The following is a 144179-nucleotide window of genomic DNA, read 5'->3' on the forward strand; positions in this document are numbered from 1 at the left end:
GCGGATAAGTACCTCGGAACTATTTTCCATCACATGGTTTGACGCGTGAAAATAGTTCCGGGATCTGCAGCGACCTCTTCCTTATGTTTATGTGGGCCGGTAGTGGCCCCTGGTGGCCGCTGGTGTCTTTACTGTGATGTTGTTGTTGTGGCCGTTCATCAATATGGCCTGTCGGTTGTGTAGTGCTTCGGTGTGCCTGCGAGGCGGGCAACCCGCGGCTGCGGGCTGTCAGTTTGGTTGCTGATACTCTAGGCGCTGTGATGTCTGGTGGAGAAGGCCACAGCACATATCTATGCGTAATAGTCGCGGGTCACTAGGAAATAAGGGAGTGGTAATGTTCTAGCAAAATAAACCGACTTGCTAAGGCTATGTCAGCCCACGCTAACTGGATTTTAATTGAAAAGTTAAATTGATTTTCATGACTGGACTGGAATGTTCATAAAAGAGAATTTTTCTAACAACTTTATTCCAGAATGTTGGATGCCCGTTTCTGGCAGTATGCAAACGCTGAACTACAGTAAACTACACTTCGAAAGTTGTTAGCGCTGACCAGCCAAAAGCCATCCTGCCAAAACCTGTTGTAAATTTGCTTTAACAATGCTGACGTTCGTAGCGCCGGCATCTCACGGGCGCGACACAAAGGCTTGTCTATGGTGGCGTCCTGTGTCTCCCATGTTACAGCGCGATGTTGACTTTACAAGTCGCGCAGCACTGCCCAGGTGGTCAAGAGCCTGCAGAGAAACTCCATATTCATATCTGCCACTGCGGTGAGATCTGAGGGTGGTCACTGAACTCACAGCCTGCACGCTCCGTCGACCAAGAGTTTCGCTAATCTGGCCAAAAGCTCCCGCCGCCCTGAGCCGCAGAGAATGGGCAACGGGGCCTCCTCCACATCACAGGGCCACAACTCCTCTCCCCAGTAGTTACCAAGGAAATGAACTTAACATGCATTTTAGAATTACCAGAAAAAGAAAAGATGATATCCTCAAGAATCATCATGTACTCCTATGGATAATTCTGCTCTGTATTGCATATACATTAGATATTAGTAATAAATTGTCGTTGCATATCAAGGAATTGAGCTTACTGAGAGAAAAAATGAAACACGAGGTTAGCTACAGCCTGACGCGTTTCGATACCGTCTATAGTCCAAAATATAGAAATACATTATTATTTGATAGCAACGGCCTTGCCGCAATGGATACACCGGTTCCCGTGAGATCACCGAAGTTAAGCGCTCTCGGGCGTGGTCGGGACTTGGATGAGTGACTATCCGGGCCGCCATGCGCTGTTGCCATTTTTCGGGGTGCACTCAGCCTCGTGATGCCAATTCAGGAGCTACTCGACTGATTAGTAGCGGCTCCGGTCAAAGAAAACCAACATAGCGATCGGGAGAGTGGTGTGCTCATCACACGCCCCTCCTATCCGCATGCTCAGCTGAGGATGACACGGCTGTCGGATGGTCCCGATGGGCCACTGTGGCCTGAAGACGGAGTGATTTATTTATTATTTGATATGAAACTGTGTATAAAATATAGTGGAAGTATTTGGTACAGAAAATACATCATAGAGAAAAACTGTCGCAAATGTCCCTAAAAAAAAAATGTGTGTGAAATATTATGGGACTGTTAAGTTCATCAGTCCCTAAGCTTACACACTACTTAACCTAAATTATCCTACGGACAAAGACACACACCCATGCCCGAGGGAGAACTCGAACCTCCGACGGGACCAGCTGCACATCTCCCTCATACTGGACGCATTACTTGATAGCAAAATATGAAGAAATACTTTTTACTGCAAACGAACAAACGGAAAGTATTTATAATTTAATTTTGCAACAAACATAAATAATCGAGGTTGCCCAGAAAGTAATACACCACATCTTTTTCTCAGCTGAAAACAATGCTACGATTGCGATTCGTTACGTATATATTATTTGAAGTCTCCTGAGTGAGCGCGCCAAGTTTCCGTCCCTTCGGGCAGGTGCCGTAGCTGCAGGACAGTTTCAAAGTAGCGTCTGTGGGTGATGTGTGGTGCAAATGGTTCAAATGGCTCTGAGCACTATCGGACTTAACACCTGTGGTCATCAGTCCCGTAGAACTTAGAACTACTTGAACCTAACTAACCTAAGGACATCACACACAGCCATACCCGAGGCAGGATTCGAACCTGCAACCGTAGCGGTCACGCGGTTCCAGACTGAAGCGCCTAGAACCGCACAGCCACACCGGCCGACCCGGTGATGTATGTTACAAGCAACGTGCCATCATCGGATATCTTACTGAAGAGAAAGAAACTGTGGGGAATATTCACAAACGATTGTGCAAACTCTATGGAATATCTGTTGTCTACAGAATTACAGTCAGTAGCTGGGAACGGACGGTGAGGTCATGAGAAGGCGGTTAGGCAGAGCTCCACGATTTGCAGCGGCCGGGGAGATCATCCACGACTGTCACACCTGACATGTTGCAGCGAGCTATGGTTGTCATTGGCGAGGAATGACAAATAACGACTCGGCAGTTGGCTCTGCATCTATCAATCAGCAGACGAAGTATGGATGCAGTAATTTGCTCTTTTGGATATTCAAAGGTGTGAGCAAGATGGATCCCGCGGTTTCTAATGGTGCATCACAAATCGCTCGGAAAAATCATTTGTCTTTATTTTTTGCAACGTTTTGAAGCTGAGGGGGAGGCCTTTTTGTCCCGGAATGCGGTAGGTGATGAAACCTGAGTTGGCCACTTTGAGCCGGAAACAGAACGACAGTCAATGGAATGGCGCCATTCCCACTCCCCACAGAAGAAAAATTTGAAGTCAACTGCTTCCGCCGGTAAGGTCATGATCACCATGTTCTGGGACTGAGAAGGTGAGGTTCTCCTGATGTGCCAAGAGGCGCTACTGTTAATTCAGAACTATATGTCAACACATTAATAAAACTCGAGACGCACATTCGGCGACTTCAGCGCCACAGCAACCCAGGAGATGTCTTGCTGTAACACGATAACAGAGCGTCTGCTGAACACGTCGCAAAACGGGGTTGGACATTGTACCCCATCCACCCTACAGCCATGACTTGGCCCTCTCGGACTTACACTTGGTTGGCCATTAAAGGATACCAATCGTGGAAGACATTTTGAGGACGATGAGGAGGTGATTCACATAATGAAGCACTGGCTCCGCCACCAGGGCAAAGATTGGTACCGACAGGACATACTCAACCTTGTTTCACGCCGGAGGAAGGTCACAGAATGGGATGGAGATTACGTGGAAAAGTAGGGTGTGTAGATGAAACACCATTCTTTCGTGTGTGTAATTCAATAAAGAACTGTTGAAAAAATGCGGTGATCTACTTTCTGGGCAACCCTCGTATGTTCTGGTAGTCTCTTATCATAATATTAATTACATTCGTCTTTACACATTGACTGGAATATTGTGATGAGTTGTGTCACCCGTTTTTCAGAGGATCGGCTATGAATAAAACAGTTTTTCAGTTGTTCCTGAAGACAGTCTGTTTCATAAGGGAGTGTGAATTCGTTCGCGAGCTGACCGATTACGATCACTTGCTGCTGAGGGAGATAGTACATTAAAAAAGCAAGTGAGTGTAGGGATTGTTTACTACATAAACCTTTCCACCATAAGGAAGGAGATATACGTTTTGAAACTTCCTGGCAGATTAAAACTGGCAGAAGTAAAGCTGTGAGTACCGGCCGTGAGTCGTGCTTCGGTAGCTCAGTTCGTAGAGCTCTTGCCCGCGAAAGGCAAAGGTCCCGAGTTCGAGTCTCGATCGGGCACACAGTTTTAACCTGCCAGGAAGTTTCATATCAGCGCACACTCCGCTGCAGAGTGAAAATCTCATTCTGGAGATATACGTTTTGCTGCGCTCCATCAAGCATTCTGTTGGAAAAAGCCTTTGGCTGACCAAAATTACTCCAAACTGTGCATTCTAGAGGCACTGTCATTCCCAAGATTTGTTGTTGCGCTGAGGTCTAGAGCTTGTGTTTCCTCCTCCTGACAGAGAGTTTCCTCCTTAAAACGGGAATCCAACATGTTTCACTCAGCACTAATAGCTTTACATACATACTTGCCCCTCAGGGTCACAGCATCTTTAATGGGAGTTTTATCTACTCGAGAAAGTGTGTTACATTGTAGGAGTACAGCATCCAATTCCCTAGAAATGCGATCAAGGACGTCAAGTAACCTGAAACTACAGCGTTATCGGCTTTCATCCTAGCTTATGGTATGTAACGTTGGTACCAAGAGAAGCGACGCCCAGTGAGATTGCTGCCATACTTCATTTGCTAACAGAGATGGTCTAAGTATTCTCTCGCACTGCACAGCTGGGCATACTCATACAATAGTTACTTACACGAATTCCTTATTCTTAAATAAACTGTACAAACAAATCACATTACCTACCCAGCGGGTTGTTGCTGTAAGCTTTAGTGTCACAGAGGCCGTGTGTTTCTTTCCTCTCTGTTTTCAATAGAATTTGGAGGACATGGCACTCCTCAAGCAATTTTACTATCTTCTTAGCTAGATGGAAGCTCTGTTCCAGCGTTCTCAGTGACGTGGCGTCCTTTACCAGCAGATGAAATAAAAAAGCTTCACAGCCTATGCAGAATATTCACATGTGTGTGTATTGCTCATCTACTATTTTCCACGCAACATATGTAGGGCTACACGTACTAGATGTGTTTTAAGTTGGGGGGAATGGGGTAGCACAGAATATTTGCGAGTATACTCTCGTTCCAAGACTCCTCCAGATGTGCGGTTCGATTCTGTAGCACTTTGTCATGCGCAATAATGAAGTCGGGGCAGAATCTGACCCTGGAAAGACTCACATTGGGAAGTGACACTCGATCAGCCAAAACATTATGACCACCGACCTACTATCGATATAAACCCGTCTAGGCGATAGCAGCGTCACCTGGCGAGGAATGACTGCTAGTCAGACACAAGCATTGTACATCTAGTATCAGTGACTACGCTGTCCGTGTGTAGACTGGGGAGGGCGCCTGATCTGTCTGACTTTGACTGAGGGCAGATTGTGATGGCCCGGAGTCTCAGAACGAGCATTTCGGAAATTGCACAAGTTATCGGGTGTTTGAGGATTGCTGTGGTGAGTGTCTTCAATACGTGCAGAAACCACGTAGGCTGGACAGACTTGTAAAACAGGACAGGCAGCGAACTGTGGCGGAACTAACATCAGACTTAAATGCTGCGTGGATAGTGTAAAAATATGTCTGAATACACAGTGCACCGAACGCTCCTAACAGTGGGTCTCTGCAGCCGACGACCCACGTATGTGCCAATGTTAAAACCACGACATCAGTAGCTACGGCTGAAATGGGCAAGTGACCATTGGCACTGGACGTTGAGACAGTGGCAGAGCGTTGCATAGTCTGAAGAATCCTTATATCTTCTTCATCATGCCGATGGGAAGACGCGAATCTCTCGTCTTCTAGGGCTACAGCTCCTTGGTATCTGTACTGCGGTAAGGAGACAAGCTGGCGGCGGCTACATTATGCTCCGGGGAACATTCAAGTGTGCATAGTGGAGTTCGTGGAAGGCACCATGATGCCCATGGTTGCAGGCCACGTACACCCCTTTATGGCATTTTCCAAGAAGATAATGCGCCGTGTCACAAGGCCAGGAATGTGATGGCTCCCAAACTTTCAAGACCTGAACATGATCTAACACATCTGGGATGTGATTGAACGTGGCGTCATAGCTCATCGCTCCAACACACTCCCCGGAATTTACGCGTATTAGGAAATTTGTATGTGCAATGTGCAGATGTGGTGCCAGCGACCTACGAAGACGTCATTACTTCCACGCCATGACGCATCACTCTGGTTATCCGTGCGAAAAATGGAGGTACAGGCTATTAGGTAGGTAGTCTTAACGTTCTCCCTGATCACTGTATTTCATGTGTTGTCTGTGACGACCAATAACTTCAGTTAGTTGCGGAGCAATATACTGTGCAGTTTCTCTTTCCTCATCATGTTCCATACTTTAATAAGATACTGGCTGAGGTGCTGTTACGATAAAGTTCAACACATTATTCTGTGATAAATCAGTCCATCAATCCCACATTAATGCAAGAGCAGTTGAGCAACCGACTCCTTTTTGACAAATGTCTTCACACGATGATATTCGCCAGAAGGTAAAAATGTGTGACAAGGAGCCCTTTGTCAAGCTGTATGTTCTAAAATGCTTCCAGCCAACATTTCGAATTCACCTTACATATATAGTCCTAGCAACAGCTTCGTCAATGTCCCTATCAGTTGCTTGATGGGTATCCTTCTGCACAGATGACGAGGCTTATTGTGAATCTCTCATAGGTCGTTCACCAACAACTGGTCTTACATCGAAGAGATTCCAGACCTTTAATCAAGGATGCAATCCCCTAATTAAATTATCCGGTTTGATTGCATAACATAGTGCAGCGTAATGTCAACTGAAGTGTGTCAGCACTGTCTGGCTTTATATAGGTCTCTGGTCTGTGATTTTATTTTTTATAGGTTTTTCCGGATTCATTCTGTTCATTCCCTGGAGGATAGGCCCTGATTCGTATGAAGTACATTCTGCTGTATCGTATAGCGGGGGGCGTAGCAACTGGGATGAAAAGAGTAATTCCACAGCGTTTTAAAGCATTTAAAACGGAACTTTTATGAATTCAACAGCATTAAACCACATTTTAAGTCTCTGAAGGTAATGTCTGTGTTCCGGTGTAATGTTAAGCGCCGGCATACCGGTCGGGAACGGCTGTGAGGAAGACGTCAACCAATTGCACGCGGACCGACCCCTCCCTAGGACGACAATCCGACGGCAGCGTCCTCGATACGAAGAGGACAGAAGCACCGCGCAAACTGGCCGCGGCCCAGTTGAAGACTAGCAGTTCTAAGACTTCTGCAGCGGCATCAATAATAGGCACTTGTGTAGCAACGGCTTAGGAACTGTATTACTTCTCTCGTATAATGAATTGTATATACTGAAGGGATTGTTTATTTTGTCTGTCGGCCTTTGCCTGCGACACAACTGTTTAACACTATGTTGAGTATTGTAATCACTTCCTTTTATAATAAACTTCACCAATACGATTTGCTTGAATTGTTGTCTAGCGATCCGAGAAAGCAGGTTTCCTAGGCATCCCATGTTTGACGAGCAGGCAGGATGCAACAGTTGCTGTTGCGTGGTCTCATTCATTTCAATCATACCACGTCCTGGTCTTGAGTTGTGCTTAGCCTTAGCGGAACTGGAAGGTTTAACTGTGTGCCACAGGCACGCAACGGAAACAATATTTTATATGGCGCTGGACCGGGCACGAGGCCCGCGAGAAAGACACGAAGTGGCGTGTGTGTCAGCGCATGTGACACTGCAGATCTTATGAGTGGCAGCAGCTGACTTCAGTGGCAAACGATTAACCATTTCAGACGACTTTAGTAAGTCTGAACTGCGTCTTTAAATGGATGCAAGATGTCAATAGCTCACAGCAAAGTTAAGATCTTCAGTGGGTGCCTTTTCATTGACATATTGCTTACCCATGGGCTTCGCACAGAGCCGAGAGTTCGCGAAATGTGGCAGCCAAGGCGACTATCGTGACGTCACAAGTATGTTGCGGGGGCCAGTATTTCTCGTGGTCCCCGACTGGGCATTAGTGACGTCACAAGTGGTAGCACTGTCATTAAGTGCTGCAGCAGCAGCCACACAACAGTAAGACTCGTCTGCAACCACTTGGGTATTTAACTACTTGACGCAGCCGGAAGCTAGAGAAAATTTTATTAATTCATATCGCCATGAGACCATGCGTTCATATGAAGGGCTTATATCTATGATGGTAAAAGTCAATTTTTGTTCATTTTGAGATACAGAGTCCTAGAGTTTGAAAAATTTGCAGTTGAGATACCAGAAATATTCAAGCGTATGGCTTCTTGCTAGAAATGAACCTTTCTTTCTGTTTGTTTGGGTCATTAATTTCAGAAGCATTACAGACAGAAAAGTGGAGGTAATAGATTTGTTCCACTATTGAAATAAGCCCTTCATACACGAGATGCAGCTGTGAAAAGGAGAGCATTACCCAGAAGCAACGACTACGGTGGACGTGGAGCGCCACGTGGCGGTAGCCTTGAGTCGCCTCGCCTTGCCGGAGCGCCAGCCGCCCTGCTTCCCCGGAGCTGCGGGTATTAGCCCGTGTGGGGCTGGCTGTGCGGCTGGCAGGGCGGCGAGGGACGGGGCGCTATCGCGGCTTCACGGGCCACCAGGCAGCAGGCGGCGGTCCGCAGGCGCCGCCCGTTACTTTCCTCTCATTAGGGCCGCCGCTGATATTTCCGCTACAAGTGCCAGCGTAGCGCCGCGCCGCGGCTGCAGGTAATGTAATGACTGCCTGCCACCCACATGCCGCTGTTCTTCTGGTCACTCCCGCGCCTGTGTCAGTGTGACGTCACCACAACTTCCCACCAGTTTTCCTACCACTAACGAGCTCTGTTAAAATGATAAGACTGGCAACACCGTGCACGAACCGACAACGTTGTTGCCTCCCGCTTCGTACGACCGTGTAGCATGAAGGATGGCCTCGATTTGCAGACTAGTGGTCTACGAGGTACGGTAATAAAGCTTCAATTATCAACCCCCTCCCCAAATAAAAAAATATGCAATTAAGTTTTGCTCCTTAGAAACTATAAAATAGTCGGCGTTTCAGTATCACTGCTGGGATTTTCTTCAGGATTGTACTTGTATCCTAAAGTGTTCAGCGAAACGGGGACACCAGAACAATCCTGAAGGAGGCCCCAGAGATGGGATCGAAACTTCGAGCTTTTAGAATTTTGAAACGGAATTAGTTTCTGTTTGTTTGGAAATACCTATCTGCAGTCAGATTGCACATTAGAATTCCCGAGCAACAGTAGTGTACCATGTCACTACCCTGCAGTAATCCTGCTTCATTGCGCCACGAGTGTCGGAACACACTATAACGAGTTGATGGTAGGAAAGCGGAATAGTGAACCATAAAATGATGCAGTGATTAGGTGCTGCAGTCTCTTACATAGCTGTCAAAATAGTCTGAATCACAAAGAACGATGTGGTACACCATCTATCTGAGTACAACAACCCACTGCACACCCCATCTACTTTGGTCCTCTTGTTTCAGATGAGATCACTTGCATGAACGCTAGTCAAGAAATGCGCTGGTGTGCAAAACTTAAGGACGAAAGTAATTTTCACGAGACGCAATGAGACGAGGAGAACTGATGTTTTTATTCAGAGTTATTAATTACGAGCCGGCCGCGGTGGCCATGCGGTTCTAGGCGCTTCAGTCTGGAACCGCGCGACTGCTACAGTCGCAGGTTCGAATCTTGCTTCGGGCATGGATGGGTGTGATGTCCTTAGGTTAGTTAGGTTTAAGTAGTTCTAAGTTCTAGGGGACTGATGACCTGAGATATTAAGTCCCATAGTGCTCAGAGCCATTTGAGCCATATTAATTACGCTGAAGTAACTGCTATTCGTGATGGTGTCCTGTACATTACAAAAGTCTGGACATGGTTCTTAACAGAATGTGTAATCACTATGGGTGGCAGTGCACGTCCTGCAACCTGCTTCCGTGCTGGTCACAAGGTTCTTAAGACGATCTTCCGGCAGGGCGTTCCATAGGGCGTTCCATTCCTCCACCAGGGTGTTTGACAACTGCTGCGTGGTCATTGATGTATGTGGACGTATTACAAAACGCCTCGCCAACGCATCACACACGTGTTCGACAGTATTTAAGTTGGAGGAAGGGACAGGGCAGTCCATCCGTCTATCATCCTCTCGTTCCAAGAGCTCCTGCACTCGTGCTCTTCGATGCTGTCATTCGTAAAAATAAGGTAAGTGTCGAATGCGCCCCAGAAAAGAGTCACATTGGGGGCGAGTACATTACAGCAATACCTTTGACTGGTGAGCATACCGTGCTCAAGGATTTGGGGGTCAGTTGTCCCGCGCAACATTATGCATCCCCACAAGACAACATATGACCACTAAAACGATTATATTCGACAGTTTTGGACTTATCCTCATATAGCGACAACTTTACTGCGACATTAATCACTGATCATCCAGAACATTATGACATCTCCCTAGTAGCCTGTATGTACACCTTTGGCAATGAGGCCTTAATAGATCGCTGGAGGGAGTTGGCACCACATCTGCACAAACAAGTCACCTAATTCCTGAAAATTCCGGGGCGCGGTGTGAAGAGCGCTGACGCCATGTTGTCACATAACAGACGCGTTCGGTCAGGCTCAGATCTGGCGAATTTTGGACTAGCACCTCAATTGGAACTCGCCACTGTGTACCTCGAGCCACTCCATCGCACTCTTTGCATTGTGACATGGCGCGTTATCTTGTTGAAATGTGCCACTGCCGTCGGGAAACATCATCGTCATGAAGTGGTGTATGTAGTCTGCAACCAGTACACGATACATCTCGGCCGTCATGGTGCCTTGCACGAGATGCACTGGACCCTTGGATGCTCACATGAATGTTCCCCAGAGCACAATGAAGCCGACGCCAGCTTTTCCTGTCCTGCAGTACATGTGACAAGGAGCTGTTCCCGTGGAAGGCGACGGATTCGAGCACTCCCATTGGCAAGATGAAGAAGGTATCCGGATTCATCACACCATACAACGCTCTGCCACTGCAGCAACGTCCAGTGCCAATGGTCACGTGCTCATTTTAGTCGTTGTTGCCGATGTCGTGGTGTTAACATTGGCTCATGCATGAGTCGTCGGCTGCGGAGGTCCATTGTTAGGAGTGTTCGGTGCACTACGTTTTCACACATACTTATTCTCTGACGAGCATTAAAGTCTGATGTTAGTTTCGCCACAGTTCGCCGTCTGTCCTGTTTTACCAGTCTGTCCAGCCTACAACGCCAGACATCTGTAAAGATGGGTAGCGGTCCAACCCAACGACATCTCAACGGTGGTTTTACCTTAGTTTCGCCATGTGTTGAAGACACTCACAACAGCACTCCTCGAATACCTAACTAGTCGTGCAGTTTCCGAAATGCTCGTAGTGAACCTATGGGCCATCACAATCTGTCCTCCATCAAATTCAGACAGATCGCACACCTTCCCCATTGTACAAACGGACAGCACGCTCACTGATACTGCATGCACCACACGCACGTCTGGCTAGCAGCCATACCTCGTCAGGTGACGCAGCTATCGCTTGGAAAGGTTTATATCGATAGTAGGTCGTTCGTCACGGTATTATGGCTGATCAGTGAACCACTTCCCAATGTGAGTCCTTTCAGGGGTAGATTTTGCCATGACTTCATTTTTATGCGTCACAGTGCGCGACAGAATCGAACTGTGCAACTGGAGAAGTTTTGCAACGAGAGCATACTGGCGAACAGTGTGGGCTGTCGGTTCTCCCGACACAAAATACATTTATCACGTGTGCGATGCTTTGGGGAGGAGTAATGCAACAGGTCCGCATGAACCAACCTCCATCCAGCTGTTGTCATCCGCGCTGGTGGTGGAATGCAGCCACTTAGCAGCCTTGTGGCTATCATGGGAGCTCGTTACAGAGGATGCACTGCCTTTCGTGGCGGCGACACTCCCTATTAAGCAACGAACCATGTTGCAATGTCCAGGGGACTATCATTAATCGATGTGAATTTACTGTAATTGTTGTCTTTGAGTATCACTTCTGTTTATATCATTGCATTTTTCTGTACTATAGCAGTTTTTTCTATGTATGATTCCAAGTTTCATCAAGCTACGTTACGTAACACTGACACATCATACGGAAGTTATGTTCTTCCTTAAGTTTTGCACAGCAGTGTGTATTACCTCATTATCACGTATCAGTCAGAACGTTTCCTTAGAGACAATAATAACTCTCTCTAATATAACAACAGTTCATAACGTACTACTAATAGCTACAAATGGTTTTTCACTGGGTAATGTACGCAGTATGTATAACTGTTGGCGTTGTTGTGAAGGGAAACAGTAGTTGGTTGATAATCTTGTGTGAGCAGCCCTTAAGTGCCTGTACCAGGTACAAGCAAGCAGAACAATACTTGGTGCTGTGGTAACAGTGAACTCCCTATGCACTGCAGAACACATGAAGAACATCAGCAGATTGTACGTTTGTGATATATTTTGGTAGTATGATTGGAAATGATCTTTAATTAGTCCTGCTTACCAAATCTGAAACTAATCCATCCAGTAGTTTTCGGGAGTAAAACTGTAACTGTAGCATAAAATATTTGTCCAGTTATCATATATAAAGTTGCAGATTGGCTCAAATATGTAATTCTAAAGACTATATAACGCTATAATATTAAATTTACTTTTATACATAATTATGTCAGGTTAATCTAATTTTTGTCGAGAATACATTGAAACTTTCAGATTATGTATTAGTTTTAAGAAAAACTCAATAATTTGGAATGGCAATGTGGATATATATGCTTCAATCAGGGATATGTTTCATATTTGAACTCTGTAGCTAAAAAAACTCTAGATGATGGCATTTTTCATGTGAAAAATAAATTATTTATTACCTATTTAAAATGAGACCTCCCTCGTTTTTAAATCTGAAGATGTGGAATTTGGACTGTAGATGGATACCTTCCATATCTACCAAAATAAAAATATTATAGGTTTGTAGATTCCCAAATGCGGAAATCGAGAACATTTACATATTATGCAGAGTACAGATCGTTTAAGGCAGGAAGCCTGAAGGATCTGAGATTAACAAGCACAACCATCCAATCCGATCGCTAATTAGGCGTGACAGGCACTTTCTTAGGGTACATTTGTAAACACTGATGGTGGAGTTTAAGGTGAGTAGATTGACTGTATAGTCTGGAGTAACATTTTTGTTTCAGTATGATGAAGGATGGACTATTTGCAGTAAGTAAGGAGTAGCACCTTAGATGAGTGACTTTTCACTCGTCAATTATTTAACTTTCCGAACGTGTAAGCAGCCTGTTTTAGGGTAGCAAAATAGACCTGAGTATTCATTTTGGTTCTATACTTTTGAAGTATGTGGAGTTTCATGTTAGAAACTTTACTTAAAGATTCTTTTAGAGAATTCTGCTGTTTGCCGAGAGAAAATTCGGCGTGGGAGAAACATAGCGGAATTCGTGTATGATAGGAAAAGTAACTAACTCTTATCTGCTCTTTGATAAACAATGAGAAGTGTACAGGGATTGACCTCTCGGCAGTACTCTTGTAACCTTCTCGTATAAAATAAAAAAAAATATATAAAATAAAAATGTGTAACCTTCCCGAACAGAAAATAAAAATAAAAATAATTAAATTTGCATAATTAATTCCTGACATATGAAAACTGATAAATCTTAACTCATGAAAAACAGATAAGTTTTGACGTAAGCAGCACTAGGACATGGCCCCATAAAATCATTCTGAATCTGTCCGTGGGAAATAGACTAAAAAAATGTTACCTCGTGATGGTGTCGCCGAATAACGCTGTCTATATATCTGCTCGTAAATGGCACAGCTTGTAACCTCCCCCTCACTTATCGACCTTAATGACAGTGAAAAATTAAACCGCGTGTACCTAATGGAAATTTGGGAAAAGCAATCGTCACCGAAGTTAATCTGTCGGTTAAGAGGGAGGAAAGGGTTACATCTAAATGAAAGGAAAAATGCAAATGAAACTGGTGGAAATTAATTTCGAAAAGGGGTACAGTTAATAAAGAAAGCAAATGTGCGGCCGTTACGTTAACAGCGGTAATTAGATATTTGAGATTTGGGGAAAATTACGGTCGCCATTCCTATGGACAATTACTATAGTAACTGAAAAAGAAAGGTTATTGCACATATAATTAGCACTAGAAGCGTGGCAACTGAAGCTTGACACGTGTAGCGTGGAAAAAGAAAGTTTGTCAGAAGTAATAAATTTCGCTACACTCTGACTTAATTTAGCAAAAGAATAAATAAAACCGGAAAATTGAAAGTTAATTTAGTGACTGAAATTAATAGTGAGCTTTGTTTCTGAAGCACATCGAAATTCAGTAAAATACGGTTAGTCTTGGGCTACCTCAACAATAATTTCAAAAGCTACTTGAATCTACGCAATTTATAAATAAGAGATTTAACTTGGAACTTGGATTAAATGATTCTGAGCAATTAACAATAGTAAAGTTTAGTACGTACCAAGCTGAGCTGCAGTCACAGGTAAGCTAAAATACGGTAACAAAACTCGCACTCTTAATTTGTGCTTGTGTAATCTAAATATTGTAGCCAGCTATGAATACCTTAAGTGAACTTTGAAATTGAAGCAGTGAAATCGAATGATATTACTTTAATGCTGGCGTTTGAATTTCAACGACACTCGGGTTCATTCGAGAAAAGGAAGGGACCCTGCTTGGTAATGCAATTGGGACAATGAGCAACAAAGGTTCATGCTACGTTGCTGTAATTTAGTGAGAAAAATTTAACAGTTTGAAAAGCTGAGGTCTGCCATACAGTTCTAAAATTTTACGTGGTACCAGTCTTCCTTGTTGGTTGATTGAAGGTTTGAAGTCGTCGATCGAGGAGGTGGCGACAGTCACTCATTGTTGGCTGTCGCTGTTGCAGAAGCTGGATGTTGGCGCGCCTTCTTCTCGACACGGTCTCCAGCCGAAACGGGCTCTTGATGTGTGCCAGCTAACGCTTCCCGTCCGCGACACCATGTCAAAAACTAACATAGCAAGTCGAGCGCAATTACACTCTGCCAAACCCCGAATTAACACTACCAAAGATCCTTTGGTTCTCCACACGACCTATCGATGTATTCGTTCGATAGCATAGTTTTCCCTAGGCCAGACCCTGCGTATAAATACAAATAATATTCACAAAACAAACCAATTATACATCGACATAAACGCATATATATACAAATAGTAAAACAATTACAATATGCAAAGACACAGAAACGTCATATCTTCAAATGACAAAATAAGGAAAAAATTTATAGTACTATAGATGTAAATAGGAGGATATGCATTTCCGGCGTTACAAGCTTAGTGCAATGCTGGCCTATCTGCTAATACAGGGTAACATTTGTCTGTGATCTGAATTACTAGAAAAACTTTACTTAGTGACACAGCTGGTCGCCTCATTACTAAAGAACACATGAATATGATTTGACAAAAATTCTGGAATATTTTAATTTATATAAATGACTGGAATGGGACTGGCAATGACTTAAGTTGACTGGTAAAAACAATTATATTCTGAAAATTTTTTACATTATTGATAAAGATCTACAATCCATTACACAGTAAAATTGAATGTATTACAAATCTGGGTCAATTGGTGCTGACGAATAACAAAAGAAAATATTGAAACAAATTCATATTAACATCTCTAACAAGTGACTTAACTACGCGCAAACCAATAAAAATTATAAAATTTACCTCACAATAGATGGTTGTCTTAATTACACTGTTGATTTTTCATTATATTAACAATTATTCGTTTATTCATCATCATCTCATTCCATGGTATCATTTAGCTCTTCGGCTGATCACAATTATAATTCAGTTCCAAATAATAAAATTTTGCAGTTTGTTCTGCACTGTGACTTTAACAACTACTGTAAATGATAATTGATTGGAACCCTCAGCCGCCGACAGGTGTTGTTGACATACCTTGATGGGGACAGCTGAAAAGGTGTGCCCCGAGCGGGACTCGAACCTGGGATCTCCTGCTTACATGGCAGATGCTCTATCCATCTGAGCCACTGAGGACCCAGATGAATAGCGCGACTGCAGGAACTTATCCCTTGCACGCTTCCCGTCAGACCCACATTCCCAACTGTCCACAATCTACATACGTAATGTTCCTTAAAAAATACTATGTCCATCCAATTGTTACTGCCGGCCGCAGTGGCCGTGCGGTTCTGGCGCTGCAGTCCGGAACCGCGGGACTGCTACGGTCGCAGGTTCGAATCTGGCCTCGGGCATGGGTGTGTGTGATGTCCTTAGGTTAGTTAGGTTTAAGTAGTTCTAAGTTCTAGGGGACTTATGACCTAAGATGTTGAGTCCCATAGTGCTCAGAGCCATTTGAACCAACCAATTGTTACTCGCGCCCACTTAAGTTGACGATTTCGGTAAGAGTCGCGCAACCTTGTAAGTAGGCTGTTTATGTTTTCTTATTGGCAACGTTACGTAGCGCTCTGTATGAAAAACACTGGCTGTGCTGTGTGCAGTCTGTGGCTAGTTTGCATTGTTGTCTGCCATTGTAGTGTTGGGCAGCTGGACGTTAGCAGCGCGTAGCGTTACGCAGTTGGAGGTGAGCCACCAGCAGTGGTGGGCGTGGGGAAAGAAATGGCGGAGTTTTGAAATTTGTAAGACTGGATGTCATGAACTGCTATATATATTATGACTTTTGATGATATTAAGGTAAATACATTGTTTGTTCTCTATTAAAATCTTTCATTTGCTAACTATGCCTATCAGTAGTTAGTGCCTTCAGTAGTTTGAATCTTTTAGTTAGCTGGCAGTAGTGGCGCTCGCTGTATTGCAGTAATTCGAGTAACGAAGATGTATGTGAGGTAAGTGATTTGTGAAACGTATAGGTTAATGTTAGTCAGGGCCATTCTTTTGTAGGGATTTTTGAAAGTCAGATTGCGTTGCGCTAAAAATATTGTGTGTCAGTTTAAACAAAGTCATGTATAATTGTTCTAAGGGGACGTTTCAACCTGTGCGCACTCGCACAGACGAAGGTCCATGGCCGGGTAGCCATTTAACTATATATGAAGATAGTAACTGTTCTCGAAAGAACAGATTCCATTGATGACCGTGCAGATTCTCTAGAATAAATGATAATTAACTGGTACCCTCAGCTGGCGACAGGTGTTGTTAACATACCTTGATATGGACAGCTGAAAATGTGTGCCCCGACCGGGACTCGAAGCCGGGATCTCCTGCTTACATGGCAGACTCTCTATCCGGCTGCGCCACCGAGGACACAGATGAATAGCGTGACTGCAGGGACTTATTCCTGGTATCTGTTCTTTCCAGAACAGTTACCATTTTCATGTATATTTAACAACTACTAACTGTAAACTGCACTGTAGCAATGACAGACTACAACTACATTGTAGCAGCGAGCGACTGGAACTGTGGCAGAGACTGTTCTGAGTTGCGACTCTAATGCAGCTCTCTTTTGACAGGAGCAAAGATATTATATGTCGCAGGCAGCGCCTGTGAATTGTCGTTCTAGCAAGTGAGCAACACATAGATATTACATTTGCTCCAGCAGGGTGATGAACCCCTTACACTCTGTTGTAAATAATGATCAACAATTGAACTATATTAGTGCACGTTCGTATTTCCATCCAGAATACCGACTGATCTAAAACCTCTTCCGTGACATCTCTGCAGCAAGTGCGGTATTCATGTGTACTACGAATGTAGCTGGGGCGGGTCTAACAGTTAAATGAGGTAACGCAAGCTGGTTTCACGTCTTTTTCAGCTGGCACTGCTAACAGTACCTATAATTCGGTATCATGTGAGGTATCCTACACTATTCACCTCTAGGTGAGGAAGCTTGATTACCTGAAGTGTACATGCAACAACTACTCACTCATCCGCCCTGACGCCGGTGCGTCAAGAGAACTACGCAGTCGTTGTCCTTTCACGAGGCTTCCTCAGACGTACCATCACCACGCGGCCTACACAAAATGATGTGGTGAGAGACTGAACGCAAGAGACAAATAATAAAGTGAAGTTTGATTTAGTCAAGAGAGCAAGTTTTGTATTATATTAGTAACCTGATTGCACCTCCAATATCTAAAAACTAGTTTCCCAGCTTTCAGCCTTTAATGCCGAATGGACACACTTAATTTCAACACAACGTCAATACATCTCAAGAGCAAAGCAGAAGACTAACAAGAAATGTTACCTCCATAACAGAGAAAGACAGGCAAGAGTGTAATAAAAATTAAAAATTAATTGTAAATAGAAAAATAAAAAAATAAATGCAACATGAATACACTACTGGCCATTAAAAATGCTACACCACGAAGATGACGTGCTACAGACGCGAAATTTAACCGACAGGAAGAAGATGCTGTGATATGCAAGTGATTAGCTTTTCAGAGCATTCACATAAGGTTGGCGCGGGTGGCGACACCTACAACGTGCTGACATGAGGAAAGTTTCCCACAGATTTCTCATACACAAACAGCAGTTGACGGGCGTTGCCTGGTGAAACGTAGTTGTGATGCCTCATGTAAGGAGGTGAAATGCGTACAATCAGGTTTCCGACTTTGATAACGGTCGGATTGTAGCCTATCGCGATTGTCGTTTATCGTGTCACGACATTGCTGTTCGCGTTGGCCGAGATCCAATGACTGTTAGTAGAATATGGAATCGGTGGGTTCAGGAGGGTAATACGAAACGGCGTGCTGGATCCCAACGGCCTCGTATCACTAGCAGTCGAGATGACAGGCATCTTATCCACATGGATGTAACGGATCGTGCAGCCACGTCTCGATCCCTGAGTCAATAGATGGGGACGTTTGCAAGACAACAACCATCTGCACGAACAGTTCGACGACGTTTGCAGCAACATGGACTATCAGCTCGGATACCATGGCTGCGGTTACCCTTGACGCTGCATCACAGACAGAAGCGCCTACGATGGTGTACTCAACGACGAACGTGGGTGCACGAATGGCAAAACGTCATTTTTTCGGATGAATCCAGGTTCGCTGACAGCATCATGATGGTCGCATCCATGTTTGTCGACAACGCGCTGAACGCACACTGGAAGCGTGTATTCGTCATCGCCATACTGGCGTATCACCCGGCGTGATGGTATAGACTGCCATTGGTTACACGTCTTGGTCACCTCTTGTTCGCATTGATGGCACTTTGAACAGTGGGCGTTACATTTCAGATGTGTCACGACCCATGGCTTTGCCCTTCATTCGATCCCTGCGAAACCCTACATTTCAGGAGGATAATGCACGACCGCATGTTGCAGGTCCCGTAAGGGCCTTTCTGGATACAGAAAATGTTCGACTGCTGCCCTGGCCAGCACATTCTCCAGATCTCTATCCAATTGAAAACGTCTAGTCAATGGTGGCCGAGCAACTGGCCCGTCACAATACGCCAGTCACTACTCTTGATGAATTGTGGTATCGTGTTGAAGGTGCATGGGCAGCTGTACATATACTCGCCATCAAAGCTCTGTTTGACTCAATGCCCAGGCGTATCAAGGCTGTTATTACGGCCAGAGGTTGTTGTTCTGGGTACTGATTTCTCAGGATCTATGCACCCAAATTGCGTGGAACTGTAATCACATGTCAGGTCTAGTATAATATATTTGTTCAATGAATACCCGTTTATCATCTGCACTTATTTTTGGTGTAGCAATTTTAATGGCCCTTAGTGTATGTATTGACAAGAGGACAGCCGAGGCATACGCATATCAGTGAGGGCAATGTTGAATAGTTAGTAACAATAGTTTCCGATGCGGCCAGAGCTGTAGTTATTTGACAAACCTTGAGCTTTTTATAGGCAACCAGTAGTAACTGTAGTAATACAGGGTTAACCAGAACTCAACTCACAAAATTTCGGAGGTCCTTCAGGGATATCTTTTGAGTATTTTGGTACAATGGCCCCTGGGTTTCCGGAGGCTCGTTACAGATTAATTATATTTTATTAGGATTTCTTGCCTTCATTAATCTTCATATCTCTATTGCAATAATGAAATGAAATGTCGTGTGGCTAGGGCCGCCAGTCGGGTAGACCGTTCGCCTGGTGCAGATCTTTCGAGTTGACGCCCCTTCGGCGACCTGCGCGTCGATGGGGATGAAATGATGATGATTGGGACAACACAACACCCAGTCCCTGAGCGGAGAAAATCTCCTACCCAGATGGGAATCGAACCCGGGACCTTAGGATTGACATTCGGTCACGCCGACCACTCAGCTACCGAGGCCGGACTCTATTGCAATGAAAATATCACAATAGCACTTCAAATTTTTATGGTACGCATTACGTGTCGTGTTCAAAACACTTGTTTCTTTCATTCATGCTATTTGTCATTGACAACAGTAAAGCCCACTTTCAATAGTATAGCCCACTTTACGCTTCAACGTCAAGACTGGATTCAGTACTATTCAGTTCTGTCTCGTTCTCCTGCTGTGTTTGTTGTTCGTTAATAGTGATACACGCAATACTGGAGGTTTTCAGATGAAGACTGTGCCGAAATGCAGAAGTATACGCGGGATTAATAATTATTCCCCCTGATGCCAATAGTGCTCAGAGCCATTTGAAACATTTGAACCCTCTGATGCCCATTTGTGATTAAATCTGAGATTATGAAATATCGTTTCCTTTCTCCCCTTATCCCTGATAGTACAGGTACTGCATCCGTATATTATTTACCACCAAATACACGGACAACACAAAATAAAAGCGTGTTCGACTTTATTTAAAACTAATTTAGTACTAAAGCTTCCTGGCAGAATAAAACTGTGTGCCCGAACGAGACTCGAACTCGGGACCTTTGCCTTTCGCGGGAAAGTGCTCTACCATCTGAGCTACCGAAGCACGACTCACGCCCCATACTCACAGCTTTACTTCTGCCAGTACCTCGTCTCCTACCTTCCAAACCTTACAGCGCATACTCCGCTGCAGAGTGAAAATCTCATTCTGGAAACATCCCCCAGGCTGTGGCTAAGCCATGTCTCCGCAACATCCTTTCTTTCAGGAGTGCTAGTTCTGCAAAGTTCCCAGGAGAGCTTCTGTAAAGTTTGGCAGATGGCAAAAAGTAAAAAGAAAAGAACACAAAGATGGCAGACGATGGTAAACTTAAAAACCTGAGGCGATGGATGGCAGGAAGTAATTTTCGCCCAATGTCAGTGTAAGATCCTGCTGGTGGGAAATATTTTCAGACAGTCATGGTTCAGAACATGTTTCTTCCGAAGTCCACCATGTTCAAGATTATTCACAGTGCTATTCATCAAAATTACGTAACAACACTCACACTCACACACACACACACACACACACACACACACACACACACACACACACACACCATCTGAAAGATGATGTCTATTCACCTTTTGAGAGAGTCATGTAAGAGTGACGCTAGTAGACGATGAGGATGCAAATCATTAGCTTTGCCTCAAATACACGCTCTAACGGTCGTGAACACTAGTTACCTAGCCAAGGCTGCTATTAAGGCGACAAAGACGCCAATATCAGCACCTCAATGAGTTCGAACGAGATCGTTTATGTGGTATACACCACTTCTAACATTCACCGAACAACGCGCTCCAGTACGCGGCCGCCAAATACATCGCTGGCCGCACTTCTCTGGGCGGCCCGCTGCTTCCATCGCTGGCCGTCTTCACACACACGCTCCCTTACGTGGCCGAGAAATACATCGCTGGCCGCACTTCTCCGGGCGGCTCGCGGCTACCATCGCTGGCCGCCTTCGCGCGCGCGCGTTTGTCAGCACACAGCAATTGGCTACGCCAGGAAACATTGCGATTGGTTTTCCCTGGAAAACAGCGACCCCAGCCGACGGCTCCATTAACTAGCAAGCCTTATATAAACCCGGCCGCCGCCGCAAACGACAGTTCTCATCGGGAAGTGCAGTACGCCGTGTTCCAGCTGCTTGTGGATGACTCGCCGCACCACTAGAGGTTACCTGGCTGCTCGGCGGAAATCTTGCGACTTCACTCGGAGAGACTGAACTTCCCTGGACTTGGGAATAGTTACGGGACGTGCACCCCATCATGCACATTTGGACATTGGTATAATTAAACTTTAATTATGCATTACTTCTGAGTGTGAGCCTGGGTAGACGCTTGGCTAACATAATTGTTAAAAAGTGATTTGTGATTTAATAAACCAGACTGAAGAGGTTATTGTGTTATTCCTGGTTATAACACAATGAAATGGCGACGAGCACGCACCAGGTGACGTTGGAAGATCTCCTCAAGAAACTTCTCCAGCAGCAGGACGAGAACCACAGGCTGCTACTCAACACCCTCCAGCCACTTATACAAGGATTCATGCAGACGCAGGCCACGCAGCAAGTACCGCCGTTTCCGTCTTTTGAAGAAACGTTAGAGGACTGGGAAGTCTACGAATCCCGATTGCTGAAACATTTCCATGCTTTCAAGGTAATTGACGTTGGCCTTATGAAATCTTTGTTTTTGTTTGGTCTAAACCTGAGATTTATCGGCTCTTGTGCAAACTGGCCCCCTTATCAAAACCTTCGGAGCTGACTTTTGCCGAGATTCGCTCGTTGCTCACTAAATATTACCAGCGCCATACCCATTTTATTTCATCTCGAGTCGCCTTTTAACAACGCAAGAAACAGCCGAATCAGACGCATAGAGAGTGGGCAGCGGAATTGCAAGGCTTGGGGCAGCGATGTCACTTTGTTACCTCTAAAAATAAGGACTCCTGCGCCGAAGAAATGATCCGGGACATGATAATCAGGGGTACGCCAGACAGGGAGTTCCAACATGAGGCCCTTCAGCCCGTCGACCCCTCATTGGATAAAGTCTTGGACTTGGCACAAAGCTTCGAGGTGACCCGTGCAGCAGGCAAGAAACTAGAATCATGGGTCGACATTGCAGCAGGCAATGTAAACACATCAGAGCCGGCGGCTAAGGCCCACCCGAGTGATGATTCCGAAATAGCGATAGTGCGGGCAGGCCGCCGGTCCACTCAACAGACCCGTCCGCCACCTCGCTCCAATCCCCCTGTGGGTCCGGGGTAAGAATAGGCCCGAGGTATTCCTGTCTGTCGTAAGAGGCGACTAAAAGGAGTTTCAACCGTTTCGGCCTTCCATGTGATGGTCCCCCTTGGGGTTTGACCTCCATTTTTCAAAATTCTACAGAAGTACGAGCCTTTTGGGGAAGGACACCTTACGTGGTGTACCACTGGTCCTAAGTGCACTAAGACTTTGGCACTCAGCATTGTACCGGCGTTGTAACCATACCCACTATTCCTCAAATTGGGCGTAAACGCCTGATGGGTTGTACAAGTTACGCCCATAGTGCGTCCCCATCTGCACCAGCGATCATGATGGACTCTCCATGGCACCAGAAATCCAGCACGGTAGCCAGCCCGTTGTGGTGGGGTCGTCATGTACCCTCTAGGTTGTAGCCCCCTGACAACACAGGGATCGTACTGCCGATACCTGAGCTGCACCCTCCCCACGTCGGCCAAAGAGTAGATGCCCATCTCTTTGGGGCATCAGGACTCCCGGCAATGGTCATCCTGCCAGGTGGCCCTTGCTGAGGCTGGGTGGCGCCCATGCGGAGACCCCCTGGTCAGAGTGGATGGTATCGGTGCGGACGTTTCGCAGATGAAACGTCAACACGTATCAGGTCGCTCTGCGGCCGAGTCTTTCAAAAGGAAAGGTACTGTTTCTAGTTCTGGTTCTCCTGCCCTTTCCCCCTTGGCCACTCCCTGGGAGGAGGGACAGGCCCGCCGGCTTGGGGCGAAGTACTTCCCCCGCTATTTGGTCTGTTCTCAAACCGATGGGGGGACGTTCGCCACCTCCAAGCCCATGTTCTTTGTTCAGCACATTGAGGACATCTTCGGGGAAATCGAGGCTCTCAGCAAGATGCGTTCAGGGTCCGCTCTTATGAAGACCACCTGCGCCACACAGTCGGCGGCGCTCCAGGCGTGCGACCGCCTAGGGGACATCCCACTGTCCATTGTCCCGCATCTGGCACTAAATAGGACACAGGGGGTTATTTTTCATCGTGACATCCTGCTACAATCTGATGAGGAGCTCAGGGCCAACCTGGAGCGTCGAGGCGTGCATTTCGTCCGGCGAGTCCAGCACGGCCCCAAAGACCGTCGCATCGACACCGGGGCCTTTATCCTCGCCTTCGAGGGGGACGTTCTCCCGGAGAAGGTAAAGGTGACGTGCTACCAGTGCGACGTGCGATTAGGCCCACTCCTCGGTACCTGGCCTGCCCTCAGGTAATGAGGTCCTTGTTGATCCTGTGGATGTCTCCAACGCCTTTGGCCGCTTTTTCGCGGAGGTTTCAAGCTCCGCCCATTACCACCCTGCCTTCCTTCCCAGGAAAGAGGCAGAAGAGGCTCGGCGACCTTCCTTCCACTCGCTGAATCTGGAAACTTATAATGCCCCCTTTACTGTGCGGGAACTCGAACGTGCGCTTGCACTGTCCCGGTCCTCTGCTCCGGGGCCAGATGCCATTCACGTTCAGATGCTGGCACACCTTTCTCTGGCGGGCAAAAGCTTCCTTCTTCGTACCTACAATCGCCTCTGGACCGAAGGTCAGGTCCCCATGCGTTGGCGTGACGCCGTCGTTGTTCCTATACCCAAACCCGGGAAGGATAGACACCTTCCTTCTAGTTACCGCCCCATTTCTCTTACAAGCTGTGTCTGTAAGGTGATGGAGCGCATGGTTAATGCTCGGTTAGTCTGGATTCTTGAATCTCGACGGCTACTTACTAATGTCCAATGCGGCTTTCGTCGCCGCCACTCCGCTGTTGACCACCTTGTGACCTTGTCGACATTCATCATGAACAACTTTTTGTGAAGGCGCCAAACGGTAGCCGTGTTCTTCGACTTGGAGAAGGCTTATGATACCTGTTGGAGAGGAGGTATCCTCCGCACTATGCACAGGTGGGGCGTACACGGTCGCCTGCCCCTTTTTATTGATTCCTTTTTAACGGATCGAAAGTTTAGGGTACGTGTGGGTTCCGTATTGTCCGACGTCTTCCTCCAGGAGAATGGAGTGCCTCAGGGCTCCGTCTTGAGCGTAGCCCTTTTTGCCATCGCGATCAATCCAATTATGGATTGTATTCCACCTAATGTCTCAGGCTCTCTCTTTGTCGATGACTTCGCGATATACTGCAGTGCCCAGAGAACATGCCTCCTGGAGCGCTGCCTTCAGCGTTGTCTGGACAGCCTCTACTCATGGAGCGTGGCAAATGGCTTCCGGTTCTCTGAAGAGAAGACGGTTTGTATCAACTTTTGGCGATATAAAGCGTTCCTTCCGCCATCCTTACATCTCGGTCCCGTTGTTCTCCCATTCGTGGAAACAACTAAGTTTCTAGGGCTCAAGTTGGACAGGTAACCGTGTTGGTCTCCACATGTCTCTTATTTGGCGGCCCATTGTACACGTTCCCTTAATGTCCTCAGAGTTCTTAGCGGTTCATCTTGGGGAGCGGATCGCACTGTCCTGCTTCGCTTGTATCGGTCCATAGTCCGATCGAAGCTGGGTTATGGGAGCTTCATCTACTCGTCCGCTCGGCCATCCCTCTTACGCCGGCTCAACTCCATCCACCATCGGGGGATATGTCTTGCGCATGGAGCCTTCTACACTAGTCCTGTCGAGAGTCTTTATGCTGAAGCTGCCGAATTACCATTGACCTACCGGCGCGACGTACTGCTGTGTCGGTATGCCTGCCGGCTGTTGTCTATGCCCGACCACCCCTCTTACCAGTCCTTCTTCGCCGATTCTCTCGACCGTCAGTATGGGTTGTATGTGTCTGCCCTGCTGCCCCCCGAAGTCCGCTTCCGTCGCCTGCTTCGACAATTGGATTTTGCCCTCCCTACCACCTTCAGAGAGGGTGAGAGCCCGACACCACCTTGGCTCCAGGCTCCGGTTCATACTTATCTCGACCTCAGCTCACTCCCGAAGGAGGGTACTCCGGCTGCAGTGTATTGCTCACGGTTTGTCGAACTTCGTGCTCGACTTGCTGGTCACACCTTTATTTACACCGATGGCTCCAAAACTGACGATGGTGTCAGCTGTGCCTTTGTCGTCAGGGCCGCCACCTTTAAATACTGGCTCCTCGACCAATGTTCGAGCTTTACGGCCGAGCTTTTTGCTCTCCATCAGGCCGTTCAGTATGCCCGCCGCCACCGCCATTCACCGTATGTACTCTGCTCTGACTCACTCATGCTCTTCAGAGCCTTGGAGCTCCCTATCCGGTCCATCCCTTGATTCAACGGATACAGCAGTCCCTCCATTCTTTCGTTGATAATGGTTCTCCTGTCAGCTTTCTGTGGGTTCCCGGACATGTAGGAGTGCCTGGGAATGAGGCTGCGGATGCTGCAGCCAAGGCTGCAGTCCTCCTGCCTCGGCCAGCCTCCCATTGTGTCCCGTCATCTGACGTTTGTGGGGATGTATGTAAGAGGCTTGTGTCGTTGTGGTGGGATGCTTGGTCAACCCTCCTAGGAAACAAGCTCCGGGCAGTAAAACCGTTCCCAACTGCTTGGAGAACCTCCTCCCGACCATCTCGGCGAGAGGAGGTCCTTCTGACCAGGTTGCGGATTGGGCATTGCCGGTTTAGCCACCGCTACCTGCTCTCCGGTGACCCAGCCCTGCAGTGCCCTTGTGGTCAGGCATTAACAGTGCGCCATGTTTTATTGTCGTGTCCCCGTTTTAGTCAATTTCGTGTTTCCTGTCCCTGCCATCTACTTTACCAGATGTTTTAGCTGATGACGCTCGAGCAGCTGCTCGTATTCTGCGTTTTATAACTTTGACTGGCTTGTCCAAAGACATCTAACCTTTTTACTTATTTTATCTGCATCTTTGTCAGGTCCTTCTGGTGTCCCCCCCATTCCCTTGAGTTTTACTAGATTCCATGTGCTCTAACAACAGTGACTGGGCGCTAATGACCTCAGTAGTTGAGCGCTCTTAAACCCCACCAAAAAAAAAAAAAAAAAAAAAAAAAACCTCGCTCCAACCGCTCAAACCGGTCGCGGGTGCCAAAACGTTTGTCATAATGTTTTGATTGTTTTAAAAAACATCAACGAGATGACTGTCCTGATCGCTGGGCCTTTTGCTACAAATGTTCTTCCGAGGGCCATTTAGCTTCTGTGTGTCTAAAGTCCCGCCGGCCGCAGCAACCTTCGGATCTTCCGATGAATGTTAATCTGATCGCCGCTATTGATCATCAGGAGACCACCAATAGGCTTTTTATTGAAGTCCTGATGGCGGAAAAACCGATTCACTTACAGGTCGACACTGGCGCCGCCGTGAGCATTCTAAATTACGCCACATATTTGAGACTTGGCGCTCCTCCCTTGCACGACACGCTGCGACGCCTCATGGCGTATGGTAAACATTCCATGCCAGTCCGCGGTCAAGTCGACTTGCCGACGACATACCGGAATGCACCCACCAGGTCACCTTCTTAGTCGTTAACAGGGATTCCTCTGAGAATTTATTTGGGCTGGACGCATTTCGGAAATTTGGTTTTTCAATCGACGATTCTGTGAATTTTGTGTCGGACGAGGTTCCGTACTCGGATCTGGACAGGCTTTGCCAGGATTATGCAGACCTGTTCACCCCCGGCCTCGGTTCCGCAAAGAATTTTGAGGCACACATCACACTGAAATGGAATGCGCGGCCTCGGTATTTTCGTACCCGTGCCGTTCCTTTAGCTCTCAGAGATCAAGTGAAGAAGGAGTTGGACCGCCTCACGGCAAGTGGCGTTCTTGAGCCTATTCCTTCTAGTCGTTGTTCGGAAGCCGTCAGGGCAGCTCCGTGTCTGCGGCGACTTTAAAGTAACAGTTAACGCCCAATCAGAGATCGGGACATATCCTATTCCAAAGCTGGAGGAGTTGCTGTCCAAATTGAAGGGTGGAAAATTCTTCTCGTAAATAGACCTCGCTGAAGCATACCTACAACTCCCACTTGATGCCGCGGATCTCAGCAGTTCCTGACCCTCAACACACCGCACGGGTTATATCGTCTGAAACGCCTTATGTTTGGAATAGCCAGTGCCCCTGCTTTTTTCCAGCGGTTTTTGGAACAATTAGTGCTTAAAGTGGATGGATGCATTAACTATTTGGACGACATCGTGGTGACGGGTCGTACGACGGAGGAACACCTTCACAACTTTCAATCTTTATTCCATGTCTCACGGGAGGCTGGCCTAAAATGTAGGAAAGAAAAATGTTGTTTTTTCCAACCTGAAATTGAGTACCTGGGCCACGTCATTTCCTGTTCGGGTGTTCGTCCGTTAGAGAAACATATAGAAGCCATCTTCAAGCTGCCACGACCTACAACGCTGACACAAGTTCGTTCCTTTCTGGGAAAGATTTCATATTACCGAAAATTCTTACCCACGGCTGCGACAGCAACTGCCAAGGGGGCAAAAAAGGGGTTCCTTTCGAGTGGACGCCGGCATGCGACCGCGCCTTCCACAGGTTGAAATCCCCATTACTGCAGGCCCCGTGCCTCGCACGTTTTGACTCTACCAAGCAAATCGTCATTGCAACGGATGCCTCGGATACAGGCATCGGGGCGGTCCTGGCTCACAGGGAAGCCGATGGGTCGCAGCACCCTGTGGCCTAAGCATCGAAAACATTAACCGATATGCAACGCCGGTATTCCCAAATTGAAAAAGAGGCACTGGCCATCATCTTAGCCTTAAAGGAGTTCCATGTTTTTGTGTATGGTACAAAGTTTCACCTCATTACGGATCATAAACCCCTCATATCATTATTCAATCCTGCAGCAAAGATCCCTGACCGGACTACTCACCGTCTTCAGCGCTGGGCTTTGTTTTTGGCACGATACCAGTACGAAATCCACTTTCGCAACACAACCGAGCATTCCAACGCTGATGCCCTCTCCCGCCTTCCATGGGGACCGGTTTTGGATTTCGACAAAGAGGAAATTCTGTGTTTTCACGTAGACGAAGAAGCACAGGCCGCAGTAGAGGCGTTTCTCATTACCAGCTCTCGGGTAGCGGACGCAACCAGTAACGACGAGGTGCTCCGACAAGTCCGTCGTCACGTGCGTAATGGATGGCCCGAACGACCGCCTCCCACGGCTTCTGCGGCGTTTCGTCAGTTCTTTAGTGTCCGCCATCAGCTTCAGTTGGTTGACGGGGTCTTTCTACTTCTCTCGGATGACGGACATCCACGGGTCGTCATTCCGCAGTCTTTACGTCAGCACGTTCTGCACCTGTTACACCCAGGTCATTGGGGGATATCCCGGACGAAGCTTTTGGCTCGCCAGTTCACATACTGGCCCGCTATGACTCAGGAGATTGAACGCCTCACACAGACGTGTCCCTCCTGCCAACGGCAGCAGGAAGCTCCACGACATTCCATTGCCTCTTGGCCGCCATGTGCTCGCTCTTGGGAACGGGTGCACGTTGATTTTGCTGGCCGGTGTTTAATGCCATGTTTTTTATTGTCGTCCACGCATATTCCAGGTTTCGATATATTGTCCGCTGCAACTCCGTTTCCACCTCCACCACTATTGCAGCCTTAGAAAAAATATTTGCCATTGAAGGTCTGCCGGAGGTTCTCGTCTTGGATAACGGTCCGCAGTTCCGCAGTGAGGATTTTCGGGTTTTCTGTGCCCGGCATGGCATTCGCCACATTTCGACGCCCCCCTTCCATCCTCAATCTAATGACGAAGCAGAGAGGATGGTCCGCACCTTCAAAACGCAGATGAAGAAATACCTCCAGGATCACTCCCCTGACGCATCTCTTACATTTTTCTTGAGCAGTTACAGGGCCACGCCCATCGGAGATAATAGCCCGGCAGAACTTTTTCACAGACGGCAGCCCCGGACCCTCTTGAATCTGCTTCTGGCGACACCTCGGTTGGCTCCGTCGATGTCTGGTTCTCGTTTCCGCCCAGGTACTCTGGTGTGGGTGAAGGGATTCGGCCGACAACCAGCCTGGATTCTGGCCACCATCATCCAGGTCAGGGGCAGGAAAGTCTTCCGGGCTCAACTTCCCGACCGGGAGGTTCTTCGACACGCCAATCAGCTTCGCCCTCGCCTGCCTTCCCAATCGTTTTTCTCCTTCCCCCCCTCGGCGTATTCTCCTCCCGTCCCCTGCTTCCCCTGATTCCCCACGCCAGCCAGAGGACACGCCAGGGTGGTCCTCGCAGTTGGCCCCGGGTCGGCTCATGGACGACGCCTCCCAGCCAGAGCTTCCTTCCCGGATGTGGACCAGAACCAGCCACAGCCAGCCGGGGACTCCGAGGTCTCCCCCGATCGCCACCCCCATGTCGCTCCGGATGCCGATGAAGACATGCCACTGGTTCCTCCTGCACTGTCTCCTCTGCTGCCGCGGTCCGCTCGCTATAACCTTCGCCCCTGGCCGGGGCGTTTTCGCCCGTATGCTCCTGTGCCCAGTCTCACCGCCGACGCCGAGGTTTCGGAGGAGGAGGATGCCATGGACGCGGGGTTCATTCGCAGCCAATGTTTCCACGCTTCCCCACGGGGGAAGGGGTGTGGTATACACCACTTCTAACAAACACCGAACAACGCGCTCCAGTACGCGGCCGCCAAATACATCGCTGGCCGCACTTCTCTGGGCGGCCCGCTGCTTCCATCGCTGGCCGTCTTCACACACACGCTCCCTTACGTGGCCGAGAAATACATCGCTGGCCGCACTTCTCCGGGCGGCTCGCGGCTACCATCGCTGGCCGCCTTCGCGCGCGTGCGTTTGTCAGCACACAGCAATTGGCTACGCCAGGAAACATTGCGATTGGTTTTCCCTGGAAAACAGCGACCCCAGCCGACGGCTCCATTAACTAGCAAGCCTTATATAAACCCGGCCGCCGCCGCAAACGACAGTTCTCATCGGGAAGTGCAGTACGCCGTGTTCCAGCTGCTTGTTGATGACTCGCCGCACCACACGAGGTTACCTGGCTGCTCGGCGAAAATATTGCGACTTCACTCGGAGAGACTGAACTTCCCTGGACTTGGGAATAGTTACGGGACGTGCACCCCATCATGCACATTTGGACATTGGTATAACCAAACTTAATTATGCATTACTTCTGAGTGTGAGCCTGAGTAGACGCTTGGCTAACGTAATTGTTAGAAAGTGATTTGTAATTTAATAAACCAGACTGAAGAGGTTATTGTGTTATTCCTGGTTATAACAGTTTAATAGAGTTACGAGACGCTGGATATTCCTTCTCGGATACTGTAGAAAGACTTGGCAGGAGTGTAACCACTGTACGTGACTGCTATCAGCGGTGGTCACGGGAATGTATGGTCGCAGCAAGACCTGGCTCCGGGCGGCCACATGGCACTACCGAGAGAGAAGACCATCGTGTCGGAGCATGGTTCTGGTACATCATACTGCATCTGCAACAGCAATTTGAGTCGTAGCTGGCATCACAGGGACACAAAGAATTGATAAAAAACGGTTACTTCAAGGACAACTCGGAGCCAGATTCCCTGTAGCGTGCATTCCACAGACCCCGAACCAGCGTCATTTGCGACTTCAGTGGTGTTAAGCGAAAGCTCGTTGGAGAGCGGGGTGAGCATCTGTTGTTTTGTGACGAGAGCTCCTTCTGCCTCGTTGCCAGTGACGGCCGGCTTTTCTTTTGAAAGAGGCCAGCTGAGGCCCGGAACCAGTCTGTCTACGAGCTAGGCACACTGGACATACACCTGGAGTTATGGTCTGGGCTGCGGTTTCGTATGACCGCAGCAGCACCCTTGTGGCTACCTCACGCTCCCTGACTGCAAATTTGTACGTCGGTCTGGTGATTAGACCTGTTGTGCTACCATTCAGGAACAGCATTCCAGGGGTGTGTTCCATCAGGATAACGCTCGCCCACATACCGCTGTTTTCACCCAACATGCTCTAGAGGGTGCCGATATATTGCTTCTTGGACTGCTCGAGCTCCAGACCTGTCGTGCACGTATGGGACATCACTGGACAACAACTCCAGCGTCATCCACAAACAGCAACAATTATCGCTCTGTCGACCGATCACGCGCAACAGGCATGGAACTGCACCCCACAAACTGACATCTGGCACATATACAACACAGTGCATGCACGTTTGCATGCTTGCATTAAACATTCTGGCGGTTACACCGTTTACTAATGTACCAACATGTGACATTTCAGTGGCTCATATCGCACTTGCGATTGTAATCATTTACATATGCTACCTAGACAAATGCATTCCCGAAATTTCATTACCCTGCATAATTTCTGGTACTGTAGTTTTTTCTACCAGCGTACATTGCAGTTGTGATGAGGGATATTCTGTTCTTGAATTGTGCAGAGTCAGTGAGTGCATGAAATGGGTTATTGAACAGATGTATAGATTAGCTGCGACTGTAAATGGATTTTTATTACAAAGTAAAAAGGTGAAATAAGACTTTAAGAAAAATTAGCGTTTTGATCGCCTGAGGTTTCCCATATTTGCTGGGAAGTGTTGGTGAACGGTGATGTAAAACACAGGGACAACTGTCATTTCGCCAATGCATATCGAGGCACAACATATCCCAGGTGTAATGTAAATTACAGCCCTTACTATAGACATTCCATTATCTTAGCAATAATTACGGCCATTTATTGGTCACGAAAATTTGTAAAGAAACAATTACAGATGGCGACGAAGAACTGAAATATAATTCAGGTAACGTTTCTATTATACCATCGAAAAGTGATACTGTAATGCACCAAGAACTGTACTGTAATATAAATTTCACAGTTATCCGTTTATTAATTCTTTTGCTGTGTTCACTGAGTCTTGAAGTTAGATGACCTAAAGATAATGAGACAAATTTTTCCCGATGGTTGAGAGTTTAATTTAGTTAATCAGAAGGGGATTTTTCCATATCAATATGTCAGAAACGAATCGAGTTTACTGAAAAATCGCCTGCTGTCAATTGCAAAATTTTATAGTTTGCTAACAGTCAAAATAATAAAAGAGGCCATGTACCAAATCTATGGAAAGTATTCAAGTGCAAGAAATTAGGAGATTATTCCGATTTATACTTGAAAATCGATATTTTTCTTCTTGTTGATAAATTCGAAAATTTTCGCAGTTTTTGCCTTAAAATATATGAACTGGACCTGCTGCATTAAATTACTCCGACACACTTGGCGTGGGGGATGCATTTCTGAAAATATCTAAAGAGGAATTGAAACTTATAGCTGATACCGAGCAACAATAGTTGGGTGAAAGAGGAATTAGAGGCGGTACTGTTCATTGTTCTTGGTGGAATGCAATTGCCAATAACAGTTTCATGGTTGCTTATGATGACAGAATTAAGAAATTTTACATCATTCATCTTGATGTGAATATTGTATATAAATGAGTGATGTTTCAGTATCTTCTATTGTCTAATTTTGAAAGTGTTGAAACTTTTGACATGAAAAATGTACCAAATTATTCCAACGTAGGGGTGTAGAATACCCTGAGAATATTCCAGATTTACGTTCGGATTAGCCCTTATGCCTGGGAAAAATGAAACCACCATCTGATAGTAAAAATCATAAAAATCAATTTCAAGCTTACATGAAGAGGAAAATTACGTCATACATTTCAGAAGTTGGACATCTACATCTACGTGATTACTCTACCATGCACAAGAAAGTGCTTGGCAGAGGGTTCAATGAACCACCTTCAAGCTGTCTCTCTACCGTTCCACTCTCGATCCGCACGTGGGAAAAACGAGCTCTTAAATTTTTCTGTGCGAGTCCTGATTTCTTTTATTTTATCGTGATGATCATTTCTCCCTATGTAGGTGAGTGCCAATAGAATGTTTTCGCAATCGGAGGAGAAAACCGGTGGTTGAAATTTCATGAGAAGATCCCGTCGCAACGAAAAACGCCTTTGTTTTAATGATTGCCACTCCAATTCATGTGTCATGTCTGCGGCACTCCCCTACTTCGCGATAATACGAAACGAGCTGCCATTCTTTGTACTTGTTCGATGTCATCCGTCAGTCCCATCTGATGCAGATCCCACACCGCACAGCAATTTGAAGTAACTATCACCTTCGTAACATATGTGATTTCGCATACTCCTTACCCATGTCCCTAATATACCTTTTAATGGGAATTTGGAGAGCCAGCATAATTGTTCAGATAGTGAATTAGTAAAAAACATAAAAATTAAATGCAGAAAAATCGTATGTAAAATAAATTGAACTTAAATACATTGCATGTAAAAACAACTTATACATAAAATTTATATCTATAGTACTTTTTATTTGAACTTCTTTTCCTTCCTATTGCTCTGAAATATATTGGTTCTGTTTCATGCAACATTAGGAGTTGACATGTATTGTGTCTTTTTCTCCTAAGAGCCAGATGGGCAGTTTGTTGACAGACACTGATACATAAGGAGAAATCTCCTGCAATAGTCTGGACAAGGCCTCACAACAAGTGGCGGCAGTGACGTCCATAGTATGTGTGTGTGTGTGTGTGTGTGTGTGTGTGTGTGTGTGTGTGTTGTACGAATGACAATGTTTGAGTATTTATATTTCTTTAGGCATGGTGCACAAAGTTAAGTCATACTTTTTCCTGCATTGGACTACAGAGGATTTCAGCTACTGGGGGTATAAGCTGCTGGAGTTGCCAACTGCTGGGGGTGTCAGTTACTGAGGGCTATTTTCGAGGTACTGGCAGTGTCAGCTATTGGGTGTCGCCTACTGGGGAAATATTTTAATGTTATATTAAACACTATAGTACAATTGGATAATTTTTAACATGATGCAAAAATCAAAAACAATTCTGCCTGTGTGTGTGTGTGTGTGTGTGTGTGTGTGTGTGTGTGTGTGTTTGATGCAAGTTTACGTAATGTTTTATAAATAGTAATGTGGATTATTTAGATCATGGCGAGCTTCAGCAAAAAATTTATGCTGCATTGTTATTGGGTGAAGTATAATTCATGACTTCCAGAAACTTTGACTTTTTTTTTTAAATTTCCTGAGATCCGCCATGTTTCATTTTTCAATTTCCCACTATTCCCATCTTGGAGTTTTTTAATCTCCAGGCAATACCATCTTCATGACATCATCTGACTGCACTTCCGACTAGTGGCTGAAACTTGAACTGTGCATGAAAATAGGTACAGCCACACTACTAGGTCATCTGCTGCAGAGCCTCTTGTGCCATGAACACTGAGCTCCGAAACACTTTTACCTGCAACAGCATGGTACTCTGTCGTTAGATCATCCATATAGCGCCATCAGTCCTAATTTACAGAGTAGGAAAGCCTCAGAATTGCACGTTGTGTGTTGAGGTGGCCATAACAATGTCACCTTAGTCAAGCCGCTAGTGTCAGTGGATTCCCTGTTTGCTGGCGGTATCGTTGTTGGAATGATTTTCCATTTATCTGTTCCCAAATTACACAATTTCCTTATCGTGTCATGTGCCTGGTACGCCACCATGTGGCATCCAAACTGATGGTCGGCAGTGAGCATTATGTTTTGGCTCATTAGTGTATTTTAAAAATTATAAGTGACCATATATATGCGTGATGCCCTAAACTCTTCTAGTTTCTTTTAAATTTGTTGACTATTGAATGATTCTAAACTGCGATCATATCACACCTAATGAAGTATGTTGCTTTCAGTGTTCGACTCCTGGTATGAACACCTATACTTCATCAAAGCTAGAACGTTTCATTTCTTATGAACACAGAAAACTCAAAGTTCAGAAAATTACGTCAAATGTAACTACTGATTAATTATATCGTGGTGAATGGGAGATGAACTAACCTGAGACACTCAAAGGTGTAACGCCATTTGATTCCCCAATACGATGTAATCATAAATTGCGTGGCGAAACAACAAAACATGTGTTCAACAATTGTCCACTTCGTTTGCTACAACATCAGCGAGTCCTGACTAATCAAAATAAGGCAGAAATTATAGTAGATTTGCATGCGCACCAAGCAGTCACCGCCATTGAATTTCACCAGTTCAAATTTGGAATTAATTAAACAGGTTATAGCTTTTCTTAGCGATAGAAATGACCAATGGTATGCCAATAACTTGTTAAAGAACAAGGTACTCTCGAGATAGAAAGAAAGATCATTAGTACATACTTTTGTACCTATGACTGCTTGCTTTATTTCAGTTCACCACGTAATTGTCTGTGGCGTTTTACCTCATGGCTGGATTAAGAAGTGGAGGGTCGCAAATGGCTGTCAGTTCTGGTATTTGTCGCTTTTGTAATGAAGATGAAGTATACAGGTTGATTATTCGTCCATTTTTCATGGTTTTCAACTTAGTCTTCTGTGCTATTAAATCACTGTAGAGATGTTGATATCTCAGCGTTACTGCATCTGGCTTTACGCAGTAAAACTGATGTTCACTGGCTCAGTCCATAATTAGCACATTATCATAATTGTTTTCTTGTATTCAGTTTCAGGTTTCCATATTGTTCACAGGCACTCACAATCAGTTCACACTGTTTGTATAGTCCGTATTCATGACGTCCATAAAACTCGCAGGAAATGTTTTAAAGATCACCTTAACTGTTTATGAAGTATCTGGCACTGTTCACTGACTGTATGTATTAATTCGGACTGCACAGTAGTGTTCACATTTCACCTGGCGTATATAACAAACAAAGATCATGAGATGTCACAAACACAGTCACCCTACGCCCCCACATCACTTTTTCAGCGATATTCAGCCCAAAATGCAATGCCCTGCATTGGTAGCAATGCCTCCAAAGAGATAGTATACTTTCATATGCTTCTCTTAATACCATTTGGCAGGAACCAGCACTGAATCAAAACTTTTTAAATATTTCATATACTTATATTTTTGAAGGTTTTCGTCTATATTCTGTGATGCACTTGTTTCTTTTTTATCATTGTATTTAACTTTATTGTATCAATTACTACTTGTACTCCACCATCTTTTGTCCCTATCATTAACAAGGGATTTAATTGTTCGCTTGTGCTTCTGTCTGTTATATCCCAATCCAGGATACAACTAATTTCTTGTTTAACAGTTTCTATTTTAGCAAATGGTATAGGATACAACTTTTTTGTAAAAATTTGATCTAGTTGCACCAAATTAAAAATTACATTTTTAAAATTCTGTTGAGCTTTTCCGAATATGTATCTCTGTTCACTGATAACCTTAGCTTCATGTCTTCCTTTTTACCTCGTGTATGCCTCTAATTATACTAATCATCGTTTTCAGTTCAATAATAATTTCTTCCATTCTGCTATTTCCAGTTATTCCTGTCTTTCTTTACCGTCTGCATTCCTCAGATGAGAGTACCTGAATATAGTTGGTCTCAGCTCCATATTCTCTATAGTCTTTTCGTCCCCTCCAATCTGTGACAAGTTCGACCCTAACTATTGCAGCATGTGGTTTCCCAGTTTCCCATTAGGGATTCTACCTTCCTATGATTAATGATATCAATGTTGTCTAAAATCTGCTACGACCCCCTCCTCATCCTCCTCCTCCTGCTCCTCCTCTTCCTCTTCTTGTTCTAATACCTCTAGAACTCATGTGGTCAACAAATCTGTTCTCCTAATTGTTCCCTTCAGTTAATTTATTATTGTGAACGTCTTGGCGTTTAACAGTTTCTCCTACAGTTTCCAAAAATTCTGTTATATAATGAATAATAGCTATCAGTTTTCCTCTCTTATCATACTGTATCTATTCTGTTAGTAAATTTATTTTATTATTTTCTGTTCAAGAACGATATCTGGGTTTCCTTCTCACACTACCACTCTTCTTGTTTACCTTTAGACTTCCTAGATTTCCAGAAGGCTTTTGATACCGTTCCCCACAAGCGACTATTAATAAAATTGCGTGCCTATGAAGTATTGTCTCAGTTGTGTAACTGGATTCGTGATTTCCTATCAGAGAGGCCACAGTTCGTAGTGATAGACGGTAAATCATCGAGTAGAACAAAAGTGATATCTGGCGTTCCGCAAGGTAGTGTCATAAGGCCCTCTGCTGTTCCTGATTTACAAAAATGATGTAGGTGATAATCTGAGCAGCCCCCTTGGATTGTTTGCAGATGATGCTACAATTTACTGTCTAGTAAAATCATCGGACTATCAATTCCAATTACAAAATGATCTAGAGAGAATTTCTGTATGGTGCGAAAAGTGGCAATTGGCACTAAACAAAGAAAAGTGCGAGGTCATCCAATGGGTACTAAAAGAAATCCCATAAATTTTGAGCATACGATAAATCGCACAAATATAAGGGCTGTCATTTCGGCTAAATACCTAGGAATTACAATTACGTGCAACTTAAATTGGTAAGACCATATAGATAAATTGTGGAGAAGACGAAACAAAGACTGCCCTTTGTTGGCAGAACACTTAGAAGATGCGACAAACCCACTAAAGAGACATCCTACGTTACACTTGTGCGCGGTGTGGGATCCTTACCAGGTTATCGCTAAAAGGGGTGAGAGTGTCACTGATGTGATACGCGAGTTGGGGTGGTAGTCACTGAAACGAAGGCGGTTTTCTTTGAAGCGAGATCTATTTACGAAATTTCAATCACCAACTATTTCTCCCGAATGCGAAAATATTTTGTTGACACTCACCTACGTAGGGAGAAATAATCATCACAATAAAATGAGAGATATCAGAGCTTGAACGGAAAGATTTAGGTGTTCCTTTTTCCCACGCGCCATTCGAGAGTGGAATGGTAGAGAAGTAGTAAGAAAATGGTTCGATGAACCCTCTGTCAGGCACTTAAGTGTGAATTGCAGAGTAACCATGTAGACGTCGATGTAGATGTAGACTAGTATTTATCAGGAAAGCTCTTTAGGGACTATCAAAATTGTTAAAACGAATATCTGTGGAACATTTGAATCCCCATCTAAACCTTAACCTTTAAGTGATGTGATCTTTTTCTGTTCAGGCTTTAGTAAACTGACGCTTTGAAGCTTAATGCCATGTCCTTCTCCATTTAGTCTTCAGTAAACTGACGCTTTAAAGTTTAATGAATGGCATTGAGTGTATTTATCCAGTGGGTTTAAAGCAGACATTTTCAGCGTTGCCTCCATCTCTTGTATGTAGCTTCATGTTCTGTGTTCAACGTGTTTTTCTAGAATACCTAACTATCTTTTACATCGGAGGTGGTGGTCTCCATTATTATTTCCATCTCCTACCCATCTTGTCTCTTACATTCTTGGAAACCTGTCCGCCATAATTTTACACTTTATCTTTGATTTCTTCCTATACTTTTTGATTTGGTTCTCAATCTCGCAGAGTCGTTACTTTGCCTGTTTACAATAACTTCTAATTTAACTTGCTTTTTCTGCAAATCATCTGTAGCTTCTGGAATCATATCTTTCACCCTATTTTTAAATTCCAATATTTCCTCTTTAACCTTCATCACTTTTCCTGCACTTTATTTCCAGTCTCTGTTTTTGTTTCAAGTTTAAATTTCCCCCATTCATTCTCTTAATACCGTCATAAGATTTTCTTGGGCATCCTAGTTCTAACTTTAGATTCAATATTTTTGGTTTCAGGTTTGACCTCAGATTTTGTTTCTTTGATCACTCAGAATAAAACTTGTAACTTATCGTCTGTAACGTTTTTTGATCGTGTGTTATGTTGGCATGTGATTCTTTATTATGAATTTCCTGGTCAACTTCTGATAACTCCTATGCTATGAAAACTAGGTGTCCTCTCTTCGACACTGACAATCGTTTTGAATAATTAGTGTAAAAATCAATAAAATACGTGTTTCTACAATCGACTTCTCACCTCTCACTACAAGTCCAGATCTCTCGAACAGAGTATACTAAATTCCTGTCGCGGCATGGCGCCGCAAGTAAATTAAAAAAAAAATGGAATTGACCTTTTGCCACCGAACCTTCATGTCGAAACTCAAGCAAATATTACAAAGATAATTATACACTCCTGGAAATGGAAAAAAGAACACATTGACACCGGTGTGTCAGACCCACCATACTTGCTCCGGACACTGCGAGAGGGCTGTACAAGCAATGATCACACGCACGGCACAGCGGACACACCAGGAACCGGGGTGTTGGCCGTCGAATGGCGCTAGCTGCGCAGCATTTGTGCACCGCCGCCGTCAGTGTCAGCCAGTTTGCCGTGGCATACGGAGCTCCATCGCAGTCTTTAACACTGGTAGCATGCCGCGACAGCGTGGACGTGAACCGTATGTGCAGTTGACTGACTTTGAGCGAGGGCTTATAGTGGGCATGCGGGAGGCCGGGTGGACGTACCGCCGAATTGCTCAACACGTGGGGCGTGAGGTCTCCACAGTACATCGATGTTGTCGCCAGTGGTCGGCGGAAGGTGCACGTGCCCGCCGACCTGGGACCGAACCGCAGCGACGCACGGATGCACGCCAAGACCGTAGAATCCTACGCAGTGCCGTAGGGGACCGCACCGTCACTTCCCAGCAAATTAGGGACACTGTTGCTCCTGGGGTATCGGCGAGGACCATTCGCAACCGTCTCCATGAAGCTGGGCTACGGTCCCGCACACCGTTAGGCCGTCTTTCGCTCACGCCCCAACATCGTGCAGCCCGCCTCCAGTGGTGTCGCGACAGGCGTGAATGGAGGGACGAATGGAGACGTGTCGTCTTCAGCGATGAGAGTCGCTTCTGCCTTGGTGCCAATGATGGTCGTATGCGTGTTTGGCGCCGTGCAAGTGAGCGCCACAATCAGGACTGCATACGACCGAGGCACACAAGGCCAACACCCGGCATCATGGTGTGGGGAGCGATCTCCTACACTGGCCGTACACCACTGGTGATCGTCGAGGGGACACTGAATAGTGCACGGTACATACACGTAGCCCAGCTTCATGGAGACGGTTGCGAATGGTCCTCGCCGATACCCCAGGAGCAACAGTGTCCCTAATTTGCTGGGAAGTGACAGTGCGGTCCCCTACGGCACTGCGTAGGATTCTACGGTCTTGGCGTGCATCCGTGCGTCGCTGCGGTTCGGTCCCAGGTCGGCGGGCACGTGCACCTTCCGCCGACCACTGGCGACAACATCGATGTACTGTGGAGACCTCACGCCCCACGTGTTGAGCAATTCGGCGGTACGTCCACCCGGCCTCCCGCATGCCCACTATAAGCCCTCGCTCAAAGTCCGTCAACTGAATTTAATTGATGAAAGGAGAAAATATAAAAATGCAGTAAGTGAAACAGGCAAAAAGGAATACAAACGTCTCAAAAATGAGATCGACAGGAAGTGCAAAATGGCTAAGCAGGGATGGCTAGAGGACAAATGTAAGGATGTAGAGGCCTATCTCACTAGGGGTAAGATAAATACCGCCTACAGGAAAATTAAAGAGACCTTTGGAGATAAGAGAACGACTAGTATGAATATCAAGAGCTCAGATGGAAACCCAGTTCTAAGCAAAGAAGGGAAAGCAGAAAGGTGGAAGGAGTATATAGAGGGTCTATACAAGGGCGATGTACTTGAGGACAATATTATGGAAATGGAAGAGGATGTAGATGAAGATGAAATGGGAGATATGATACTGCGTGAAGAGTTTGACAGAGCACTGAAAGACCTGAGTCGAAACAAGGCCCCCGGAGTAGACAATATTCCATTGGAACTACTGACGGCCGTGGGAGAGCCAGTCCTGACAAAACTCTACCATCTGGTGAGCAAGATGTATGAAACAGGCGAAATACCCTCAGACTTCAAGAAGAATATAATAATTCCAATCCCAAAGAAAGCAGGTGTTGACAGATGTGAAAATTACCGAACTATCAGCTTAATAAGTCACAGCTGCAAAATACTAACACGAATTCTTTACAGACGAATGGAAAACCTAGTAGAAGCCAACCTCGGGGAAGATCAGTTTGGATTCCGTAGAAACACTGGAACACGTGAGGCAATACTGACCTTACGACTTATCTTAGAAGAAAGATTAAGGAAAGGCAAACCTACGTTTCTAGCATTTGTAGACTTAGAGAAAGCTTTTGACAATGTTGACTGGAATACTCTCTTTCAAATTCTAAAGGTGGCAGGGGTAAAATACAGGGAGCGAAAGGCTATTTACAATTTGTACAGAAACCAGATGGCAGTTATAAGAGTCGAGGGACATGAAAGGGAAGCAGTGGTTGGTAAGGGAGTAAGACAGGGTTGTAGCCTCTCTCCGATGTTGTTCAATCTGTATATTGAGCAAGCAGTAAAGGAAACAAAAGAAAAATTCGGAGTAGGTATTAAAATTCATGGAGAAGAAATAAAAACTTTGAGGTTCGCCGATGACATTGTAATTCTGTCAGAGACAGCAAAGGACTTGCAAGAGCAGTTGAATGGAATGGACAGTGTCTTGAAAGGAGGATATAAGATGAACATCAACAAAAGCAAAACAAGGATAATGGAATGTAGTCTAATTAGGTCGGGTGATGCTGAGGGAATTAGATTAGGAAATGAGGCACTTAAAGTAGTAAAGGAGTTTTGCTATTTGGGGAGCAAAATAACTGATGATGGTCGAAGTAGAGAGGATATAAAATGTAGGCTGGCAATGGCAAGGAAAGCGTTTCTGAAGAAGAGAAATTTGTTAACATCCAGTATTGATTTAAGTGTCAGGAAGTCATTTCTGAAAGTATTCGTATGGAGTGTAGCCATGTATGGAAGTGAAACATGGACGATAAATAGTTTGGACAAGAAGAGAATAGAAGCTTTCGAAATGTGGTGCTACAGAAGAATGCTGAAGATTAGATGGGTAGATCACATAACTAATGAGGAAGTATTGAATAGGATTGGGGAGAAGAGAAGTTTGTGGCACAACCTGACCAGAAGAAGGGATCGGTTGGTAGGACATGTTCTGAGGCATCAAGGGATCACCAATTTAGTAGTGGAGGGCAGCGTGGAGGGTAAAAATCGTAGAGGGAGACCAAGAGACGAATACACTAAGCAGATTCAGAAGGATGTAGGTTGCAGTAGGTACTGGGAGATGAAAAAGCTTGCACAGGATAGAGTAGCATGGAGAGCTGCATCAAACCAGTCTCAGGACTGAAGACCACAACAACAACAACATCCAAACCGTCATCGAACCCATCGTTCTACCATTCCTAGACCGGCAAGCGAACGTGCTGTTCCAACAGGACAATGCACGTCCGCGTATCCCGTGCCACCCAACGTGCTCTAGAAGGTGTAAGTCAACTACCCTGGCCAGCAAGATCTCCGGATCTGTCCCCCATTGAGCATGTTTGGGAGTGGATGAAGCGTCGTCTCACGCGGTCTGCACGTCCAGCACGAACGCTGGTCCAACTGAGGCACCAGGTGGAAATGGCATGGCAAGCCGTTCCACAGGACTACATCCAGCATCTCTACGATCGTCTCCATGGGAGAATAGCAGCCTGCATTGCTGCGGAAGGTGGATATACACTGTACTAGTGCCGACATTGTGCATGCTCTGTTGCCTGTGTCTATGTGCCTGTGGTTCTGTCAGTGTGATCATGTGATGTATCTGACCCCAGGAATGTGTCAATAAAGTTTCCCCTTCCTGGGACAATTAATTCACGGTGTTCTTATTTCAATTTCCAGGAGTGTATATATTAGGGCTGTCCACAAAGTAAGACTTTTTGAAACGAAAAATGAATAATATGGAGAAACCAAAACTCATTTATATTTTAAAGGTGCACTCTTACGGTATTTTTTTACATAGTCGCCATTCAAACTACTGAGTCACTTGTCGTGCTGTGGTACAAGTTTTTCAATACCGTCTCTGTAGAAATTTGCCGTCTGCGACTGCAGTCTCTGGTTTATACCGGAATGCACTTCAGCGTCCGTATCAAAGCGTTGTCTAGCAAGACATTTCTCCATTGCCGGGAAGAGGTGGTAGTCGCTCGGTGCCAAACACGGGCTGCGCGGTGAATGATCAAACACCTTCCATCCAATATACCGCAGGAGATCTGGAGTATGAATGGCCGTGTGTGAACCTGCGTTGTCATGAAAAAACAAAAATTTGGCGCTACGTTTTTCCCGACGCTTGTGTTTTATCGCCCACCTTAACTTTATCAGTGGTTGACAATACCTTTCTACGTTACTCTGCCACATTCAAGGAAATCAAAGAGTATCACTCTCTTAGAACCTCTAAACACAACAGGCATGGTCTTTCTTGTTGACTGTGTTTGCAAACACTTGCTTGGTTTCATGGGAGAATTTGTTATCGACATTCCATCGACTATCTCTTTTTTCGCAATTGACATTCTCCACCCAAATTTCGTACCCGGTTAGGATACGATGGATATGTTTGTTATTATTTTCCTCGTGGTCTTCAAGAAAGGTCAGTGTTGCAACCAGTTTCTGTTTTTTGTAGTCTTCCATTAGAATTTTGGGAACGCACCTAACAAAAGAATTGTGGTAACCAAGTTTTCCGCCACAATTTCAAGCACCAAACTCCGCGAAATTTGATGAAAATGTTTCGAAATTTCCGTTTTCATGAAACGACGATTTTCAGGGATTTTATCGTTGATTTTCATTACCGGTTCGTCAGCCTGAAGGCTAGGCCTACCACTGCCGTCCTCATCGTGAAAACTGGTACGACCATTTTTAAAATTAACGCATCATTGCCTCACTCGGCTTTCACACATTATTCTTTTTCCGTATACATTACAAAGATCGCGATAAATTTCAATTGGTTTTCAGTTTTTTGTCAACGAAAACCTAGTCACGGAACGCACCTCACAAGTGGCAGAAATTTTACTGCAGCGTGCATTTTAAAACGTCACAGAAGTCACAGTAGTAGAGACACGGACCACACACTACGACCGCTCGATGCGAACTGAGCGTAGGGTCGTCATGGCACAAAGATGGCGGTTGTAGTCCTGCCCACCGCCGCGGCAGACCAAAACGTCTGTTGCTTCCTGGATAGAACTCATGCATTAGATTCCACGATTTACACAAACATATATATATATATATATATATATATATGGTCATAACCGAAGCGTCAGACTGTGATGTTTCTATTGCGGACATTTGTAATTTTTTTGTTTCATTCTTCTTTATTTTATTTTGAAATATATATATATATATATATATATATATATATATATATATATATATATTCGAAATAAAATAAAGAAGAATGAAACAAAAAAATTACAAATGTCCGCAACAGAAACATCACAGTGTGACGCTTCGGTTATGACCATATATAGAGAGTATCAAAAGTAACAGTGGAGAAACGTGGCTGAAAGTACACGATAACAGAAGCAAACGACATTCCAGCAAACAAGGTTCATCAAACGAGTCGTTAGAGAGATAACCGAGAAAGAAATATTGTCCCGTTTATCATAAATGTATTCAAAATGTACTTTTCGATTAAGGCTCCATATAATCAGCCAGTTTCACCCATGGCCCGTAGTTAGCGAATGTGATGCGTGGATAATGGGACGCCGGCACATTTTGTTGGTGTTGTAAGTCGATATATAGCGCTCTAGTATGGTCTAGTTATTAGTCTTCAGGATATTTGAACCGAATCCACTGGTTTTCTGTCTGGGATCATCTCAAAAGCGATGTGTGTTGACAAGGTTGAAGAACTGAAGCAACGAATTTTACCGTCTTGTCTGGTTTTCTGAAACGATATGGGACGTTTGAAGCAGTTACTAACTACCCAATGCAGAGAGGAGTTTCGTATTCCATTTAGATGTGAGGAGGACAACTGGTACATCTCTGACATGTACGACTGTACTGTAGATAAAATTTACCGTCATGCAATAATACAGTTTTTCTTTTAAGGTCAGCCTTGAGTGAAATTTGAGATTAATTAGGTTGAAAACACGTTTCAAATGGATGTGTACCTACACATTTGCAGTTATCTCGGAAACAGCTCGTTTGTGGACCCTTGCTTAGCAAAAAGTTTCTTTTCGGTATACTTTCAAAAGCCTCCGTTTTCGCTATTAATTATGATATACCCTGTATAGGGCACAGTGTACAGCTTGCGAATAAAATTTCATTGATGTTGGAATATTGCTTCAGGGTGATCGTTTATAATCTTCAACTTATACATAGCTGTTTGAACTATACGATGTACCTGACACTGGATGCTCCTACATAGTATCTTGAAATGGACCGTCCCTAGTAAAAGACTCTTAGGCTGATAGCTACTTTACTAATACGAGTTTATTTATTTATTACATTGGAATCTGTTTCCCAAAATTTAAACATTAACTGTAGTCACTGTCACTCAAATTGTTTCTGTTAACAGCCAGGTTTATTGCCTATACCGTACATTGGCAACGACTGAACCAAAACGCAACTAAGTTGAGCTTCTTTCTTTTTTTCATTAAAGGTTACAACTACCGACATAATCTTCATATTACACGCTACACTAATTATGAAGCAAATATTATGAGAGATCTTACATTTAGTATAGGATCTACTGTTGCATGTCTCCAGTGTTGTGTATCCTATATAAGTCTCTTACCTCAGTGTACTTACTGTAGCCCACATCCTTATAAACGTTCTTAGTGTAATGAAGTTGTGGCCTCCCTGTACAATTTGTACCCTTTACAGTTTACTCGATTAAAAAATTAACTATACCTTGATTCCTCAGGACGTGTCCCATTAATTTATCGTCTTTCCTCCACGTTTGTATTTAGTATCTCTTCATCGGATATCTAATGCACCCAACTCGTCTTCAATACTCTTCATTCTCGGTTCACGCTAGTTTCGAGACCAATACTTTCAGAAAAACTTCCTAATGTGAAATTAAACTTAGAAACGGTTACAGCAGAAATAATCAAAATGACAGTAAGAGCGAAAAAAAGTTCATGTTTGTGAAGACTAGATCTATGTTGGTAACTTACAAGCAAGTCGATGTAGAGTATGAGCTATGGCTGCAATGGAGTAAGTGAAGTTTACGAGGTTTAAGAAGAAGATATTCTTTGTTTGATTGTGCCTATGTAATCTGTCACCTGACCATGAACAATATATTCACCCACATCATTGATTACAGCAATACTGTTTACAAAATAGAGGATCGTCGTTACTGTAAACTCTGAAATTGTATGACGTATACAGCTCTGTATCCTGGATTTCCGGTGTTTCTTCCGAAACTAAAACAATCCTTTTGCAGCGATAGGAACACCATTTCACATCAGCTAAGAAAGGATTAGCTACAAACAGCCGATTAAAAGTATGTTTGACCTCTCGAAGTAGTAGAGCCCTCCTACGAGGTCTACAGCTAACTTCTAAAGCGGTTTAGAGAAATCGCTTCTACACAAGACTCCTACTGTTAGCGTCAGCCCTGTCTAAGCGCTGTAGCTAGAACCTATTATCGGTTATTAACGTAAGCACTACCTAAGCACTATCGCTGCAGCGAATTATCAAGTATCGATCGCGGAATTAATTAGAACCGTATTTGGGATACTGACGGTGCAGTCTAGCGTAAATTCTATTAAAATGAGGACTCATACTCGATTAATAGTACATGGAAGTGTACGAAAATGTCACTCACCTCAAACTGTAATGAAATTCGTAGACAATGATATCGGGAAACAAGTACTTGGAAAACGTTTTAAGGGAGTGAACTGGACATTCACACAGAGCGTGCAGCTACATTTACATCCATACGCGGCAATCCACTATAAAGCGCATGGCAGAGCGTACTTTCCATTTTACCATTTATTAGTTTTTCTTTCCGTTATATTGACGTACGGAGCGCGGGAAGAATGATTGTTCTACCAATCCAGGTATCTGTGTGAGTTGACCGGTTCCACTCGTGACGCATTGATATTGTGATTTTCTCGTATTGTTAAGCGTTCAGTTTTGCATTTACGAACATTTACTATCAACCTGCCAGTCACTGCATAATTATCAAATCCTGTCAATATCCAACTGAATATTTGTGTGGTTGTTTTCAGACATTACCTCAATCTGGTAAAGAGTGAACAAAGAAAAGAGGAATTTTGTGTTTCGACCGCTGGTAGTGATTCCACAGTATGGAAGATAATGTAAGCTATTGCACTGTTCTGTATAAATTTTCATTTTGTGTAATACTGGATGTTAACCTGCGAGATGAACACTTATATGAAATTTAAAATATTGTTGTTAATGTAAGCAGCTGATTTCTTCGATTGTTAGTATATTTATTGTTTCGTGCCCATGTTGTGGCAACTTCGGCCTGTGAGCCACTTAATCCGATACTGCCTCCAGTGCCCATTTCCTTGTACAGCCCTTAGCGGCGTACAGCGCTACACGTCATGTAACTACAACTTTTCTAACTCGTACCACTGTTACATCAGTTCCAATACCTGTAATTTTTATATGGCTTTGAATATGATTTTAAGAAGTTATTTTATATGATGAGAGCATTTTACACTTAAATTTCTTTTCATCTATTTTCCTCTGTACTAATAGTAGTGTAATCTTTTACAGGTAACCGTCTCCGTTTTTCCTGATGAAGACACTCATAGTCGGTGTCGAACCCAGGTCTAGTTAAATCTCGTTGCAACGGATTAGCTGTATTACACAAATCATGACATTTGTTTTGTGTCGTTCCCCGGGGTTCTTTGTCCTTTGTGGCAGCTAGTCCCAGTCCCAGTCGCCGCTGGACGGCTGGAGCCCTCGCCTTAGGTCAGCTCGCGATCCTCGCGGGCTCTTCATCTCGGGCTCTTGGCCCGCCGCTAGCGTCTTCTGCGGCCGTCGAGAGCCCGTCTTGATAGACGATGCAATTTCATTTGCCAAGGAGCGCCTGGCGCGCCTCAAACGGAGCCCCGCCATTACCCCAGCGCGGCCCTCCAATGCAATAACTGGTCGGCCACACGGAGCACAAAGCGGGCACCCAGATCAAGTGAGCTTCTTCCGCGTGGCGGCGTCCGAGCTGCACAGTGAAAGCACCCAACTCTTCCCGTCGCCGTCTGGCTCTTCCGTCGCGGGTCACTCGGACCTCTCTACCTTTGTTGCCTACTGCACACCTATCCGACGTTTTTGTTTTTTGCGGAATACACCAGTTAACTGTCCATTCCTTAACCCAATATGCTATAGAAGACCACATATTTATACTGAAGATGAGTACACGTTACGTGTCCACGGAGAGTACGAGGCCTGTTCAGAAATTAAGCTCCGATTGATTGCCAAATTGAAACCACAGTGAACATCAGAAATGTTTTACTTGTAACAATTAGCTACACCTTTCAGCTACTTCTCTACGTAGTCGCCGTTCTGACTTAGACTTTTGTCATAGCGTTGTACCAACTTTTCAATAGCCTCATCATAGAAGGCAGCCACCACTGCTTTCCGCCAATTCTCCACGCTGGCCTACACGTCGTTGTCTGTGTCAAAATGTTGTCTTCAAAGACAGCGGTTCATGTGACCAGAGATGAAACTCAGGGGGAGACAATTGCGGACTGTATTGTGGGTAATCTCACATTTCCATTTGAAAACGATGCAGGAGCATCTTCATTGCCCCTGCAGAATGCGGCTGAGAATTGTCTTGAAGAAGAAACAGCACGACAGTTATGTAATTTTAGCTGCGTAGCTTCAGGCGAAATTTCTCACCAGGCCCTCGTACTTGGCGGCAGACACTATTTTCTAGACATCTTTACGCACTCACTGCGAGCTCAGAAATGAGAAGAGCGACGTGATGCTAACTGGGGTTATACTAGAGACACTACCCAACACATCTGTGCAAAGCTTTATCGGATTTTCATAGTCGTTTCCATTTCGCGACCGATCGGAGCTTACTTTCTGAACGCCCCTCGTATTTTGTGCAGTGGATATGGTCTCAGTAATTGTTATGAATATAAACAGTTGAAAATTAACAGAAATCTTTTTTTTTCATACTCGAAGACATGACAACTTTAGGAAAACCTGTCCACTAGTACAGTGAAAACATGCCTCCTAAGTCATTCACTGTACTTTTTATTTTATTATGAGATCCAATATCGATCTGCTGCATGAATAATCTTCATACCCAAAACTGCAGAAAGAGAAGAAAAGTATATGTTAGCACAAAAAAGCTATGAGATTAAAAGTGGCATTGAAAAGACACCCAATTACCAGCGATAAGAAAATGAAAAATCATGAAAATAGTATTACCTGTTGCTCCAAAGAGCAGTTTTTCCAACAGAATTCAACAGTAAGCTATATCTACGTCTACATCCACACTCTGCAAGCCATCGTACGATATGTGCAAGAGGGTATCCTGTACCACCACAATTTATTTCCTTTCCTGTTCCACTCGCAAACAGAGCAGGGAAAGAACGACTGTCTATATTCCACCGTATGAGCCATAATTTGTCGTATCATATCTGTGTTGGTCCTTACGCGAAACATATTGGCAGCAGTAGGATAGTCCTATAGTCACCTTCAAGTGCTGGTTCTTTAAATGTTCTCAATACCGTTCCTTGAAAAGAACGTCACTTTCTTTCTAGGGATTCCCATTTAAGTTCTCAAAGCTCCTCCTTAATACTTCCGTGATGTTCGAAAATACCGGTAACAAGCCTAGCAACCCGCCTCTGAGCTGCTTCGATGCCTTCCTTCTATCCGACTTGGCACGTATCCCAAACACTTGAAAAGTACTCAACAACAGGTCGCACTAGCGTGTTATGTGTGATCTCCTTTACAGATGAACCACACTTTCCTACAATTGTCTCAGTAATCTGAATTAGACCATTCGTTTTCCGCACCACAATCCTCACGTGCTCGTTCCATTTCATATCGCTTCCCAACGTCACGCTCAGATGTTCAAACGACGTGACTGTGTCAAGAAGGACAATACAACTACTGTATCGGAAAATTACAGGTTTGTTTTTTCTCCTCAGCCGTATTAAATTACACTTCTCTACATTTAGACCCAGCTGCCATTCATCACATCAACTAGAAATTTTATGTAAGTTATTTTGTATCATCCTACAGTCACTCAACTTCGACACCTTCCCGTACACCACAGCATCAGAAAACAACCACGGATTCCTGTCCGCCATTCCTTCAGTTCATTAATGTTCATAGAAAAAATAGCGGTGCTATCATATTTCCCTGGGGCATTCTGGACGAAATCCTTGTCTCTTATGAACACGCGCCGTCGAAGACAACATACTGGGTTCTGTTACTTTAGAAATCTTCGAGCCACCCGCATTCCTGAGAACGTGTTCCATACGCTCGTACCATCGTTGTCTACAGTGGGGCCCAGTTTCAAACGGTCTTCGAAAAATCTAGAAATATTACCTAATTCCTTTCATCCATAGTTCGCAGAATATCACGTGAGAAAAGGACAAGCTGAATTTCGCACTACTGATACTTACTAAAACCGAGATGATTCGAGTATATAAGCTTTTAGGACTCCAGAAATTTTATGATATTTTTAACTCAGGATATGTTCAAGACTTCCGCAACAAACGCCGGCCGCGGTGGTCTTGCGGTTAAGGCGCTCAGTCCGGAACCGCGCTACTGCTACGGTCGCAGGTTCGAATCCTGCCTCGGGCATGGATGTGTGTGATGTCCTTAGGTTAGTTAGGTTTCAGTAGTTCTAAGTTCTAGGGGACTGATGACCACAGATGTTAAGTCCCATAGTGCTCAGAGCCATTTGAACCATTTGAACCGCAACAAACCGATGATAAGGACTGTTCTGTAATTTTGCAGGTCCGTTCGTTCAGCCTTCTTACATGCTGCAGCCACCTGCGCCGTTTTCCAGTCGCTTGGGACTTTTACTCTGGACCAGAGATTCGCGATAAATACAAGCTAAGCAAGGGGCCAGTGCCGTAGAGAACTCTGTAAAACCGGATCAACGGTAAAGATTCAAGTGATGATTACCTTTTTGGATACGAAACAACAGGTGCGTTTGTTAGCGCTCTCAGATACCTGAAAAAGGTTTTAAAAACTAATAAAATAAAATAAAAGTCCATAGACATAATATATGACAGTAACAGTTACGAAAGATTATAAGACAGGAGTGAAATGTGCAGATGTATAACGCAAGATAGGGATGTAGGAAGCATCCTATATTTACCAGAAACTTAATCGTTATTCTGACACAATAGTGCAATATGAAGTATGCGTTACACAAGAAAATGAATTTCGTTCGTTCAGAGTCATGCCTAGTTCCTATAGTTTGCCCATTTGTAGGCTACATCAAGTTTCTCCTGCCGATTTTTGGCACTATCTCCAAATCTCCATATCAATGTCTCTTTAGGTGTCTCTGTTATTTTATGTTGACAACTTTGTGTACAGTGCATACAGTGCAGTTTCAGTTTGCGTAAAAGTGAAATTATATCTTTCACTGTCACCCCCGCCCCCCCCCCCCCCCCACCATAATTTTTGTGCTGAAGCACTATTTTCTTCTTTTTTCCACTTTTGGATCTGAATCTGATATGTGCAGCTATCAAACCTGAGATGACTGAGCGAAGGATTTTTGGGCAGCTGTAAAACAAAGACATGCAGTTACAAAAGGCACGGATCTTGTAAAACATTAAAACCACGGACAGATAAGCACTTCTATCTAAGCTGAAATAAAATGTATACATGACTCTTATTTTTTTGATTTTGTTTTACATTAAGGGGAACAGATAGTTGTAAACTGAATTAATATGTACGCAAGCAAAATTTGTCACGAAAATTTGCAAATTTTCTTGTAGGTCCCTGCTCAGTAGTTCAAGCAATACGTTTTCCAGATCAACGCAGTAGTTAATTTCCTTCGGAATTTATCAGTTTAAAATTCTACTCCATGGTTGCGCTAATTCCTCCGTTATAAACACATACGATATTTATAAATATGCACCTAGATTATAAAACTTCTCATTAAAACATTCTAAAGCTTTTTTGTGAATAAAGTCTTCTACATCGCTAAATATAATTCTTTATTTATAACAATATTTCTGCTACTGTCATCACATCAAAACCTAGAGCTTGTAAAACAATATTCAATGTCAGTTTCAGTAAACTCCACATCTAACGTGGCGTCCCGCTTAGGCATAGATTTTATTGATGCTGTCATTTAATTATGTCTTGATGTTTTAGGTTTTGATCTGATGGTGGTAGGAGATGAAATGTTATTGTAAGTGAAGAAATATATTAACCAATCTAAATGGTTTTATTACATAAACCTGTAATGATTGCAGACTCATTCAGGGAATTTGTTTCCATTGTTAATAAATTCTAATCCTGGGCTTAAATTTTGTCGAGAGAGGATAATTAGACCAAATCCCTTATAGCCTTCATAAGTAGCAAACTGAACTTTGGGGTAACCATAAAAGAATGTAACTGATGCGTTGGAGATGCACTGTTACAGATGAGTACCGAAAATTTTGTGGAATGATACATACGAAATGAGGAGGATAAGACATGTGTTAAGATATCTGATAGTAATTTCCATGGTACTGCAGGGGGCCGCAGAACGCAAGAACTTTGGGGAGAAGATGGACGTTCGAATACATAGCGTGTTGTGTGCAAGTGCTTCTCTGATATGAACAGGTTAGTACTAGAGATGAAATTGTGGCGAATCGCATTAAACCAGTTAGAAGGCAGTCGAAAAAAAAAATTTGAGTTTCTGAGAACCATAAGTTCCTAAGGCACACTGTTGTCAATTTTGTAGCATGTATTAATGCCCCTGATATCTGTTGATCTTACAGTGAACCAGCTTTATTAGTGCTGTACCTTTACACTATATATATGAACATTTGAGAAGAGCTGTCTTAAAGATTTCTCTTATATTCACTTCCATATAGGCCCAAATTTTTGGGGCACCAATTTTCGTTGGTGTAGGTACGATCACCGGCTGCGGTGACTCACATTTCTTCATAAAATCTGAAAGCTCTTGAAGAAACGCTCCACCATGACCTCGAATTCCACTTTTCACAATTCCAATTTGTAAAATAGACGCCGATAATTTCAGAACCTTCCAAAGTGTTACCGACATCACTACCAAACCAAAACTTGATGTTAGCGGTAACAATGCACAATGCAAAGTTTTATAATGATGAAGATTTCAAAAAGTGTACAGTAGCATATTCTTCATTGGAGTCATGGGAGGCCACAATATTCTTCTTCTCAGATCAAGGAAGACCACAATCTGTTATTTATCCCCGTCCCCTCAATCAGTAGATGCCTTGCAAAACGTAGTGCCAAAATATACTTGAAGCACAATGACTTAAAAGTACTGGATCAAGCTTGAATCACTAAGCCTTAACAACACAAGATTTCATGTCTGAATTGAACACTTCAAGCCAGAGAGTGTGCTTAATGAAAATGATGATAACGTGGACCAGGAAGGGTTGAGATAGGTCAAAATTGTGTGTATGTGTGTGTGTGTGTGTGTGTGTGTGTGTGTGTGTGTTTGTGTGTGTGTGTGGTACAGTTAGTATCTGTTCTCTGTTTTCTGATTCTAGTTTCACATTAATTGCAAACAATATAACAGTCAAAAAGAGACTACTGCCACTAGCCTATACACGAAAATTTTGTTGATTAACATTAAATATATTAATCCCAAATATTCATAAAAATGTAATAATTCAAAGTGTGTACATTATTTCTAATAGGGAATATAGGATGTTGAGACTTGGTTAAAAATTCGATTTTCGCGAACATCCATTTTTCTCAAAACTTTGTGTCTGTGTTTTGGGCTCTTATGGTTCTTAATGCCTCAGTTAACGTAATCTTCTCTAATTTGTGGTCACTATATCTTCTTCCGATTTACAACTAATTTGTTTGCATTATAACATGTTCAACGCAAGTGTATGCATTCTTCGTCGTACTTGGTAAGATGTGGTCTATAGAAGGACGTTAAAAATTAGGTGGACTTATAAGACAAGAAATGAGACAATTTTCTACAGAATCGGCGAAGATAGTAACATACGGAAAATACTGAGAAGAATTGAGGTGATAGATGTGTTAAGAAATCAGAAAATAAATTCCATTGGACTTGAATGAGTTATAGAGGGTAAAAAATTGTACTCAAAGGCAGAAATTGCAATTTATCCAACAAATAAATGAAGATGGCAGGTGCAAGTGCTGCTCTCTGATGAAGACAATCGCACAGAAGAGTAATTCATAGTGGGTCCCAAAACCAGTCAAGATACCAAAGAGACAAGAAAACCTGTTTAGATCAGCCATTACTTCCACCGACAATAACTCGCTCTTAACTACGTGTTCTGACGTTTCTATCGTTTATGTTAATGCGCTAGCAACCAAGAACGTTGTATGCTGTGTTATAGTGTATAGAGAGGCAGACCCACATCCTTCCCTCGGCAATGAAACTGTGGAACTATTGCACCACTGTTTTCCGGTCGTAGTGTGGTTTCCGTCAGCTGTAGATAGCTTATCGATTCTGTAGCTTCATGAACGGCTATGATGAGTCTTTACGAAGTGGAATGGGATATTTTATCGTAATTAAGCTCGAACGACAGGGAGAACCTGAAACTTGATACGAAGATATTGAAAGATCTTCTGGAAACCAGATAGAAGATTCAGTGAGTTTAAAGTTTCCGTTCATGCAATGAGATCAGCTTCAAAGTGGTCTTAGATATTTGCTCAATGAAATGAAATGGAAGTATTTTGTATGTAATTTAGCGTGGACGCGTACAGTATGGTGATCACAAACTTCACATGGAAAACCGTCTCTTGACAAGTGAGGGAAAGTTCTTCCACCAAAAACAATCTAATTGGCAATGTCCTGATTAAATGACACCGTTTGGAAGTTTCTGATACGCATTCTGTGATTATATATGTGTTCTTATCTGAATATTTTTGTCTTTCATAACATCGAGTAACAGATACAGCTTATTAGAGAATGCCGGCCGCTGTGGTTGAGCGGTTCTAGGCGCTTGGTCTGGAACCGCGCGACCGCTACGGTCGCAGGTTCGAATCCTGCCTCGGGCATGGCTGTGTGTGATGTCCTTAGGTTAGTTAGGTTTAAGTAGTTCTGTGTTCTAAGGGACTAATGACCTCAGCTGTTAAGTGCTATAGTGCTCAGAGCCAATTGAACCATTTTTATTAGAGAACGATTCACGCTATTTTTCAGGCATCGATTTCTACCTCACTTAAAAGTGTACACTGAATATGCTATTATTATGAATATGTTTTTTGTTGAATTTGTGTTGTTATGTGTGTTCTCCGTTACCCAAAACAACAGATCCCAAGTCTGCATGAAAACAATGCTGATTCGTTATGTGATGTACTCCTGGTAAGAGTCGTCAGGGGCATTTTCTTTGGTGTTTCTGCAGATATTTGAAATGTCATTTTCACAGTACGTAGCTGGAATCACCCCGCAAATAAATACCATTCACCATGTCCTTCACGCGATGCCCATAGCTGATGGAAAGCATCGATTTTTTTGCCATTACCAACAAAATAACTTCTAAAGTGGAACTTCAGGGGCCCTTCGATAGAGCAGTCCCAGATTAGTCTAGTGCGAAATTAGTTTTATGGGTATGTTTTAAAAGGGGCAGTAAAGCACGACGGATAACCGGTAATCCAGCAGTGACATCACAGCCCCGGCCTACACTGACTACTGTCACTGTGCAGCAGCGCTGCTTAGTCACTACTGGAGTACTGGTTATTCTCCGTGTTTTATTGTCCCTTTTAATAACAATATCGATGAAACGAATATCACCCTAAACAAAACTGAGACCGCGCTTTCGAACAGACTCCTTCCCCCCCCAGGGGGTCCACAACTCTTTTGTGGATACATGCGTGGCGAGCACGGGACCCCGAGCTAATGTGGCCCTCCTTCCTTTCTGGGCTGCACACCTTCCTTTTCCGCATCCTTCCCTCTCCCCCATCTTCTCCCCTCCTCCCCTCACCTCTGGCTCTTTCCTTCCCTTTCTCCCCCTCTGGGAGTATGGTTTGTGCCTACATCCGGAGACGGACGCTTGTAAATGTACCGCATTCTTCGCCTTCTCTGCTTGTATGTCTTCATCCTTCCTTTGTCCTTCTCTTTTCCTTACCTCTTCTCTTTACCCTTTTCTCCGCTGTGGCGTTTGAGACCTCTCCTCTTTCCTTTCTCTTTCTTTGTTTTTCATTTTCTCTTTCTTCCTCCCTGTGCGTGTCTGAAGGCCGACCCACGCATTTTTGTGCGTAGCCAGTGACGGGGTAACGTGTAATTCCCCGCCCCGGGTAGACAGGTAGGACACATACGTACCCCCTGGTAACGGCCAGGCCCAGGGAGGGGTGATTACCCGAACTGATACCTTCTGAAAGAGCCGATTGGTCCCTCCGTCCGTTTGTCGGGAGGTGTGACCTGAGTTGTGAACAATCACCTAAGGCGGGAGTGCCCTCAGAGAGGGCCCCCACAAGGGAGGAGCGCGCCATCGGAGACGCCGGTAATCATGGGGGATTCTTCCGCAATGGTTTCCTCACCTTCCACTATGTCTACTCACAAGCGTAAGTTCACTGAGTCTCAGCCACAGACAGTTCTTCCATCGTTGCCACAATTCCTTGTTGTTTCTCGGTCTGACGAAGGTCACGACTTCTCCACGGTCAACTCTTTCATTATTCAGAAAGGTGTCGACGCAATTGCAGGTCCTGTAAAGTCTTGTTCCAGATTACGGAATGGCACCCTGTTGTTAGAAACAGTCAGTGCCCTTCAGGCACAAAAATTGCTGCGTACTTCACTGCTCCACACCTTCCCTGTCCGGGTTGAAGCGCACCGCACTTTAAATTCCTCACTTGGAGTCGTTTATACACGCTCCCTCGATGGATTGTCTGACGAAGAAATTCAACACTACCTCTCTGACCAGGGCGTAACGGCTGTTCATAGAGTTATGAAAAGGGTTGACACGAACATCATTCCAACCTGCACTGTCTTCTTGACATTTGACAAAGTTCCTTCTTGACAACTTGGGGTACAGCACCACCTTGGCTCCATCCCCGGATCTGCCTGCTCCGTGACCTTTGTCGATTTCCCAAGGATGGTACCCCTTCACCTGTTTACCGTCGGGCATTTGCTGCTCTATGTGCACAAATGACGGACGCCACATTTATTTACACCGACGGCTCGAAAACATCGTTAGGTGTAGGGAGTGCCTATATTGTTGGCGACACCCCAAATCACTTTCGGCTTCCCGACCAGTGTTCGGTTTATACTGCGGAGCTTTATGCTGTTCTCCAGGCTGTCCACTACATCCGCCGCCATCAGCGGATACAGTACGTTATCTGCTCAGATTCTCTCAGCTCTCTCCTCAGTCTCCAAGCTCTTTGCCTTGTGCACCCTCTGGTCCACCGGATTCAGGACTGTCTGCGCATTCTCCACCTGGGGGGCGTCTTGGTGGCGTTCCTCTGGCTCCAGGGACACGTTGGTATCTGTGGAAATGAGGCGGCCGATATTGCAGCCAAGTCTGCAGTCTCTCTTCTTCGCCGATCTACGGAGCGTTTTATGTCGTCGTGTTGTTCATTTATGGCACGCGCATTGGTCGACACTTCTCCATAATAAATTGCGGGACGTGAAAGCTCTTCCTTGTGCTTGGACCTCTTCCTCCTGAACGCGTTGTCGGGAGGAGGTAATTTTAACTAGATTCCGGATAGGGCACTGTCTTTTTAGCCATCGACATCTTTTAAGCGGCGAACCTCCCCCACTCTGTCCCCACTGCTCTCAGCTGTGGACGGTAAGACACCTTTTAATTGAGTGCCGCTATTTTAATCCGTTACGCTCCCGTCTACAGCTATCGCCTGATGTATCGTCGATTTTAGCAGATGACACGCGCTCAGCCGATCGCGTTCTCGAGTTTATTAGTGCCAGTGAAATGACGTCAGTCATTTGAAGCTTTTTTTGGGGACAACCAACCCCTTTCCGTAGTGGATTTTTAAGCCTTCCTTCTGCTTTTAGTTTCTCCAATTTATGACATTCGTTCCCATTGCTGCTGATTTCCATTTTCGGTTCTCTACTGTTTCCTAAGTCACGGACCGGGTGCTAATGACCATAGCAGTTTTGCGCCATAAAACAAAAAAAAAAAAAAAAATCGACCAGACTCACGAAGTTCTGCTTTAGAAATCATTTTATTCGTATTGTGAAACAATCCAACGTGTTTCGTCGACAATAGGCGACACGTGAAACAAGTGACGAGCAGCATTTGTTTGGCCTGGCTCCAGCAACACAATGTAAAAACGGAATTTCGGATTCGAGGAGAAATAACAGATAAATTTCACTTGAGAACTCTTGGAAGGGATACATATTACGTATATGGAGTATTAAGGCATTAGAGTCTGCGCTCCTTTATCAAAGCTTTGGACAGCAGTTGGAGAAGTGGCTTTGTTTTCGCTACTTTGTGGATTCCATTTACACAAGGGGGCCTTCACGCATCTTTATTTGTTAGAAAAGTTATTCTATAGTTAATTGAAGTCACCAGTTTCTTCCGTCGTTTGGAAACTGATGGACGTACACGCCCAGTCAAAGCGATATGAAATTTTCTCGTTTTGGAATGCAATTTCATATGTTTAATTGTTTCCTGCGATGGGTAAGGAAGGCTGGCTGTTATATGTTACAGGGGTGAACTGGTAAGTTTGTCTTACATCGAGGCCACTAGGAACAGAGCATTCTGGACACTGTAGAATCATGGGACTACCTTTGTCGCCAGAGCGCGCTATGATTTTGTGTGGAATTGGCGAGCTGACAAATTTTACGTAGCGCTGTGGAAATTGTATATCTCATCTTACAGTGAATTCTGTAGCTCAAAAACTATTGTAGGTGAGCTGCGTCCATTTGAACTGTGTAAACTTACTGGAAATGTACTAAGGAAAACGCTATAATTCGGCGCACTGTGCTTAATTGGGCTCTTTGTCGTTGTAGGATTGCAGGGACACACTGTTACGATGTAACGCAGTCCGGAAGACCTACGCCCACAGGTCCCAGCTAAAAGGGGTGTGGAAAACAATCGAATGGAGAAAAATTAAATCTAATGTTTTGGCTGACTCCCTATTGAAGGCATTGATAGAAGCAGAAGAATGAAAATGATAAGATGAAGAAAACATCCAAAATACGTGAAGCGTATAAGCCAAAAAGCGAACATGTCACCTACTTGTTGCAAACACCATGTACAACAAAGTGCAGAAACTTCAAATTCTAATGACAGCTGTGAAGTCTGTGTGCCTTAGATAGTTGAATTTCTGGTCACAAGCAGTTAGTGAACAAACACAGGTAACGATGCCGAGCATCGCTATTAATTTAATATGTTTCTTTCACTATAATTAGGAAGACAGTAACGTTATTTGTTAGATGCTTCTCACATCATGTGAATCAACGCTAGTAATTATGCTGTTGAAACCTATTGTGTTGCTGTTGTTTATAAATTCACACGTTCTTTTTTTAGATGAGTCTGATGATGACCGCAGCGATCGAAACCGGTTCTTGAAGCGAATAAAACAAGTTGGTCATCAATCGCTGTTTTGATTTCCACGAATTCTTAAACGTAGTGCTCACAGTGAAAGAGTTTCGAGTCAGTAAAAATGTATCAAGAATGACCGATAATGTATTTTGCTGCAGCTGATAGTCGGAGGACGAAGTTTTAGAACACAGTGATTAAGAATTTTGATAAAGGTGATTTGTAGTTGGAAAGGAAAAAGTAACATTACGTCATAACATCTTACAAAATAAATTGTAACTATTTACCCCCTCCCCCCCCCCCCGGTTGCAGCTAATTATCTCACCAAGAGGGTCTATTATTAAATGTATATCCATGATCTTAATGGTGTTGACTAGCAATACGCATGTTTGGCAAACCTAATTTAAGTAAAAAATGTCGAACAGAAGTCTTTGAGCGATTATACTTCAGGTATTTCCCAATTCACTTTACAGTGAGTTTCCTAAATTTGCTACTATTATCCGAAATCTCTAATGAATACTTCATCCATAAACGATGACATCATGAGGGCTGTGCCTATTGCTAAGTATAAATAAAACAGTTTTCTGCGTCAGCCATTTATTTTGCCACCATATGTTTCGATGATTCACACCTTCATCTTCAACTGGAGAATTTTTTTAGTTTACATAGCTGGTTTTAGCGAAAAGCGCAGATGCCTTTCCACAGCAGCAGAGGTGCAATGCGGAGTACGTTCCGTCTTTTGCTGGTGATAAAATTGCATTTTTTTCAAAAATGGACAGCTAAAGTTAAAGAAATCATGAATTTATGACAATAAAGTGAACTTACAAGAGAATTAGAGTGGGAAACAGGCTGCATTCTGCTAATGAGTTCTCCATTGTAAATCATGTCACAGATACTTTTACTTTCATTACGTACAAAGGTAGCTGAGAAGTGCAATTGTTGGGCCTTACTTGTTCATTACAGTACATCACAGTTTAATTATAATATTAAATGGTTTGATACATACAAGTAAATATGATTTTCTTCATTTTAGGAAGAATGTTAAGGAGATACAACAGAAGTAGTTCATATTTAAGGGCGTATGTACAAAACAGACTACAGCAAATGTATATATTGTTGTTTGAAATTATTGGACAATGACTGGAGGAGTTTAAATAAAATTGGAAATTATGAAAATTAGGTACATTGTCAAAACTTTTGAAAATGTTAGTTAAACCTGTTTCATCACTGTCATTTGGAAATGATCTGAAAGACATATGCAGTACCAGTGCTGATTTCACAGAGAAATGTAAAGTGGTAATCTGAGTGACCTATTGTCAATTGCTAATTATTACAAAATATTGTTCTAAGGAATTATAACATACTTTTTACATGTACCTTAAAATCAGCAAATATTTCAGATTTATGTATAATATCTACATTTGAGGCTAATAGAGGTACATTGCAGAGGAAGTTGGCTGTTTAAAGCAGGCTGCAAGTTGATATCAGGATATCTTTATCATATTTGTCCTCCTACCACTCATTACTTTGCTAACTGTAGCCAAATGTCTTCCTTTCAGAAATATGGTCTCCAAATGAAGGGCTGGACTGAACAGTTGCAGATGAAATCCTACTAATTTGAACATTAAGTTGTCAACAGTCTTCAGGAGCAGTGACATTCTTAATGAGGTTGAAACAGGGTTAATTTCTGAATATCTCTCGTGCTAAAGGATTCAGTATTCAAGTGCATGAAGAAATATCATTTTCATCACTTAAAAGTCAGTCTTTGGCTTTCATTTGTGTAACAGTATGACTTCATGTGTTGAAATACGCAAACCTGTAATGAATTTTTACTTCATTTACTTTCTGAACATTAATTTATGCCTCAGAGTCATTTAAAAGTTGATTTTAATGTAATGAATTTTAACTTCATTTACTTTCTGAACGTTAATTTATGCCTCAGAGTCATTTAACAGTTGATTTTAATTAACCACTTTGAAGGCAGTTTCGGAAACATCAGTTTTTACTGACTTGCCATTGTGATGTGCTTTAAAACTGACAGATTTCAAAGATTTTTTACTTGCTGAAGGTAATATTTTCGAAGCAGCTTTATTGGCTGAACTTTGTGATAAACGTTTTTTTTTGGAGAAGTGTCATCAGGTCTGATTTTCTTTCTCAGAACCATGGCACTGAAATTGTTGGCCACTATAGTGCAATATTCGTTCCTTGATTAATTCTTTCTGGCCCCTGTGTCCAAACATTCTTACAATTTTTGCGCTACCATTCTTATTTTTTATTATCAAACACTCGTTCTTTTTACAGAAATCTTCTTTCTGTCCATTGTCCAATAGTCAGGAGGAACACAGTCAACACTATTTCCAGAAATAGATCCACATATGAGAGGCACATTTCCAGCACACACAATTTCATTTCCACTCTTTTCCTCCCTTTCATCACCTCTGCCATTTTCATTATCATCATCAAACAACTTAATCTTTGTGTAAACCGGCGAGGGGGGGGGGGGAGAACTGAAATACTACATAATCTTAAGATTCATTTCGACTTAGAACCTCTGATAGAATCCCACACTTCACTGTAGGCTCTACAGCATTGAATAAGGAAGTAAAAAAAATGAAATTGAATCACTGCATATGAATGAATGCAGTGCCTTCTCGAAGTGTGTTTTAAAATCTGACTGCATAAGAATTATTTATTTCAACAACTCTCAACATTCATGTGTGCTGGCCGTAGTGGTCTCACGGTTCTAGGCATGCAGTCTGGAACCGCGCGACTGCTACGGCTGCAGGTTTGAATCCTGCCTCGGGCATGGATGTGTGTGATGTCTTTAGGTTAGTTAGGTTTAAATAGTTCTAAGTTCTAGGGGACTGATGACCACAGCTGTTAAGTCCCATAGTGCTCAGAGCCATTTGAACCATTTGAACATTCATGTGTGGAACAATTTCAATGATATTGTACAGGTCGATGTTCTAGTCACACTTTGTAAGGGCGCGTTTTACAGGCTATGAGGTTGGCTGCCATGACACCTAGAAGGAACACCAACATACCATTATTATACCATTTACAAACGTCCAAATATAAACGAAAGCTAATGTCATTACCTGCTTTTGCTAATACGAGGTGCATTCAAGTTCTAAGGCCTCCAATTTTTTTTCTCCAGACTGGAAAGAGATAGAAACATGCGCGTTGTTTTAAAATGAGGCCGTGTTCATTGTCAATACGTCCCAGAGATGGCAGCACCGTACGGCGAGAATGAGAACTGTTTTAAATACTTAAAATGGCGACATTTCCTTACTTGAACAGCGTGCAATCATTCGTTTTCCGAATTTGCGTGGTGTGAAACCAATTGAAATTCATCGACAGTTGAAGGAGACATGTGGTGATGGAGTTATGGATGTGTCGAAATTGCGTTGGTGGGTGCGACAGTTTAATGAAGGTAGAACATTGTGTGACAACAAACCGAAACAACCTCGGGCTCGCACAAGCCGGTCTGACGACATGATCGAGAAAGTGGAGAGAATTGTTTTGGGGGATTGCCGAATGACTGTTGAACAGATCGCCTCCAGAGTTGGCATTTCTGTGGGTTCTGTGCACACAATCCTGCATGACGACCTGAAAATGCGAAAAGTGTCATCCAGGTGGGTGCCACGAATGCTGACGGACGACCACATGGCTGCCCGTGTGGCATGTTGCCAAGCAATGTTGACGCGCAACAACAGCATGAATCGGACTTTCTTTTCGTCGGTCGTGACACATGATGAGACGTGGATGCCATTTTTCAATCCAGAAACAAAGCGCCAGTCAGCTCAATGGAAACACACAGATTCACCACCACCAAAAAAATTTCGGGTAACCGCCAGTGCTGAAAAAATGATGGCGTCCATGTTCTGGGACAGCGAGGGCGTAATCCTTACCTATTGCGTTCCAAAGGGCACTACGGTAACAGGCGCATCCTATGAAAATGTTTTGAAGAACAAATTCCTTCCTGCACTGCAACAAAAACGTCCGGGAAGGGCTGTGCGTGTGCTGTTTCACCAAGACAACGCACTCGTTCATCGAGCTAACGTTACGCAACAGTTTCTTCGTGATAACAACTTTGAAGTGATTCCTCATGCTCGCTACTCACCTGACCTGGCTCCTAGTGACTTTTGGCTTTTTCCAACAATGAAAGACACTCTCCGTGGCCGCACATCCACTAGCCGTACTGCTATTGCCTCAGATTTTCCAGTGGTCAAAACAGACTCCTAAAGAAGCCTTCGCCGCTGCCATGGAATTATGGCGTCAGCGTTGCGAAAAATGTGTACGTCTGCAGGGCGATTACGTCGAGAAGTAACGACAGTTTCATCGATTTCGGGTGAGTAGTTAATTAGAAAAAAAATCGGAGGCCTTAGAACTTGAATGCACCTTGTAATGTCACTGATGTACTACTTTTCTGCATGTTAAGTTAAATTAAATGTAGCCTTTTCTCCCCTCTAAGGATTCAGAAAGTTGAAGAGAACACATCTTCCGATTTGCACGGTTAAAAACTTACAAATAAAACTCCTGTAGCTGTAGTCATACAATAATGATTTTACATTAGTTCTTTTCGTTCGTCTCTCTGTGTACGGGTTAGGAAATCATGCTCTGGGATACATTTTTCTTTTTGTACCATGGTAACAGACTGTGATTTTGAAATAAAGAATAAAATTACCTTCGCATTAGCTATAATAGAAAAACACAAATTCCAGAATATGCCTAAAATAACATTACCTCACGATTATAGGAGCGTAACCCATTAAAAATATATCAGTGTCTTTATGGCAACGTAGAGTCATAAAGGTGTGGCACATCAAGAAATGCCCCACATGTCTGAGTTGTTTGCTGGCTATATACTGCAGGGTACCAGTTGGGTTCTAGAGTAACAGAGTAGAGTACAACCAAGTAGCAGCAGTCGGATGAATTATGACAAGTAATTTCTACGTTTTCTTAACAGTGATTACGTACATGCAATAATATGTGAGAGAACACAATGTGACTCATTCAAAATGCAGACAGTAGAATGTCAGTCACATAAAACAGAAAATCCAATAGGTAATAATATTTAGTTAATTATTAATGTCGGAAAAATTACTTCCAATGAGGCAGTTAACGTCAAATACACTCCTGGAAATTGAAATAAGAACACCGTGAATTCATTGTCCCAGGAAGGGGAAACTTTATTGACACATTCCTGGGGTCAGATACATCACATGATCACACTGACAGAACCACAGGCACATAGACACAGGCAACAGAGCATGCACAATGCCGGCACTAGTACAGTGTATATCCACCTTTCGCAGCAATGCAGGCTGCTATTCTCCCATGGAGACGATCGTAGAGATGCTGGATGTAGTCCTGTGGAACGGCTTGCCATGCCATTTCCACCTGGCGCCTCAGTTGGACCAGCGTTCGTGCTGGACGTGCAGACCGCGTGAGACGACGCTTCATCCAGTCCCAAACATGCTCAATGGGGGACAGATCCGGAGATCTTGCTGGCCAGGGTAGTTGACTTACACCTTCTAGAGCACGTTTGGTGGCGCGGGATACATGCGGACGTGCATTGTCCTGTTGGAACAGCAAGTTCCCTTGCCGGTCTAGGAATGGTAGAACGATGGGTTCGATGACGGTTTGGATGTACCGTGCACTATTCAGTGTCCCCTCGACGATCACCAGTGGTGTACGGCCAGTGTAGGAGATCGCTCCCCACACCATGATGCCGGGTGTTGGCCCTGTGTGCCTCGGTCGTATGCAGTCCTGATTGTGGCGCTCACCTGCACGGCGCCAAACACGCATACGACCATCATTGGCACCAAGGCAGAAGCGACTCTCATCGCTGAAGATGACACGTCTCCTTTCGTCCCTCCATTCACGCCTGTCGCGACACCACTGGAGGCGGGCTGCACGATGTTGGGGCGTGAGCGGAAGACGGCCTAACGGTGTGCGGGACCGTAGCCCAGATTCATGGAGACGGTTGCGAATGGTCCTCGCCGATACCCCAGGAGCAACAGTGTCCCAAATTTGCTGGGAAGTGGCGGTGCGGTCCCCTACGGCACTGCGTAGGATCCTACGGTCTTGGCGTGCATCCGTGCGTCGCTGCGGTCCGGTCCCAGGTCGATGGGCACGTGCACCTTCCGCCGACCACTGGCGACAACATCGATGTACTGTGGAGACCTCACGCCCTACGTGTTGAGCAATTCGGCGGTACGTCCACCCGGCCTCCCGCATGCCCACTATACGCCCTCGCTCAAAGTCCGTCAACTGCACATACGGTTCACATCCACGCTGTCGCGGCATGCTACCAGTGTTAAAGACTGCGATGGAGCTCCGTATGCCACGGCAAACTGGCTGACACTGACGGCAGCGGTGCACAAATGCTGCGCAGCTAGCGCCATTCGACGGCCAACACCGCGGTTCCTGGTGTGTCCGCTGTGCCGTGCGTGTGATCATTGCTTGTACAGCCCTCTCGCAGTGTCCGGAGCAAGTATGGTGGGTCTGACACACCGGTGTCAATGTGTTCTTTTTTCCATTTCCAGGAGTGTATTTGTTAAGGGTAGAATGAAAGATGTCAAATGGGACACAATATACACTACTGGCCATTAAAATCGCTACACCAAGAAGAAATGCAGATGATAAACGGGTATTCATTAGACAAATATATTATACTAGAACTGACATGTGATTACATTTTCACACAATTTGGGTGCATAGATGCTGAGAAATCAGTACCCAGAAAAACCTCCTCTGGCCGTAATAACGGCCTTGATACGCCTGGGCATTGAGTCAAACACAGCTTGAATGGCTTGTAAAGGTACAGCTGCTCATACAGCTTCAACACGATACCACAGTTCATCAAGAGTAGTGACCGGCGTCTTGTGACGAGCCAGTTCCTCGGCCACCATTGACCACACGTTTTCAATTGGTGAGAAATGGGAGAATGTGTTGGCCAGTGCAGCAGTCGAACATTTTCTGTATTCAGAGAGGCCCATACAGGACCTGCAACATGCGGTCGTGCATTATCCTGCTGAAATGTAGGGTTTCGTAGGAATCGAATGAACGGTAGAGCCACGGATCGTATCACATCTGAAATGTAACGTCCACTGTTCAAAGTGCTGTCAATGCGAACAAGAGGTGACCGAGACGTGTAACCAACGGCACCCCATACCATCACGCTGGGTGATAGCCAGTATGGCGATGACGAATACACGCTTCCAATGTGCGTTCACCGCGATGTCACCAAACACGGATTCGACCATCACGACGCTGTAAACCGAACCTGGATTCATCCGAAAAAATGTCGTTTTGCCATTCGTGCACCAAGGTTCGTCGTTGAGTACACCATCACAGGCGCTCCTGTCTGTGATGCAGTGTCAAGGATAACCGCAGCCATGGTCTCCGAGCTGATAGTCTATGCAGATGCAAACGTCGTCGAACTGTTCGTGAAATGGTTGTTGTCTTGCAAACGTCCCCATCTGTTGACTCAGGAATCGAGACGTGGCTGCACGATCCGTTACAGCCATGCGGATAAGATGCCTGTCATCTCGACTGCTAGTGATACGAGGCCGTTGGGATGCACCACGGCGTTCCGTATTACCCTTTGAACCCACCGATTCCTTACTCTGTTAACAGTCATTTTTATTTCGACCAATGCGAGCAGCAATGTCGCGATACGATAAGCCGAAATCGCGATATGCTGCAATCCGACCTTTATCAAAGTCGGAAACGTGATGGTACGCATTTCTCCTCTTTACGTGAGGCATCACAACAACGTTTCACCAGGCAACGCCGGTCAACTGCTGTTTGTGTATGAGAAATTGGTTGGAAACTCCCTCATGTCAGCACGTTGTAGGTGTCGCCACCGGCGCCATCCTTGTGTGAATCCTCTGAAAAGCTAATCATTTGCATATCACAGCATCGTCTTCATGTCGTTTAAATTTCGCGTCTGTAGCACGTAATCTTCGTGGCGTAGCGCTTGTAACGGGCAGTACTGTAGATAACATTATGAGAACTGGTCACTTTAAAGGACCATTGAAGATCATCTACTTTTACAAACCGTAATAATACTGTAGGGAAGCAGCCTACTCATGCCGCATAAAATTCCAATCAGTCTTTCCATTGTGTGCCAGCCTAGTCCGCTGTAACTAGCTCTGATGTCATAAATGTTGCGCAATACTTTAAAAATCAAGTAAATAACCTGAAACGTTTCTAGCATGTCAGGAGTAATACTAAATCAATATGTGTTGAATATCAGTTCAATAACTTTAACCTTTTTCGAAATTTGGACGTTTTTCTGTAAAAATCATTGGCGCCACAGAAAAGAGCTAGAAACTTAAAAATTTATATTTAGATTCCTTTCTCATAATAATTTAGTAGAAACAGTATTCTGGATCTCACAAATTAAAATTTTAGTTGAAATTCATGATTTTCTGGTTTTTGTCTTAAAAATTAAGGAAGCAAGATAGATTAAGTAGGCAAATAAATAAGGCCAGGATGTTTAAATTAAAGTAGAAGGGAGATCCGCTATAATCATAAAGATGTAAGAAGTTTCAATTGAATAACTATAAAACTATAGCAACAGCGTATCTCCAAATGGCAAGTTCAGAGCTCGTCTACTGCGTCTAGTGTAATTAAATTAATTCTCTCGCCCAAAATATTTGACTTAGCCATGTCAGACTTTTATTATGATTATTTACCTGAGTGCTGAATGCACATTTAAATTGAGAGCTTCATCGGCCATCAGCAAAGGAAGCGATGATTTATTCAATAACTTAAAGTGCTGCATTACTAGCCCAGCGGCTAGTCGGGAGAGCAATTTTGATCAGGCGTTCCCTTAGCTACCCGCACCGCGGCTTTATATATAAGAACACTGCGCGAGAGAAAAAGGCCCCAGTTCTCTCCAGACGCTGAATAACACACCACCTGTGCCGGGAGTCGCGTCGCCTCGGTATCATTGCTATAAACAGCCTCGGATGCCGTAATAAGTTACTCGGGATACGCGTAACCATGAAATAGTTTTCGAGTGAAGTGTTAATTCTGGATTTTCTGCACCTTGTGATGACTGGGTGTTGTGTGATGTCCTTAGGTTAGTTAGGTTTAAGTTGTTCTAAGTTCTAGGGGACTGATGACCATGGGTGTTAAGTCCCATAGTGCTCAGAGTCATTTGTTAATTGTGGGATGACTTTAATGATCTACCTTCAGTTTGCGTCTGTCGTATTTTCACGTGCCGCCACGGGACAGACATTCTACCATTATTTAGCGTGGTGTTTGATGGACATTATCATCAAATTATGGCGAGCATTCACTTAAACATTTAATTTGAACAGTTATAGTTGTATCAGCGCATTAGACTTGAACTGCTCTGTTAGTTGGATTGTGTGGATTCCTTTTGGTCTGTGACTTTCAGAATATAGTGAGCATTTCTAGAGATTCGTTTTTGATTATGAATCCCAGACAATCTCCTAATTCCTCAGAGCTATAAGCTGTAGCTATAAGTGTATTTCTCAGATGAAGTGGGCACTAGGAATTCTAATCACAGGCTTCACGTTTTGCTAATCACTTTCTGGTTGCCAATATTGCAGTTAGAGAGCCAGTGTTGAGAACGGCAAAAGGCTGCATAAATAATAGGAACATTTAAATAACAACAATAATTCCACCCGCCGCCCCACATATGGTGCATCGGCCGGGAAATGCATCTTTTCTACTTTACATGCTACATTTTTATAAACCAATTAAATTCCACCCATCGCCCCACAATGCGTATCATACTTTTTCTCTCCAGTGGACATCATATTCAACTTTCCAGCTATAGGGCCGTTACGTACTTGTTTAATTGTAATGTAAACACTGATGCACAAAATATGGCACAGAAGTGATAGCGGTTTGGCATATTACAATAATGGGTGTATATATTCCCGACAGACATGCTGTCACCCAAGGTCTAAGTTATTGATTTAAAGTGGACAGTTACATATTTCACAATGAGAGCGCAATTACACATTTTCTTAGTCTCGATGACTCCAGTGCCATTGGAATACAGACACATATTGTCCATTAGTAGTTCTGTACCTGCATGCTTCTCACTCGTAATTCGTTATTTCTCTATGTACTTAATCTGTATATTGGCCTCTAAAGGCATCAAATGTCATGGTACCTATATGTAAATCACTATAGTATCACATTTCGATAATACCCTGTTTAGTTGTTATCTGGACATTGAGTGATGGCATAGTCATCGATAAACAAAATTTTACCAATTGAAAGTTATCTTCCACTATTTCCTTACTATATATCTCATATTATCACTGTATAAGAAAATGTATGTGTGCACACATTGTGAAATATGTAATTATCCACTTTAAATCAGTAACCTAGACTACAGAAAATGCCATGTGCTTCTGATTCGTATGCATCTATTACTGTAATACACCAAGATGCTGTCACTTCAGTGCCATGTTTCGGGCATCGGTGTACACGGTACAACATGTACAACGATAATATAATTGGAAAGTTCAATATGACGTCTGGTGTGAGAGAAAAAGAATAATACATGATAATTACAATATATGAGATAAAGTTATTTAGGTGTACATTGGACTTTGTATATTGACTACATGAACTTATGTTTATTTAGAATTCACAGTCCATTACGATCGTAAAAAAAAAAAAACAAATGTACACTGTATCGCACGACATGAACCCATAAACTGTATAATGAAGCTATCTCAAAAAGAACGTATGCAAAATCGTTAATTTACGATTACATCTACAACAGTGTAACATTTTTCTAATTTTTGAACCTTGGAGATCTCAAGATAGCAGCTTATCCCAGCCGACAGTAGTAACTCAGTGTATCTACATGCTATCAAGACAACAAAAATTTTATACGTGAAGCTTTCTTTACAAAGAAAAACATTTTTAAATATAACCATATAATATAATAATCGAATTGTGATAGACAGTAATGAACTGGCACGGTCCAGCAACTGCACCTTTCATTTACATTTGTACTTAAATGCAAGCAATAATATCTCTGACATTAATAACATCTTTGAAGTGAGAGTGTAAACAATGTAAAGTAGAGAGCGCGTTCAGCAAGTAGCAATATGCAGCCTTTTCTCGACTCTGCTTGCATGTGAGTACACTTTACTCTCACAAACTCACATTTTTCTTAAGTTTAACATTACCTTTTCTAAATACGCAATTTTATTAGCAGCAAAAGACGCAACCTAATTTGTCCACTCTTGCTCTTGGCGTACTGTAGTGGATGGGCGTCTGTGCTCTCATTAATACAATCGATATAACTAAATAATTCTTCACCTAAAGATAATGGTGTGAAGAATCGAAACGCATAGTGGTAAAATAAAGAGGTGTCTAAAGCAGAAAACTGTATTATTTATATTCTAACTCACTCGCAAATGATAGTTACAAAATAAAATAGAGCGAAACACAAAATTACATTGCATTCTATTTAAAGTATTCTTATCTAATGGAGTAATACGTGGCCTGCCACACACGCAGACACAGAGCTTTACTCTAGCGCTGACATTGTGCCTACACATTCACTCTTTGGAAGTCCTCAAGAGAAGAGATAGAGCATCTGTAGTTGCTTAACAATCGGATCGGAGGCATTACTAGAATAACTTCTCTCTCTTCGTGAGGTGTTAGCAAGGATGAACGCTTGTGACAGGTTAGATCTACGTGCCCGCAGCAAGATAATCCAGGGATCCGGTTTCGACTAACTGTCTGGCAAAGCTTTACCTGTCGCGAATAATTTGGCTTATACTGGGATATTTCTCGAGTTTCTAGTTAATTTATTGTGACATTCACGACTTACATCTAGCGTAATTAATTTCCTGTAAGATCCTGTAATATGACTGCTGTTTTTGTAATTGAACACGTAGTGTACGTAGAACCACTAAGCCTCAATGAGTGAAACTGTGCACTATTATAAACAAACTGAGACCCAATAACTGAAAGATCGCTATCTGACTACGGTAATGAAAACTCGTGCTTACATAAATCGCGCAGCTTAGTAAATTGCAACAGCTTAATAAATAGCAACAGCTTAATAAATAGCAACAGCTTAATAAATTGCAATTCATACTAATGAATAACAAATCTTCAGTGAACATGAAAATCGCTCGCAAGATACTTTCAAAACTACCTAATTCTAATAGTGAACAACTTATTGTCGAACACTATCCAATGAGGATCGATGCCCGTTTATGTAATCACAATAATCAGATATCAAAAGAGAAAAGCGGGGAGCGATTAGATTTAAGGTACGGTTTTTGCCAGGTAATACCAGCCACATCGAGGTAATGTGCGACGTAATTTAGTTTGTACAACATGAACTTTATAGAACGGGGCACAGCATCTCCCTGCACAGAAACCGTGTACCTTCTCTGCTGAAATTAGGACTCATAAGCATGGAGTATATATTGTTATAAACAAGGGAAATTTTCTGAGATGTTAAATACCTAGCAAGCTGTATCATGTGCAACAGATAGTTGAGACAAATGTAACACATTGTAACAAGTGATTACGAAATGGCAATAAACAAAGAATGTGCCACTATGTACTCAGTTAATCAGTAGTTGAATTAGGAAAATTGGTATAAGAAATAGCACATGCATGTAGATCACATAACAAACCAAGATTACATAACAAACCAAGTGAACACGAAGTTCAAGGCATTTGGCATCAGGAAGACACGTGCAACGTAAGTCGAATAAAACTGCACACATAAATCTAATTGAATGAACCATTACCAGAAGACCATAGGATAAAAAAGATTGAAGGGGAGAGATGGCTGAACTGACTATATAATCCATAGTGAGATTTTCACTCTGCACTGAAGTGGGCGCTGATATGAAACTTCCTGGCAGATTAAAACTGTGTGCCGCACCGAGACTCGAACTTGGGACCTTTGCCTTTCGCGTGCAAGTGCTCTACCAGGAGCTTCTGTAAAGTATGGAAGGTAGGAGACGAGGTACTGGCAGAAGTAAAGCTGTGAGGACTGGGCGTGAGTCGTGCTTGGGTAGGTCAATTGGTAGACCACTAGCCCGCCAAAGGCAAAGGTCCCGAGTTTGCGAGTTCGAGTCTTGGTCCGGCACACAGTTTTAATCTACCAGGAAGCTTCTTGACTATATAATGTTTCGGATTATACAACAAGGAACTGATTCCCTAAGCAGCTTCAAACCTACTGAATTCACAAAGGCATGTAACTTGGTAACAGCACGCACGTAGATACCAGCTCACTTCCGCAATTCATTATAAGTTGAACACTCAAAGTGAAGAAAGTCATGAGATAGTGATATTTACATATACAGATGACTGTATTACTTCACACGCAATGTACAAAAGGGCAGTGGAATGGTGGAGCTGTCATTTGTAATCAGATGAGTCATGTGGAAAAACATCCGAAGTGATTACGGCAGGACGGGAATTAACAAACTTTGAATGCAAAATGTTAGTCGGAGCTACACACTGCATGGGGGCTTTATTATTTAAAAAGAATGCAAATACTTTTATGGTTTTTAGTTTAGTAGCTGTCTGTCCGATTACGTAGTCTCGTAAACGGTTGGCCCTGACTAGTTTTAGTACGCAATCTGACTGCATAGAATAACAACAAAGAATGAAAGAAAATTTTCGTTAACACAATTAATTAATTAAGTCCCCAGCAACTATAAAACCTATGAAACCAAAACACAAGTGTAATTGTTCTGTGTGTGGGAGTGTGATTCAACGTACACACTGGCACGGCTCTTCTTCAATAAGACAAGAAATTTTAAATATCATTTATACTGAAGTAATATAAAAAAATAGAAATACTATAATTGTGCAAGAAAACCAGAATTACACTCTAATACAAGAACACAAGCCAGATGCTTTGTTGACTGATCCTGTAATGACGCATTGTTCAAGACATTGAAATAATGAGAAATAAAGCGAGTTTTGTTACCTTCATATATACTGATGAAAAGGACTCTAATCATTACAATATCTCCATTAGAACAACATCTGCTGTCTAGCCCATCAAACAACTGCATAAAACATGGAACAAGTACTCTCCACTACGACTTCTCGACAAGAACTTTCCACTACGACATCTCAGCAAGCACTGCCTACTACGAGTTCTCGACGACAACTGCCAGTGGAGGTGGCTGAATAATACTCTTTGGCGCAATCTCTGGCGCTGTGGCTCAGTGTAGCCACCTTTCATACGCCCTTCCTCCACGGGCCAAAATATGATGGTATTTTTGCCAGCATTGGTGGTGAAAATACCACCAAATTCGTCCACAAAAATACAGACAAAAATAAAAGATAATATTAATACGTAAATATCACATAATGAGATAAAATTTAGGCTTTGCACTGACCTTTCAATAACCTAATATATGAAATACAGTAAGCAATACAAATTCTTTCATACATGTGACTTTACATAATAGTTTACACAATACACAAAAAATGAGTTTATCAAATGTTCACATAACATACTTTCCACGATTAAAAAAAACAACAAGTAATTGATAGTTCCAGCAGTAGCACCCAGCAATGGTCAACAGGTGCAGACACCAACAAACGACATCATTCAGCAGAAGAAGTTCCATTAGTGGCACCCAGCAATGTTGAACAGGTGCAGATACCAACAAGTCACATTATCTCAGTAGAAACAGTCCATCAGTGGCACCCAGCAATGTTGAACAGGTGCAGACAGCAACAAGTGACATCATTTCAGTAGAAGTAGTTCCATCAGTGGCACCCAGCAATGTTGAACAGGTGCAGACACCAACAAGTGACATCATTTCAATATATGCAATCCATCAGTGGCACCCAGTAATGTTGAGCAGGTGCAGACACCAACAAGTGACATTATCTCAGTAGAAGCAGTCCATCAGTGGCACCCAGCAATGTTGAGCAGGTGCAGACACCAACAAGTGACATCATTTCAGTAGAAACAGTCCATCAGTGGCACCCAGTAATGTTGAGCAGGTGCAGACACCAACAAGTGACATTATTTCAATAGATGCAGTCCATCAGTGGCACCCAGTAATGTTGAACAGGTGCAGACACCAATAAGTGACATCATTTCAGTAGAAGCAGTCCATCAGTGGCACCCAGTAATGTTGACAGGTGCAGACACCAACAAGTGACATTTCTAAGCAGAAGCAGTTCCATTAGTGACACCCAGCATTGTTGAACAGGTGCAGACACCAACAAGTGACATTATTTCAGTAGCAGCAGTTCATCAGTGGCACCCAGCAATGTTGAGCAGGTGCAGACAGCAGTCCATAATATTCACCATCACTAATCACACTGTTTATCAGAGCTTATAAGCAGAAATTAAACATGTCCTAGTGGCACCAATCATGTAGAAAAAGTGCAAGTAACAGTCCATAATATTCACTATCACTAATCACACAGTTCATCAGCAGAAATTAAACATTTCTAAGTGGCACCCATTATGTTGAACAAGTGCAGGTAGCAGTCCATAATATTCACTATCACTAATCAGAAAGTTCATCAGAAGTCATCAGCAGAAATTAAACGTTTCTAAGTGGCACCCATTATGTTGAACAAGTGCAGGTAAGAACAACAGTTTGAATGCAAACACAATTGCTTTTACAAAATTATTATCAATGCTCTTACACTAAACATACAAATTATAATAAACACACAAATGATATCAGATAATTGTCATATTAACTATTACAAATGCACAAATATCAGTAAACCTATAATATTTATGAGTGTCAGTGCGAGCCACTACAAACAAGTAAGATAATATTTAGGATATAGGTCGGTACCAATTTGGGATTGGGAAGGGAAAACACACAAAACACACTCACTCATCTTTCATCCACATTAAGTACTACTGTGTAATTGAATAGTGTTAGCTGTGTAAACGCAATTCTGTCAAAATTTGATGTTCATCATGTGTATCAAGTAGTAGTGGCAGCAATGTATAACAGTCAATAATAGTTAGTCAACGTCATAGTCATCATGTCAAGACCAATGTTTGCCAAGCCAGATCAAAATGTACGGTTGCTGAACAACTGTCAGTGAGCCAAGATATGCAAATACTTTCTATCTCCAAAAAAATATATACTCCTTAGTGATTTAACAAAATGTGTGTGTAGGCAATCTTCTTTTCACTTGAGTGTTCTAGTCTGCCATCTTCATCCTCCTTGTTCCATATAAACCAACAAAAAAAATATGCTCCTCACTTACTTTACCTCTTATCCACCAAAACTCCAATAATCATCAGCATCACATAATCTCAATACTTCAATATTACCTCTTACGTCGATACATATAAATCTTATCATCAATATCATTTACCTTACCTCTTGTCCACCAAAACTCCAATACTCATCAACTTCACGTAATCTCAATAATACCTCTTCAATACGTCGATAGATGTAAACCTTATTACCAGTATCATTTCACTTCCATAACAACTCTTTCCTCTAGTCAGTCTCCTCGAACAAGTGCAGATAAAATCCTAATGCAAACCTCATCATCCCATACAATCCGAAGACACACTGTCAACACACAACCTCTGTGTAGTCCATCTGACCCAATTCTTCTACTCATTATAAATTATAAAATACATTTGGTTACCTTGTCCATCATTAAATAAAAGAAATGCATACATGACCTCTAACAGACTTTAGTTCGAATAACTCTCAGTAATTAAGTACAATTACAGAGTGTGAATGATCATAATATTTCACAGTGTGTAAATCACTTCAAGAATAATAGCAAAACAGAAACATACATGTGGAGTATTTCTTGTGTCAAGTGTCACTTCCTATTTGAATTGCTCACGAAGAATGCAGTGTAATAATTGTTAATGGTCTAAACCTAGTATTGGTATGTCATGTCGTTAGCTTCCTTCCTATTAGAATAAATTTATACAGCTTTCATAAAACCTCCAGCTCATGTGACTTCTATGAAGTTTCTTGTACTAATGTCGTTCGTCGAATTATAGCAGTTCATTTTCTTATCTTAAAAATATAAGGCACTGAGCGTAAGCAAAACATGCAACAGCGAGTAAATATACCAGTAGAGAACAGAATGTCAACAAGTGGATGCAGCACAATCCCTACAACGAGGCTCTGCCAAGCAAACAATCTATAATTAATACCATAGTGTGACCTAAATTCCATGTTCGTACACTGTACATCAGCATTTCTATATACCAAATTAAAGAGTAGTTGTGACGCCAAAACAGAAATGTGTAAATATGCAATCCATACGCATAGCAGCAAACATATGTCTTACACAATAAACAGGTCATTAGCATCACATCAGCATAAGCAAATAAATGTTCATATGTAATCTTAATAAGGAAACATGAAGGCGCAAGCAGATAAATCACAAAGTATAACCTACATACATAACCATAGTCACCACAATTAATCAGGTGACAATCATAATTTAAATAAATAAGCACAGCAGGCACATAATTAAAAAAAAATATGACGTCAGTGAAAAAGCAGTGCAGCCAAGCGATGCATAATATACACAAGTAACAACCCTGTTCATTAATCAATCATTGTCAAAATCAGTAAACACAAAGTATAAATCACGTAATCGCGAGCAGCAAATTACGTCTCAAGTACGTACCTAAGTGGAAATATGTTACCTGAAAAATAAACTCAATTAATAGGTACCCTTTTTAGTTTATTACTTTTTTCTTCGAAATTACATTCTTCCTAAAATTTTCTCCATAGCAAATCCTCTTAACGTCGGACACACACAGAGTTAACCTGAAGTTCTTAAATATTTTACACAACCGTATCCTGAAAAATACTGAACGTTAATAACACAATTTACCAAGTCACTATAGCTTTATACTGAATTTAATCGGAGAAATTAGACTGTGTATTTGTTTACGGCTGTCAGTGCATTCGCACTGAGCGCTCGATCAGCTGTAGGCGCGTGACATAGGAAGTAATTGTTTGCGGTCAACGACTGCCTTGTGCGGCGCGCAGACTTGACTGTTGCTTTGAGTATGTGCCGCCGCCAAAACACAGCGCGGTATCCTTATATTCTCTGCATGTTTACATGTAGCTGTTAGTTTCTCTAAAGTATGTCATTCCACAAAAATTTTTACGTTTGATATATGATGTATTCCCTTAGAGCGTCGAGATTTAAGAGTTTCTACTTCAACAGTGTTATCATTAATAATTTTGCGATTTCTATATGGACCATTATAAAGCAGAAAAAAATTTGCGACACAATCCCTTTCCTTTGTGAGACAAACGGTGGGACTTAATTAATACCTTTTGACCAACTGACAAAGTTTTTAAACGACCAGGACGTTTAGCTGATTTCTCTCTTCTAGCAGCCGCAGATGCAATATTTTGCAGAGCCAGGTTCACAACTTCAGAATGCCGCAGTTTCCGTGAAGGCGGAAAAGGAACGATTTCAGAAATGCGATTTGTCGGTGCTTTGTTTTTTAATATCAGTATAGGCGGTAAAGAAGTTGAGTCATTAGGAAGTTCATTCAGGATGTTTTGAAAAATATGAGGGTACTGATCCCACGTTCTGTGATTCTGATGACAATAAAGGCGACACAATTTATTGATTTCCTTCATCCATCTCTCTGAAGCGTTAGATTGAGGGTGAAAAAGTGAAATGAAAATTGATTTAATCTTACGACGCCGTAGAGTACGAAGCCAAATTTTAGAGCGAAACTGTGATCCATTATCTGATATAACTTTATAAATATGACCCACTCCTTTAAGAAAATGTTTGATGAAAGCATTAGATACTGAACGAGCTGTTGCTTTGCGTAAAGGTGTAAAACACACATATTTTGATGTCAATTCCACTGCTACGAAAATGTACGCAAAACCATTAGTAGAACGAACCACTGGACCGAACAAATCGACTGCAGCCATGTCCTTTAATTTCGCTGGAATGATAGGAAACAACGGTGCTCTGTGAGAAATCGTTGGTGGCTTAGCCTTTTGACATAATTTGCATTTGGCAAGAACAGATCGAATACGTTTTTCCAGATTACTGAAGTAGCAATTTTCTCGTAATTTATGAAAGCATTTTCTGGGACCAAAGTGTGCATAACTGAAATGTGTGTACCAAATCAATTTATTGACCCACTCATCAGGAATACAAACTAACCAAACAGAGTTGTCGACCGATTTTCGTTTAAAAAGAACTTTCCAGATAGATCGCAAAAACGAGGTGTGGCCAAATTGTCCAATCTAACAAAGCGTCTAAGAAAATTACAGACACCAAGGAAACTACAAACATCACGTTTTGTAGTAGGAACAGCATAGTTACGAATAGCGTCTAATTTCTCTGGATCAGGAAGAATACCTTCTGTAGAAATAATGTGACCGAGAAATTTTACCTGAGAACGACCAAATTCAGATTTTTCCAAGGTCACTGTAATGCCAACTCTTGCAAAAATACGTAATAATGAATCCAAAATTTTGTTGTGCTCACTCCAAGAACGTTTAGCAATAAGAATATCGTCAACACTGAAGTAATATTGTCACGAAGATAAACAGGTAAAATTTTGTTTAAACTACGAATGAATGCTGATGAAGATACAGTAAGTCCAAATGGTAATTTCCGAAATCACTTTTGGGTAAAATAGTCATGTCCTGTTATTCTTTACCGATTCTCTAGATAGATTGATAGTCGAAGAGTTGTTTTTGACAGATGCAAAGAATAGTAAAGGAGTAGGCAGTGGTGCAGAAAACTAAAAGGGAAATAGCACCACTACAGCTCGGGGCCCTATGCACGCTACGGCACATATTCACTTAGTGTAGTGTATCCCCTGAGGACTTTAATAGCCGCACATAATTTCCAGTTTGTGACTTAGTGGCAAATTTGGCGGAAGTGCGTACATAAATTGATCTAACCATGAACATGGATATATGTCATTCTTAGAATGGCGAAAGATCTTAAATCTCCAAACAGTCAAAAAGTGTTTATAGTCAAAGTTTTCGCCTCGTGGCGACAAAGACCTATCGCGTCTGTCCCAGTCCCAATGTTGATTATTGTCAAGTTCGCGCGCCTGGCGCTCTCTTGTTGCATCCCGTAAATGAAACAAATTATTTTCTTCAAACCCCTCTGCTATCTGTGATTCTAAATTTCTTCTACTGTCTTTTCCTACGATTTCGCTTTCAATATGTTTGACTTGCTTTTGTAATGCCTCAACTTCCCTTTTAACGCATTCATTAAATTTTCCCTGATTTTCAACATGTTTATTTATGTTCTGGTACTCTTCAGTTTCCGCAAATGGCAATGGAGCTGTATAATCCGAATCTCTGTCCCCATGTAAACTAAGATTTTTCAATTTATCTGAAATCTCCTCAACTCTTTCCGATAAGTCGCCTATTTTTTCTTTCTGTTTATTTACGTCTTCCGTAAGTGTCACGACTCGGGTTTCAGTATTAACACATTTGGTAGTTAACTGTTTATATTGTTAGATTATTTATTCTGTCATTTGGTACAGATTCCTCGATTCTCTCAAATATTTCCTCCTTATCGTGTGCATGTTGTAAATTTAACTCTGAAAATTTTTGTACTATCACGCGATCTCTTTCTTCCTGTTCTCTATCCTGTTCCTTTTGTCTAATCTCTACTGCAATTAATCTATTATTGTGAGAATTAAAAATCGGTTGTACTTCTTCTCTGATTTCTTTCTTTAATTCATCTTTCATATTTTTGAAACATGTCACTATTCGTGAGTCTAACCGTGTTTCCATTGTTCCCATCTCAGTTCTAATTGTTCCTATTTGTGATCCCACTGAGGTTAACAGTCTTTCCATTGTTCCCATACCAGTTGTATTTGTTCCTATCTCTGTTTTAATTGTTCCTATTTGTGATCCCAGTGAGTCTAACCGTGTTTCCATTGTTCCCATACCAGTTATAATTGTTCCTATCTCTGTTTTAATTGTTCCTATTTGTGTTTTTAATTCAGATCTCAACTGTGTTTCCATCCGTGCTCCCAAATTTAATATAGCACCCATCAACTGCTCCATATTAGCCGGTTCGAAATTCTTTTCGCCCCTAACATTTCCCGCAAAACTAAGTTCCTTCTGCATAGCCATGAAGCTATCTGTGTTCGATACTATTTCAGAATCTTCTATCGTTAATCTCGTATTCTGTGAATTTTCTGATTGAGAAAAATTTTGAAATGGTTCCGGACTATTTTCCCGACTTATTAAATTGTTTCCCACTTCATTATTCATCATACTGTTCTCCTGTGTTGGCGAGTTCGCCATGTCAACAATTTTGTCATTCTGACTATCCGTCATTTTTGCCTTTTTCATCGATCGCGTAATCATTTACAAAACATACAAAACTCGCCACTGTACGAAAATTACACACAATGACTCTTTATCTCCAACAATACCATTCACACGAAATGTTTCCCTCAAACACGATTAACGAACAATTGAAATGATTGCACAAAATTGTCAAACGTGTATACAAGACAACAAAATTAAATTCTGAGAAAAAATACCATTAGAAGAATGACAGTTACCAAATCTACACATGCAAAATAGACTACAATTACTAAACTACAAATTACTACAACAATACTACTGTCTACTATTTTTACAATCAGAAGATTTCCAAGGGACGATCCGAAGCAGCGGTCGCCACGTGCATGGGGGCTTAATTATTTAAAAAGAATGCAAATACTTTTATGGTTTTTAGTTTAGTAGTTGTCTGTCCGATTACGTAGTCTCGTAAACGGTTGGCCCTGACTAGTTTTAGTACGCAATCTGACTGCATAGAATAACAACAAAGAATGAAAGAAAATTTTCGTTAACACAATTAATTAATTAAGTCCCCAGCAACTATAAAACCTACGAAACCAAAACACAAGTGTAATTGTTCTGTGTGTGGGAGTGTGATTCAACGTACACATCTGGCACGTCTCTTCTTCAATAAGACAAGAAATTTTAAATATCATTTATACTGAAGTAATTAAGAAAAATAGAAATACTATAATTGCGCAAGAAAACCAGAATTACACTCTAATACAAGAACACAAGCCAGATGCGTTGTTGACTGAACCTGTAATGACGCATTATTCAAGACATTGAAATAATGAGAAATAAAGCGAGTTTTATTACCTTCATATATATTGATGAAAAGCACTCTAATCATTACAATATCTCCATTAGAACAACATCTGCTGTCTAGCCCATCAAACAACTGCATAAAACATGGAACAAGTACTCTCCACTACGACTTCTCGACAAGAACTTTCCACTACGACATCTCAGCAAGCACTGCCTACTACGAGTTCTCGACGACAACTGCCAGTGGAGGCGGCTGAATAATACTCTTTGGCGCAATCTCTGGCGCTGTGGCTCAGTGTAGCCACCTTTCAACACATAGGACATTCCGTTTAGAAAATCGTTACGAAATTCAATGTTTCGAGATCCAAAGTGTCAAGATTGTGCCGAGAATACCAGATTTCAGGCATTACCTCTCACCACGGACAACGCAGTGGCCGCCGAAGTTCACTTAACGACCGAGAGCAGCGGCGTTACCGTATAGTTGGCAGTGCTATTAGACAAGCAACGCTACGTGATAGGCCGGCCGGAGTGGCAAAGCGGTTCTAGGCGCTTCAGTCTGGAACCGCGCGACCGCTGCAGTCGCAGGTTCGAATCCTGCTTCGGGCATGGATGTATTTGATGTCCTTAGGTTAGTTAGGTTTAAGTAGTTCTAAGTTCTAGGGGACTGATGACCTCAGAAGTTAAGTCCCATAGTGCTCAGAGCCATTTGAACCATTTTGAACCACTACGTGATATAACTTCAGAACTCAGTGGGGGACGCACGACGGACGTATTCGTTATGGCAGTGCGGCGAAATTTTTGGGAAATGCGCTACAGCAGACGACCGATGCGAATGCCTTTGCTAACAGCACGACGTCGCCTGCAGAGCCTCTACTGGGCTAGCGGCCATATCGGTTGGACCCTAGACGACTGGAAAACAGTGTCTTAATCAACTGAATGCCGATTTCAGTTGGTAAGAGATGATGATAGGGTACGAGTGTGGCGCATATTCCAAGAAGCCATAGACCCCAAGTTGCCAGCAAGACAAAAAACCAACATTTGTATATAAAGTATAAATAACTAAATAGGAATTCTTATTCATTGAAAACGAGTTTTTTACCATAGAATCTTTCCCATAATATCTGGAAATATAAATAAAGGAAAGTAGAATGTGAATGTGCACTTCCCTTTATTTATGTTTCCAGATATTATGGGAAGGAGTCTATGACAAAAAACTCATTTTCAAAGAATAAGAATTCCTATTTAGTTATTTATACTTGATAAACAAATGTTGGTTTTTGTCTTGCTGGCATCTTGGGTCCATGGCTTCTTGGAATCTGTGCAACACTCGCACATTATCATCATCTCTTACCAACTGAAATCGGCATTCAGCTGACTAAGACACTGTTTTCCAGTCGTCTATGATCCAACCGATATGGCCGCTAGCCCAGCAGAGGATCTGCAGGCGATGTCGTGCCGGCGGATGATGTTGAAACAGGTCTATTGGGTGTTTTTTATTAGATTATCTAGAATTTGTACATACTTTGGATGCCTCAAACACTAAGCTTCAATTTGGAATCGCTAATTATTTGCGGGCAGTCTTCGCTCGGTGTAGCTCTGTCGCTGGAAGATATGTTTGTTTTGTCATCACTGCGTGTCAGCGGGGAGCGCGAGGGTTGTATCATTAGAGTAGTAGTCAGAGAGACGTCAAATAAAGAACACGTGGCATTGTAGACGTAAATTTAAGTACATCTGAGTTTAAGTAAAATGATTTGTGTTTGAATATTGTGAAACAGAGAAGAAGGCTCCGATTAGTGATTTAGAATGAATTGACATGTAAGGATATTAAAGATAGTGTGTGAAGAGGAATGAAGGTAATATTTTTTTATTTATTGGCTTTGCAGTTATGCGTAGTTAAGATTCACTGTTGAATGAGACGTTCATATCAGGTCATATCAGGGAACTTAATATTTTTCATAAAAGGTTGAGTAATTTTCACTGTACGGTTTTTTTCACTTTTATTAATGATTTGTCAAACATTAGTGAGAATAAGAACTTAGTATCGACGTGGCCCTTTCTCAGTGTTAATGAGTGTTGTAACATGAATTTCATACAAGGGAATTGCGAATACATAGAAAGAAGGATCCTTTACTGTATGATTATATGATAGCGAAACAAACACTGGTAGCAGTTACTTCTGTAAAATATCTGGGAGTATGCGTACGAAACGATTTGAAGTGGAATGATCATATAAAAGTAATTGTTGGTAAGGCGGGTGCCAGGTTGAGATTCATTGGGAGAGTACTTAGAAAATGTAGTCTATCAACAAAGGAGGTGGCTTACAAAACAGTCGTTCGGCCTATATTTGAGTATTGCTCATCAGTGTGGGATCCGTACTAGGTCGGATTGACAGAGGAGATAGAGAAGATCCAAAGAAGAGCGGCGCGTTTCGTCACAGGGTTATTTGCTGAGAGTGATAGCGTTACGTAGATGTTTAGCAAACGTAAGTGGTAGACTCTGCAAGAGAGGTTCTCTGCATCGCCGTGTAGCTTGCTGTCCCGGTTTCGAGAGGGTGCATTTCTGGATGAGGTATCGAATATATTGCTTCCCCCTACGTATACCTCCCAAGGAGATCACGAATGTAAAATTAGAGAGATTCGAGCGCGCACGGAGGCTTTCCAGCAGTCGTTCTTCCCGCGAACCATACAGGCACAGGAAAGAGAGGTAATGACAGTGGCACGTAAAGTGCCCTCCGCCACACACCGTTGGGTGGCTTGTGGAGTATAAATGTTGATGTAGATGAATGTTATATCAGATAATTTAAAAAAAAGTCTGTTTAATATTTCACCTAAGAGCATTGTCCATATCCTCGATTCAAGTCAGTTTTATTTAAAGGAGTGTCTCACTTAATTATGTGTGTAATATAGTTCACTTGCTGTCTGGAGCATTTCACTAAGCTATCAGCAAGTGCAGTTAAAAATTTGCAGCTAGCGCACAGGGAGCAGCAAGCACCGAGTTTCGAAGTAGTTAGATTACAACGTAAGATTTTTCGTTTCAGGATCAGTTTGCTACGAAAATTATCAACGCACAGGAACTATTGCAACAACAGCATTATTATGCAGATTATTAGCACACAGGGACCACTTTGTTTAATTAAAGAGATTTATAGCAAAGTTCACTACTTAATCAGTTTGCATATTCTTAGAAAGATTTTAAAACTGGGTCACATTCGTGTTGCACTCCCACAGGCAGATATATTTGGTTTCTCTCCCAGTTGTAAATGCACAAAGTCAGCTAAAGCTAAACGACAGCAAAGTTACAACAAACCAACCAAGCCAGTACGAAATAGAAAATTCAAACAAATTTTAAAGGAAACATTCAGTGTGGACGTGTAAGAGGTTACATTAACATCCCGACATGTCTTTTCGTGCTTCACTTTTTTGTCATGAATATGTATTACCATATCTAATATCATATTCTAAACTGCCACTGGTAACTGTTGTAGAAACTGTTGCTTTCGACAGCTTGATTCAAATGAGCTGCTCTTTTCTTAGCAGCATCGGCAGGAGGGTGGCATACGTGTAGGGGTATGAAGTGCGAAGGGTCTGTGTGGTTTCCGGGATGGCTTGGCCGCTGTGACCCCTGTCGTGTGCAGTAAACGGCGCTCTGTACACACCGCTTGCGACACCCCACCGCTGGCGTGACACGAATACACTGCGACGTTTCGGCACTGCTGCCCTTCTCCCTTGTCGGGCGCGCTTCTCGCACGTCGTAAATCTCCCCTTTCCCGCGGGACAGCACCAGACAGACGACGCCTGCAATGGAATTCCTTAATAGAGAGAAATAGACTGCTCGTTCCGTTCTGTTGCGCAGTGGTGGGAGGAAAGCGAAACTAGAACTCAACGGACAACGGAACAATATTCCGCGAGGTTATTTGCGTATCTAAGCGAAATTTGATGTAATTCCTTTAGCACAGATAGTTTCGGCGCACTGCGGCTGGTAGGAACTAAGAGTACTATGAATCATAACTCGTTGGTCAGTATCCATGCCTTAAAAACATATTATCAGATGAACGACAACGAAAGTCAGACAAGGGCAATGAAGCGTAAGGAATGGCGATTATCGTTGAAGCAAACGGTTTTCGGTTATATAGCTTTTTTGCCATGCCAGTTTACAATTAAAACCGCTCAAAATAACCAGTTTCAAAAGTAACAGATTTTCGTTTTTTTATTTCATCTAATAAACGCATAAATTGAACAATGACTAAAAAATTGCTGTCATTTTTAGATATATACGAGTAGAATCAAAGTATTAATTTATATAGGCAAAAAGAGGAAACTTGATAAATCCACCGTTCCGCTTCATTTCTCGAAAAGTGATAAGTGGTACAAAAAAATCGCCAGTATTCTCCTATTGATCCTTTTTTTTTTAAACTCTTCTCCAAAGTCCTGTTGTAATCGGGGGTTATACCAACATTTTGGCATTACGAATAGTCAGTGCTACAGGATAAGAACTGTTTTTCGTATTAATTTCTCCGTGTTGAAAGGCTACAAGCGCACAAAGGCCTATTGTGTAGACAGAGGTGGTAGATTGCTAGTTTCAATTTTTATTGTACATTTTGGTTTGTTGTTAAGTTTTTGATTTTCTACTGTTACCATAATTTCCTTCCTCTTTTATTATTTCATAGAAATGGCAAAAAAATCCTTAACGTTCCAGGCCAATTGAAGCGTTGTACTTCATTGCTGCGTCACTTCCTCAAAAATAGTTCTAGACTAGTGTTGGTACTATTCGGCAATACAACCAATATCCAGCGACGACAGTGAAAAAGCTATCTTATATACTAGGTGGGGGCAAGTCTTGCACACTGCATGTGTACACGTGAGGTAAGGTCGGGCAACACTAGACGACTAGTAACAGTTCGCAGTGGCATTTTCTCTGCAGTTGCAACACTGACAGATATCGAAAAAGTGCATTCAGTTATTGCTTCTATAGCGACACCATCACACACAGTCTTAAAGAGATCTGCCAGATTTATTGGTTATAGCAGACAAATATAAGTTTTTGTTTCAAAATTTATAATCTTTAAGTTATGTATCGTAAGCAGTCAACACTGTCTAGGTATACACTAGAAAAGAAAGCTATTTGCCATTTGTGATATTTTTTTGAGCAATGTGGCCTGTCGGTTAAGAGTACGCTGTAAAATAGCGGGAAAGACTACGCGCTTACTCGTATCTCTCCTCCGCCCCCCCCCCCCCCACCATCACCTCTGTTTCTAACGGTTACTAATCGAGGAAGAGCCATTTGCCAGATAGATGTGCGTGCTTTGTTTCGAGCTGCATTTTCTACAGTAGCCGAAATCCAAACAGCTGAGAAACCTTCAAGTCAAGCGTAATATTCGCGTTCAATCCGGATGCCTTCACAGCAGAAGACTTTTCTCCATCAGAAATCATTGAGCCAAATTTACAATAACTGACGAAGGCAAGGTAGTTCAACAGAAACACACGGACAAATTCTGCTCCTCGGTGGCAGATTATTTGCCTGTGCAGTCACCAGGAAGAAACCAGGACCGTAACACAAATGAAGTTCAGATTACTGATGTACGGACAGGTGGAGGGATATCCAGTATTTATCCACTGCCAAAATATGATCGATCCACAACAAAGAAAATGGCAAAAAAAACGAGATTTTGTCTGCCTCTCCGTACAGAAAAACAAGCTACGCCAATCAAAACCAAGAAGAGGGAAAATACCAGTAATAAATAATATAGAATCTGTACGGCTAATCTGGACTTAACAGCGCCAACATCTTCAGGAACAACTAGGTCCAAATCCAAGAAGCGATCTGACGTTCTATGCCTTCCCGAGTGTCTTCAAGTCTACAGGGAGCCTGTCACAGAAGACTGAACTTTTGTTGTTGTTCTTGTGGTCTTCAGTGCTGAGACTGGTTTGATGCAGCTCTGCATTCTACTCTAACCTGTGCAAGCTTCTTCATCTCCCAGTACTTACTGCAACCTACATCCTTCTGAATCTGCTTCGTGTATTCATCTCTTGGTCTCGTTCTACGATTTTTACCCTCCACGCTGGCCTCCAGTGCTAAATTAATCCCCTGATGCCTCAGAACATGTAATACCAATCGCTCCCGTCTTCTTGTCAAGTTGTGCCACAAACTCCTCTTCCCTCCAATTCTATCTAATACCTCCTCTTTAGTTATGTGATCTACCCATCTAATCTTCAGCATTCTTCTGTAGCACCACGTTTCGAGAGCTTCTATTATCTTCCTGTACAAACTGTTTATCGTCCATGTTTCACTTCCATGCATGGCTACACTCAATACAAATACTTTCAGAAACGACTTCCTGGCACTTAAAATTTCTCTTCTTGAGAAACGCTTTGCTTGCCATTGCCAGTCTACATTTTATATCCTCTCTACTTCGACTACCATCAGTTATTTTGCTCCCCAAATAGCAAAACTCCTTTACTACTTTAAGTGTCTCATTTCCTAATCTGATTCCCTCAGCATCACCTGACTTAATTCGACTACATTCCATTATCCTCGTTTTGCTTTTGTTGATGTTCATCTTATATCCTCCTTTCAAGACACTGTCCATTCCGTTCACCTGCTATTCCAAGTTCTTTGCAGTCTCTGACAGAATTACAATGTCATCGGCGAACCTCAAAGTTTTTATTTCTTCTCCATGGATTTTAATACCTACTCTGAATTTTTCTTTTGTTTCCTTTACTGCTTGCACAATATACAGATTGAATAACATCGGGGACAGGCTACAAACCTGTCTCACTCCCTTCCCAACCACTGCTTCCCTTTCGTCCCCCTTGACTAGTACAACTGCCATCTGGTTTCTGTACAAATTGTAAATAGCCTTTCGCTCCCTGTATTTTACCCCTGCCACCTGTAGAAGTTGAAAGAGAGTATTCCAGTCAACATTGTCAAAAGCTTTCTCTAAGTCTACAAATTCTAGAAACGTAGATTTGCCTTTCTTTAATCTTTCTTCTAAGATAAGTCGTAGGGTCAGTATTGCCTCACGTGTTCCAACATGTCTACGGAATCCAAACTGATCTTCTCCGAGGTCGGCTTCTACCAGTTTTTCCATTCGTCTGTAAAGATTGGTTGGTTGGTTGGTTTGGGGAAGGAGACCAGACAGCGTGGTCATCGGTCTCATCGGATTAGGGAAGGATTGGGAAGGAAGTCGGCCGTGCCCTTTCAGAGGAACCATCCCGGCATTTGCCTGGAGTGATTTAGGGAAATCACGGAAAACCTAAATCAGGATGGCCGGACGCGGGATCGTCTGTAAAGAATTCGCGTTAGTATTTGCAGCTGTGACTTATTACACTGATAGTTCGGTAATTTTCACATCTGTCAAAACCTGCTTTCTTTGGGATTGGAATTATTATATTCTTCTTAAAGTCTGAGGGTATTTCGCCTGTCTCATACATCTTGCTCACTAGGTGGTAGTGTTTTGTCAGGACTGGCTCTTCCAAGGGCGTCAGTAGTTCTAATGGAATGTTGTCTATTTCCGGGGCCTTGTTTTGACTCAGGTCTTTCAGTGCTCTGTCAAACTCAGTATGGTATCTCCCATTTCATTTTCATGTACATGCTCTTCCATTTCCATAATATTGTTCTCAAGTACATCGCCCTTGTATAGACGCTCTATATACCCCTTCCACCTTTTCGCTTTCCCTTCTTTGCTTAGAACTGGGTTTCCATCTGAGCTCTTGATATTCATAGAAATGGCTCTCTTTTCTCCAAAGTTCTCTTAAAATTTTCTGTAGGCAGTATCCATCTTGCCTCTAGTGAGATAAGCCTCTACATCCTTCCATTTGTCCTCTAGCCATCCCTGCTTAGCCATTTTGCACTTCCTGTTGATCTCATTTTTGAGACGTTTGTATTCCTTTTTGCCTGCTTCATTTACTGCGTTTTTATATTTTCTATGTGTAATTATTCCCAACGAAGAAGGCACAAGTCATGAAGGACATGGTGAATTCTCTTGTGATTTATGTTAGTGTCCACATATGACAACATGTTGCGTACTCTTACCAGATGATGCGACTAAGAGTATGAACGAGCACTGTCTTACATATGTTGACATTTGAGGTTCGTGTTCAAAGTTAGGCAGGTGTAACTGGTTTATGTTGTTCCTAAATAAAGCAGCAGTAATTTTTTATTAGAAAAGTTTGTTTCAACCTTCTCATCTACTCGATACTAAATACCAAGTGCTAAATACTAAATACTAAGTGCGCACTCGTCCCCGATTTTCCCTCCCCCACGACACACGGTCACAGGGACATTATACTCTCAGCAACGCTGTACGAATTCTTACACTATGTGTTTGTTGCTCGCTTCTGTCGGTATTATTATTAATGTAGCACTGATAGATTTTGCGAATTTCTATAATAACGCAATATTTCAAACCAATGCCAATGTTATGAATAAAAATTACTGTGTTTTTTTGAAGAAACGAAAAATTTTAGCGCTGCTGCAATGGCCAATTGATATTTCTTTTTTTAACTAGTTATTAATGAAAATAACAAATGACACCTATTATATCCGAGAACAGATAAAAACCGAAAAATACAAGTTACTTAGAACAAAAATATAGCTATCGGTTTTAACAAGTCGATTTTTCCGATCTCTCTTTGGAGTGTAATCGAATTAAGGCAAATGATGCTGAGAGAATTAAGAGTACGACATCAGAAAGTAAAAGTGGTTTATGACTTTTGATATTTGGACAGTAAAAAGCATCCGGCCGAGGTGACCGAGCGGTTAAAGGCGCTACAGTCTGGAACGGCACGGCCGCTACGGTCATGGATGTGTGTGATGTCCTTAGGTTAGTTAGGTTTAAGTAGTTCTAAGTTCTATGGGACTTATGACCACAGCAGTTGAGTCCCATAGTGCTCAGAGCAGTTTGAACCAGTAAAAAGCAGCTGCTGGCTGTACAAGAGTTGATATAAAATGCAGACTGTCAATAGCAAGTGAAGCAGCGGCGATCAAGATTTCGGCTTGCAGGTCATGCACAGGTACGACTGCCAAAGCGCTTAGCCTCACTTCACCTTCCCACCACCGCCACACCACGTCGTCAGAGTGAGGAGGGGAAAACGGCTAAACTGGGAACGCGCGCCGCATTTGAATGAGAGAGCAGTCGCACTGCATACGACTTTCTTTTATATTTCATAATTCTCAACAACAGAGTTCACAAACAAAACAAATGTTCAGTATTATTGAATTATTTTTGGCGCACTGAAGACATAACTTTTATTTGGTACAAACTCTCCGCATACGGACAGACACAGACAATTTCACAGACTTTCGCACTCAAGTCGACAAGTGATCGTGACTTATTTCGTTTCTTAATAAAAAAAAAGCCTTTCACATAAATAAGTCGATCGAAATACTGAATAATTTTTGTAACCGCGTTATGGAGACTTGGAAACTCTACCCGAGGAAAGCAATGCAGACGTCCTCGACAGTTTGAACATAGAAAGAGTTGTCATTAAAACTAGAATTATCTTGCCGGTCAGTCAGTTACATAGGCACACGCACAGGGGCGCTTTCAACTGAAATGACAAAGAGTGTCGAAAACAGCATGGAAACAGATGTGAGATTGACAGTGTCCTCTAAACCTTTATAAAGCTAACCTCGTAATTTTTTAAAGGCACAATGAATTCCTGAAACCTCGCATTTTCTTTAACACTAGTGAAATTAGGGAAGTGGACTGTCTTTACCCGAATGTGTCTCTTCTACAATGCGATTGCCTTTTTAAACGCATCCTCATCAAATCAGAAAGACTTAACCTTGCAACATCTTACTGTGGGCAGCGTGCAGTCAAATCCACTTAAATGCGAAGTCTGCAATCCATTCCAGATAGTCTAATTTTTTTTCCTGGACTCTTTTTTTCCTTCATAAACAACGAGTTTTAAATCGAAAAACCGTTCCAGGTATTCCCCTTGACTTAAACAACGTACTTTGCAGTAATATATGAAGTCTCCATACTGTTTGACCAGTTCCACTGAAAGTGTTATAAATGACAATGGAATAATGTCTACGACTTCAGAAATTTTACTGTTCGTACCACCAATTTCTTCACGTGCTCTAGATTTGCAAATTTAACACACAGTGCTTTTTAATGTACAGAACAATGAATCCCTTCTGTCGATCCTATTAATTCTTTGCTCTTTCATTGTCAATTAATGTTTAAATTTTTTCTGCATCGTGCTGCAAACTTGTTTCACAGCAAATGTGCTGTATCTGTTGCTTATGCAAACTGAGAATTCTCATCCCTCTCTTCTGTCATTAGCACATATCTTAAACGATTGCGACAATATGTCGCTAGACTCCCTCTTTTCGTGCATACGGCCACTGGACCTGTGTACGTCCTTCATATCATGAGCAATTAGTGAAGGGCAAACAGCGCTGAAAGCACGATTCTGCCGAAATCAGAGCGTCGCTGCGACCGAAAAAAACCCGCACCGTCATGCTAAATGAAATGTCCCTCTGTTCCCTGTACGCCCGAGAAGGACCGAACAAAGCTGAGTACAGAGTAGGCCTTAGCCTGCCCACCGCACGCACACGCTGTACGCGTGTGGTCTGGCACGCCGTGGCTGGCCCTGAGGTAAAGTAATTTATGAAAAAGGGGAATCTGTGAAGATCTAATATAAAAAAATTAAGCCTTAGGTAGCCTTTTCCCGAAGTTATTTCTCTAGAGTGCAGCCTTATAAGGAAGAGAAACGTGGACCATACGGATTTCAGAAAGATCATAATAGAAGCTTTTGAAATGTGATGGTATAGAAGCATGATGAAGATTAGAGGGGAAGGTAGAACAACAAATGAGAAGGTACTGAATCGAAATGGAGAAAAAAGAAATTTATTATACAACTTGACTAAAAGAAGGGATCATTTGGTAGATTACATCTTGAGGCATCAAGGGATCGTTGATTTGGTAGTGAAAGGAAATATGGGGGTTACACCTTCTAGCAGGAAACCAAGACTTGGATGCATTGAGCAGGTTCTAATAGATGTAAGTCGCTGTAGTTACACAGAGACGAAGAGGCTTGCACAGAATAGAGCAGCGTGTAGAGGTGTATCAAACTTGTCTTCGAATTGAGGAGCAAAACAACCCATTGCACAAGTGAAATAAAAGTTTTCAATGTTCGCAAAGTCACCATTAGCATCGTGAAATTGTGGTAGCTTATGATCCGAGAATTATTTGTTTCCAGACGTTCGTTCCAAACGGAAACTAGCACGCATAACCCCACTCAGCGCAAAATGCAGGTGTAAATTAAGAAGTACATCTGTCTAGGTACTATCTAAACTAGTTTTTTAGCAGATATTCTTGCCATGGTCGTCTGTCAAGACCCCAAGGTATTAAAGACATTAGCAGACAGTGAAAATTGACTTATACCAATGGGGCAAGATGAAAATTTGTGCCGAACTCGGATCTCCTGGTTAGTAGACAGTAGACATTAGACACGGACTACGGTACACGTATGTCATCTGACTCAAATTCTCTGTCCGTAGCACACACTACTGACGCCGTGTCCCTGTTCGTTAGTCTCATTACTCGCGGCCGCTGCTCTACATAGTCACCACTCCGACTTAGAAATTTGTCGTAGCGCTGTTCAACTTTGCAATACGCTCGTCATAGAAGGCAGCCACCTGCGCTTCCCACCAATTCTTACACTCATCTACAGCTCGTTATCTGTGCGAAAATGTTGTCTTCATAGGCAGTAGTTGAGCAGAGATGAAACCCAGAGGGAGCCAATTATGGGCTGTAGTGTGGATGATCAAACACTTCCCATCGTAAACGCTGAAGCAGCATTTTCATTGCCCCTGCAGATTGCGATCGAGAATTGTCACGAAGTAGGAACCGTATGACCCTTCTGTAATGTGGGCTGCATACCGTAAGGCGAAATCTCTCACCAGCACCTCATACATGACGGGACACTCTATTTCCTGCGCATCTTTTTGTGCTCATCATGCGCTCAGAACTGAAAAGAGCGAAGTGATGCAACCGACAGGCATACTAGAGACACTGTCGAACACATGTGTGCAAAGCTTTATTAGATTTTTATAGTGGTTTTCATTCCTTAACCGATCGAAACTTACTTCCCGAATATCGCTCGTATTATACAGAAAAGGAAGTCGCAAAATTATGAAATGATGTGAAGACTAAGTTTCTAGTTACCCCTAAAATGCTGTGTATAAAGCCAACCAGTCAGGTTTCGAGCAAGAACTGTGAGCAAACCTGGCTTTATCATTTCGATGTAATGCTGAAATTTGGTATCCTTTCAGATAGATTTTCATTCACACTTCTTTCTCGTTAGTTAACCGTAAGCGTTTTCTCCCTCCTTCATTCATTCAAAAAACTTACAGCTTCATCTTTTTCACCGGAAGCCATTACCAGTTTTCTTTGGGCTTGAAGGGTACTTAATTTTTGTTCTCTACTTTACTAGAACAGTAATCATCGTTCAAACGACAATTCACAGAATCATCCGGGCTAATTTCCTGTTTCTTACAACATTTCCACAATTTATAGCGAAATGTCGACATCATTCGAATGAATGTCCAAGAAATTAACTAACAAATAACACACAGTTAAGTCTTCAGGAGAAGTAAGTGATTTCGTTTGCGTACCACGTTCTTCATATGTCATCTTCGCAAAGTTAAAATCATTAATGGATTCCACATTACTGTGAAACTCTGTACCCTGCACAAACACAGGTGCCATTAGCAAGCATATACCAAGAAATCACGAAGAATATTGATTCTGTTTTGTTTCCATTGTTAACACTCAGTGAGACCACAAAGGCAATTGTTAATTATTATGGATATTACCGTGAACAGTAATGTCAGAGACACTGTCAACGGAAACTGAATTTCTCACTACAAATTACGATAATGTTGTGCCATATGATCAGTTTACCGATGTACCGACAACGAAGGCTATGTGCCACCTTATCACACTTGTGTCGTCTGTTACGGGGAGTGTGCACACTTCTCCAGCACCTGGAGACTTATCATCTTGGAAATTTTCAACATTTTGAGAAAAATGCTTCAGTGTGTCTTAGCAAGTAAATTTTCGACATCGTGTTTCTTACGGTGTATTATTTCCCAATTAAAAGTTTCAGGGCAGGTTTCGAGATGTTGATTTGGCTATTCGCTTGTATGTTTGAAGTAGAACGCCAGGTATGAGCGGCAACTGTCTGATGTAGAAGAAGTCAAACATTCATTTGCTGTGGCACTACAGATCCAAATCAAGGAATTTTCGACCCGTGTTGGTGTGCAACCGGTTGATTTGCAGACGCAGGACGGTGCATTAAATCAGGTTTTGGTTGAAAATAAGGTAGCGTGGGTTGACATGGAAGCAAAACTCAATGTGATAGGTGTGAAGTTCAAAGGAATTGACAAGCAAGTAGTAAATACCGCTTGCCAACTTGAGAATCAACAAAATAAGCGCGAGACACAGAGTGAGTGGCTAGGAGAGTACAGTACCCTCATATCTGGTGGTGTACAACGTGAAACGTCTTAAACTAAACACACTGCAACAACATTACGGTGTTGGGAATGTTTTCGTGGTATTCCCTGGGTAATCTCGTCGTTGTGGATGGCACAATGGATCAACACAAGCATGCATCTATCCTTGGGGACAAAGTCTACCCGTACATGCACTGTTTTTCCTCGGCACGGTGGCAACTACAAGCAGGGCAATGCAATATTTCACAGAGTCTGCAGTCTACGAGTGAGAGAGAGAAAGCACCAGGATGATGTTACGTACTTGCCTGGTCACCAAATTTCCCGCATTTAAACTTAATCGAGAGTATCTGTGGGACCACCCCGATCGGAATGTTGGCGCCATGGGTCCTCAACCGAGAAACCTAGTACAGTTAGTTACGCACACAGCCGCTGCTAGCCAAGGTGGATTCCCTTCCAGTCCTGCAGATACCGGCCAGCAACGCCAGGCGCGAGTGTCCTCAACCCGCAGTGTGCTGGAGGACGGGCTGGTGAAAAGAATTGGGGAAGAGAGTGGTCTAGCCTTGAAGCAGCACACCACTTTTCTTGTGGAGATGAAACTTTACGCCTCTGTATTTCAAGACCGATTCGGAAGATTAACTCAATTACATCTGTCATCTGAGAATAAAGGAAGAGAAGAAATTTTCTTCACGTCCCTACTCCACCTGTCTGTCTAAACTAAGGGTAATTAACAGCGTAACCCACGTATCTACAGGCTATTCTCTGACCGAGCTTATGCTCGAGAGACCAGTAATTACGACCATAAACTTCGGGACATTTCCTTTTCCTGACGCGGAGTTTCAAAGTTGTCAAATGTCCTGCCAAGAGTGTTGGGAAAGGAATCCCTCTATAAGGGGCGCCACGATCGCACAGCCAAGTGTCCTACAATTAAAGAAGGCAGTTTGATTCTGCTCAGAAACCATTAACGGTCCAATTTCTTGGAAAAGAAAGTACCCAGCTTCTACCTGCTCTATGACTGTCCATACCCAGGGAGGAAGTTCTTACAATCACTCAAAATGGTTCAAATGGCTCTGAGCACTGTTGTTGTTGTTGTTGTGGTCTTCAGTCCTGAGACTGGTTTGATGCAGCTCTCCATGCTACTCAATCCTGTGCAAGCTTCTTCATCTCCCAGTACCTACTGCAACCTACATCCTTCTGAATCTGTTTAGTGTATTCATCTCTTGGTCTCCCTCTACGATTTTTACCCTCCACGCTGCCCTCCAATGCTAAATTTGTGATCCCTTTATGCCTCAAAACATGTCCTACCAACCAATCCCTTCTTCTAGTCAAGTTGTGCCACAAACTTCTCTTCTCCCCAATCCTATTCAATACCTCCTCATTAGTTACGTGATCTACCCACCTTATCTTCAGCATTCTTCTGTAGCACCACATTTCGAAAGCTTCTACTCTCTTCTTGTCCAAACTGGTTATCGTCCATGTTTCGACTCAGGTCTTTCAGCGCTCTGTCAAACTCTTCACGCAGTATCTTATCTCCCATTTCATCTTCATCTACATCCTCTTCCATTTCCATAATATTATCCTCAAGTACATCGCCCTTGTATAAACCCTCTATATACTCCTTCCACCTTTCTGCCTTCCCCTCTTTGCTTAGAACTAGGTTGCCATCTGAGCTCTTGATATTCATACAAGTGGTTCTCTTCTCTCCAAAGGTCTCTTTAATTTTCCTGTAGGCAGTATCTATCTTACCCCTAGTGAGACAAGCCTCTACATCCTTACATTTGTCCTCTAGCCATCCCTGCTTAGCCGTTTCGCACTTCCTGTCGATCTCATTTTTGAGACGTTAGTATTCCTTTTTGCCTGTTTCATTTACTGCATTTTTATATTTTCTCCTTTCATCAATTAAATTCAATATTTCTTCTGTTACCCAAGGATTTCTATTAGCCCTCGTCTTTTTACCTACTTGATCGTCTGCTGCCTTCACTACTTCATCCCTCAGAGCTACCCATTCTTCTTCTACTGTATTTCTTTCCCCCATTCCTGTCAATTGTTCCTTTATGCTCTCCCGGAAACTCTGTACAACCTCTGGTTCTTTCAGTTTATCCAGGTCCCATCTCCTTAAATTCCCACCATTTTGCAGTTTCTTCAGTTTCAATCTGCAGTTCATAACCAATAGATTGTGGTCAGAATCCACATCTGCCCCTGGAAATGTCTTACAATTTAAAACCTGGTTCCTAAATCTCTGTCTTACCATAATGTAATCTATCTGATACCTTTTAGTATCTCCAGGATTCTTCCAGGTATACAACCTTCTTTCATGATTCTTGAACCAAGTGTTAGCTATGATTAAGTTATGCTCTGTGCGAAATTCTACAAGGCGGCTTCCTCTTTCATTTCTTCCCCCCAATCTACATTCACCTACTATGTTTCCTTCTCTCCCTTTTCCTACTGACGAATTCCAATCACCCACGACTATTAAATTTTCGTCTCCCTTCACTACCTGAGCACTATGGGACTTAATATCTGAGGTCATCAGTCCCCTAGAACGTAGAACTACTTAAACCTAACTAACCTAAGGACATCACACACATCCAAGCCCGAGGCAGGATTCGAACCTGCGACCGTAGCAGCAGCGCGGTTCCGGACAGAAGCGCCTAGAACCGCTCGGCCACACAGGCCGACTGCAATCATTCCAATGTAGTGGTTCACCCAGATACTGGTGCCGAGGAAGGCATACAAAACATTGCAATTATCAAGCTGTTCGACAGCTAGATCTCTTCACAGATTATTTTAAATTTTCAGGTTAGCATCCTCGAGTGAGAATTCTGTGATGATAGTGTTGTGCATTGGTGTTAGAGATAAGGGTGAGACTTAGGTAATTTCCTCTTGTTCTGTGTGTGCCTAGAGTAATGTGTTCTCTAGTTATAAGTTGTGTTGTGATTTACGTAACTGTGTGTTTATTAACAGGTACTCGGAGAGAAACAGAAGAGAAATTTAGATTTGAATCAGCACAAACGGCCGATTCCATAGTAGAAAAGTTTCGTATATAGTGGAAGTATGGAAACAGCAAATATAAGGCCAATGACTCGCACTGGATGGAAGTTGGCAAGGATGGAAACGCTGTAGAACTTCTTCCCTTAAAGCAGAACGCACTGGGAAAGTAACTACCTTGCGTAACGGGCGTGACTGGCGCAATTATAAAAAACCAAACACATCCATCCTCACAGTAGTATTTGCCGAGGAGGCAAGTAGCGCCGAAGCCTTCGTAACAGTTTTGAGTAACTGGAACTGGACTGACACACACACACACACACACACACACACACACACACACACGACTGAGTGCCACTAAGGCCACCATCTAAAGTGAAAACATAATTTTTATATAATACTAATTGCACGCTAAGGCAATACAATAAAGGAAGGTGAGGCGAGTTATTATACGTCAAGTTCTTAGATTTATCCCTATGTCAAGAGATGTCAAACCATACAAACAAGAAGGAACTCAAAGAATACACAGCGAAAATTGTGTAGCAGGAGGGGTAATGTATAATACACCAGAGGGGGAGGAAACTAGTTAAGAAAGAGAACAGCCGCAGATGTACGCTAAGGTTACCGTTATGATTATGCTGGGATCGAAGAACAGTTCCTTCACCGATTCTAGAGAACGTGGCAAAAGCTGCGTTATGAAGAAACTAGCGTCTACCTAGCAACTCTTGTTCGAGGATAGTGGTTTCAAAGGAAAGTGAAACAGGGTAGGGATGAGCAAATCAATGAAAGTAACGTAATTGAGGAGTAGAACAGTTAATGTAGGGCTAGTTACTAGAGAGTAAAAACCCAGAGCCCGTTCATCCAAACAAACGGAGTTACGTTATCTTAAAATGTGTGAGTGCTGATCACAGACAAGAAAGACAACGGCTTAAAAAAAAAAATCTATCCGCGCGGGATTAGCCGAGCGGTCTCAGGCGCTACAGTCATGGACTGTGCGGCTGGTCCCGGCAGAGGTTCGAGTCCTCCCTCGGGCATGGCTGGGTGTGTTTGTCCTTAGGATAATTTAGCATAATTTAGGTTAAGTAGTGTGTAAGCTTAGGAACTGATGACCTTAGCAGTTAAGTCCCATAAGATTTCACACTAATTAGACCATCTTGGAAAAAAATTAGTATATAAGAAAGTTACATGATTTAATATGTTTATAGCTTGTGTTAGTTATAAGGTGTATATTTGTGACGCCTTGAGACTATGAGAGGGCATCCCGCAAATGGGCCACCGTAGCTTGTTAGTCAAAGGCTTCACTCTCAGAGAATGCCAAAAACACGGGTCTGCTGGGTACTCAACCTGTTAACCCTCATGGCTTATCGCAAAGCGGCGACAGCTGGAGCCGAATGCACACAAGGTCGTGGGCTAGAAAGGAACAGTGCGCTACGGCGCTGGAATGGTGTTTCGGAGTCACCGAGAATCAGATGCCGCTCCAGCAGCTGAGGCGTGATGCTCCCAGGTGTCAGCGGATGGTCACGCCGCTTAGGGACAGTTAAAGAGGCTAGTATACCAGCACGCAGATTCTATCCACCCTCCAGTGGCTGCCAGACAGCAGACTGTCCCTCACGGCCACCCTTCCGTTTATCTGAGCAAGTCTTACGAGTGCCGGTGTTTACATGTAGAATTAAAGGGCCAAATGATTCGTCTACAAAAATTAACCCTCTAATCTAATGTAGTGATACGACGCCTTATCATTGCACTAGATTAGAGAGTTACTGAGAGGTGTTACAGCGATGATATTAGTTTTTGTGTAAGGTCCGCTTTTGGCCACACTCTCCGTCTCTCACTGTAAATAAAATTTTGAAAATAGAGGCACCATCGAATGTTAATAGCATTAAAGTTAACGAATTGTTCTGTGAAATGTTTTCTATAGGGATATCCTGCTAGGTACTATTCGTCAAAATCCGATTGTGTGTACTTTACTGTAAAAGTCGGACAGTTGGTGATTCCTAGAATCTGCCAAGAAAACCGTAATTAACGATTTCAGTATGGTTGTTGTTGTTGTTGTTGTGGTTTCCAGTCCTGAGACTGGTCTGATGCAGCTCTCCATGCTACTCTATCCTGTGCAAGCTTCTTCATCTCCCAGTACCTACTGCAGCCTACATCCTTCTGAATCTGCTTAGTGTATTCATCTCTTGGTCTCACTCTACGATTTTTACCCTCCACGTTGCCTTCCAATGCTAAATTTGTGGTCCCTTGATGCCTCAGAACATACCCTACCAACCGGTCCCTTCTTCTTGTCAAGTTGTGCCACAAACTCCTCTTCACCCCAATTCTACTCAATAACTGCTCATTAGTTACGTGACCTACCCATCTAATCTTCAGCATTCTTCTGTACCACCACATTTCGAAAGCTTCTATTCTATTCTTGTCCAAACTATTTATCGTCCATGTTTCACTTCCATACATGGCTACACTCCATACAAATACTTTCAGAAACGACTTCCTGACACTTAAATCCATCTTCGATGTTAACAAATTTCTCTTCTTCAGAAACGCTTTCCTTGTGATTGCCAGTCTACATTTTATATCCTCCCTACTTCGACCATCATCAGTTATTTTGCTCACCAAATAGCAAAACTCCTTTACTGCTTTAAGTGTCTCATTTTCTAATCTAATTCCCTCAGCATCACCCGACTTAATTCGACTACATTCCATTATCCTTGTTTTGCTTTTGTTGATGTTCATCTTACATCCTCCTTCCAAGACACTCTACATTCCGTTCAACTGCTCTTCCAAGTCCTTTGCTATCTGACAGAATTGCAATGTCTTCGGCGAACCTCAAAGTTTTTATTTCTTCTCCATGGATTTCAATACCTATCCCGAAATTTTCTTTTGTTTACTTTACTGTTTGCTCGATGTACAGATTAAATAACATCGGGGAGAGGCTACAACCCTGTTTCACTCCCTTCCCAACCACTGCTTCCCTTTCATGCCCCTCGACTCTTATACACTCCTGGAAATTGAAATAAGAACACCGTGAATTCATTGTCCCAGGAAGGGGAAACTTTATTGACACATTCCTGGGGTCAGATACATCACATGATCACACTGACAGAACCACAGGCACATAGACACAGGCAACAGAGCATGCACAATGTCGGCACTAGTACAGTGTATATCCACCTTTCGCAGCAATGCAGGCTGCTATTCTCCCATGGAGACGATCGTAGAGATGCTGGATGTAGTCCTGTGGAACGGCTTGCCATGCCATTTCCACCTGGCGCCTCAGTTGGACCAGCGTTCGTGCTGGACGTGCAGACCGCGTGAGACGACGCTTCATCCAGTCCCAAACATGCTCAATGGGGGACAGATCCGGAGATCTTGCTGGCCAGGGTAGTTGACTTACACCTTCTAGAGCACGTTGGGTGGCACGGGATACATGCAGACGTGCATTGTCCTGTTGGAATAGCAAGTTCCCTTGCCGGTCTAGGAATGGTAGAACGATGGGTTCGATGACGGTTTGGATGTACCGTGCACTATTCAGTGTCCCCTCGACGATCACCAGTGGTGTACGGCCAGTGTAGGAGATCGCTCCCCACACCATGATGCCGGGTGTTGGCCCTGTGTGCCTCAGTCGTATGCAGTCCTGATTGTGGCGCTCACCTGCACGGCGCCAAACACGCATGCGACCATCATTGGCACCAAGGCAGAAGCGACTCTCATCGCTGAAGACGACACGTCTCCATTCGTCCCTCCATTCACGCCTGTCGCGACACCACTGGAGGCGGGCTGCACGATGTTGGGGCGTGAGCGGAAGACGGCCTAACGGTGTGCGGGACCGTAGCCCAGCTTCATGGTGACGGTTGCGAATGGTCCTCGCCGATACCCCAAGAGCAACAGTGTCCCTAATTTGCTGGGAAGTGGCGGTGTGGTCCCCTACGGCACTGCGTAGGATCCTACGGTCTTGGCGTGCATCCGTGCGTCGCTGCGGTCCGGTCCCAGGTCGACGGGCACGTGCACCTTCCGCCGACCACTGGTGACAACATCGATGTACTGTGGAGACCTCACGCCCCACGTGTTGAGCAATTCGGCGGTACGTCCACCCGGCCTCCCGCATGCCCACTGTACGCCCTCGCTCAAAGTCCGTCAACTGCACATACGGTTCACGTCCACGCTGTCGCGGCATGCTACCAGTGTTAAAGACTGCGATGGAGCTCCGTATGCCACGGCAGACTGGCTGACACTGACGGCAGCGGTGCACAAATGCTGCGCAGCTAGCGCCATTCGACGGCCAACACCGCGGTTCCTGGTGTGTCCGCTGTGCCGTGCGTGTGATCATTGCTTGTACAGCCCTCTCGCAGTGTCCGGAGCAAGTATGGTGGGTCTGGCACACCGGTGTCAATGTGTTCTTTTTTCCATTTCCAGGAGTGTAACTGCCATCTGGTTTCTGTACAAATTGTAAATAGCCTTTCGCTCCCTGTATTTTACCCCTGCCACCTTCAGAATTGTCAAAACTTTCTCTAAGTCTGCAAATGCTAGAAACGTGGGTTTGCCTTTCCTTAACCTATTTTCTAAGATAAGTCGTAGGGTCAGTGTTGCCCCACGTGTTCCAACATTTCTACGGAATCCAAACTGATCGTCCCTGAGGTCGGCTACTACCAGTTTTTCCATTCGTCTGTAAAGAATTCGCGTTAGTATTTGCAGCTGTGACTTATTAAACTGATAGTTCGTTAATTTTCACATCTGTCAATACCTGCTTTCTTTGGGATTGGAATTATTCTTGAAGACTGAGAGTATTTCGCCTGTCTCATACATCTTGCTCACCAGATGATAGAGTTTTGTGAGGACTGGCTCTCCCAAGGCCGTCAGTAGTTCTAATGGAATGCTGTATACTCCTGGGGCCTTGTTTCGACTAAGGTCTTTCAGTGCTCTGCCAAACTCTTCACGCAGTATCATATCTCCTATTCCATCTTCACAGATGTCCTCTTTCATATCCATAATATTGCCCTCGAATGCATCGGTCTTGCACAGACCCTCTATATACTACTTCCTCCTTTCTGCTTTGCCTTCTTTGCTTAGAACTGGTTTTCCATCTGAGCTCTTGATGTTCGTGTAAGTGGTTCTCTTTTCTCCAAAGGTCTCTTTAATTTTCCTGTAGGTGGTAGCTATCTTACCCCTAGTGATATATGGTTCTACATCCTTACATTTGTCCTCTAGCCATCTCTGGTTTGCCATTTTGCATTTCCTTTCAAGCCCATTTTTGAGACGTTTGTATTCCTTTTTGCTTGCTTCATTTACTGCATTTTTATATTTTCTCCTTTCATCAATTACATTCAATATTTCTTCTGTTACCCAAGGATTTCTACTAGCCCTCGTCTTTTTACCTACTTGATCCTCTGCTGCCTTCACTACTTCATCCCTCAGAGCTACCCATTCTTCTTCTACTGTATTTCTTTCCCCCATTCCTGTCAATTGTTCCCTTATGCTCTACCTGAAACTCCGTACAATCTCTGGTTTAGTTAGTTTATCCAGGTCCCATTTCCTTAAATTCCCAACTTTTTGCAGTTTCTTCAGTTTTAGTCTACAGTTCATAACCAATACGTTATGGTCAGAGTCCACATCTGCCCCTGGAAATGTCTTACAATTTAAAACCTGGTTCCTAAATCTATGTCTTACCATTATATAATCTATCTGATACGTTCTAGTATCTCCAAGATTCTTCCATGTATAGAATCTTCTTTTATGATTCTTGAACCAAGCTATGATTAAGCTATGCAATGTGCGGAATTCTACCAGGCGGCCTCCTCTTTCATTTCTTAGCCCCAATCGATATTCACCAGCTATGTTTCCTTCTCTCCCTATTGCTACTCTCGAACTCCAGTCACCCATGACTATTAAATTTTCGTCTCCCTTCACTACCTGAATAATTTCTTTTATCTCATGATACATTTCATCAATTTCTTCATCATCTGCAGAGCTAGTTGGCATATAAACTTGTACTACTGTAGTATACATGGGCTTTGTGTCTATCTTGGCCACAATAATGCGTTCACTATGCTGTTTGTAGTAGCTTACCCGCTGTCCTATTTTTTTATTCATTATTAAACCTATTCCTGCATTACCCCTATTTGATTTTCTATTTATAACCCTGTTTTCACCTGACCAAAAGTCTTATTCCTCCTGCCACCGAACTTCACTAGTTCCCACTATATCTATCTTTAACCTATCAATTTACCTTTTTAAATTTTGTAACCTACCTGCCCGGTTAAGGGATCTGACATTCCACGCTCGGATCCGTAGAACGCCAGTTTTCTTTCTCCTGATAACGACGTCCTCTTGAGTATTCCCCGCCCGCAGATCCGAATGGGGGACTATTTTACCTCCGGAATATTTTAGCCAAGAGGACGCCATCATCATTTAACCATACAGTAAAGCTGCATGCCCTCGGGAAAAATTACGGCTGTAGTGTCCCCTTGCTTTCAGCTGTTCGCAGTACCAGCACAGCAAGGCCGTTTTGGTTAGTGTTACAAGGCCAGATCAGTCAGTCATCCAGACTGTTGCCCCTGCAACTACTGAAAAGGCTGCTGCCCCTCTTCAGGAACCACACGTTTGTCTGGCCTCGCAACAGATACCCCTCGGTTGTGGTTGCACCTACGGTACGGCTATCTGTATCGCTGAGGCACGCAACCCTGCCCACCAACGGCAAGGTCCATGGTTCACGGGGCGGGGGTTTCAGCATGACAATAGTCCAAAATTACTATATTACAGACTTTATGATCAGGCATAGATCTGCAGATGGTAATATTTCAATAAATAACTATTTGAATACGGTCTTAGCGCTGAAGTATATCATCAAATATTAGACTGCAATTCTTTTTCATATCAATAGATTTAGAAATTTTACCAAAATATTTTGGTAAATCTAAGAATTTACCCATGCGAACTGGTGTAAACATTTTCTATTAGGTTTCGGTATTGCAGCCGCATCATTTTGAATTCTTGTCGCAGCATTTCCGTATGATTAGAAAAAAATCACCTTAGCAAGTACTGATACAGATTGTGCTCATTATAAAATTACGTTATTTAAATATTATTGGGCTTCAATGTGATTGTAACGAACAATATCCTACATTCAGATTAGTGAAAAATGTTATAGTTACACAAAGATATTGTAAAAAATGTTACCTTGTAAATGTTAATTTTTGTTACAACCAGGTTGGCTGTTGTGGCATTTAGTATTATGCAATATAGAAGACGACTTCCAGAAGTGTTTTTTTAGATGAACACTGTTTTAAACAACTGCACCTTTTGAACCCTTGTCCTTCAACCACTTTCCACGTAGTAATTTCTTGTCTTCCAATTTCTTCGACGCTGATAAAATTTTCCTTGCGTAATGTAAATTCGTTCTTAGTGTACAGTTACTTCAGTTTGCGAGCTTTAGTAGCAAACTGATAAAATTCGTCATCCTGTATACTTATCACTGTTGCTATTAATGATTTTGCGTCAAATTGTGTCTGTTCTACATCTGGTAGTATAATTCTCGCACTCTGTCCAACTGAAGGTTTCGGAATTTTGTTATATGTGGCTACTTTCATTTTCTTTGCTTGTGATTTAAGAACTTCTTTGACAGCCTCTCGGACCTGCTTCACTTTACTAACATTGTTGGAAGTTTATCACTGTTTCTTCACAACCATAAGTTGTTGCCGGCTTCTCGGTGTTCACTGCTGTCGCATCCTGTGTCTTTGGTGCTTCTTCACCTGCTGCGGCCGCACTTTCGTCCTGCGTTCCTTCTTTTCCAGTATTTGGTTCACTGGAATCAATTACATGACTGTCAGCCACCCTTTCTTGTTGGTCAGTCGTTGTAGTGTTCAACACAGTTTCCAAATCTTCTTCACTGTTTGCATTTTTTATCAAATCACGTGGAATAACTGGGATGGCAAAGCCCATTTTCATTGGAACACCAAACATGGCTTCATATGGTGAACATCTAATCCTTTCATGATAAGCTCTATTTTTCTTTGGTTGCACAAACTTTATCCTTCCAACCATTTTGAAGTTTTATTTGTTCCAGTCCACGTTGATAACATTTTCGATGCCTTAATTTGGTCTTTCGATTGATCCCCGAGACTGACTGTGCCTTAGCTTCCCACAGACTATCTCTATACCATTCCATAACCCACACTAACTTTGGATGATTTGTTTACAAAGCTATCTACTATTATTAGAATGGAGGATATTTTGGGCACCGAAGGTGCTGAAACTATCCAAAAGATAAAATGCTACTTCATCACTCCCTTTCGAAGTTAGTTCTCGGTGGACAACAAATTCTGTCAAATGATCCTGGTACACAAGTAATATCTTCGACTTATTGTCTCGGTTTGCCTGCATGTCGATTAAGTAAATTTGACATCGTGAATTCAAGTCACTGTATGCGATATGTTTCATTACAACACATATTCTCAACGTCTTTTGTTTTTCGGACATGGTTCGCATAACGTCATGTAAGTAACGATTGATTCTATAGTCATGTTCTTGTACTTACCATTCAGTTCCATAACCATCCGAGTTAGGTCACCGTGGCCGATAGCAATGTGGGTCTCCTGCATTACTTTGGTAACGAATTTCTTCTTTTCCAGCGGACACTACTGATGTGAGTTTCTCCTCACATCTGATGCTGAGACCGCCATGTTTCCAAACGAACTCAGTTTGTTATTCTCATAGTTAAAATAAAAGTGTAAGGCATAAAGCCATTTAAGATGTTTCAAAAGGAATACACTCTTTGACTGAATGAAAAACGGGATTTTGTGGATAACTGATGTAGTCAGCACAAATTTTGCTTAATAGTGATTTATTCAATAATTAATTCATATTCTTTAAACAGACTAATGATATAGCAAAAAGGTTTCTTGCAAACAAAAGCTGCTACGGTCGCAGGTTCGAGTCCTGCCTCGGGCATGGATGTGAGTGATGTCCTTAGGTTAGTTAGGTTTAAGTAGTCCTAAATCTAGGGGACTGATGACCTCAGATGTTAAGTCCCATAGTGCTTAGAGCCATTTGAACCATCTGAAAACAAAAAAGAATGGTGTAAACACATGTAAACTGAACAATTCTAATGCCATCAGAACTTGTGGAGGGATCTGATGTCTTATTCACACACAAATTGACAAAGGAATACCACCAGAGTTACTTAACGCTCAAGCCTCTGTTCTTAAAGAAACGAACGTATACTTAGCAAGCGAACGGAGTCCACGCAAGAATTCATTTCCAACAAATCTCAGATATACGCGTCGACTAGACAAAGTGTAACGCTGACTGCAAATTGTGGTGGTCACAAACTCCCGATTTATAAGATCTCCGCGTCTCGAAAATAGTTAATGCAGGTATTGGAAACATACAAATACTCAGTGCAATACCCATGGATTCGAGACCAAGAGCACATGAACCCACAGAAAGCAAGTCGGTAAGAACACCAATACTAAAAACAGCATCAAATATCATACTCTAATACAGGCAGTGACTTCACGATATATTTCATTAATCAGGAGCTGAGAAGAGTCTAGATTTGGCGATTCATTTGGCTAAAGACCAAATGTTTTTCGGAAGATAAAACCACATTTGTAATTTGTACAAGCATTTATGCTGGAAGCATAATTAGAAAACAATGAGTAGTAGGAGAGGAGATTCCCCAACTGCAAACGATAGGAAAATTAGACTTCAGACTCTTACGCTGAAAGTTGCACGTTAATGTTTCTTTGGAAAGTTGGCCACCGATTATGCTGTGGCATGCATATACAAACTCTGAGTCTGAGATATTATCATCGCGAGTAGTAGCGAACTAACAGTTGTTGAGAGTAGTCACAAGTGGGCGGATGCGGAGTGCTGTGAAGAGAAGCCGCATCAGATGGTAGGTCGCAGCCCGCCGTGACCGTGCTAGTAGTGCCAGAGGAGATTTTGGTATTAATTGAGGATGGTTAGTAATTTGCTTTTTTTGATTCACTTGGTTGAGGCTGGCGCACTGAATGGATTTTGTCAGATTTGTGTATGCATAACTGAGAGTAATATTCGGATCTTTGTTGTGGTCGGATCCTGATTATTGATTACAGACATTGTGGAATAATTAAAAAGCTGTTGCTAATCATACAGTCGAACAAAAGGAAAAGTCTGTGTAATGTTTGTCAGCGTTTAAATAATCATTTTTTTGAGTATAGTAAGTTTATGGTTCAAAATGGCTCTGAGCACTATGGGACTTAACAACGTTGGTCATCAGTCCCCTAGAACTTAGAACTACTTAAACCTAACTACCCTAAGGACATCACACAACACCCAGACATCACGAGGCAGAGAAAAACCCTGACCCCGCCGGGAATCGAACCCGGGAACCCGGGCGCGTGAAGCGAGAACGCTACCGCACGACCACGAGCTGTGGACAGTAAGTTTATGTTTTTACTGGTTTCTTCATTTTTCCACAACGCTTAACGCTTGTTGACCAGACCTCCTGGTCATTCAATTTATTTAAAAAACATATGGCAGTAGTAATGACCATGCATTGCTCTTTGCGTGGATTGCAGTACTGTTTTGGAATTATTTTAGCATGTTGCTCGTCACGCTGTTACAGCGGCAAGACTAGGTAAGTTATCTCTTGCGTACAGGAACTTTGCAGTAAAGTTGTTAGGAGATGTTTTAGAACTCGGAATCAGGTACTAGAGAAAGGACTTTTTTATGATTTATAGAAAGAGTACTTTCTGCCGTGTATCTCAATCAGCATGCTATTATTGTAAAAGATGGTTCAAATGGCTCTGAGCACTATGGGACTTAACATCGGAGGTCATCAGTCCCCTGTTTCGTGTTTCACAAGAACAGATAACAATTACAAATATATTGAGGTTTAATTTAAAAACAAACAACTTTCAACGTTACAAGCTAAGCTGCATTGAGGTGATAGCTCCAAACAACGAATTTACAGCGACCAGGTAGCCTATCCAGCGTGTGAGAGTGTGTGATAAAATCTTTTACTTCGTATTAAGGCTTGTATATACATTCTTTGAAGTTAATGATATGTACCATTTGATGAACTGTCAGTTGTTCATTTTTGTGGCCAAAACATTTCATATCCGCGAATCGGCGGTATAATGCCGAAATTTGGTCCGTAAACTCACTCGAAAATTCACTGGAACCTCTCTTCGTTCCCTGTTACGTTCTGGGACTAGCTTATCGGAAAAAAAACTGCGCACGTAAAAAGAACAGCACTTTGTACAGGGAAGCTGTCATTGTGTCCAGTCCAACAGACAAATAAGTGGCACACGAATTCGTAAATAGCTCTGAACCTTGCATGAACTTAGCACGATCTGCGAGTTGAAAACTAGAAGCCTAACACTGACAGACGATGAGCGTTGCTCGCACTAACAACAGAAAACACTTGCTTTCACGTCCGACCAAAGCAGTATGTTGTAGTTAGAGCACACGCACAGCTGTAATTTTAATAACAGGCAACATTTCACATCCTCTGCCAGGCACGACAGGGTATACGTAGTCGCACGCATAGCTCAAAAGCCACTTTCACAAATACAATCGACTTGACCGATACAACTACACGCAGACCTTCACGAAGCCACACAAGCACAGAATTTGAACTGTAAAGCACACTACAAATAATACAATAGCCAATGAAGACACAGCTTCCACAGCTTGGGACGCAAATGGTCACAAGCGCTGCCAAACATTACTCGCTTTATAACAGCTATAAACAAACGCCTTCAGTTGCAACACTTCGGTTAATGATTACTAACTTTATGGGGAAGTTAGAGAACAGTACTCAAGACTTCTCCTCGTAAACCGACTACAGCTAGGATAGCCAGATTAAACTGACAAAATTACTGAAAACTGCGTGGACAAAGGATTTGCTGAACTGAGGGCTGCGGGTGAATACAGTAAAACACTCAGTAAACATTGGTAGGTTCAGCTTGCAACACATTCTTGTTACCTTCAGTTTTTTCGTAAGTCTTTGCCTATTGCGAATTCATGTTACAACGGATTCAAAATTCTGGTTTTACTCAGAGACTATTTCTTTCTAGTGTTAAATCATAGACGATTTATGTGACGAAAGACTATTTCCCCATGGGCATTACTGCATGGAACCGCCATAAACATTTTAATAATTTAATCATATGAATGGAATTCTAGCAATATCGAACTCATAGTTCGGTACTGAACACCGAAAATGGTGCTGAAATACCGGACAGTTCGGCAAAATACCAAACATTTGCCAATCCAGACTACAGTACCGATGTAACCTGCAATTAATATATTGATGAATCCAAGCACAGTATTTTAAAAGCTGCGAGTGGAGTGGGAAGCCAGCTGTTACTTCTGTCAACTGACAGCGAATCCACCTCCTGCCTGAACAAAAACACGCTCCGTCAAGCTACGCCATCAGAACAGAACCATTTTTGGACGAGGTTGAAACCTGGTACCGTTCCTGAGAACAGTTTTTATTTTCCATAGCTTAAAATACGGAAATATCAACGGTTCATAAACATGTAAACTGCTTGCGAATTGCTAAGGGAGAACTGACACTCGCTACGGAACAACTGCCAATTGCTATAGAAACGACAATTTTTGCGGAACACCGACTAATGAAAGTAACAGGGAATGCAGAGGGCGGAACGTGTTAACTGTTGCAAAGACCGTACGCGAACTCTTTGCATACATTCGAAAGTTCATGGAACCAATTAGTGCGACATTCCGTGTGACACGGCAACATGCCTGCGTGACATCAATTTGGCAGTTGGACGGCCGTTAAGACGGTCGAAGTGTCATCACTGTGACCACAGTAATGCCTGTGCCCAGAAGTGTCATCTCACGATTAAAAAAGGCCACTGAAGGTGGAAATGCTATTTGAAAGCATGCCGGCGGCCGTAGATGGACCACTTCACTGCAAGAGGATCGATATTTAGCCCTAGTGGCGAAAAGAGACATCCGACTGTAGGAAGATTGCTGCAGACTTTGCAGCCGCTACTGGTAGACGTATCTCTGCCAGAACCACTTCGCTACGATTACATCGGGCTGGTTTGGACGCTCGGAAGCCTGTTAAATGCATCTCACTTCAACCATTCAATCATCAAGAAAGAGTTCATTGGTGTAGGGAGCATGTTGGTTGGGGTCAACAATAGCGATACAGACTGATGTTCACCGACGAATCCTGCTTCACTGTGTCCATTAAATCTGGCCACCAGTTAGTGCAGTGAGAGAGAGAAACGCGTCACGCACCACAGAATGTACGTCAACGGTTCGGCCTAGGCATTATGGTGTGGACAGGTATTACGCACAGTGACCGAACACCGCTGCATATCTTCAGGCGAGGTACCGTTAAAGTACAGTGGTACAGGAGGGGAAGTTATTCTGGATCATGTCTGTCTGTTCAGGAGTGCCGTAGGTGAGACGTTTACTGTAAAAATTCTAAACTCGGGTTTGCATTTGTTGAAACTCTTGTTCGTGTCAAGTTGGTCTCTGGCAAATGTATGTATGAAGCTTATTGCGATATCGGAGTAAGTAAATATCAGTACAGGCAACAGAACTGCGTTAGAATTAAATTTTAAACGGAAATATGCGACGAAATCGAAGTACGCAAATATTAATACTGGCAGCAGAACTGCGTTAGATGTGAAATCCAGGTTCGCCAGTACGCCAGTACATCAAATAGTTCGCCTGCGAGAGAGCAATCTGTTTTGAATGAAAATTACGTATGCTACTTCTCTGCAAAACAAATGACTCAGATTAAAATTTTGGCCCTGAATATTATTAATCTTTATCTTTAGTCTTGCAAACAATGACTGTGCCGGAACTGTTAATTTAATTACATGACAAATGAACATTAAATTTATGCATTTGACTTTCTGATTAAACCGCTTGAAAACTCACAAGATAGCACGTTGCTAAGCTCTTCTACTGCTATTAAGCCTCTAAACTAGTATGTTATTTTCACAAATAACGCTCTGCCAATCACTCTGTCTTACAATGGGCATCAATTTTGATGCTATTTACAGTAATTACCGTACCTAGGCGCACGGAACTTTAGTCTGTTCTGCAACCTGTTACTATTAAAGTAATGATGAGATTGTCAAAAATCAAATTCCATTTACCGTACTTGCGATGTCTAATGGGAGACAGTATCTTATCACTTTCCATGAAAATGTTTCTGCAGCACACAACTCGCGATGTGCAATGCCTCTATACAAACATTTATACAGGTAGAGAATGAAAAATGAGGAACTAAACGACTGATAAATGGGAACAAAGACTCAGATTATAATTATGCTTCATTAAGTCATAACAACAACACACCCTTTTTATAAAATTCTCACGACCTGACAAATTGACATAATATTTCTTAATATTTTTCCTGTGTACAATTACTTTCCTTGAGACTTGTTCTAATTATAAGGGAAATCCATGTGCTTCACTATAAAATTTCTACAGTTAACTTTAACCGTACACATTGTTCTAACAATAAGAAAATACACAATTACGAATATATAAAAAAAACAGATTACCTTAGAAAACTTTCTTTCTGACATTCTTGCTTTCAAATCATCTCAGTTACACGAAATTTTTCCTCAGAATATGCTATTACCAAATCCTTCTTAAATCATGCGGTCCCCACTACACGGCAGGTCAGCTTCCATCATTTTCAAATCAAGTACATCGCCAGACTGTCCAACACAAACTGCCCGCTGCTCTCTTCAAAAGAAGTAACCTCTCTGACCAACAGTTTCTCGGAACATACGCAAAGAATATGGTTATAAGTGAAGACACTGAACGTATGGAATGGTCTGCATACTGCCCGGACCTAAACCACATAGAGAATGCCTGGGATGCTCTTGGGAGACGTCTTTCTCAACGAACACCCCATCCTCGAACCGTACAAGAACTGAAAACTGCCTTGAGAGAGGAGTGGGAGAACATCCGCCAAGGATTCCTCAACAGTTTGGGAGACAGCATGGACAACGGGTGCATTAGTGCCTGAGGAGAGCATATTTCGTATCGAGAGTCCGATATCGACCTTTATGTTGGGAGTCTGATCTGAGTCAAATACGAACGTTATTTATGTCTGTTATCTTGCTTTCCCATGTGGTGAAATCTGTACGCTTTTCGTTATAAACATACCGTTCCACCTCTATTACGTATGTACTGTGTTTCATGTGGTCAATTATTACCTATGATTATTCCTGGCCAACAAAGAGTATGTTCCTTCGCAAATGTCAACAAGTGTATTTTTGCTAACTTGTGTGGATGGCGAGCTCAAATATCTGGTTGGCGGCATAGCTGTCACGCCTGAAACGTACTACGAAATGAAACTAGTCCTTTGTGCTAAATACGGTGAAACTAATTGCATTATTCAAGTTCGTCTTGATTTCCTTGAGTAGCTGCAGCCCGTGCAGCCACCACCGCTGTTTCATTGAACCAACCATACGTACATTCAGTGCACATGTCGCTCCCACACATCTGATTCCGCGATAAGGTGTCACATTAACAAGTGTATTCTAAACGACACAACTTCGACGTGTATTTGGAAGGTGCGTTACACCACTCCTCCTTCGTTCAAAGCTCAGCAGGCAACGTTTGTCTAAGAGTTTGACACAGACCTCACACATCACAGACTCATCAGCATGCAAGGCCCGACACTTGCACGCGAACTTGTCAGCCAGTTGGAAACTTTTTGGCAACATAATACAAAATATTTTTTTTTTAATTTTTAAAGTTTTCTAAAAACTGTTAATATTTCCTTTAATAGAGGATCACACACAACCGGTTTAGAGATGATTTAATCGGTTCCTCGGCTGTATACATCTATGATAAATGTAATTAGAATTAGAAAGTTTAATAATAATAAAAATAAAGCAGTTGAACCAGGAAAATGAGAGAAGAAACACATTAGTAACTTAACATTGGTTCATTAAAGATAAACGGTCTCTCCACATTTGGATAGCGTTCGAATTGTCAGAACCGCTTAAATTGGATGGTTACAAAATGAAACATATAAAGTTCCAATGGGGTAGACGGCGTAGGGAATATACATGAGCACTCGGAGCCCCGAGTATGCTCTTAAAAAGTTCCCCTAATGAGTTTTGTCGCAATTTTAGGTATTTTTATAGGTCACTCTGTAATCTATATATGTATGCAGGGTGAGCCACGCGACCCGATCATCTCTTTCATTTCGTTAACGGCTACACATATCGAAACGACGTTTTAGGCAAATGTTAGAGGGTCAGAGGGCATGTAATTTTTTGTTTGTCTAATGTTATTAGCGCTGGTATCAAGAGAAATATTTAAACAAGTACGGTTTTTGAAATGAAACCGTGTACCTTTTATAACTGCATCCGCCAGCTCCTGAAAAGACAATTACAGCGATAATGCGTTTATTAATGTTGACGTTGAAACCTGTCGTAATAAAATTCGGGAAATATTCTAGAATTTGAGAGCACGGAGGCCGGAATCGGCATTAAAGGTGCTAAAACAGCCAAACAGAGCTCTCTGTCTCAGAATGTCAACACCTTTGCCTGTTTACTTGTCTGCACTGCAGACCGCTCATTTCGGCTTCGATATTCGTTGCGTGCGGACATATACACCAATGTGGAGAAGTTGGACATACACTTTTAAATGGTAAATGTAAAAGAAATGTCGTGAAAATAGTACAGCGGTGTAGAGCTATCTATCCGTATCGTAAATGTCCGAAGTGCCAGGCAAATGCACGAATTGTTAAACCTCTGTTGCTTGAATGTCAAAAAGAGAACAAGAAACAAGGCCGCAGCTGGTAGACAACAGGAAGTAACTGTTCTGGTTTGTTGTTGTTGCTGTGGTCTTCAGTCCAGAGACTGGTTTCATGCAGCTCTCCATGCTACTCTATCCTGTGCAAGCTTCTTCACCTCCAAGTAACTACTGCACCCAACGTCCTTCTGAAACGGCGTAGTGTATTCATTTCTTGATCTTCATCTACGATTTTTACTCTCCATTCTGCCCTCCAATGTTAGCTTGGTGATCCCTTGATACCTCAGAACAAGTGCTTCCAACCGATCCCTTCTTCTGCTCAATTTGTGCCACAAATTCCTCTTCTCCCCCATTCTGTTCAGTACCTCATTAGTTATGTGCTCTCCCTATCTAATCTTGAGCGATCTTCTGTAGCACTATATTTCAAAAACTTTTATTCTCTTCTTGTCAACAAAATTTATCGTCCATTTTTCACATCGATATGTGGCTACACTCTATACAAATACTTTTAGAAAAGACTTCCTGACAGTTAAATCTATACTCAATGTTAACAAATTTCTCTTCCTAAGAAACGCTTTTCTTGCCATTGCCATTCTACATTTTATTTCCTCTCTTCTTCGACCATCATCAGTTACATTGCTCCATAGAGAGAAAAACTCATCTACTACTTAAAGTGTCTCATTTCCTAATCTCATTCAGTGGCCGAGCGGTTCTAGGCGCTTCAGTCTGGAACCGCGCGACCGCTACGGTCGCAGGTTCGAATCCTGCATCGGGCATGGAAGTGTGTGATGTCCTTAGGTTAGTCAGGTTTAAGTAGTTCTAAGTTCTAGGGGACTGATGACCTCAGATGTTAAGTCCCATAGTGCTCAGAGCCATTTGAACCATTTGAACCTAATCTAATTCCCTTATCATCACTTGATTTAATTCGACTGCATTCCATTATTCTCGTTTTGCTTTTGTTGATGTTCATCTTGTATCCTCCTTTGAAGACAATTTCCATTCCGTTCAACTGTTCTTTCAGGTCCTTTGCTGTCTCTGACAGAATACCAATGTCTTCAGGAAACCTCAAAGTTTTTATTTCTCCTCCAAGGATTTTTCATTTGTTTCCTTTACTGCTTGCTCAATATATAGATTGAATAACATCGGGGATAGTCTACAACCCTGTCTTACTCCCTTCCCAACCACTGCTTCCCTTTCATGCATCTCGACTCTTATAACTGCCATCAGATTTCTGTACAAATTGTAAATAGCCTTTCGCCCCCTGTATTCGACCTTGTCAAAAGCTTTCTCTAAGTCTATAAATGCTAGAAACGTAGGTTTGCCCTTCCTTAATCTATCTTCTAAGATACGTCGCAGGGTCAGTATTTCCCAACGTGTTCCAACATTGTTATGGAATCCAAATTGATCTTCTCCAAGGTTGGCTACTACCAGTTTTTCCATTCATCTGTAAAGGATTCGTGTCAGTATTTTGCAGCCGTTACTTAATAAACTGATAGTTCGGTAATTTTCACACCTGTCCACACCTACTTTCTTTGGGATTGGAATTATTATATTCTTCTTGAAGTCTGAGGGTATTTCTCCTGTCTCATACATCTTCCTCACCAGATGGTAGAGCTTTATCAGGGCTGGCTCTCCCAAGGCTATCAGTAGTTCTAATGGAATGTTGTCTACTCCCTGGACCTTGTTTCGACTTAGGTCTTTCAGTGATCTGTCAGTTTCTACACGCAGTATATTATATCTCTTATTTCATCTTCACTTATATCCTCTTCCATTTTCATAATATTGCCCTCGAATACATCGGCCTTGTGCAGACCCTCTGTATACTCCGTCCACCTTTCTGCTTTTTCCCTTCTTTGCTTAGAACTGGTTTTCCGTCTGAGCTCTTGATATTCGCACAAGTGTTCTATTTTCTTCAGAGGTCTCTTTAATTTTCCCGTAGGCAGTAACTAAGTGGCTTAACATCCTTATATTTGTCCTCTAACCACCTCTGCTTAGGCATTTTTTACTTCCTTTCAATCTCATTTTTGAGACGTTTGTATTCCTTTTTGTCTGATTCATTTACTGCAGTTTTATATTTTCTCCTTCTGGATACGACGCTAATAATCCGCACAGTGGTACGAGACATTTTTCCAAGGAATGTGGAATCAACCAGACGAGTGTCATTTGCATTCTGCATCGGCAGTATTTCCATCACTATCATCTGCCACTACATCAGGCATTCGACGACTGTGATTTCCAGCGCCGAACAAAATTCTGTCGGTTTGCCCTTCAGCAGCTGTAAGATGACCCTAGGTTCTTCCAGCCTGTCCTGTTTACCGATGAAGCAATGTTTACTAATCACGATAATGTAATTTTTCACATCATGCACTACTAGGCAGCCAGAAATCCACACTGGCTTCGTCAGGTGCAACATCAACGTCAGTGGAGCATAGACGAATGTTGCGGCATCATAGGAAATTAAATTGTGGAGCCTTACTTCATCTCAGGCGTTCTAAATGGACGTTCGTACTCACACTTTCTGACGAACGTTTTGCCGGTTCTTGTAGAACAGGTACCAGTGTATGTGGCTGCAACACGATAGTTGTCCAGCTCACTCGTCCCGTGAAGCAACGCAAATACTGAGAGAGCACTTTCCTCGACTTTGGATAGGACGAAATACTGTTGTCAAATGGACTGCGAGGTCCCCGATTTGACTACTATCGATTTCTTTCTTTTGGGAGCACTCAAAGATGCAGTCTATGGCGAAACCCCGACTGCGCCAGACGAGATATGTCATCGAATCACCAGTCCATGTTCTACCATGGCAACCACTGTAGTTACATCTGTTCATCATTCCTTTGAACGGTGATTGTAAATGTGCGTTTTAGTCCATGGACAACAGTTTGAACATGTGCTTCAATAAAGAATAAAGTAATTTTTTTGGAAGAAAAAATTTATGTTGTGTGGCTTGGGTGCTGAACAAATCATTGATAGTAGATTGTATATTTCATTTACATGTGTACGAAACTGCATTGCGACATCAAATAAATCGATAGCGTGTATTGCACATTCCTGGTAACGCTGTCATTACGTGATTACGTTCAGCATGATTCATTATGAAGAATGTTTATTTTGCGGTGTGCATGTGGTCAACAAAATATTTTTAATAAAAGTTTGGTTCAACGAATGTTTCCTATATGATATAATTTAGAGCAGCGTAGTTAGAGACAGTTGTCCGACAGCGTGTATTTTACCTCTAAGAAGCACACAGCCACGCACAGGAAAAGTGAAGTCAAATCTTCCTTCCAACATTTAGATATTTAATAAGTAGTTGCTTTTTTCAGTGTATAGGATATGTTTATGTTTGCAGTATGAACAGCTGATCTCTATTTCGGCTCACGTAGATCTGGAGGGATACACAAATGTGAAATAGATTTCCTACGCCCTTTGTGATCGCTAGATTCTAGCCTATGTCGTATTTCACTGTACGACATTTGCAGGTGAACGTGCGCCCAGGTCGTAAGTTAGTTTATTCTCGTAGCACAGGACTACCTTACAGTACACAATTACGCATCTTGGTCCGAGAAGTCTGCTTGGCAGTGCATGCATCTAAAATGCTATTTCCAGCCACTGTAATCCCACATTCTAGGACATTTCTCTAATTTTTAAAGACAGGTTTCAAAGTCAATATTAACAAGCGCTATATCACTGTAATTGTCTTCTCAAGAGCTATCGAGTGCAGTTATTAAAAATATACGGTTCCATTTAAATGGTTCAAATGGCTCTGAGCACTATGGGACTAAACTGCTGTGGTCATACGTCCCCTAGAACTTAGAACTACTTAAACCTAACTAACCTAAGGACATCACACACATCCATGCCCGAGGCAGGATTCGAACCTGCGACCGTAGCGGTCACGCGGTTCCGGACTGAAGCGCCTAGAACCGATTTCACGTAGAAGAAGCCAGTGAATTGCTGAACTCACATATACTGACGTTGTTGTTGTTGTTGTTGTTGTTGTCGCTTTTGTCGTCGTCATCGTTGAAGTTGTTCTGGCTGTGGTCTTCAGTCCGAAGACTGGTTTGATGCAGATCTCTTTGCTACTATATCCTGTGCAGGCTTCTTTATCTTCGAATAAGTTGGTTGGTTGATTTGGGGGGCGGGGGAGGGGACCCAACAGCAAGGTAATCGGTCAGATCGGATTAGGAAAGGAAGGGGAACGAAGTCGGCCGTGCCCTTTCGAAGGAATCATCCCGGTATTTGCCTGAAGCGATTTAGGGTTCCATTTAAAAAATGTACTTACTTCAATACCTCAGTTGGTGCCAACTCCAAAAATATTAGCCAAACGAAAACATATGTGCCTCTCGACGCTCAAACCTATTCCATAAACCGCGTTTCGATACATGTAACTGTCTACGAAATAAAAGAGGTGTTACGTCTTACGTGAATCACCGTGTATAAAAGGCTTGGTGCGTACGTACTGATGGACTTTTCTCTACGACTGCCTACTACCACCCACTCGTGGTTGTGGTAGCAGACAGCCGTTGGTGCCCTAATGTTAGTAAGGAAGTATGGGTATGGTGGATGGCAGTGGGTGAGTGTGGCGAGAGGAAATCCGCGATTTACGGGGCAATAAATACTCTTTGTAAAGGCTATGTACTCTGTCACTTACGAACTTTACCGTATATAAGACAATACGTTTATTGTGTCTTTCGTCCGACATAATAAGTTGCTTGTCCCGTTCCATTGTTCAGACTTTAATAACGATGTGTAATATCAGGTAGAACAGTTTTTAATATCTCAGCGCGTTCTTGTGAATCACAGTTTATCTAAGATCAACAGAGACACAGCCGCGCCGTCTGAGGCGTCTTATCAGAGCCCATGCTGCTCCCCCCATCGGAGGTTCGAGTCCTCCCTCGGGCATGGGTATGTGTGTTGTCCGTAGCGTAAGTTATTTTAAGTTAGGTTAAGTAGTGTGTAGTCTTAGGGACCGATAACCTCAGCAGTTTGGTCCCATAAGACCTTAGTACAAACAGAGACACAAAGTAAAAATCTAGATAGACTCAACGATATAAAAACTCGTACCTAAAAAATTAATAATCGAACGGTACACTACAGCTATAAACATTTCGTTCATTCTTAGTGAGTGGAATACTTTTCATAATGTAGAGCGTTTACATCGATCACTTCGCTTATTCTTGTTCAGCGCTGTTCTTAGTGAGCATACTCCTTATCACGTTCCACATTACGCATTGTATTGAGGTATCTGCCAACCACAGTCACCCACCTACGCCCACTACAGTGTGATTGAAACGCGCCAGTGACAAAGTAAAAACATTTTCACATCTACGGTAACTTGCGTAAGTCATATATTACTTAGCTTTACCTAAGAGTACTCATTGCTCCACATTTAGCGCCATTTTGTACATCACACTCACCCGGTGCCACACGCCGCTATCGTAATACCTTACTAACAGGATAACTATATTTATAAAATCCTTAATGAGATATAAGTGTGTATACATCTTATGTAAAGAATGGTACTCATGCCTTCTCCCATGCAATATATTCTGATCCAGGCAACACCGGGTTTCTCAGCTAGTTTTTTTATAATACGAGTACTAATGTCTCATCACAGGAAGTTTTTGTACGCTACTTTTAATTTTATCTTAGCGACTCCAACCGCGCACCCTTTCATTCCCTTTTAAGTATTAGTTACATTACTCACTGGTTTCCTCCTCGTTAATTTATTTTGTTCCAGTTCGCAGCCTTCTATTGGTGCATAACGCGTTTCTTCCGTCTCCGTCTTTTCACCCTTTAGCGGCATATTTCCAGATTTCTCGCTGGCTGCTTCTGTCGGGCACACTGTGCGGCGGCAGTTTAAATAACACTGAGTCAAAAGAGCTGTATACTGGGCCGGCCGTCCGAGTTCAGGCCTAGTCCCGTTTCCACAATCTGACTTTTTCTGTCATCTGTTGATTTTTCGTCACTGGTGATTCTTTATACTTTTTTTTATCAAAATCAAGTTGATTTCGTATATGTAGTTTCCCTCTGGGTTCTCATTTGTACTTCTTTTGTGTCCATACGCGCGGGTCCCAGTGCTCATGTACTCGGCCTGCCTCTGCTACCAAGTGTAATTTTGGATTTTTCATTTTTCAACCATTAAATTTAAGCAACTCTGACACTTCTAACGCAGTAGGAACGTAGGGAGACCGTGTATATTTAATGACCGAATCTTAAATTAGATATGTTCTTATTCTCTCATCTCTCTGGTTTAACTGCCTGATTTTTTAACCATTACTATATTTTCTAAACCTCCTTACATTTCATTGCTGCACCAGTCATGTATGATCCTGTAATGAAGGAACTATTAACAGATAATGAGGCTATCAAAAATCTTTTTCAAAGATTTTAATAGTTTTTAAAATAAATTTAAAATATTTCTGTTTTGTTTCAAAGCTGTGGTTGCCCTAACTGTAAAATCATATGTTTCCGATAACAGCCTGATGTCCTCAGTAGAGGGGCCTGGTCACGGAGCGAATAAAGAACTACAGTGCACGATCATTGAACCATTTCTTATTCGAATCTTATGCTCTTACTTACTGATTATATTACTAAAAACTAATTGATCGCTTATGTGTGTGACCCACTGAGCATTTTATTTTCATGGGCTCGTCACCGAGCATGCAGCGATATTATCGTCATGTCACTCGTTTAAATTAAGTAAACAGATATCTATATTACCAACCAGCCAACCCGTTGCCCACACACAGTCCCATTTCCAGGTTGCCCGTCGTACGATTTCCAAGGGAAAAATTTTTGAATATTTTATAATCACTTTGAAATTGCTAATGAATTACTGCAAAAGACGACGAAGACAACAAGTCATAATATTTTTACATTTCAGAAAAGCTTATGAGTGTATCCATAGATCTTCAGTGATGGAGATACTAAGGAATTTCGATTTCCAGTTTAAATTAATAAAAACAGTAAACTTAACTGTAACAAACACTAAATCTAAAGTAAAGTTCAGAAGAGAAATATCTGAGTGATTTACGATAAAAACGAGTTAAGATCGGTAGATGGTTTATCGCCGATAGTTCTCGCATTGTAGTCGAGTACGTGATGAGGGAACGATACAAGCAGAATCCTAAAAATACAGAAATTGAAACCAAGAAAGGTTGTATAAACATAAATTTCTTGGGATTTACAAATGACATTGCGTTAGTAGCTAACATTCATGAAGCCATAAATCAAATAACAATCCTACAAAATAGAGCACAAAAAATAAGACTCCAGATATCATTAGAAATGAATGAGATAATGGTAGCAGATCCACTAGTAATCAGCCACATGATAAAAAATAACAGAAAAGTAAAAATAGTGAAACAATTTAAATACCTAGGAGAAAATTTAACATACAGCTTGTACGAGAAGCCTGGATGACAGTAAGAACTAACAAAGTGGCAAATGCTCAAACATTTAAATGGTCTACATATAGTAAGAATGGCTGCCAATCAAAATTAAATTAAAACAATACAAGACGGTAACACTCTTTTCAAAGTCACCAAGGAAAGAAGGATCGACAAAAGCCTAAAAGTAAAGAAAAAAGTTGCTAGAACATGCATAAATAAGAAATATCAAAAGGATGGACACTGACGTATAGTGCCAAATGAAGTGATGTACAGCGAACTGGAGCTCATTACAAATACAACACGGAAAAAACGATTCCTTTTTTGCTCACATTACGAGAACACCAGAAACCAGATTATCAAGAACAATTATAGAGTAACTTGCAACATGAAGCAAAAAGTAGGATGGATAAATCTAATCAGGGAGGACATGAAAGAGATTAACTGTGGGCGTTTTACAAAACGTAACGAAAAATTTAAAACACAAAAATAACATTTGAATCAATGAAAGACAAACAATGAAAAGGGTATATACAGATGAAGAATGACAAAAAAGAGCAAAACGAATGAAAAGACACTGGGTTCCTCGGAAAGGAAACATTAGAAGATGATGACCAGAAAATGATTGACTGAAGTGGTTCGACAGGGGTATACAAGCAGAAGAAAAAGAATTACTGACCGAATTTAAAATGCTGTTGTAGCCTCCTGATTAAGAGGTGTAATCTTACGTTAAAGGTTTAACACAATCTTACAACTGGAAAATGTAGCGTAGCGCAGGGAGCGCGAATTACCCACATTACAGTCATCCAGTATGTCAGAATGAAAGCAGTTAATGACTTTCAGTAGATTATACACATAATTATAACGTTTACATACACCACAAACTGACGAAAGGAAGAAGTTTATATCGCCAAGTGGAAGTTATCTAAATAAATTAAAATATGACTGAAGTACTGTTTCTGATTGTAAGATATCAGCTGTAATAATAAATGAACTATCGTATTGAAACTTCTACTGACGGTCCGTACATAAAACTCTCCCCTGACGTTTCGCCTTCGACTGCGGAAGGCATCCTCCGAGGACAATTGGCGAACTGCAACGAGAGCACGAATGAGCACCGTATATATAAGCCATCCAGAGGGCGCCGCTGTCAATCACGTGACGTCGGCTGTGCTATGATCTCTGATAGTGCCAACTTTCTCAATTGAAATTAATCGATTGTCACGCTGTTGCTGCAATGTTGACATCCATATCTTATCCAGCGTAATGCCTTCATCGTTTCTATTAAAATTATTGAAGTGTTTGGCAATCTCAATGGCCTCTCTGTACATTCGCGCATAATAATGCCACGTCTTTACTATGACGGTAGTCTCACTAAACTTTATTTCATGATCACCTTCTCGAAACACATGTTCCGCTGCAGCCGATTTATCAATATGTCCGAGGCGGCAGTTCCTTTTATGTTCACCCAGACGGGTGTTGACACTTCTTTTTGTTGTGACTACGTAGACCTTTCCACAACTGCACGGAATTTTATGGACACATGGTGTTGCTAGAGGATGTCGTTTATCCTTTGCGGATCTTAAACATTCTTTTATTTCCGTGATGGGTCTAGCTACAGCAGGTGTCTATAAAATTCCGTGCAGTCCTCGGAGGATGCCTTCCGCAGTCGAAGGCGAAACGTCAGGGGAGAGGTTTATGTGTGGACCACGGCATCTCATCCCGGAAGTGTTAAGTGATGACAGCACCTGCCGTGAAAGCCTTCTTTCTATGATCCTACGATTATTAGTTTTGCAATACTGATCACAGAACCCAGAACTAAAACTGATAAACAACACAGAAAAATCTAACTGTCTCTGAATGACAGAAGTTGGCCCTGAAATAAAAAAAAGAAAGAAAACATCAATGTATTTACTCCTTACCTCTATTCTGCGCAAATATGGATAATGTGTGGCAGTACTGCTCTGTCTTGGGCGCCGCTACGCTAAAGCTGCAAACTACTTTATCTACACAGAGACACTCGTGAGGTGCAGTGTGTTCTCTGTTAGTTGAGAATCGAGGTATTTTCGGAATACACTCTGTTCGTTCTCTACTTTTGAAAAAAAAAAAAAAAAAACATGATCACTTAAAAATTGTAAGAGAAAGGTAGGTGAAAAATGGCGCTGCAGTAGTATAAGAGTGACTTCAAAAAATAATTCCTCTTCATGTAAATGAAGGATTTCATTACACTTCCTCCTTCTCAGATCAGATAGCATTACATAATCATGTAAATTAAACATATCGATAAATTGAGACTTTACATTTGAAACATAACATTACAACTTCTTCCTTATTTTAACATTGCTGAGCACTATATGCTACTGCGCCTTCGCAAACAACGAAGATAATAACCTATGTTCTGCGATACAGCTGTACAAAATCGCTGCTGGCTCACAATCGATTCAGATACCAAAATTAGACATGGCACATATTGGACCATGTTTTCGTTGGTGATGCACCAAAACTTCAGCATCAGCTGTGCCATTGTAATTTATTACTTCTTTACTACTAAGTATGTTTGAAACACAATTTTCAGACATAAATCGCTGAATTTCCCTCCAAGATCATATCATTGTACGACACATATTTCAGGAGATATGACTTCACAAACGTTGAGATGTGTGAATAACTAGCTTTTGCTTAAAACGAACCTAAAATTACCAAAATTATAATCATACAGTGTTTTATAGTAACAGAACATAGCTACTCCGAACAAACTTCAAACATAATTAAAAACGTCCTTTAATCTTTTTCTAACTTACATGTTTAAAGTCAAACATTAACGTATTTACGAATTTGTAAAGTAATCATATATTTGAAGCTGTTTTACATATAGGAATTCGATACTGTACTGCACGTAAAGTGCTGGGGGGTGGGTGAGGGGGGAGGGGGAGGGGGCAATCGCTTCACACGGCCTAAAGAAGGGCAGTATAATGAGAACAGTGGGTGTATTTTGGTGCAGGGGGACACGATGCCGCTACCTTCGAGCCTAGGATGTCCTGCTGTAACCGATGGCATTCAATTTACTTAAATAATAGTGAACACTTTTGTTTTTGAGTTAGAGCGTTTCTATGAGGCGATAGGTGTGACGGTATTCGAGGCGCTCTCTAGTCACTGATTGCAGATGTATACGTGAAACTGCATTTTAAAACTACACACATAAAAAAAAGTTTTGCACCACCTCTGTTCCGAGAGTTCCGGAACGTGTACAAAACACTGGAATAGAGATAAAACATTTTTATTGGTCATGAAAACCACACATTGCATGTTGTACCACCATACAGCGAGACCTTCCGAGATGTTGGTCCAGATTGCTGTACACACCGGTACCTTTAATTCCCAGTATTAAGTCCTCTTGCATTGATGCATGCCTGTATTTGTCGTGGCATACTATCCACAAGTTCATCAAGGCACTGTTGGTCCAGATTGTCGCACTCAACGGTGATTCGGCGTAGATTCCTCAGAGTGGTTAGTAGGTCACGTCGTCCATAAACAGCCCTTTTCAATCTATCTTTGGCATGTCCGATAGGGTTCATGTTTGGAGAACATGCTGGTCACTCTAGTCGAGCGATGTCGTTATCCTGAAGGAAGTCATTCACAAGATGTGCACGATGGGGGTGCGAATTGTCGTCCATGAAAACGAATCCCTCGCGAATATGCTGCCGATATGGTTGCACTATCGGTCGGAGGATGGCATTCACGTGTCGTACAGCCGTTACGGTACCTTGCATGACCACCAGTGGCGTACGTCGGGCCCACATAATGTTATGCCACCCCAAAACAGCAGGGAACTTCCACCTTGCTGTACTCGCTGGACAGTGTGTCTAAGGCGTTCAGCCTGACCGGGTTGCCTCCAAACATGTCTCCGACGATTGTCTGGTTGAAGGCATAAGCGACACTCATCGGTGAAGAGAACGTGATTCCAATCTTGAACGGTCCATTCGGCATGTTGTTTGGCCCATCTGTACCGCGCTACACGGTATCGTGGTTGCAAAGATGAACCTAGAGAATGAAGTTGCGCATCATGCAGCCTATTGCGCACAATTTGGGTCGTAACACGTCTTGTGGCTGCACGAAAAACATTTTGCAACATGGTGGTGTTGCTGTCAGGGACCCTCCGGGCTATAATCCGTAGGTAGCGGTCATCCACTACAGTAATAGCCCTTGGGCGGCCTGAGCGTAACATGTCTTTGACAGCTCCTGTCTCTCTGTATCTTCTCCATGTTCGAAGAACATCGTTTTTGGATCACTCCGTGACGCCTGGACACTTCCTTGTTGAGAGCCCTTCCTGGCACAAAGTAACAATGCGGACGCGATCGAACAGCGATACTGACCGTCCAGGCATGGTTGAACTAAAGACAACACGAGCCGTGTACCTCCTTCCCGGTGGAACGACTGGAACTGATCGGCGATGGACTCTCTCCGTCTAATAGACGCTGCTCATGCATGGTTGTTTCCATTTCCGAACACTCAAAGAGACTGTGTCTGTGATACAGTATCCATAGTCAACGCCCATCTCCAGGAGTTCTGGGAACTGGGGTGCCGCAAAACTTTTTTGATATGTGTATTTGGGATTCAGTAAATAAGATGAAAATATTAAATTCTGTCAGTGAACTTAATTAAAGTGCCGTGTGCACTAAAGCATTTTAATTTTGTTAGTTGTTGTTGTGGTATTCAGTCCTGAGACTGGTTTGATGCAGCACTCCGTGCTACTCTTTCCTGTGCAAGCTTCTTCATCTCCCAGTACCTACTGCAGCCTACATCCTTCTGAATCTGCTTAGTGTATTCATCTCTTGGTCTCCCTCTACGATTTTTACCCTCCACGCTGCCCTCCAATGCTAAATTTGTGATCCCTTGATGCCTCAAAACATGTCCTACCAACCGGTTCCTTCTTTTTGTCAAGTTGTGCCACAAACTCCTCTTCTCTCCAATTCTATTCAATAGCTCCTCATTAGTTATGTGATCTACCCATCTAATCTTCAGCATTCTTCTGTAGCACCACATTTCGAAAGCTTCTATTCACTTCTTGTCCAAACTATTTATAGTCCATGGTTCACTTCCATATATGGCTACACTCCATACAAATACTTTCAGAAACGACTTCCTGACACTTAAATCTATACTCAATGTTAACAAATTTCTCTTCTTCAGAAACGCTTTCCTTGCTATTGCCAGTCTACATTTTATACCCTCTCTACTTCGACATTCATCAGTTATTTTACTTTCTAAATAGCAAAACTCCTTTACTACTTAAAGCGTCCCATTTCCTAATCTAATTCCCTCAGCATCACCCGATTTAATTCGACTACATTCCATTATCCTCATGTTGCTTTTGTTGATGTTCATCTTATATCCTCCGTTCAAGACACTGTCCATTCCGTTCAACTGCTCTTCCAAGTCCTTGGCTGTCTCTGACAGAATTACAATGTCTTCGGCGATCCTCAAAGTTTTTATTTCTTCTCCATGGATTTTAATACCCACTCCGAATTTATCTTTTGTTTCCTTTACTGCTTGCTCAATATACAGATTTAATAACATCTGGTTTCTGTGCAAATTGTAAATAGCCTTGTGCTCCCTGTATTTTATCCCTGCCACCTTCAGAATTTGAAAGAGAGTATTCCAGTCAACATTGTCAAAAGCTTTCTCTAAGTCTACAAATGCTAGAAACGTAGGTTTGCCTTTTCTTAATCTTTCTTCTAAGATAAGTCGTAAGTTCAGTATTGCCTCACGTGTTCCAACATTTCTACGGAATCCAAACTGATCTTCCCCGAGGTCTGCTTCTACCAGTTTTTCCATTCGTCTGTAAAGAATTTGCGTTAATATTTTGCAGCTATGACTTATTAAACTGATAGTTCGGTAATTTTCACATCTGTCAACACCTGCTTTCTTTGGGATTGGAATTATTATATTCTTCTTGAAGTCTGAGGGTATTTCGCCTGTCTCATACATCCTGCTCACCAGTTGGTAGAGTTTTTTCATGACTGGCTCTTCCAAGGCCGTCAGTAGTTCTAATGGAATGTTGTCTACTCCTGGGGCCTTGTTTCGATTCAGGTCTTTCAGTGCTCTGTCGAACTCTTCATGCAGTATCTTAGCTCCCACTTCATCTTGATCTACATCCTCTTCCATTTCCATAATATTGTCCTCAAGTACATCGCCCTTGTATAAACCCTCTATATACTCCTTCCACCTTTCTGCCTTCCCTTCTTTGCTTAGAACTGGGTTTCCATCTGAGCTCTTGATATTCATACAAGTGGTTCTCTTTTCTCCAAAGGTCTCTTTAATTTTCCTGTAGGCTGTATCTATCTTACCCCTAGTGAGATAAGCCTCTACATCCTTACATTTGTCCTCTACCCATCCCTGCTTAGTGCTTAGCCATTTTGCACTTCCTGTCAATCTCATTTTTGAGACGTTTGTATTCCTTTTTGCCTGATTCATGTACAGCATTTTTATATTTTCTCCTTTCATCAATTAAATTCAATATTTCTTCTGTTACCCAAGGATTTCTATTAGCCCTCGTCTTTTTACCTACTTGATCGTCTGCTGCCTTCACTACTTCATCCCTAACAGCTACACATTCTTCTTCTACTGTATTTCTTTCCCCATTCCTGTCAATTGTTCCCTTATGCTCTCCCTGAAACACTCTACAACCTCTGGTTTAGTCAATTTATCCAGATCCCATCTCCTTAAATTCCCACCTTTTTGCAGTTTCTTCAGTTTTAATCTACAGTTCATAACCAATAGATTGTGGTCAGAGTCCACATCTGCCCCTGGAAATGTCTTACAATTTAAAACCTGGTTCCTAAATCTCTGTCTTATATAATCTATCTGATACCTTTTAGTATCTCCAGGATTCTTCCACGTATACTACCTTCTTTTATGATTCCTGAACCAAGTGCTAGCTATGATTAAGTTATGTTCTGTGCAAAATTCTACCAGGCGGCTTCCTCTTTCATTTCTTACCCCCAATCCATATTCACCTACTATGTTTCCTTCTCTCCATTTTCCTACTCTCGAATTCCAGTCACCCATGACTATTAAATTTTCGTCTTCCTTCACTACCTGAATAATTTCTTTTATCTCATCATACATTTCATCAATTTCTTCATCATCTGCAGAGCTAGTTGGCATATAAACTTGTACTACTGTAGTAGGCATGGGCTTTGTGTCTATCTTGGCCACAATAATGCGTTCGCTATGCTGTTTGTAGTAGCTTACCCGCACTCCTATCTTTTTATTCATTGTTAAACCTACTCCTGCAGTACCCCTATTTGATTTTGTATTTATAACCCTGTATTTATCTGACCGGAAGTCTTATTCCTCCTGCCACCGAATTTCACTAATTCCCACTACATCTGACTTTGACCTATCCATTTACCTTTTTAAATTTTCTAACCTACCTGCCCGATTAAGGGATCTGACATTCCACGCTCCGATTCGTAGAACACCAGTTTTCTTTCTCCTGATAACGACGTCCTCTTGAGTAGTCCCCACCAGGAGATCGGAGTGGGGGACTAATTTACCTTCGGAATATTTTAGCCAAGAGGACGCCATCATCATTACGGCTGTAGTTTCCCCTTGATTTCAGCCGTTCGCAGTAACAGCATAGCAAGGCCGTTTTGGTTAATGGTACAAGGCCAGCTCAGTCAATCATCCAGACTGTTGCCCCTGCAACTACTGAAAAGGCTGCTGCCCCTCTTCAGGAACTACACGTTTGTCTGGCCTCTCAACAGATACCCCTCCGTTATGATTGCACCTACGGTACGGCCATCTGTATTGCTGAGGCACGCAAGCCTCCCCACCAACGGCAAGGTCCATGGTTCATGGGGGGTCAGCCACTGCAAATATTAATACTTCAAACTCAGAGACGTAATATTACGTGCATGTGATGTCGACCCTTCGACGGAGAACGGGCGAAAGTTTTCATTGCCTATCATACATTGGCCCGCCGGCTACTGCACACAAGTTCGTTACTTTGGGGTGGTAGTGTTATTGTGTGGGGGACACACTAATTTCTCTATTAGAATTTAGAAAATTTTTCAACTCTTGGTTTCTGTGATTACTTGTTGACGGAATTAATGAAAATGATTCAAATGGCTCTGAGCACTATTGGACTTAACTTCTGTGGTCATCAGTCCCCTAGAACTTAGAACTACTTAAACCTAACTATCCTAAGAACACCACACACATCCATGCCCGAGGCAGGATTCGAACCTGCGACCGTAGCAGTCGCGCGGTTCCGGACTGAGCGCCTTAACCGCGAGACCACCGCGGCCGGCCAGAATTAATCGGTAATTAGTTTAATGAGTACGGCTTTTGCAAAAGAAAAAAAATCATACTGCAAGTGCATGACATATGTTTCCTTAACACGTGTCACATCCTTTAGCCGATTATCTGTTTCAGCAATCTTCTATTCTCTCTTGAGAGCCACGCCTTTGGCCGCGCGCTCTCAGGTCCCATGTCATGGTTCGTGCGGCTCCCGTCGTCGGCGATTCGAGTCCTCCCTAGGGCATGGGTGTGTGTGTTGTCCATAGTGTAAGTTAGTTTAAGTTAGATTAAGTAGTGTGTAGGCCACTGCCTAAATTTTGATAAATAATCGGCATTGGCGTCCGAAGACTTCCGGCATAAGAAGTCACCCTCATACTGCCAACGGCCTTGTCAAAGAGGGCGGAGGAGCGGATAGAGGTTCAGGGCACTATCTTGTACTAGGGGTGGGCAATTGCCCCTAAAAAGGCGGAAGAATCAGCAATGATCAACGACATGAGGATGCAGATGGAAACCACTGCATTAAAGACACGTAACGTGTATCCACAGGACATGTGGCCTGTAATTGAAGAAGTGTCATGATGATCTCTCCATTGGCAAAAGATTCCGGAATAGTCACCCATTCGCATCTCCGGGAGGGGACTGCCAACGGGGAGGTTACCTTGAGAAAAAGATTGAATAATCTACGAAAGGATAACGTTCTACGAGTCGGGGCGTGGAATGTCAGAAGCTTGAACGTGGTAGGGAAACTAGAAAATCTGAAAAGGGAAATGCAAAGGCTCAATCTAGATATAGTAGGGGTCAGTGAAGTGAAGTGGAAGGAAGACAAGGATTTCTGGTCAGATGAGTATCGAGTAATATCAACAGCAGCAGAAAATAGTATAACAGGTGTAGGATTCATTATGAATATGATGGTAGGGCAGAGGGTGTGTTACTATGAACAGTTCAGTGACCGGGTTGTTCTAATCAGAATCGCCAGCAGACCAACACCGACAACGATAGTTCAGGTGTACATGCCGACGTCGCAAGCTGAAGATGAACAGATAGAGAAAGCGTATGAGGATATTGAAAGGGTAATGCAGTATGTAAAGGGGGACGAAAATCTAATAGTCATGGGCGACTGGAATGCAGTTTTAGGGGAAGGAGTAGAAGAAAAGGTTACAGGGGAATATGGGCTTGGGACAGGGAATGAAAGAGGAGAAAGACTAATTGAGCTCTGTAACAAGTTTCAGCTAGTAATAGCGAATACCCTGTTCAAGAATCACAAGAGGAGGAGGTATACTTGGAGAAGGCCGGGAGATACGGGAAGATTTCAATTAGATTACATCATGGTCAGACAGAGATTCCGAAATCAGATACTGGATTGTAAATCGTACCCAGGAGCAGATATAGACTCAGGTCACAATATAGTAGTGAAGAGTAGGCTGAAGTTCAAGACATTAGTCAGGAAGAATCAAAACGCAAAGAAGTGGGATACGGAGGTACTAAGGAATGACGAGATACGTTTGAAGTTCTCTAACGCTATAGATACAGCAATAAGGAATAGCGCAGTAGGCAGTACAGTTGAAGAGGAATGGACATCTCTAAAAAGGGCCATCAGAGAAGTTGGGAAGGAAAACATAGGTTCAAAGAAGGTAGCTGCGAAGAAACCATGGGTAACAGAAGAAATACTTCAGTTGATTGATGAAAGGAGGAAGTACGAACATGTTCCGGGAAAATCATGAATACAGAAATACAAGTCGCTGAGGAATGAAATAAATAGAAAGTGCAGGGAAGCTAAGACGAAATGGCTGCAGGAAAAATGTGAAGACATCGAAAAAGATATGATTGTCGAAAGGACAGACTCAGCATACAGGGAAGTCAGAACAACCTTTGGTGACATTAAAAGCAACGGTGGTAACATTAAGAGTGCAACGGGAATTCCACTGTTAAATGCAGAGGAGAGAGCAGATAGGTGGAAAGAATACACTGAAAGCCTCTATGAGGGTGAAGATTTGTTTGATGTGACAGAAGAAGAAACAGGAATCGATTTAGAAGAGATAGGGGATCCAGTATTATAATCGGAATTTAAAAGAGCTTTGGAGGACTTACGGTCAAATAAGGCAGAAGGGATAGATAACATTCCATCAGAATTTCTAAAATCATTGGGGGAATTGGCAACAAAACGACTATTCACGTTGGTGTGAATAATATATGAGTCTGGCGATATACCATCTGACTTTCGGAAAAGCATCATCCACACAATTCCAAAGACGGCAAGAGCTGACAAGTGCGAGAATTATCGCACAATCAGCTTAACAGCTCATGCATCGAAGCTGCTTACAAGAATAATATACAGAAGAATGGAAAAGAAAATTGAGAATGCGCTAGGTGACGATCAGTTTGGCTTTAGGAAAAGTAAAGGGACGAGAGAGGCAATTCTGACGTTACGGCTAATAATGGAAGCAAGGCTAAAGAAAAATCAAGACACTTTCATAGGATTTGTCGACCTGGAAAAAGCGTTCGACAATATAAAATGGTGCAAGCTGTTAGAGATTCTGAAAAAAGTAGGGGTAAGGTATAGGGAGAGACGGGTCATATACAATATGTACAACAACCAAGAGGGAATAATAAGAGTGGACGATCAAGAACGAAGTGCTCGTATTAAGAAGGGTGTAAGACAAGGCTGTAGCCTTTCGCCCCTACTCCTCAATCTGTACATTGAGGAAGCAATGATGGAAATAAAACAAAGGTTCAGGAGTGGAATTAAAATACAAGGTGAAAGGATATCAATGATACGATTGGCTGATGACGTTGGTATCCTGAGTGAAAGTGAAGAAGAATTAAATGATCTGCTGAACGGAATGAACAGTCTAATGAGTACACAGTACAGTTTGAGAGTAAATCGGAGAAAGACGAAGGTAATGAGAAGTAGTAGAAATGAGAACTGCGAGAAACTTAACATCATGATTGATGGTCACGAAGTCAAAGAAGTTAAGGAATTCTGCTACCTAGGCAGTAAAATAACCAATGACGGACGGAGCAAGGAGGACATCAGAAGCAGACTCGCTTTGGCAAAAATGGCATTTCTGGCCAAGAGAAGTCTACTAATATCAAATACCGGCCTTAATTTGAGGAAGAAATTTCTGAGGATGTACGTCTGGAGTACAGCATTGTATGGTAGTGAAACATGGACTGTGGGAAAACCGGAACAGAAGAGAATCGAAGCATTTGTGATGTGGTGCTATAGACGAATGTCGAAAATTAGGTGGACTGATAAGGTAAGGAATGAGGAGGTTCTACGCAGAATCGGAGAAGAAAGGAATATCTGGAAAACACTGATAAGGAGAAGGGACAGGATGATGGGATATCTGCTGATACATGAGGGAATGACTTCCATGGTACTAGAGGGAGCTGTAGAGGGCAAAAACTGTAGAGGAAGACAGAGATTGGAATACGTCAAGCAAATAATTGAGGACATAGGTTGCAAGTGCTACTCTGAGATGAAGAGGTTAGCACAGGAAAGGAATTCGTGGCGGGCCGCATCAAGACAGTCAGTAGACTGATGACAAAAAAAAAAGAAAGGCTGAGGGACCGATGACCTAAGTAGTTAGGTCCCATAACACCTTACCACAGATTTCAAAATTTTTTTCTCTTGAGAGTGTTTCAGTATCTGACAGTAATGTGGACTCCCAGTCCAGCTCGAAAATGTATGTGGAAGACAGGTCAGAGATACTCAGTAACATTCTCCGGCCGCAGATTGCTCCAGCGGGGCCGCCTACGCCGCCCCATCCATACACTATGTCATCAAAAGTATCCGGACACATGGCCGAAAATGAGTTACAACTTCGTGGCGTCCTCCATCGGCAGTGCTGGAATTCAATACGGTGTTGGCCCACTCTTAGCCTTGATGACTGCTTCCACTCTCGCAGGAATACGTTCAGGTTTCTTGGGGAATTACAGCCCATTCTTCACGGAGTGCCGCAGTGAGGAGAGCTATCGATGACGGTCGGTGAGGCCTGGCACGAAGTCAACGTTCCAATTAATCCCAAAGGTGTCCTATAGGATTCAGGTCAGGACTCTGTGCAGGCTGTCCATTACAGAGATGTTATTGTCGTGTAACCACTCCGTCACAGGCTGTTCATTATGACTACGTGCTCGATCGTGTTGAAAGATGCAATCACCATTCCCGATTTGCACTTCAACAGAGGTGCTTAAAACATCAATGTAGGTCTGTGCTGAGATAGTGTCACGCAAAACAACAAGGGGTGCAATCCCCCTCCATGAAAAACGCGACCACCCCATAATACCACTGCCTGCGAATTTTATTGTAGGCACTACACACGCTGGCAGATGACATTCATCAGGCATTCGCCATACCCACACCCAGCCATCGGATCGCCACATTGTGTACCGTGATTCGTCACTCGTCACAACGATTCACCACTGTTCGGTCGTCCAATGTTTACGCTCCTTACACCAAGCGAGACGTCGTTTGGCATTTACTGGCGTGATGTGTGGCTTATGTGCAGCCGCTCGATCATCCAAGTTTTCTCACCTCCCGTCGAACTGTTATAGCACTTGCAGTGGATCCTGATGCAGTTTGACAATTCCTGTGTGAAGGTCTGGATAGATGTGTGCCTATTACACGTTACGACCCTCTTTAACTGTCGGCCGTCTCTGTCAGTCAATAGACGAGATCGGCCTGTACGCTTTTGTGCTGTACGAGTCCCTTCACGTTCCCACTTCACTATAACATCGGAAACAGTGGACCTACGAATGTTTAGGAGTGTGGAAATGTCGCGTACCACCTAACCACGTTCGAAGTTCATGTGTTCCGCGGAGAGCCCCATTCTGCTATCTCACGATGTCTAATGTCTCCTGAGGTCGCTGATGTGGAGCACCTGGTAGTAGGTGGCAGCAAAATGCACCTAATATGAAAAACGTATATTTTTGGGTGTTTCCGAATACTTATGATCACATAGTGTGTCACATGGTCACGTCCACGAGCGCCAGCGTCCCAGTAAATACCGTGGCCACCCACATGCCGATCAGTTGCGCTAGTCTCGCTAATGTGTGCTTTTAATATATTCCAGTAGCAGAAAGGTTACGTAACTTTGCCTCGTATTTCACTGTCAGCCGATCTGCTCCTTTGAAATAATACAGGCATGTCACGTTCTTCATTTAAGTCATTAAAGGCCTTGTGTTCAAGAGTTCCTTTAGGTTGGAATAAATTATGGGGTGTTACTAGTGAAAATAAATGTCAAGAGTATGTAGTCTACGGTTTATTTTTTTTTACGTTTCTGTTTTTGTTATTCCAGTAACTCTTTTCTCATTCAGCACTCGTGCGTTCCACCAAAAGGATACCAATCACTTGGTTGATCTCGCGCAACGTCAGCACATGTGCGAGCCGTCTGTAGGCAAGCTGTTTATTTTCATGCCGTCAGTAAGAGACAGCAGGCGGTCACGGCCCCTGTTCCGCGATTGTGTATAGACCGGAGAAGCGGTAATCGCGTTTATCAGGTTCTACATTTCCGTCAGTAGCTATTTTCTTGATATATTTGGTCCACGTTACTTAGAATACCCTCCATTTTGCTGAAACCACTTCTTGTCTTTTTTCATACGAGCGCAAATTAGGTCTCAACAGCTTTTCAAATGTTTTTACCTTACCAAGAGATAACTGTTGTATAATTTGTTTAGGCCCCATCCACTATACTGGACTGGAATCCATCCACGCAAGCCGCGCGGAGTGGCCGCGCGGTTAGAGGCGTCCTGTCACTGACTGGTGGGGCCTTCCCGTCGGAAGTTCGAGTCCTCCCTCTGGCATGGGTGTGTGTGTTGTTCTTAGCATAACTTAGTTTAAGTAGTATGTAAGTCTAGGGACAGATGACCTCAGCAGTTTGATCCCTTAGAAATTCACACACACACACACACACACACACACACAAACGCACGCGCACACACACACACACACACACACACACACACACACACACAATCCATGCAAACGGCTGTTTTATTAGATGAGATTCTGCGTTTTAGCGGCGTTTTATTCTTGCAGACAGCGAATGTTGGGTACAAAGTTCCGAGTTTTTTAGCTGTAATGCTTTATTGTGTGAGTGCAAATATTTTAATATTCTTACGCAGATATTTTGAACGTGGCTGCACTTAAGCAACGGTTACAGAACAACAAGTCAAATAGACAGCCAACCAATTGGAATAAATGGTTTTCAGGTAACCTTCACTGAAACTCACCATTTGTTGCAAATGGCTGGCTGTATATTTCACTTGCTATTCTTATGTAACAATTTTTGAAAGTCTTAAAACAGTTTTTAAAGATCTTAAAATAAATTCAGGAAATTATCATACCAATGGATGTCTCAGGATTGTTGTTCTTTCTTGATTTATTTTCTGCAAATGAACAGCAGAAGAAGTGCTTCTTTGTGCCATGAAACCGGTAGTGATCTAAAAATAAAGAGATAAATTCACCTGAAGCAGATTACGAGGTGCATTCAAGTTCTAAGGCCTCCGATTTTTTTTTCTAATTAACTACTCACCCGAAATCGATGAACCTGGCGTTACTTCTCGACGTAATCACCCTGCAGACGTACACATTTTTCACAACGCTGACGCCATAATTCCATGGCAGCGGCGAAGGCTTCTTCAGGAGTCTGTTTTGGCCACTGGAAAATCGCTGAGGCAATAGCAGCACAGCTGGTGAATGTGCGGCCACGGAGAGTGTCTTTCATTGTTGGAAAAAGCCAAAAGTCACTAGGAGCCAGGTCAGGTGAGTAGGGAGCATGAGGAATCACTTCAAAGTTGTTATCACGAAGAAACTGTTGCGTAACGTTAGCTCGATGTGCGGGTGCGTTGTCTTGGTGAAACAGCACACGCGCAGCCCTTCTCGGACGTTTTTGTTGCAGTGCAGGAAAGAATTTATTCTTCAAAAAATTTTCGTAGGGTGCACCTGTTACCGTAGTGCCCTTTGGAACGCAATGGGTAAGGATTACGCCCTCGCTGTCCCAGAACATGGACACCATCATTTTTTCACAACTGGCGGTTACCCGAAATTTTTTTGGTGGCGGTGAATCTATGTGCTTCCATTGAGCTGACTGGCGCTTTGTTTCTGGATTGAAAAATGGCATCCACGTCTCATCCATTGTCACAACCGACGAAAAGAAAGTCCCACTCATGCTGTCGTTGCACGTCAACATTGCTTGGCAACATGCCACACGGGCAGCCATGTGGTCGTCCGTCAGCATTCGTGGCACCCACCTGGATGACACTTTTCGCATTTTCAGGTCGTCATGCAGGATTGTGTGCACAGAACCCACAGAAATGCCGAATCTGGAGGCGATCTGTTCAACAGTCATTCGGCGATCCCCCAAAACAATTCTCTCCACTTTCTCGATCATGTCGTCAGACCGGCTTGTGCAAGCCCGAGGTTGTTTCGGTTTGTTGTCATACGATGTTCTGCCTTCATTAAACTGTCGCACCCACGAACGCACTTTCGACACATCCATAACTCCATCACCACATGTCTCCTTCAACTGTTGATGAATTTCAATTGGTTTCACACCACGCAAATTCAGAAAACGAATGATCGTACGCTGTTCAAGTACGGAAAACGTCGCCATTTTAAGTATTTAAAACAGTTCTCATTCTCGCCGCTGGCGGTAAAATTCCATCTGCCGTACGGTGCTGCCATCTCTGGGACGTATTGACAATGAAAGCGGCCTCATTTTAAAACAATGCGCATGTTTCTATCTCTTTCCAGTCTGGAGAAAAATAATCGGAGGCCTTAGAACTTGAATGCACTTTGTATTAACACCCGAGACTATATCTCGTGGTTTACTGGAGAATGAACAATGGTGGCTAACCCCTACTACTTGATCGTCAACTGCCACGTTTCTTGCAGGATTGTTGTTGTTCTGGTCTTCAGTCCAGAGACTGGTTTTTGGCAGCTCTCCACGATACCCTATTCTTCATCTCCCAGTACCTACTGCAACCCACATCCTTCTGAATCTGCTTAGTGTATTCATCACTTGGTCTCCCTCTATGATTTTTACCCTCCACGCTGCCCTCCAATACTAAATTGATGATCCCTTGATGCCTCGGAACATGTCGTACCAACCGATCCCTTCTTCTAGCCAAGTTGGGCCACAAATTTCTCTTCTTCCCACTTCTATTCAGTACCTCCTCATTACTTACGTTATCTACCCATGCGATCTCCAGTGTTCTTCTGTAACACAACATTTCGAAAGCTTCTATTCTTGTTTAAACTATTTTTCGACCATGTTTCACTTTCATACATGGCTACAATCCGTGCAAATACTTTCAGAAACGACTTTGAGACACTTAAATCTATACTCGATGTTAACAAATTTCTGCAGGAACGCTTTCCCTGCCACTGCCAGTCTACATTTCATATCCTTTCTACTTCCACCATCATCAGTTATTTTGCTCCCCAAATAGTAAAACTCATCTACTACTGTAAGTGTCTCATTTCCTAATCTAATTCCCTCAGCATCACGCGATTCAATTCGTCTACATTCCTCTATCCTTGTTTTACTTTTGTTGGTGTTAATTTTATATCCTCCTTTCAAGACAATGTACATTCCATTCAACTGTTCTTCCAGGACAGAATTACGATGTCATCGGCAAACCTCAAAGTTTTTTATTTCTTCTCCATGGATTTTAATCCCTACTCCGAATTTATTTTTTGTTTCGTTTACTGCTTGCTCAATATACAGATTCAGTAACATCAGGGAGAGGCTACAAGCCTGTCTCACTCCATTTCCAACCACTGCTTCCCTTTCATGCCCCTCGACTCTTATAGCTACCATCTGGTTTCTGTACAAATTGTAAATAGCCTTTCGCTCCCTGTATTTTACCCCTGCCACCTTCAGAATTTGAAAGAGAGTATTCAAATTAACATTGTCAAAAGCTTTCTCTAAATCCACAAATGCTAGAAACGTAGGTTTGCCTTTCCTTAATCTATTTTCTAAAATAAGCCGTAGGGCCAGTATTGCCTCCGTGTTCCAACATTTCTACGGAATCCAAACTGATCTTCCCCGAGCTCGGCTTCTACCAGTTTTTCCATTCGTCTGTAAAGAATTAGTGTTAGCATTTTGCATCCGTGACGTACTAAACTGATAGTTCGGTAATTTTCACACCTGTCCACACCTGCTTTCTTTGGGATTGGATTTATTATATTCTTCTTGAAGTCTGAGGGTATTTCACCTGTCTCATTCATCTTGCTTACCAGATGGCAGAACTTTGTAAAGGCTGATGGCTCTCGCAACTCTATCAGTAGTTCTATGGAATGTTGTCTGCTGCCTGGGCCCTGTTTCGACGTAGGTCTTTTAGTGCTCTGTCAAACTCTTCACGCAGTATCATATCTCCAATTTCATCTTCATCTATGTCCTCTTCCATTTCCATAAGATTGTCCTCAAGTACATCACCCTTGTATAGGCCCTCTATATACTCCTTCTAACTTTCTGCTTTCCCTTCTTCGCTTAGAGCTATATTTCCATCCGAGCTCTTGCTATTCGTACAAGTGGTTCTCTCTTCTCCAAAGGTCTCTTTAATTTTCCTGTAGTCACTATCTATCTTACCCCCAGTTATACATGCTTTCACATTCTTACATTTGTCCTCTAGCCATCGCTGCTTAGCCATTTTGCACTTCCTGTCGATCTCATTTTTGAGATGTTTGTATTCCTTTTTGCCTGCTTCATTTACTGCATTTTTACATTTTCTCCTTTCATCAATTAAATTCAATACTTCTTCTGTTGCCAAAGGATTTCTACTAGCCCTCGTCTTTTTACCCTCTTGATCCTCTGCTGCCTTCACTACTTCATCTTTCAAGGCTACCCATTCTTCTTCCACTGTATTTCTTTCCTCCATTCTTGTCACTCCTCTTTCATGTATACAACCTTCTTTCATTATTCTTGAACCAAGTGTTAGCTGTGATTAAGTTATGCTGTGTGCAAAATTCTAGCAGGCAGCATCCTCCTTCATTCCTAAACCCCATTCCATGTTCACCTACTACTATTCTTATCTTCCTTTTCCTACTATCGAATTCCAGTCACCCATGATTATTAAATTTTCGTCTCCCTCCACTATATGAATAATTTCTTTTCTCTCATCGTACATTTCATCAATCTCTTCGTCATCTGCGGAGCTGGTTGTCATATAAACTTATAATACTGTGGTAGGCATAGGCTTCGTGTCTATCTTTGCTACAATAATGCGTTCAAAACACTGTTTGTAGTAACTTACCCGCGCTCGTATTTCTTTATTCATTATTAAACCTACTCCTGCAGTACCCATATTTGATTTTGTAATTATAACCCTGTATTTATCTGACCGGAAGTCTTATTCCTCCTGTCACCGAATTTCACTAATTCCTACTACATCTGACTTTAACCTATCCAGTTCCCTTTTTAAATTTTCTAACATACCTGTCCGTTTAAGGGATCTGACATTCCACTCTCCGATCGGTAGGACGCCAGTTTTCTTTCTCCTGAGTAGTCCCCAGCCGGAGATCCAAATGGGGGACTATTTTACCTCCGGAATATTTTACCCAAGAGGACGCCATCACCATTTAACCATACAGTAAAGCTGCATGCTCTCGGGAAAAATTACGGCTGTAGGTTCCCCACACTTTCAGTTGTTGGCAGTACCAGCATAGCAAGCCCGTTTTGGTTAATGTTTCAAGGCCAGATCACTCAATCACTCAGCTTGTTGCTCCTGCAACTACTGAAAAGACCGCTGCTCTTCTTCAGGAACCACACGTTTGTTTGGCCTCTCAACAAATACCTCTCCGTTGTGGTTGCACCTGCGGGGGGAGGGGCTTACGGGATTATGTGAAGTCATTTCAAATTGTATTAAATTACATGCAGGATTATGTAATTGGAATGACTTTCATCCAGTTCTCCGTAATACTACGTATTGCGGCACGGTTACCAGATAACTTATCAAGTTGTATCGCATTTTAAAAAGCATTTCCCGTGTCAGTGCTGCCATAAATGTATTTAATGGATTTTATGCTGGGTTAACCCTAACCTAGTGACCAATTACATGAAAACACTGAATCTAGCAACTTTGTCTGTATTGTACATCTAAAAGTGTTTCAGTTACATTATTTAACTCGCAAAGTCTTTGTAGAGTTGGCGTAAGAGCTATATATTGAAGGAAAAAACAGCAACATACTAAAGTACCCACCCATCCTACCCCCCGCCCCCCCCCCCCCCCCACTCAATATGGTGGCAGCTGTGCAAATGCTGTAGCAAGGCAGGGGATGAGGTAAAGTTAAGCAGGTTGACTTAGTTCCAAAGTTAATACACAGCAAATATAAAACCACACTTATGCATACGCTTCTCTGCTTTTGGCGAAATCGATGTAAACTATCAAGGGAGGCCCCATGGACTTCATAATACGCAATGGTAGATATGAGTATCCCATCTCGTACTTACGTGTATTACATCACACACGAATAGGTATGTTTTATTGCGGTATGTACAACTAATGGAGGTACAGCCAGAGCCGTGGTTGACGACAATATTTGTGAGTCTGCCTTGATGCAAAACACTTTCGTTATTTATATGTATATTTATTTATTTATTGCAAAACTAATTTCAGCGACAAATATCGCCATCATCAGTGGGTTCCTTTTTTAAAAATGCAGAAACAGCATAATTATAAAACATTGAAAAACATTATTAGGTGTGTATTGTTTTGTGTCTGTGAATTATTTCTTACGATTATGGCTGCTGTGTCCGTCATATTTTCTGCTTTTTTGTTGCCGTTTCTCTCGGCATACATTTCCAACGGTATGAGTGACAGTTAGTAAACAAATACAATATTGTTAACTTATGTATGCCAGCTGCATACGGCTTTAATGATTGCTTCATTTTTTGATTTTAATCTAATTTCGTTTCTTCGTATGGACTTCCCATCATTATCAGTAAGCTCACACGAATTACTGTTAGTGGCCTGATAGTATAAAGGAAAATATGTTACGTCTTATCTGCTAAGTAAAATGTTTACTACAAGCATATAAGAATATAAGCAGCATAGCTAATAGTATTTGTTATTGACTGACTAATGTTAGCAAAACTCAGTCACCGTAGCATATAGACAATTCTCTCCGTTACTGTACTCGCTTTAAGACATTGAAGAAACTCATTCATGACAGAATGTACGGATCACAAAATAACCGAAATATATTCGTAACACTGATGTAAATCTAACTCTTCGTAGGGTGATACATATTTTCATGATGCAGGCAAGCGTGAGAAACAAAGAGTTCCACTGACGAAGTTTTTTTTAAAGACATTATGACTGTCAGATAAAGCCTTATAGTACAAAAGAAAAGTATGTTACTAGCTACTGGCTTCAGCCAGCCTGCTGGTACTGACAACAAATTGGAGTACGGAAATTTAATCTAAGGCCGGAAATGTAATTTTTTGTTGCAAGCAGCACGGGAGTAAAGGTCATACGTATGTTTGAGCTTCCACCTCACTTAAGAATGCATGAGTGCTGTATAGAATGAAAAAGATTTGGCCTGTAAGATTACGACGGGTTAAAAATTCCATGTCTACCGAGATGAAGTACGTTATGTTTCAGGTGTGCTAAAATATAAAAATATTTCGATAACTTATGTTACTAGACGAAGAAAACTTTTTTTTTAAAACAAGCGGCTTATATCCAGAGTAAAGTTACGAATGTGATCAATTGGCACTTTGAACTCGTTGTATATGCGAAGTTTATGGAACAGTAGTGATTACCGAGATTATTTTTGTTTCATAACTGGTTCAGGTCCTTGATAAGAAACCTTAATATTTCTGTGGTAATACTGGATACTTTTTTGTTTTTTTTCGCGGAGTGTATCTTTCAGTAATTTAAGATGATACTTGTAAGCATTGGTCCTTACCTCTCATCACTGGATATGTTGCAAATGATGTGTGTGCTTAAAGTGCAAATACTCTTCAGATTGTCCATCAAGATTGTTACCCGTCTTGTGATGTACATGCATTTGACTTCATATTCGTGAATCACATGTCCTTAACCTGTCTAGTTACCGTTCTATTGGTAAAAATAGTTAGCACACGACAGCGTCGGATTGGAAAGCCTTCTGGTTAAACAGTGCCCTTATCTGAAACTTTGTTGATGCTTAGAGTGTTGAAACAAAGTTGCCTCCGTTGATCCGACATATATAGCTGGAAGCACAGCAACAGTACGCCATTTGACTGTTTGTTC

The sequence above is a fragment of the Schistocerca piceifrons genome, chromosome 4, assembly GCF_021461385.2.
Source record: "Schistocerca piceifrons isolate TAMUIC-IGC-003096 chromosome 4, iqSchPice1.1, whole genome shotgun sequence".
Lineage (NCBI taxonomy): Eukaryota > Metazoa > Arthropoda > Insecta > Orthoptera > Acrididae > Schistocerca > Schistocerca piceifrons.